Genomic DNA, 144,179 nt, shown 5'->3' on the forward strand with positions numbered 1-144,179 from the left:
GAGAGAAGTTTCTCATGTCTGAAACTTCTCAAGACATACTTGCGCAACAGCAGTGGTAACAACCGCACCAGCAACCTCGCTGTCATATCAGTAAACTCCAGGAGGACAAAACAACTCGATATTGATACTGTTATAGACACATTTGCTGCCAGTCACCAGAACAAGCGCATTGTTTTGAAGTAATATTGACTATAAACTCAACATGATGAAATATAGTTAGCCTGATTGTGACCTTACTTTTCCTCAGAGTGTATTAACTTCACATGGGATAATTCGTTTCTGCTATGTAAACTATGTCTTTATGTTATATTTCTTTTAATTTGTAGCTTTACTCTTAATGGTATATTAAATGTTCAATCTAAGCTAATCTTGATTTTCTTTATTATTATGCATTACCTTGGGTGGAATTTAGGTGAGCTTTCTCTTTTACATATACACATATTTTCATAAACAGATTATTTCTAATTTGTAATAATAAATTATTAATCAGAGTATGAGTTTCCAATGAAAGCTGCATTTAAAACGCAGTTTAAAATAGCATACCTTTCTGAAATGTACCTTGGTATTTACATTATTATAATTTACCATCTATACTTCATATTGACAGCATTTTGGGAAGCCCCTCCACAGTTTACCTCAGCCCCACAACGAAAATATCCTGGCGCCGCCACTGCGATTCGTGACTCTGCAGAAGTACATTCAATATACCATGCCATCCTGCCAGTACAAAATGAAATTATGAAAAACGGGTATATTGTAATATATTTATTAAATCTTATTGTAGTTACTTCCACATTACTTGTTTATAACGTGTAATAAATTTTAGAACTGAAGTAAATTTTCATTATAATGCAAAAAAAACAACAACAACAAACCTTTCGTTAGTTGCTGAGGGATTATATTTTATAGTAATCGAAAAATATTGAAGACTTTAAGACAAATTTTGTTTGTTTGTTTTGGAATTTCGCACAAAGCTACTCGAGGGCTATCTGTGCTAGCCGTCCCTAATTTAGCAGTGTAAGACTAGAGGGAAGGCAACTAGTCATCACCACTCACCGCCAACTCTTGGGCTACTCTTTTACCAACGAATTGTGGGATTGACCGTAACATTATAACGCCCCCACGGCTAAAAGGGCGAGCACGTTTGGCGCGACCGGGATGCGAACCCGCGACCCTCGGATTACGAGTCGCACGCCTTACGCGCTAGGCCATGCCGGGCCCCTTTAAAGACAAAAGGCAGAAGACTTTCGAAACGTCGTCCTTTACACTTGTGTCTCCACAACAGGTAGTTGCCGTCCATTCTACAAAGTTTCATCATGAATACTTTGCCTAAACAATCTATCAAAGAATGAAAATTATTTGTAAGCAACCATTAAATGTCTTTATGAGGTAAACCAGACAGTTATGTTTACCGCTTTTATTTTTTTTATTTTTTGGAATTTCGCACAAAGTTACTCGAGGGCTATCTGTGCTAGCCGTCCCTAATTTAGCAGTGTAAGACTAGAGGGAAGGCAGCTAGTCATCACAACCCACCGCCAACTCTTGGGCTACTCTTTTACCAACGAAAAGTGGGATTGACCGTCACATTATAACGCCCCCACGGCTGGGAGGGCGAGCATGTTTGGCGCGACTCGGGCGCGAACCCGCGACCCTCAGATTACGAAGCGCACGCCTTAATGCGCTAGGCCATGCCAGGCCTTACCGCTTTTAAAAACAGTTGTCTTGCAAAACGTTATTGTTATACCACACAGCCAAACAAGAGGCTTAGTGACTGTTACACGATTATATTTCGTTTTATCTGTTTGCTTCTTTTCGTTCCTTTAACAATAGTTCATAATATCATAGCACTTTTGCATTTTCTGTTCTATGGTCGCAGGCTCAAATCTCCATCACACCAAACATGCTCGCCCTTTCAGCTGTGGGGGCGTTATAATGTATCAGTCAATCCCACTATTCGATAGTAAAAGAGTAGCCCAAGAGTTGACGGTGAGTGGCGATGACTAGCTGCCTTCCCTCTTGTCTTAGACTGCTAAATTAGGGACGGCTAGCGCAGATAGCCCTGAGGAGCTTTGCGCAAAATTCAAACCAAACCACTCTGTTCTGTGAAATATATTTAATTTTAGTACATAATACAAATGCATGCTAATGTGATGTCCGATAAGAACTAGGTGAACCTGAATGTTTTTTTATTTTGTTTTTTCATTAATTCAAGTGAGAATTGAAACATTCACATTATTGGCAACTTCCTAGTTTTGGTTTTATATGTACTTCTAATAATATTCGGATGTTATTTTTATATTAAGTTACAAATACAGAGATAATTAACTTCTGAAAACCACCATTTTTGATGATATCAGCTGCTACTAATTTCTTTAGGAGACATCGTATTAAGAATGAAGTATTTGTACTTTGAGGCTTTAAGTTAACAAAAACGTTTTAGTTTTCTTGAATAATAAATTAAAATCTTTGAAGTATAAAGAAAACATCGTTTATTTATTGATCTACTGTTTGTATATCGAAGAGCCAGAATCATTAAAATAAATTACAGGTTAATTTATCTATTATTCTCAAAAAGTACAACTGTTGTGATGTGCCCGTTTATTATGCCCAGAAAATCACAATTTAATATCTTCTTTATCGAAAATGCTAAAAATATTAAAGTTTTTGCTACCATAAGTTGTTAAATTTGTTCAAAATAGATATTAAGGAAATAAACATTAATGTTAAATACTATTATTTTCGGGTTTAGAACTTTGAAAATCTGGTCAAGAGTTCAAGATTAAGATAAAACAGGTTAGTGAAATTCGAAATGTTTATGTGAAGAAATTAATAAAAGCGATTAATAAACGATAACTTGCTAGCATCATCTTAGCTACAGTATTGTCGTGCAAGCTCTAAATATGTTACCCATGATTCCCTGCTCCGGCCCACCCATCGATGATGAAGGCTTATCACCCAACGGCTGTGAAGCGAAGTGCGTGAGGTGCCGAACTATGGTTGATAGTTGTATCATTTACAGATGTGCTTATTTTATGTATTTCATGTGATGTTTGTGGACGATATTACTCAAGTAATTGACAGTTTGAAAAAACTTCAGTGATAATATGTACATGGGTTAATCCTTAGTCATCTGGCTTACGTCCGACTAACACTAACTAAGTAGGCTAAGCCCACTGTAGTTTGTTCCCCAGGGAAGAGCAGTCTTTCCCTCAATTTGTTGTTAGGCCTAACTAATGTGATGTCATGGATAATGGGTTGCTTCGGAAGTTCCAGTGCAAAAGGAGACGCCGAAGAAGATAAGCGACGAAAAGAAGCAAATAAAAGAATAGAGAAGCAAATTCAGAAAGATAAACAGATATATCGGGCTACACACAGACTTTTGTTATTAGGTTTGTATTGTGTCAAAAACTAAGTTATGTCTTCTACTCGCAAGTCTTAGTCATATTAATTTTAGTTTTGTGTTTCGATTATTGTTTTCAGCTGATGTATACCGAAGCTAGATGAAAATGTTTTTGAGTCTTTTTTAAATTAAAGTTATATTACATTATGACTACATCTATTAGTATAACATTTACATATTACTTTAGTTCAATTGCATTGGAAATGGGAAGTAACTTTTACGTGGTTCAACCCACAACATAGCTTAAGCCTTAATTAAACTTACTGTAAGAAAGATCTGTTTTTTTATTATATAAGTTGATGGAAAGAATAATATTTTAATAAAGACAAAAATACAAATAAACCATGTTCCATTTCAAGCTCAGTAAATTTAAGCTATCTAGTTTGTGGTGTACAATTACTGAATTATTATTTATAGTTGAATCTGAATATTTATTAGACATATCAGGTTATTGTGGGTGTGCTAGTTGTAGATTTAGCTAAACACAGTTTGTTAATGTACTGTAAAGTTAGAAAATGCTCATTAACATTGATTGTGAACATTGTATTCTAGGTAATATATAATTCTGTAAGTATTTTGAATGAACAGAAGTTTGTTTTTTAATCTTACTCTCAAAATGTTACAAGAGTGAATAATTTTTTCATGTAATTTTGTTGAATTTTACCAGAAAGATTTTCAACATTTTTAGTACATGTCTAGGTAAGTGCTCTAATTGTTTAATGAAAGCTAGAAAAATTATTGAGCTCTGTAAATGCTAAAAGAAAAACTAAATCAGGTATTTCAAAACTTTGGAAGGGATGCAAAGACAGCAGAGAAATAGCGTGAAGAGTGTTTTATAGTCATATCTTATAGTCTAGACAGAGAGTTGTTAAGACAGAAACGAGGAAGTGCAAAAAGTTTAGAAATATTTGAAGAAGTTGTATACACTAGGAATATTTGTTCAAGGATGCTAATGAACCTACAAAAAGGTATACCTACACCTGACATTGATATTTACCAATTCTCAAGGAAGAATCTGCCTTAAAAGCTTGTGAAAATGCAAAAAAATACAAATTTGTTTAGAAAGAGTATGAAATCACTATATTAAAAACCAGCAGGTCTTACAGTTACTGTGTGTAAGATGGTGAAAAGTTTTATTGGAAAGAAATAAGTAATATAAAAACTAAACAGATTATTTAGCAGCAAGTAATTTAGTTTTATAGTTAGAAGGTTTACAACATTTCATTCATTAGGAATGACTGATGAATGGATTATTATGATTAAGTGACAGAGGACTGAGTCTCGATAAATTTATTTAAAACAATCGATAATCTACTACTTAAGAGACTATAAATAAGGTAAAGTAAAAGTTATGGTGTGAGCTCTGAAATTATGAGGTGGACAGAAAACTTGTTAAAAAGACAAAGGTCGTTAGTACTGCAGGAGATAAGCAGAATACCACAAGGTGGCATACTTGTATCCAACTCGAGGAGTAGATAGGAAAACAATGCTACTCCTTCTCCTATGATATTAGAAGAGCCAGCATTGCAGATGAATCTGATTTGTTTCAAGATGATCCCTATGAACTATAGAACTCGTGAGAGAAATGACTTTTGAAGTTTCACTACTGACAGATTACAACATGTGACAGTTAGCCAAACAAAAGATGTAAGAAGTTATCACCTTTATAAGAATTTTGATTGGATAAGAATAAAGGAAAACTTATAAAACTCACATAAGAATGATAAAGGTTAAATTTTGAAAAAAAATATCTAGTTAAAAGTTAACAACATTAAAATATAATTGGAATGATAAACCTCCAGTCACCTGGTTAGCAACAAGTCAAACTACTATTACAGCTTTGGAAACAACCTCATGTGGATTATGTCAGAAGTATTAAAAAATATTTGGGAGTATGTAATTAATCATGTCTGTGACGGTGCTGTGGGGAAAAAGAAGGAAATGACATTATAGAAATAAATTGAAAAAAAAAATATAAGGAGATTTGGCTTTGGTGATGGAATACCTTCTTAAATTCTATAACTGAAGTCATTTTGATTCAGTCATTTGAAAACCACTTAGATAAATTTTGGGTAAGTTTGTCAGTTCGACTCTGATGGTGAGGAAATAGCAATGAGGATATTGTCTTATAGGAATATGAAAAGTTAGTTTTACATATTGACAGAGAAGAACCTAAATAAAATGGTTGTGTGTACCCCTTTATGGTCAAAGGTAATAAGGAAATTAAGTGTAATGCGTTGTTAATGTCAAATATTGTTACACGGTACCTCAAGGCAAAATGTAGAATAGTAAGATGCATGTTTATTTGTGATGAGTAAATGTTTTTATTGAAAATATTTTCAATAAAATTGTAAAGAAATTGTTTTGCACAGATGTGTAAGATCAGAGAACACACCCAAGGTTTCTAGTTAACTGTAGGTCAGTCAACTTTCTTTTTGCATATCAGAACAGCTGGTATGGGTATTGACACTTTTATTGATAAGGAGGGTATATTGCAACCTTCCTAGGGCATCTACAGGTTATGAAATAGAGAGTTTGATGTGTCTAGCAATGGTCATATTCAAACTCTTAACCTGAAGATGACCTAGGAAGGTTGAAACATTTTCTCCTTATCAATAAGTGTTAATACCCATACCAGCCATTCTAAGATACATTTTTATTTCAAGTGGGTTTCTCATTATCAAGAACAACCTTTTACTTTTTCAGACATCTGATAAAGGTCAGAGGTCAAACTATTTTGTTACTGTGAGAACACAATATTACCTTGTACCATGTTCTTGTTATTAATGACAGTGAAACTTGCTATTTGTACATATTTACAACATTACAATTTTATTAAGATTTGTGTAAATATTACATAGTCTTTTATTTTTAATAAAATGCATCACTTCAATTCAGTCTGAAAATAAAAATAAGTAGTTTTTACTTTCACATTTTAACAGCTTGATGGCCACTTGAAAGTAACGAGCATTTTGCCTGTCAAAATTGTTTTTCTTAGAAATGATATGCCCTTATGGTGATTGAAATTAAACATCAAACTAATATTTATGTTTTTTTATTAGATGTTAGACTTTATTGTTGGAATGGAATATAGTTTTTTTTTTTTTTTTTTTAATTCTTATGTCATTGCTTACCATTCTTATAAAATTGAAGATACAACTTTCCAGTTAAAGTAACACCTAACTTTTTTACAAAAAAAAAGGATGATAAAAGCAGTATATGCATGTATTTGCTCTAGAAATATATATATTATAATAAACACACTCACATCCTTAATATTAAAGAACAATTAGTTTAAAAAAAAACTGCCCCCATAATATTTGTAATTTAAATTTAAAATATACATTATGCATTTAAAAAGATGTAACTAAGGCTAATAAAAATAATCTTTTAAGATTAAATGTAGTAATTCTCATGGTTAAAGTGAACAGTTGCATAAGAATTTTGAAAGTCTTATCAATCCCCTGTCTTATCAAACAAAACAAAAAAAACATTCAAAACATTAACTTAGTATGACATTTGATACAGTGAATATGAAAAAAAATTTTTCTGTTAATTCAAATATAACTGGACAGTTAATTGATATTATGAATGAAGTTATGTCTAAAGTAATGGATATTAGGAAAATAATTAAAATTAGTACTTTTGGTTATTAAGCGGTTTTCAATTTTTCTAAGTAATTAAAACATTCATGTTTTGTTGTTCATGTTGATTTGAGATTTTTTTCAAAATTAATTTATTAGTGTTATGACTCACAAAAATCACCAACAAATGGAAATTGTAGTTGTAGCTATATTTTATTATTCCAGCTATCCAAGATGTGCGTGATAATTAATTAAGAAGGACAACTATTATTTGGTTAGCAAATTCCACTAAATACACAGCTTTAAATTTCCTTGTCTTTTGTACTTTTGCCAGCAAATGATTCTTCCTCTTTCAGTTGTGGAGCATTGGTCATATCTTTGAGTAATGGCTACTTGGATTTTTTGGCACTGCCAAACCAGAAGTATGGCAAATGGTTAGAAGTGCATGTAACTAAGTCCTGGCCAAGTTAATGTTTACTGTTTTTTACATTGTGTTATATTTCCAGTTTTTTATTGCCAAACTATGTTTTTTAAATTTTGAATAAGGTGTAAAGTTACTGTTTCTGCTCTGTTAAATTGTTTTTTCTACAACTGGCATAATTTTCTTTAGTGCCAAATAAACTATGGAAATACTTTTTTCTTATGCATTGTAATAGTTTTAATAGGCATTAGCATATCTCAAACTCACATTCCTCTATCTCGGAGCAAATGTCTGTGAAACAGTTCTTGATCCACCTGGCCATGCAAGTCTTTTAACTGTGAGATGAATTACAAATGTAAATTAAGTAATTCATTTTCAGTAAACAGTAATAAAAACTAAAGTTTTTTAAATTAACAATTATCAGTAATTTTAGGACCACAATAGTTCTTTTGGTTTACCTAGACCATTGTTTCCCAACCTGGATTGTACTGCTCTTAGTGGGCATTTTAAAATTTGGTGAGCAGACTGATCTACATCAGTGTTTCCCAACCTTCTTTGCTCCAACACCCCTTCAGCAAACAGTGAGTGCTCATTTTAATAGAAACATCGAAAGTGGCTGAAGAAACAACTCAATGAATGGATAAAATGCACTGGTGTGGGTGTTACTTACCCCAGACACACCCATACAATGATTTTTCCTCAAATGTGGTGAAAATAAAAGCCTTATCTATTTCTTATGGTTTAATTTTAACAAATATAATTTTAAAATAATCTCAAAGCCAGCCCTTTTCATTCAGATATTTAAAAAAAGGCTTCTCTTAGAATGTGATAACTTTTCTCCATCCACCACATCTGAATGCCAACCAAGGTGAGGATGAACCTCACTATATCAAAACTGATATTTGTCTTCTATTCCTACCGTTTTCACTCTTCAGTACGAATAAGTGATACAGATACTATCAATTCCTTAACAATTTTAAACATTTCAGTCAAATCTTCTGTAACTTTTTTTTTAAATAACATTTCAAGAGACTAGATTTTCTCCTTTCCATCCATCCTAGTAGTCTGTGAACCTTTTCCAACAATTCAGTTTCCCGATAAAAGTTAAGGAGTCTAAAATGGAACAAAATGTAACCTACCCAGTGACCTATACAATTAAATTATAGACTTTTTAGACATTATTCAGCATTCTATATATACAAACTAAATCTCTGCTGTGCCTCTGAAAACATAATGCTGCTTTGATGGCTTAACTCTCCACATGGATCAAAGTCCATGTTGTTGCATGTGTTGGCTTGCATTTAAATTTTATTGAACTACTATTTTATGAATTTGTTAATAAGACTGGAAGCAAACTGTAGATTATGATTCAAATTTTAGAATTACACATTATTTAATTTCTTAAATAAATATTAGAAAAAAACTTATGTTGATTTTTTTTATGTATCACGTTGTATGTTAAATGCAGCTGTGGTTCAGATTAGATGTTTTTCTGGTCCAAGTACAAAGTATGTATTTTTATATGAATTAGGGACTCAGATTGCCACTATTGACAAGCTAGAATGTAATATCAAAGCATCTCAGCTTTCCTATTTGCCAAAGTATTGCTGATATGCTGAATCAAACACAGTAGCCCCAGTCACCTCTTTTCGTTTTTGAATATGCTCCCTTGTATATAATTACTTTTGTCTCTGACATGTGAATAACCAGTTGAAAGCTCAGAATGTCCCTCTAGTGGGTTTTTAAACCATTTTCAAGGAGTATGATGTCAACTTGTTTTTTCAAGATAAGACTTCCAAGTTTGTAAGTTGAGTCTTTAGTCTGCTTGAATTTTTCTATTTTTCTAACCCTAAATACAGTCTAGTTACTAAGTTTGATAAATTACAGTGAAATTCTATAGTATCAATATAGTAATTAATGATTTTTTTTGGTTATTTCAAGTGGATATGAAAAATCTAAAATTATTTCACATTTTTCATGTGTGAAATTTTATAAAGCTGAGCAACCTATGTCAAGCATCAAACAAGTACAGAGATCACAACTGGAAGAGATAATAGTTTGCTTTACTTCTTTATTTACTGTTCTGTGTTTTAAGAAAAATAGCTTTAAGAACTTGTTTGTAAATATTCATACTGTACATACACATATAATGTATTATAACTGAATATAATGTATAACTGTATTTTACAAAATACAAGTTCGCTAAAACGCAGCCAAGTTAAGTCGTATTGTAAAGGTCAGTTTTATATTATTGGATACAGTAATATATGTTACATTATTGTAACTTCTGTGGTGTTAGCCAGATCTAGCTGAAAGGTCATAATATATAAATGTAAAATGTTATAAGATTTATGCTATTTAATCTAGAAATTTGTTTTTGTTATAATCTATACTTATTATAGAATGAAAAAGTCGTAATTTATATTTATTTCCTTTTTTTATGGTGGTTACAAGATCGGTCAAATCTACTGCATCCATACATAGATACAATAGTGGCAGTAACATATGATAAAATTTTTTCTAAAAAAATGTTTGATAACTATCTGGAAGTAATATAGATCTCATGTGGGATATTTCATAACTGTATGGAGGTAATATAGATCTCGTATTGGATGTTTGATAACTGTCTGGAGGTAATATAGGTCTCGTGTGAGATATCTGAAAACTTTCTAAGGCATAAGAATATTTTCAATCTTATTTTTCATGTTGATAGGCAACATGCCAAAAGATAAAAAGGTTTGAGAAAACATTGCTTAATGAATCTTGAGACTTGATTTTAAAAAGAAATTGATATATGTGAAAGCCTTGTAATGTTTACTTATAATCTGCCAAATGAACATTTGCTTAATAATTTGAATGTTGCAACATGAACACAATAACGGGTAGGAAATGGTTATAAGGTCAGTCTCATGGACAAAACCTGTGCCAAAAAAGTTATGAGACTGATGAAGCAGAACACATTTATAACATGAAGGGATCTTTTGATCTGTCTAGGCTGTCCCACCACTGAACTAACCTAAAAAGAAAATTCAAAGCCAGCTCTTATAATTTTTAATAAGATTTCCTGAATTTACAGTTTCTACCATATCTGAAGATATTCTAAAATCCAACCACCTTCTTAGAAAAATAAAACTGTCTTAGCTGAAGATGACATCTACCCCCATTATTTACTTTTATGGCCTCTGTTTCTGACATTTCCACTATTAAATACCGAAGAAAGGTGAATCATCAACATTACAAGCTGACTTACCAGTATTAACCACTTCAGTCAGGTCCCTGTTCCATGATACTGTTAAGATAATTCATATATAAATGTCACTTATAGTTCAAATTGATAACCTCTATGCAATACCTTGCATTTAATATAAATAAAAAATTACATGCTGTTTATGAAGCACCAGCAACACCCATTACTTTAATATCATCAACAAGTCATTCCTTTGCTGTTAATGGAAAGAACGAAACTCTGAGGTACTTCTCTCATAACCTTAACCCTTTCAGCACGGTTGGTGACCACATTCAACTTGAAGGCTTAGCGCAGCAGGCGATCTTCCTTTATTCCTGTTATTTTTATGTATTGAATTTAACATATATAGTGTTGGGTACAATCACTGAATATTTCAGGGACTTTTGTTGAGTTATTGCTGAGATATCATGCTTTTAGTACTGATACCATAATTAGTTGAAGTATCAAACATGTATATTAAGCGCCATGCCAAACATTAAATTTTTTATTAAGAGCTGAAAGGATTAATCTAGTTTGACTGACCTCCATGTATAACGACCTTCTGCTTTCTACCATCCAGTCATTTTCTAATCAGTTAGCTAACTTTCCCCCACAGAAATAATATAGAAATAATTTTTATAAGTCTTTCATGTAGCACCTTTTCTAAAATCCAGATACACCAAATCTACACACTTTCCCTTATCTATATAAGTAGTAACCTTTACAATGAATGTCAAAATATTAGTAAGGCACAATTTGCCCTTAATGAAACCATGTTAACAATCCAATGAAATTCTAAACTTTGTTGAATGACTTTGCATAGCTTTTCTTTTCAAACTTCCCAAACCTTCTCCCGAATTGATGTGAGACTAATAGATCTATAATTACTGGGACAATTTTTATTGCAATCCTTTAGAGGAGGAGTTACATTAGCTAATTTCCAATCCTATAGCACTTACCTACCATTCAAGGATTTACAAAAGATAGTAGAAAGTGGCTCACATATCCAAATCTTAACCTGTGTGGAATTATAATCTGGCTTGAAAGTCATTTGGTGTTGAAGAAAATTATAAACACATGCTGTGTGATAAAATATGTATAATTTCTCAATAATATCAATTTCAATATTGCTTTCATATGATTTTCGAAAAAGAAAATGTGTTTCCATTAATGGTAACTCAGTTTAACCTGTATAAAAGATCCTGATAAGTAAGCAGCAACAACCAGAGAAAATAAACAGATGTTTATCTTTTGTTAATATTTTCACCCCTGTTATTTGCTTGAGCAATTTCTGTGATGACTCATCTAAAGAATAAAACTATAGATAAAAAAGAAGTAGATGAAGTGGCATCATATAATTAAAATGAATTTATATTATGATTGTTGTGTCATTATTATACATATGTTTGATAATTAGTTTTGGTGGGTAATTTGTGATACATTGATTCCTTGTTGTTGTTTTATACATTTAACTTTGGCTTTTCCATAACACAAAACTTGAAGCTATTGTCTTTTACAGTGATGCTCATTTCAGTTTATTGATGGAAATTGTAGCAGTATTGTTTGTGGGTAACAGTTTCAAATTATAACAGTATCATTTGTGGATAACAGTTTCTTAAAGTATTGGTAGATGAACACAAATAACAGTTGTTTAACATAAGTTAACAAGTTTATAGTCCACATATCACTAATAAGTATAGTAACTCGTGTTTGATGCTGTTGCTTAGTGATGAGCATCCCTGTGCAGACAACTAGCTTAATGAATGGGTATTAACAGGCTTCTCATGCTCTGTCTACATTTTATGATTGGCAAGTGTTCTAATATTCATTTTACAAATTTTGTAAATAATTAAATATTTAGTTTTCATAATTATCAGCCTATAATGTGTTATGTGTCTGGAACAGACTTTTAAAATGGACACTGTGCTCTGTGGATAATGTAGCACCTGGAAATAACATTTTATTTATGGGAGGTTTGAAAAACTCAAGTTTATATTACCTTGTGGATAATATCAATGTTTAAGGTATACACAAAGTCATACATTTCAAAAATTATTCCATCACCACAACTGTAACAGTTTGATAAGTCGCCGTCATTTGTGATATTGTGAACAGAAATATTAACGTGCAAACTTCATGTTATTAATTTGGTTAAGTCAAAAATTATCCTGTTAATTTTAATTTGGTAGGTTGTTTGAAACATTATAATTGACGTGTAATGTATGGTGCACATGAATAAACAATAATTTTAAAGAAAAATATTAATTATTAAGAAGTGGATTTGATGTGTTAGGTATAAATCAACTGCAGTTACTAATTCCCTAGTGTGTTTTGATTTGAAAGTCTATTTAGGTAATTGTGTATTAGAAACAGACTTCAGCCTATAGGCTTCAGGAGAATCAGAAATACTACAGAAAGGGAGGGACATGTGCAAAAAACAAACAAATAAGAAACAAAAAAACAAAGTAAAGTAATTCTAAGAGCTTGTGTTTAATGAGAACACATTATAACATGTTAATAATATATCTACCATAACCATTGCTGCAAGGCCTATAGCTCAATACCAGTTTGTACAAGTTGTGTAAAGGTGGTTATTGGTATCAACAGTATTAAGAAACAGTAACCATTGTTGTGTGAACTGTAATTATTATGGAACTTAAGCCAATAATACAAGTCAGACTTTAGGGTTAAGAGAAACAACACAGTATTATTTTATTTTTAACACTTGATAGAATGCATGAAGAGTAATCATAATTTTGATAATGGTATGCTGTAAGGCAGTGTAATAGTTTTTAATAAAATAAGTCCTGACAACTTACTTTAATTGGTACTTTTTTGTTACTGGAGATAAATTTATATAAGAATGGGATGAACACTTGGACATAATAATTTGTCTATTCACATTACTACTCTAGAATATTTTTATGTAGATTAAATCATACCCTAGATTATCTTATTCTCATAAAAGTTAACCATAATTTTTGCTGGAGTTGTAAGTACATTACTCACTTTTTATATCATTCATATATTCAATTTAGAACACAAACAGTAACATGCACAAAACATAATTTCCTATAACTATTATGATTTAGCTGGTTTTTTCAATTCAGGTAAGATTAAAATAATACTTTCAGCTGGTCAAACTGGACTTGGAAGTAGCAACTTAATTATTTCTTTGAATAATTTAAAAACTGTTGTGAGAATGAACCAGTGTTATTTAAAACTCAGTGAATTAATGTTAATTATAAATAGTGGTGAACATCTGAAATATTAACACATTTTGAAAGATTCTATGGATTTGACTTTCTGTTTTACATAAACCAAGACAACAATTGTAATGTAGATACTGCCAAGATAACAGAGGGTATGTCTTAGCAGTATCTACATTATAATTTTTTTAAAATTTGTATTAACTGAAATAGGGGTGCAAGCAATGGTTAAGTGGGCTATTTGGAGTGAACAAGTGTCACATGATACACATAAGTGAAGGTTGAAAAGTTGCTTATATATATTCTTTTAAAATTGATAAAGTAATATATTTAACAGTTGATTTGTTTCATCTTGACATCAAGGTTGATTATACATTGTCAGGAATGTTTACATGTTTAATGTAACTTTGTATTCACTTACTAGTCCATATCTAGAAAGTTATGTGAAGTATGACTGAAAATGTCTTTAAATAAAATCCAGAACAAACAGCAAATATTCCAGTCTTGTGACAATAATTACTTAGCTGAATGTACTTGGTTAATGAAACAACCAATTAGCGAATTTTAGTAATCGCTGTGTTCTAATATTTTAATCTTTAGTACAAAAATAATTTTTCTTCACATATATTTATTAAAATTAACAGTTACAAATTATTTCACTTAAAAATCACTGTTAGCAAGTACAAGTTCATCATAGTTGTATTGGGTTTGCTTTTGTTTATGTAATGATAGCTTTGTTTAGTGGTTATACTGATTAAAAGTTTTATGTTATCCCACACTTGTGTGTTACTAGTTTTTGTTTGATATAATCACATATTTCATTTACTTTCAATTTATTAACTCTTCCTGTGTTTTGTATTTAATTTTCAGTAAATTTAATTTGCTTTATATTTATGTATAAGGAACACTGAAAAGCTACTTATAATTGGGCATTACAACTGTTATATTTCACATAGTGTGTAACTGTGTTCATTCTCAAACAGAGCCAGTGTTTTGTACTTTGTTAGATAACTTGTAAAATGTAATGATGACATGATCTACATAGTTTGTTTGTAGAATCGAGCCAACAGTTGGGGAATTGTATGAATGTTTTGTGATTTTTTTGACATGATAAAAGAGATTTGCAAGCTCAACTTCAACTGATGACTTTATTAATCCAATTGTATTCAGTATGGTGAGATCAGTAATCCCAAGACCTTTATGTTTTCAAGTTTTTAAGTTTCAGCTTGAACATTTTGAACTTTGATACAACACTATAACCAATCATTTATTCTGTTACTAAAATGTGGTTGAGTAGTTTCAAGTATTAATATTAGGTTTCAACATGTCGTATAATAAGATGATACTTCAGGACTGTACTGGTAGTTGATGGCTCTCTGTATGAGATATAAATTCTTTTTTCCCACCTAAAAAGTAATCTAATCTATCCTTACCTCCAAAGATTCAAACTCACTCCCCCCTATGGATCAGAATGCACTTGTGTTTTTATGAGGGTGTGTGATAAATGCTATTCTACTGCCACATGAACCAGTCTGAACTGAATTTGCTCCTGGTCTTACTGATAGTTATTTTGATGCATCATATTTTTTTTCAGACAGTTTTAAAGAACATAAATCATGAGACTTATTTGATGAAATTTATACTTAAAATATAAACATCACCACGTTTGCAGTTTAAAATTAGGGTATAAAGCATAAAAAAATGTTGGGAGTTTAATATAAAAAACAAGGAAAATGCCCCCAATGTTATCTTACTTGCTATCATGACCTTTGGAGCTTGTCACCTGCTTTTTGCAAATATGGAAATAAACATTCATTAACTAGAAAACTAACAAATAATAACAAAGCCTAAAATAGGACTTATGTTGAGGAAAAAAAAACAAAGTTTGTAAAACAATTGTAATAAAACTATTTCAATATGTAAAAAAGTGTGTAACATCTCAAACCCTTAGCAACATAATGTCTTGGAACAACATGGGACCAGTTGGCCTATCTTGGTATTTCCATCATCTAAACTAAATTTGAATAATTAAAAACAAATTTTAAAGCCAGCCTTTATTCTTGTGCTTATCAAGCATTTTGTTAACCATTTTAGCACTGGCTCAGTCCCAGGGACCAATCCCATAACCATATTGTGTCCCTTATAGCTTTCATGCTGTAACTTTTAAATTAGTAAACATATGTTCACAAAATTTGAGTTATCATAAAATATTACAAGACTTTTTTACATAAAATATCGATTTATTTTTAAAATCAAGTCTTAAAATTCATTAAGCAATGTTTTTCTCAAGCCTTTTTGTTCTTTGGCATGTTGCCTATCCAACATGCAAACCAATTTTCATTTTAACATTAAAAATACTTTAATGTATCAGAAACTTTGACATGTGATCTTTATAACCTTCAGATAATTATCAAATGTATTTTAAAATACAATTTTATATTTTTATATGGTATTTTCACTATTGTACCTGTGTATGGGTTTGGAAGATTTGGCCAATCCCATAATCTTCCCAAAAAAAATTAGGAAATGAATAATGTTTTTTTCATTATAGAATAACTACATATTATAACAAAAACATAAATGTTTAGTCCAGATAGCTTAAATCTTACAACACTGTTCATTTATATATATTTATTGATCTTTCAATTGTGCCTGGCTAAAATCACAGAAGTTACAGTGATGTGGCACATTTACCCTTTTGTTATTGTATCCAATAATATCAAAGTGTCTTCTTGTGTAGAATGATTATACCAGTATTCAATACATTGTAACTGTTCTATAAACAAGTCTTATTTGCCATAACTTGTAATATAGTAACAGCAGTTTTATATTTGTAAAGTGAGAGAGATGTATTTTTTTACCAAAATATTCTTCATTTTTTAGCAAAATTAAAATACCTGTAATAAACTTAGTATTGTGACTTTTGTTGGTTTCTTGAAACTCTCATACATTTAAAAACAATGTTTATTTGAAATAGCTTTCTGATTGTGAAAGATAATTTCAGAACCAAAGTTTGCACACACAGTACATTTGTATTTTATTTTTTCTCTAGAAAATTTATTACATGTATATATACTTTTTAAATTTTCTTTTTTTTAAAGCCATGAATATTTTGAGAAAAATTAACTAATTTTTTTATTGCCAGATCATATAGTTTCATTTTTTGATTTCTGAATAAACAGTGATTTGGTTAAACATAGACAAGAGTACCAAAGTATTTGATATTACTGATTTGTATATAATTTTGTTCATACAAGGAATTGATAGGACACATTAACTTCTTAATCATCTCGATATGGTTGTATCTTTGCTGTTTTTTCTTGAGGATTATCTTACAGTAGCTAGTCATGTTACAGGATGGGCTTAATTAATCTACATGTGTCTAAGTTGTTTGCGAGATTTCTTCTCAGTAACATTTTTAAGATAATTTATAATTTTAGAATTGATTTTAGCTCACTAGAATACTGCAACAGTCCAGGTTTGCTCTGTTCTTTGCTACTGAAATTTACTAAATGTCAGATTGAAAATTCCAAAATACCATCTCTTAAGTTCTTTAAAAGCTTTATTCAAGGATATTGTAACTAAAAAATAAAGTTCGTTCCAACTATGTATGTTCATTTTACAGAGTTAGTGATGTTAATTGTAATTGAAGGTATATTTCATAATTTCTTTTTCTTCTGTAGGTGCTGGAGAATCTGGAAAGAGTACAGTAGTAAAACAAATGAGAATTCTTCATGTCAGTGGCTTTACTGAAGAGTAAGTGATGCTTCAGGTTGTAATGGTTTTACTAAAATAACCAAGAGAGTAAATCTTTAGTGTCTCAAACAGTCCAGCCAATTTGGAATGACTAGTGGTGTCCTAACCAGTCTGTTGTTGTAAATATTTAATGAGTGGCTGATGTTCTTACCAATATGGCCTTTTAAATAAAAGTTTAAGAAATCATTAGTGCTGTTTTAACTTGTTTGTTCTTCTAAAACATAAGTCACAACTTGTTTTGTGTGTGTTTCTGGCTTAATATTTGTGAATATGAAGTGTGAAGTACAATTTAGTATACAGTGTTTGTTTGTTTCTAGGGAAAAGAAAGAAAAAATAGAAAGTATCAAAAAGAATATCAGAGATGCAATCCTGGTGAGTCATGTGGAGTTATGTGAGTTATGAGTGTAAACCTATAATGATGACAAACCTACTTGAAGTAAAAATGTATTCTAAAGATGGCTGGTATGGGTATTAAAACTTTAGTTAAAATTAAATACTGCACCAGCTGTCTTAGAATACATTTTACTCAGGTAAATATATCTGATTAAAGCCAAATTAAAGTAAACAGATGTAATAAAATAAATTATTGATGCCTGAAAATGGGGTTATCAAATCAGAATATCAGAAGTTTTTGCATTGTAGATGTCCAAGTTTCTGTCATTGACTTAAATGTGCTTTGAAATGGATCAAATTACCAAAAAATTTATGTGAATAGAATATATATAATTTACCTTTTGACACAAAGATTTAGTATCTCACATTCAGAATTTTATTAAAATGTTTTTATTTATGATACCAGTTAGTTTTGCATAAAATCTTAGCTAATAATTCATATTTTAATAGTATGTAAATTTTGTCCCTTAATTACACAAAACAGTATTTTAAAAAATCTCGAATTTCTTCTAGTGTGACACACGTGACACATTTTCTCTAGGTATTTTCTTATGTCTGTTTTATCTACCACGCCCAAGAAACTACAGAATGAAATGTAAATTATTCCTTAGAAAATTGTAATTTACTAATAAATTGATGTTTTTTTGTATGTGAAAGATTTGTAATGTCAACTTAGACTGCCAAGTTTTGTGTATATATATAGACACTATATTTGAAAATCAGAAGTATTTAATCTATAAAGACATCAGACAAGTACAAGCATCTTAAATGGTTGATCAGATTGACTGAGTGTGTGTTGATAGAGTTAAGCTATCTGCTTATGAAATAGTTTTCTTTTTGAAGCCTGTTTAAACATAAACATATATCTATTGATTATTATGTTATGTTTTGCCAGTCAGAAATATTTCATAATAAAAATATTTCTGTTAAAATATACTTCAAATTCTTAAGAAAAAAGTTGTTTTGATTCACATTTGAGATTTTTTTACTTTCTATTCAATGCATAAAAAATTCATTTGTACCTGAATAAACAATCTGCTCCCAACTTGAGAGCGATGATTGTAGAAGAGTAGCCAGTTTGTAGTGTGCCAGCAGAACTCACCATTAACGGTCGTTCTCAGGTTGGTGATGTTGGAAGTCGGCCTTTATTCAGGTGTGAATATGGTTTATGCGGTACATTGAGTTGGGTGAGTCGTTAGAATACTTGTTTTAATGTTAATATATTTTTTAACATAAACTGAGGTCTAGCCTTCTGTTGTTTTCATTGATGTTTAAAACATTTTTTAAATAACAGAATGATATTTTATATGAATTAGCTGTAGAACAATAAACAGTTGACACATAGAGTTAATACACAATAAAAAGTATAGTTAATGTCTTAATAATTTATATTTGTAGACAATATCTGATGCCATGAGCACACTAGTCCCTCCTGTACCCCTAGAGAACCCGGAAAACCAGTGGCGTGTTGACTATATGCAGGATGTTGCAAGTTCTCTGAACTTTGACTACCCCTCAGTAAGTGGATAATTAGCTACTGATTCAGCGTATTAAGAAACATTGTAGGTTTAATTATATATTACTGAATATTAAAGAAAATAAACTAAAGTCATAAGGTTTTGACAAATGGGAGCTGATTAAAAAATAGTAAATGATTTGTATCTTTAAATGTTGAATACTTTGTTGATGGAACATAAAATGACTGTAAAAACAAAATAAAGAAAGGAGATAATAAAATAAAGATAATCTTATTAAAGATACATTTGCTGTTGTATATTTTTATTTTGTTAACCCTGCCTTAAAGAAAAATAATTAAAGTTTTCAACTTATTTGAAAAATAATGTGTAATGTTTTTCTTTCTGCTAATTTCACAGTTAAATTTATTGTTGGAGGGGAGATAGTTGTAATGTTTTTTGTAATGAACCGTGAGCAACTCGTGATCTGATATTGAATTTTCCTAGTTGTTAAAAAAATGTTTATTCAATGTATATCTATTAGGTTGAGGAATAATTCGTGAGCGTTTTTAAATAATTTCAAGCATTACATGCAAGACTATACAATACTTCAATGCATGAACACATTACACCCAAAACATTTATTATGATACTTTATTTCATGTAATACCTAGGTATATAGTATGCATTGTTGTAAATGAAATTGCAAGAAATTAAATGCGAAAAGCAGATGATGTCGAAAATGCTCGATTTTGTCCACTTGACATTCCATTTAATGAGCTGAAAATGAAAGCAAAAATTAAAGACATATGAAAATCAAACACACCATCTATTAGAGCAAAAAATTATCTACCAAATGACATATTTTGCGAAAGCGTTTCATTTATGAATATATTTTTTTAACTTGAAAAAAATGCTCACGAATTATTCCTCAACCCAATATATTACACTTTCTTCAAGGGGAAATATTGTTGTTTTATCTCAGAATAATTGATGTATGTTTATGAGATTACAATATCTATAGTTTCTCGTATTTTTTGAGTACAACAAATAATGTTTTATCTCAGAATAATTGATGTATGTTTATGAGATTACAATATCTATAGTTTCTCGTATTTTTTGAGTACAACAAATTGTGTTTCAGAGGCTGTGTGCATGAATAGCTCTAGTATATTAGCATTACACTAGGGTTACATGGTAGCACTGGTGTTGCACAAGTTTTCCTAACGAGTGCTACTAAACATTGTTCCTAATGTACTACATAATTATTTTTTTGTTAACATTACTTCAGAGTGACACCAGTGTACAAACAATTACAGTGGCTAGTACTATAAAATTATATTTGTGTTATGGTTTTATGCCAATGCCAAGGGCAGATAATATTTATAGAACAGCACTTTATATTAGCACCAAAATAATGCATCTTAAAGAGTCATTATTCTGTAATAATTTGTATCAGTGTATTTTATAGCAGCCTGGTTGTATGTGTTATGTGACATAGATGATGGAATTAAGTACATGCTTTACAGTTTTAGAAAATGTAATTTATGTTTTGTATTACAAGGTGATTTAATGAGGGGTATTTCACTGATTAGAATACTTGGATTGTAATAGTGTCTGTTAAAACACCTTGGTATATTCTCCCCCTAAGAAATCATTTGAGGTATTATCTTGTGTTAGATCACTCTGTAGGTGAACAAGAAGTGTGAGTACTAATAGTATAACATATACCTATTGTAATAGCACTTTATGTGAATTTTATATTAGATCAGCTTTAATGGTGTCATGGTATCTCTGACAGCACATTTTTGTTATATCAGTACTAATAGTATTAAAAATTCAAACCATTGGCAATACAACTTGAGTGATAACTATTTTTTCAGTAAAAAATAACATCTGAAGTTTCAAACCAAAACTAATTCCTGCCTAACTTTGGTTTTACTACTGCAGGAGTTCTATCAACACACAGAAGCCCTCTGGAAAGATAAGGGGTTCAAGCATGCGTATGAGAGGTCCAATGAATATCAGCTCATAGACTGTGCAAAGTAGTAAGTTTTATTTTATAATAAAGTCTGAGGCTTTCGTAGAACATATCAGAAGTTTGTAATTGTATTTTATGTTCATTGCTAGAAATTTGATGATCCTGGTGCAATGAAAAACATTTAGGCCTTCTTAAAACACATCTAAGTGACTATATTAAAATTACTTGTTGTTCTGGTTGATTTGTAGAAATCGAAGAGTAGCATTCAAGGTGGTTATAAACACCTTTTGAGCTTCTATCTTAGTTAAGCCTTAAGATCTTGAAAAGTCCAATTAAGGAACTTAAAATAGTTGTTCTATTTTACAGTCATTATACAACAATGAAAGTAATTTCAACCACTGTTTAATTTGTTGGGTATTGAAAAAAACAACAGTAAATGCAATATTGTTTTTATGTACAGTTTTCTAGCAAATTTTATAACCAAGAATGAGTATAAAAAGACAGTTTATTTTCCAAAGAAGAAATATTAGTTCATTTTTCTCACTAATCTAGATAATTATTTTTTTCATAAAATTGAAACTGTACATATCTTACAGCTAAGGAAAAGCATTAAATATTGATGTTTGTTATGTACTTATTACATCTTAAATATAACCTTTAAAAGTTACAGCACAAAGGTCTAATATGGATGTAAAACATTTCTGTAATATTACAGTTTTCTATTTACAAAGAGAAAGTAGTGGTATTTTAAATTAGTTTCATAAGCTGTTTTCCATCAGGTATTTTATTAACCCATCAACTACCAACTGCCGTATAGGGTACGGTCTTTCTTTAATAGTTGAGTGTGAGTATGCCATATTATGTATGTGGTGATACGGCTAATATTTAGAGCAGCCAATGTGAGTAGGTTAAAATATAGGCTTGTCAGGCATACTGGATCATCTTAACCAAAACCATAACTGACATGTTATTTGAAATATCTGTGTTTAAAAACATGAAATATTTGTACCTGTTAGAAGTATAACATTATAACTTAATATTAGTTTGTAATATTTAATTATACCTTCTAAGAAACATTGTTTATATGCTTGCATTTTGAAACTGAAGTTAAATAGATATATTTTTGTATAGTACTGAACCAAATCTTCAGTAATTTTCTTTACATAAGTGTTATGGTTTTAACTTTTCTAGTTCTTTTGGTAATTACCTTTTATTTATTTTCAGTTTCCTGGACAGAGTGAGTATAATCAAACAACCTGATTACACTCCAACTGAACAGGTAGTTGTCCAAATGTGTTTTTTACCAGTTTGTTATACATGCTGAAAATGTACAGACACAACAATTTTTTCTTTTTATAGTTGGAATTAAATCTGTCTTCTCCCTTATACAGCACCATTTACTGATCTAGATATAACAGTTAATGCTAAGTTTATCAAAGGAATCTAGTTCCTCACCTCACTGGTTCAACAGTAAGCCTAAAGGCTTACAGGACTAAAAACTAGGTTTTGAATACATAGATACCTTATTGTGTAGTGTTGTTCTTAATGACAAAAAAACTAAAGAATCTATAAGAAGATATCACTGTTAAAAAATATATCTGCTTAAATTAACCTTCAAGTAAAACTTTACTATAATTTTTTTGTTTTGACTTTTATAAAAGATTCTTTTCTCCTTAAAAATAATGTTTGGTAAAATTAATCTTATTATGAGACATTCTGAAAATTATTTGTCTATGGTTATTGTGTATAATTGGAACTCGGTAATTTAGATTGTATGAAATAATGATTTGACAAAGGAAAGTTTTGTGTGCACATTTGAACATTTTTCATAGTATTAAATAACATCACTCTTTGTGTGCAACACTTCCAAATGATCCTAAGAGAAATAACTCTTTTGCAACTGATCACAGATCAAAGGTCATGTCATTCACAATAAGTGGCTTACATTTCAAAATTTTGTTGAACTACTACTACTACATGAAGTTATTCAATAAGTTTGGGAGAAAATTATGGATTTTAATTCCAATCTGAGTGTTATATATTAATTTCTTAATTTAAAAGTAAATATTAAAACTAAACACCTAAACATAAATTTTGTGTGGTATGTTGAATTGAAGCATTGGCCTAAATTATATGTTTGTGATGTCTAAATACTTGAAATGTTGCCCAGATTATATGTTTGTGATGTCCAAATACTAAGTCTATAGTTTCATACAAATTAGAGCTGAAATATTACCAGTATTGACAAGCTACAATATAAAATAAGAACCTCCTATCTTTTCAATATTCTGATATAACACTTATATTCCAAAACTCACCCAGTTGCCTCACCCACCTTTTTCCAATTTTCAGAAAATATTCATTGAGTTATGTTTTATATTTTTTAAGGCCCAAATAAAGTTTAGTTACTAAGTTTGATAAATTATAGTGGGATTCTGTAGTATTCATACAGTTATTTATGATCTTTGATTATTTCAAATGTATATGTAAAATCTACAAAAAATTTCATCTGACATCCCCATTAACATAAATGAGTACAAAGCTCACAACTTGAAGAGATAATAGTTTGCTATACTTCTTTATTTACTGTTCTATGTTTTAAGAAAAATAACTTTAAAATTTATCTGTAAATAGTAATTATATATACAAATATATAATGTATTATAACTGAAATGTGACTCAGTGCATGATTTGCAGTGCCAAGTTGAGCAATTCTAGTCTAGTATTGACAAAACTAAGAGAACACTCCTTAAAGCTGCATAGAGATGGGAAATACAAGAATACAATGCTTGTTGAATTCAAGGTAAAGAGAGCCAAGTTCGATGAAAAGGCTACTTTGCCTGTTTTCAGCTTTGTACTCATCGACAAACAGATCCTCACAGCATTGTATGAAGTTGCTTACTTGATTGCAAAGCAGGGCAAACCACACCATTTGTGAAGCCAGAAAACCAGCTGCATTGAAGATGGAGAATATCATGGGAAAAGTTGCTGAAAATAAGTTATCCCAAATTCCTTTTTCAAATGTCACCATCAGCAGCAGAATAGATGACATGAGCAATGACATCTTGGCTCAAGTAGTTGCAGATCTGATTTCAAGCCCAGCAAAATTCAGCCTTCAACTCGACGAGACCACTGACGTTTCCAATCTAAGCCAGCTTGTTGTATTTTTGCACTATGTGAAGAACGAGATAAAAGATTTTTTATTTTGTAAGCCTCTTACAACAACAACTATGGCAGCAGACGTGAAGAAACTTGTGGATGACTTCTTCAGAGATAATGTTCTTTCTTGGGATATGGTTTCTGCAGTTTGTTTGGACGGAGCTCGTGTCATGCTGGGATGAAACTGTGGTTTTGGTGCACTGATGCACCACACATCATTGTAATGCACTGTGTTTTGCACAGGCACGCATTGGCAACAAAAACCTTGCCTTCAAAACTGGCAGAAGTATTAAAAATTGTAGTGGAATGTGTGAACTTTGTGCAAAATAGTGCCCTGAAGCACCGTGATCTTCAAAGAGCTGTGTAATGAAATGGGCTCTGAATTGAGGTACTTCTTTACCATTCTAACGCTTGGTAGTTATCCCGGGAAAGGTGCTAAATCGTGTTTTTGTCATTTGTGTGGAATTAGCCCTGTTGTTATGAGAGCACCAACATTGTCATGCAGATTGCTTCGAAAAATCTTAGTTCATTCTCATTTTGGTGTACATGGCCGATATCTTCAGTGCTTGCAATCATTTCAATCATCTGAAGGCTTTTCAAAAAAAGCTACCATTATGGAAACGATGAACAGAGAATGATAACTTCACAAACTTTTCCCTGCTGGATGACTGTGTAAGTAAGATAGAAGATGTGTCTGAAATTGGAGACATTTCTGTATCTGGGTAACTGAAGCAAGCAATTGCCATGCACTTAGATGAGCTTGCAAAGTTTCTAACGATACTTCCACACCAGTCATATTCAGGATGGGTGAAACAGCCGTTCACGTTTAGTGTTGTGACAGCATATGTCAATGATGAACACCTCGACGAAATCATTGAACTTCAGCAGAGCCAGGTTCAACAGCAACTTTTCAGAACAACAACGCTCTCAACGTTTTGGTGTCACCAAATTGTAGTGTACCCTCTTATTGCTAAGAAAGCCCTTGAGATACTCATGCTGTTTGTTACAACGTATCTTTGCGAGCAATCCTTTTCGAGGATGGTAGACATAAAAACGAAGAGAAGGAACAGACTTTGTTGCAAAAATGATATGAGAGTGGCACTTGCCAAGGTGAAGCCGTGGATTTCTGAACTTGTATCTGAAAGGCAACAACAAAAGTCACATTGATTTGCAGTAAATATTCATTGAGTTATGTTTTTGTTTTTGTGTGAAATTCATGTTTTGTTGGTATTGTTCTTTGAACACAGTGATATTGTGTGCAACTTATGCATGGTTCATTTTGTGCACAAATAAAATATCTGCTTATGTTTTGAATTTGAAAAAAATCATATTTTATTTTTCCAATTACAAAGGGTTCAGTGAATGCAAGTATGAAACCTCTGGGGTTCAGTACCTCCAACAAAGTTAAGAACCACTGTTCTAGAATTTACAAAAAAGCATAATTTATATTTCTATTTTTTTGTGGTGGTTATGAGGTCAATCAAATTGACAGACCCCTTGTAGTTTAGTTAAGTTAAGGTAGAGAAATTAACATACAGAATAAAAAGTTTTATTAGAAATAAAGATTTGAAATCTATTTAGAAAGTTTTGGAGATTACACAGATGATATTTGAAGTCTTTGGTAAAAATAATAGTTTTTAATCATAAGATGAAAATGACTTTGCTCTTGAACTGATAACAAACCAAACTTTATATTTTCACAAACAAACCTTTGCTAAAAATACTTCATTAAATTCTGATTTTTTAAATTGCAATCTCTACTAAAAATCTAAATTTTGTGAAAGTACACACACTACATAAAAAGCTATGGTATAACTATTTAATGTTACAAGTGCGTATGTGAAATCGTTAACCTTTTGTACCAAACCCAGGAATAATGTACTAAAGATAGTTGTTAAGCTGTGTTTGTTTTCAATTTTTTTGAGACAGGATCAGCTGTTAAACCAACTCTGAAAAAAGTCTTACTAGTATAGTTAAAAAAACAACTAAAATAATCATAAAATTAACCGTCTTGCGACAGTTTAACATGAGATAATTATATTTCAAGTGCTTGTATTACATTTGGTTTTGGTCAGTGAAAACACACAAACTTGGTCAGATAGAGAGTTTACCAAATAAAATTTTGGTTCTCAAGTGACCACTATAAATCACATAAACTGAAATACCAAAACATACCCAAGTGACCACTATAGATCACACAGAACTGAAATGACAAAACATACCCATTTGACCACTGTAGGTAACAACTGAAATACCAAAACATACCCAAGTAACAACTGTAGATTATTCTGAAGTCAAATTAACTGTCATTTTATAATCTTTCATGTGGTATACTGAGTTCCAAATTGACTTTTAAAATTACCAAAACTTAGGACTTGTTTATCTGTTCTGTCTTCCAACATGTTTAGCTGTGTTGTTTGTGTGTGTACATGTTTTTCATTTGAACTGCAAGCAATCTTCCACACTTTTAGTTGCAGGAACCACTTCTTGTAACTGGTGTCTTGAATTTCTTCTTTTAGAAATTAATCAGCAAGTAAAAAAGTGTTTTGTTTCTAGAATGACATATTACATATAAGGATGATTTATAAGATAACTTGTTAGTGTATTTAGTAATTGTGTTTGGTTAAACAGTTAATAATTGGTGCTTCTTGTTTTCCTCATAGGATATACTGAGATGTCGAAGTTTTAACATCTGAATTTTGAAACCAAGTTCACTGTTGACAAGGTGAACTTCCAGTAAGTACTCCATCTTTGATTACACCTCTCTAGGTTCATTACTACAAGTAGTTTTAACATTTAACAAATCTGTCTTTATTTGCATGCAATATCAAGATGTGTGATAAGAGTATAGTGGTGTTTAAACTACACACTGCTACCAGTGAGGTATTTAACATAACACCAGACCTCAAAGTGTCAGCTTGGCTTGCAACATACATTATTGGTTCATGTGCTATTTATATAGGTCATTGAAGAGATATGGGTCTTATTATATACAACACTTATACTAATGAAGTGTGGTCAATAGATTAGTTTTATATGGTGTTATGTCACAATTTGCTTGATAATAATTTATATATATCTTATTAATCTAAATGCTAAAAGCTAAAACTCTTTGCACATTTTGGTTTAAAGCAAAATTCCTGTAATAGTTGCATAAAAATATAAGTGATTTGCTTGAGGGTTTTTACATTAATAAAATAAATGGTGAAATGAAGATGTTGATAACTAGCATATATTATTAATTTTTGTTCTGCAGCAGTTACATTAATGTGGGTTTCATGCAATTTGTTTTAAAGCATGTTTCATGTGTTACTGATAAAATGTTTTCTATGTTTATAGCATGTTTGATGTTGGTGGACAACGTGATGAACGTAGGAAATGGATCCAGTGTTTCAACGATGTTACGGCTATCATCTTCGTCACGGCCAGTAGTAGCTATAACATGGTGCTACGGGAAGATGCCAGTCAGAACAGACTCAAGGAATCCCTAGAACTCTTTAAGAGTATCTGGAACAACAGGTTTGCAGCCAGTATTCATAAAAAATGTGGTGTTTCTAAGGAGAAATCTGTTTTATGTTTTCCAGACTTTTATAAAATCTAACAGTAAAAGTAGTTTTCATCCATAAGTAAGAGACAGTAACAAAGTACGTTGTGGTGTTTACAGTACACATTTAACTAGTAAATTACATGCTTAAATATCATTGTCAAATAATTCATAACATTCATAGAATTACATTAGAGTAAGTTAATGGCTTTGAGCATCACTCTATAAGATTCAGTAATAGAAGCTTTCATTTTACTTTTTGCTACCAAAATGTTGTAACTATTATAAAATATTCAGACTATATTTTATTAACAAGAATCTGATTCAGCCTTTATAATTGCTGTCCTGTCACATTAAGTCTACAGCACTGTTAAAAACTGGCAAAACTGTAGTAATCTTAGGTTTTTGTATTGTGAAGGTGGATGTGTGAAACTTGGGAGAAGTGAGTTAAGGTTTAAATTGTTTATTATAGGGATGTAGTTGTGTGTAGCTTGAAGAAAGTGAGTTAAGGTTTAGATTGTTTATTATAGGGATGTAGTTGTGTCTAGCTTGAAGAAAGTGAGTTAAGGTTTAGATTGTTTATTATAGGGATGTAGTTGTGTGTAGCTTGAAGAAAGTGAGTTCAGGTTTAGATTGTTTATTATAGGGATGTAGTTGTGTGTAACTTGAAGAAAGTGAGTTAAGGTTTAGATTGTTTATTATAGGGATGTAGTTGTGTGTAGCTTGAAGAAAGTGAGTTAAGGTTTAGATTGTTTATTATAGGGATGTAGTTGTGTGTAGCCTGGAAGAAAGTGAGTTAAGGTTTAGATTGTTTATTATAGGGATGTAGTTGTGTGTAGCTTGAAGAAAGTGAGTTCAGGTTTAGATTGTTTATTATAGGGATGTAGTTGTGTGTAGCTTGAAGAAAGTGAGTTGAGGTTTAGATTGTTTATTATAGGGATGTAGTTGTGTGTAGCTTGAAGAAAGTGAGTTGAGGTTTAGATTGTTTATTATAGGGATGTAGTTGTGTGTAGCTTGAAGAAAGTGAGTTAAGGTTTAGATTGTTTATTATAGGGATGTAGTTGTGTGTAGCTTGAAGAAAGTGAGTTGAGGTTTAGATTGTTTATTATAGGGATGTAGTTGTGTGTAGCTTGAAGAAAGTGAGTTGAGGTTTAGACGTTTTTTGGATTAAGTCCTTCTTGAATGTAACTCAAACTGAAGCCCACTCTGAAGTAATTAAACAGTATTCTTATCATGGTATATAAATAAATTTGGCTTAAGAAAATAGATAATAATCCAGATTTTAATAGTATTTAAGTTATTAATTTTATAATGAAATATTTCTCCTAAAAATCAATCTTCCCTAGTGTGAGAATTGTGACATTTGATATGTAGGTATTCTTTCTTTGAAGAAGTATGAAATTATTGTGAATTACGTGTTATAAAACTGTTATCACTCAGACAAAGCATAATATTTAAGTCTTCACTGTTATTTGTTCACAGAGCTATAAAATATTAAATCGGGTCCCTCTTGTCATGTCTACATGTTATATCATCTCTTATAAATACCAGTAGTTTTTCTGATGTTCAAAACTGTATTATTTATAACCAATATAAAGTCAAAATTTTAAGATATCAAGTAACATGTTGAACTATGTTGTACTTTGTACAGAGAAGTATGTATTCGTTGTTTAATTCAAAGTATTTTCCCATGGGAAACACATCCACAAGTTTAGCTTAGTTTTCAAAGACTTTTGTTACATAGTTAGAAAGCCAGCAAATATTATGATAGTTACAGCACATTGTCTTGTCTTTACATGTTATTATTTCATGTTATTTAGTGCATTATTTATTCAAATAAAAATTTTATATTCAGCAATGATATTTAAAACAAGAAGTAGGGTTAAGTAGAGTTAGCAGTTTACAGAAAAAAAAAGGATAGGTAAGTATTTTCTTGTTTTTCATGTGTATTCTTAATTTCTTATTATAAAAGTAACTGAAATGTAAAAATTAACTTTTGAGGTTACATTAGGTAAAATAAGTAACAACCCTTTCATGAGGTATACCCACAAGTGGTTATACCTAGGTTATAGAATTAGCTCCATGTTTACCAATTTATTTACAAATTCAATGGTGGGAATATTAACGTAAACAAGCATCAAAGGGAATAAAGTCATAAAGCATAAGTTGATGTATACGTTTGTGAGTTGTATGTTACAATTTGTAATCATTCTGGAATTAAAAGAAGGATAATTCAATTTTTTTGTGTGTGGTTATGAGGTCCATGAGTACTACCAACCTCGTGTATATATACGAGGTCTGTTCAAAAAATACGCGGACAGACGTCATAAAACAAAATGTACTGTATTTAGAAGTTACAGGTCTGGGACCCCTTCAAAGTACTCTCCTCCCCAACGCACACACTTATGCCAACGGTGTTTCCACTTGTTGAAACAGTCCTGGCATGCTTCTTTTGTAATATCCTCCAGCTCCTTCGTCGCATTTGCCTTAATCTCGGGAATCGTCTCAAATCTTCTTCCTTTCAAGGGTCTTTTAAATTTGGGGAACAAGAAAACATCGCAAGGAGTAAGGTCAGGTGAGTAGAGGGGGGGGAGAACAGTGATCGAGTGTTTGGCCAAAACGACGAAGTTCTGAAGGCTGAATTTCGCAGCAACACGATGCATCTTCAATTTTTTGGTCAAAATCTCATAACAAGATCCAACTGATATCCCACACTCTTCAGCAAGCTCCGTGACAGTCAGACGTCGATTTGCCCGCACCAGGGTGTTGATTTTGTCGACATGTGGGTTGTCAATTGACGTGGAAGGACGTCCAGGACACTCATCATCTTCAATGGACTGTCGACCATCCTTAAAACGTTCATGTCACTTGAAACATGCCGTACGATTCATAGCAACATCACCGTAAGCCGTGTTAAGCATAGCAAATGTTTCAGTCGCAGATTTTCCAAGTTTAACACAAAATTTCACAACAAGTCGTTGCTCCTTCAGGTCATTCATTCTGAAATCCGCCAAACGAAAAAATCGCACTTCACTTAAAACCGCGTAGCTAATACACAAATGAAGATATCTGCAATCGGGAAATGACGTTGTAATCAGCTGATCTGTGCAAACCTAGCGACACCAAGAGGATTCTCCTGGAACCAACTGGAGCCACGCAATTCAAACAGTCCGCGTATTTTTTGAACAGCCCTCTTATATATATATAGAGAGAGAGAGAGAGAGTTAGAGTGGAGAAAATTATGTTTATAATTATTTTGGAGGTTTTTCAAAATTATACAAATGAAATTTGAATAAGTGAATAGCAATATTTCCAACCTTAACATGAAAATTCCTTTGCAATCAGACCAGTAATCAAAATTTCTTAATATATTCACAGAAAAGTATTCATTAAAAATATTTGGTTAAAATGTTAATTCTTTGTGTACAGAAGCCTTGTAATGTTTACTGAAGATTGTGCAGGTATGAGTGCTGTATTAAAATTATTGCATGGAAAATGTAACAAGTAATGAAAATGGTTATGAACTTGGTCGATTTGACCAAGTTCGGTGTGGAAGGAGTTACATGGGGAGTACCTTTTCTTTGACAGATGGTTACGAACAATATCAGTGATACTCTTTCTCAACAAACAAGATTTATTAGCAGAAAAGATTAAGGCAGGAAAGTCAAAACTTGAAGACTACTTTCTGGAATTTGTGCAATATCAGACTCCTCTTGATGGTAAGTGTCTCATCCACTGAGACAACAATTAGTGTATTTTCTATTTCTGATGCTTTTATTTTGATTTAAGGTTAATGAAAATTATCTAAATTTGTTGATATGTTAAACCAAAGTGTGACTTCATGTTATATGGGTTTCTTGAATGCTTCCAATAGCTGGCATTATTGATGAAGGGTTTGTTTACTGATGGGCACTTACTGACACTTTTGCAGATATTTACAGTATGATTTTATTTGCAGCTAGAGATAAAGAAACTGAATGTAATGGATAAACTAATTTTTGTGCTTAATAGTGCAAGGTCATGTAGTTTTTATAACCAATAGAAAGCCAAAACAGAGGTAACAACATGAAATTTTGAGCAGTTAATTTCTGGAAGTCAAATGATCAATATGCGTTTCTTTTTTTCAAGTATTTACCTGTTAGCATAGGTTACAGTACTTACAAAACATAGTATTTCTTGGTCCAAAATACCTTTTGTAAAGTATATAATTGATTGAATATTTTTGAATGTAAATCTTTTTGTAAAGATGTGACTTAAACAAATTAAATGTAACTGTGATGATCCATCTCTTCTTATAGAATTCTTGCCAAACTTTTACTAATTTAATTCAATGCAGATAGGAGTTTATTTGCTATATGTTCGTTAGTGAAGGTGTTATTTTAGGTGAACGTGATCATTTCCAAAGTTGCCGTCTTTAATGGGCTAATTTTCTTGATTGTTACCTAATACAACATTTAACCTTTACTGTATCCTATATACATCTTTATGATAAGATTATTACAAGTTAACGACACTGTATCCTATATCCCAATGACCTTTACTGTATCCTATATACATTTTTATGATAAGATTATTACAAGTTAATGACACTGTATTCTATATCCTAACGACCTTTACTGTATCCTATATACATCTTTATGATAAGATTATTACAAGTGAATGACACTGATTTAGTTGGGCTATTAAAGGACTTCATACACGTGTGTTAACTTTATTAGTATTACCACAGAGCTCATTGTTTGTTTCACTTTTTTTGTTGAACTGTTTCGAATGTTGGAATTTTTTAATTTTAGCTGTTGTAGAACCTGGAGAGGATAGCGAAGTAGTTCGTGACAAATATTTCATTAGAGATGAATTTCTGGTAAGTATTTCAGATATCTGAAATAAAATTATCTTAAATTTAACAATCAGGTTACCTTAAGTTTAAATATAAAAAGAATTCTATAGATTTCTTATGTTACCTAAACTGTTGTAGTCCAAGTAGATGTGAATATGAAGCAGTCAGAATAAAAGAACGTTAATGTGTTATGTTAAACATAAAGATAAAATATGTTGGAGTTAAAAACAAATTTTAGTAACCTTTAACTGGAAGTAAGCCACTCAAGAACTGTTTACTTCCTTTCCAGCGGATCAGCACAGCCAGTGGTGATGGAAAGCATTACTGCTACCCACATTTCACCTGTGCTGTAGACACAGAGAACATCAGACGTGTCTTTAACGACTGTAGGGACATCATTCAGAGGATGCATCTTCGCCAGTATGAGCTTTTGTGATGGTTACTAGCTATCTGTAGTACAGGGGCAAGTATGGATGCTGCTGGACTCTCATCATGTGACATCACCCACTGGCTCAATCTCCCAGTTTTGATACCAGTATGTTACCTGTATTTTTCTGGTTGTATCAGGCCTGGGGGCATTAACCTCAAGTCCTGTCCCAGCCCCCATTTTTCTCCCTCCGTCTCTTTGTTTCCTTGTTTTGGCAGCATCCAAACTTTAGGCTCGCATGACCTTGGGGCTTAGGTCACATTACTTTGAATGACAAAAAAATGGACTCAGAACGCACAGAAGGATTGTGAAGCCTGTACTTCTAGCTCTGGTAACCAGGTCATTATACCTGCTAGACCCGCACAGTCGTGAGAGAGCAGCTTGGTTGTTATTGGCTGCCCTAAGAAAGACAGTTCACTCCACAAAGGGTGTGGTTTGCTGATGCCAGGTGGGTCGGCAGCTAGTTGTTGTCAGATATGTGTAACATCTTGTCCTCTTGTATTTTCTTGTTGTTTTATAACATTAAGTTAATGACTCTAGTCTTATTCAAGAAAACCAGAGAGCAAAATCTGGGAACTGTGTAGTAAACTCTTTTTCTGGAGTATCCAAGGAAAGCACCATTTAGGGAGTGATGAATTAGCTTTCTGTTCTCTTGGAGTACTTCTCGTGCTGTAAATTTTCTGATCCTGTACGCACTAGACTCTTTGTCCCTGTGTTTGTGATCTTTGTTTAAAGTTTTAGGTAGCACATCAGCATCTGATCTAATCAGTAGAAATACATATAACATGTTTTATTTTTGTTTTCTTTTTTTTGAATAATCTGTTAGTAAGACTTAAAACAATTACTGGAATTGTAAAGAGAATCTGAAGAAAAGATTTAGACTGTACCAAATACAGTTGTGTCATTTAGTCTTAAAATTCCTTCAGTATGTATGTGTATACTTCATTGTTAACCTGAGATTATAGTACTTACGTAAAGTCAGTGTATGTATAGTGAACAGATTGGAACTAACATTTGAAGACTACCAAGTAATGACAAGGGTGTTGTTTCATTGGATAGCTAGGTAGCTTAGGTACTGTACGGATTACTGTCTGTATCACTCATAGTCAAAAACGATTTCAGGTTCATAATGAGCTCTTGGCCAGGTAACCGTATGGTTTGAAGAAGCAATACGTAATGAGAACTCCTAAAACTGAACTGCTTAAATTAACTTCATTATTAAAAATAATTTAAACTAAAACACATTAAGAATGAGATACTATAGTGTTAAACATATATAAAACAAATAATGAAGGAAACAAAGAGGTGTTGAGGTTTTTAATATTATATTGAGAAAGAAATGATAATTTTAAACATAAGTTAATCTTACCTTTTGTTAATTCCATGGTATAAACATACCATTAGAATGGCATAAATTAACATCATGGGATGAAATATAATTTAGGAGTTAGGAATGAGATATGATAACTGCAGATGACAACATAATGAGGGAATGGTTGGTGCTGTGGATCAGTTTGTTAATTTTCACTTGTCCCCTAGTAATTGTGGTTGGACATACCGAAGTGGGCCGGACATAGTTATCTAGGATAATTGGTTGTTGTGTTTCTGTAAGCATCATTAGCTACTACCAGTGTGAAAGAAATTTGGTAGTACACATTGTACCCTGAAGTCAGTTCTGCTAATACTGAGTTCTGTTGTTCAAGTGGTACTACAAAAACAGGTTGGGGTAGAATGTGGTTTCCTGTGTTTAGTAGACTTGTTAGAACATAACCTTTGTTAACAATACAGATTTCTGTGTAATATCATTATAACATTTGTTGCCAGTATCTATTAAATTTGTATGTTAAAATTTTTCTCTTTCATCTTAAAATATTTTGGTTACAGATGTTACAGGCCTGTATCTCTGATCTGTATTCAGTACTTATGACTGCATCACTAGTAACTGTGTTTAGTGAAACATTATGACTTCTGTTAATACTTTATTCATAATTGCATTATAATTTTCATAAAGAACAAAACAAATGTCAAATATTAAACTTCTCACATTTCTGAAACTTAATAATATATATGTATATATACCTTAGATAAAACTGTACTAATGTAACATAATATGTTTATTATTCATACATTTTGTGCTACCTTTCTCATGAGTACCGAGACTCCCAGTGGGTCAGTGGTAATTTTATGGACTTACAATGCTAAATTTTGGATTTGATTTCCCATGGTGGACAGAGAACATATAGTCTGTTGCACAGCTTTGTACTAAAAAAAGTTCTTGCATGTACCAAAACCATTATAATCCAAATCTCTTTTATTGAAGAGCAGGTAACTAAGGTAGTGGTTATGATTATATTAAAGCTTACATAAGGTCAGCAATTATATAAAGTTTTCAGTTACTGTGAAAATTGGAGACCACAACGGCAGTAGTTAAGTATACAGTTGTTTGTTTGAAAGAACAAAATCTTGTCATATATTTTTATAAGTTTATATGATACACACTTAGTTAAACAATAGTTTAACAATTCTTTGTTATTGTTGTTTATTTCCAATGGGAAAACAGTGATATTACAAAATTGTATATTTATCTCTTTCTTATGTAGAAGGTGTGTTTACAATATCTGTCAGTGAAAACTTTTGTTAGATCTGTTTGTGCTTTACAGTTTTTGTGAGTGTATGATTATTATACTGTCTGAAAAATTGTCAGAAAACAGTGACAGTCCAGTTACTGTACCTTCTATAAACTACTAGAACACACTGATCTGATTACTGTACCTTCTGTAAACTAACATAACATATTGATGATCTGGTTACTGTACCTTCTGTAAACTACTAGAACACCAATGATCTGGTTAGTGTACCTTCTGTAAACTACCATAACACACTGGTGATCTGGTTACTGTACCTTCTGTAAACTACCATAACACACTGGTGATCTGGTTACTGTACCTTCTGTAAACTACCATAACACACTGGTGATCTGGTTACTGTACCTTCTGTAAACTACTAGAACACCGATGATCTGGTTAGTGTACATTCTGTAAACTACCATAACACACTGGTGATCTGGTTAGTGTACATTCTGTAAACTACTAGAACACTGATCTAGTTAGTGTACGTTCTGTAAACTACTAGAACACTGATGATCTGGTTAGCGTACATTCTGTAAACTACAAGAACACTGATGATCTAGTTAGCGTACATTCTGTAAACTACTAGAACACTGATGATCTGGTTAGTGTACATTCTGTAAACTACTAGAACACTGATGATCTGGTTAGTGTACATTCTGTAAACTACTAGAACACTGAGGATCTGGTTAGTGTACATTCTGTAAACTACTAGAACACTGATGATCTAGTCAGTGTACATTCTGTAAACTACTAGAATACTGATTATCTGGTTAGTGTACAATCTATGAACTACAAGAATGCTGATTATCTGGATAGTGTATATGCTATAAACTACAATAACACTGAAGTTTTCTACAGGCTGTTCAATAGCTGCTGGTTTGATTGACTATACTGAATTGCTCGTATGCTATTGGTATATTGTACTATTTATTCTGAAATTACCATTGAAAAGAACAAACACTAAATCTTGAAACCACATTTTATCCCACAGTTAATTTGATGACTGGGGGAAATCTCTGTTTTTCATCCCATAAAATTAATGATATTCAAATTCTTTTCTACTTAAACTTCAGGTTGGATATTTGATAGCTTTGTCTTTAGTACTAAAAATGTTAACTACATTATGTTTTGTATAATTTTCTTCGTAATTTTTCAACATCAGTATCAAACAGAAGATTTAAATTTAGAGCACAGATAGAGTGTAGACATGAATTTGATCTGAATAAACACTGTGTAGATTGTTTTGTACTGTAAACATTTTTCACCGTAACTTGTCAAAGTTTTATTATGTTGTTGTAGCAGTTTGTTTAGTTTTATGTAGATATGAAAAGATCGACAGTTATGGTTTAAGCACATTTTTAGTGGCTTTCCTTTTAGTAAACAGTTATATAACTTTAAGCTATTTTGTATGTCCAGTTCTAAATAGATCTGAATGTATTCTTATATCATTATTATTTGTGTATACACTTGTTTTACAAGTGATTCAATACTTTTTTACTTTTCTTGCTTAGAGTATTTGAGAATTAAACTTTTAGTGTTAGATGTGTTTAGCAAACAGTTAGTTACACGTGTTACCTGCCATTAAGGTGTCATTCATGCACTACTTTCTTTTATGTACAAATCAAAACAAACAAATCGTGGATTTTGAAACTGCTTTTTTTTTCTTTTTTTTTTAAATTGATGCGTTATGAAGTACATTCATTGTTGGCTTAAAAGGATGATTGGGAAACCTTTGGTGGCAGCATTATCTCTGCAGTCAGTTCTTAAAACCTATGGTGAATTTGTTAACATTATACAGTGGCAATTCTATTTTGCAGTAGTCACAAACTAATGCTTGAAGTAATAATGAGCGACAATAGAAATAGATCTGTATTAAGATAAAGCAGACATTTCTGTTTTGTCTATATATTTACATGTGTCTGCAGATAGAGAGAGGAAAACAAAGCTTATCATAACATATTGGTTAAAACTCTTTAAGTTGTTTTAGAGACAAGAACATATACTGAACACTGAAGTTTCTTTGTAGGCCAAAAGTAGAAATGTTGAGTTTTGCTTTATCTGTTACATTCTAATGCTTGGAGGAAGGTAATTGATAAGAACTATTAATTTTAGGAGGCTAGATGTTTTTCTTTGAAAAGCAAAATTTTACTGTATTGTTCTTTTTTATGGGAACTTTGGTAATTACAAAGGATCTCTTTGAGATTGGGCCTTTTTATTATCATACCTAATTACCCATATATTTTTAGGAAGAGAAGACATTTAAATCGATAAAGTGCCAGCTTTGTCTGATGAATTTGTGTTGTTTGATGCAAGAAAACCAAAATTGTTGATGTGCTGAGTGGTTATTTAACTTTTCATATTGTAGAAGCCAAAGTTGTGTATACAGCCATACATCTTAAGTAGTACAAAGATGTTTATTAAATGTAATGACTAGTGTGTAGTCCAACCACATTTTCAACTACCGAGTAGATTACATTTGATCAGTTCTTATTTAGAGTTGGTATTAAAAAGTGTGGAATTATTTTCCCTGTTTAAAACAAAAGATAGGTATTTATAGAAAGAAATCATGTAAGATTCCTACAGAAAAAGTTAAAAAAAAAACCTTTTAGGTGGGAGTTCCTCTGACAAATCTATATATGCAGCAGCTTGTTTTGTAGTGGCATGGTTGAAAGCCTGGTGGTGTATCAAGCCGATATGTACTGTAGGTCTGGAAAGATGAGTTTTTGTTCTTTCAATGTTATGATTATACTTGTTTTGATATTTCACTTCTCCACCTGGTGACAATGTTGTAGAAGCTTGGTCTGACACACTGTGGAAAGTGTACAGTGTACATACGTACCCATGTGCTTATCAAATACATAAGGAATGTCCCACTTGTGTGTTGTGTGTTTTGTTCCAAGTTTCATGCACTACTTACATTTTGTTCATTATAGTCCCAAGTATGAACAGTTAGTATAAACCTTAAAAAACAAAGTAACAGTAATCTTAAACCTAAAGAAAAACCTGGGAACCTAACCGAAGTTATTCGAACCTTTTGAATCCACCACTGTGGCTGATATGGTTCCATTAAAATGATTGTTTTCATCTTTTAGGGTATACTTGTTTCAGATGTACTTTGTTGAAGCTCATTAAATCATTGCAATGAATATTTACCATATATAAACTTTAATGTTTAAAATTATTATATCAATTACACATTTTTATAAGCATACAAATAGCCTTTCCAGTTTTTATTTATTATACCAGTCAGAGAAACAATTATTTACAAAAAACAAACAAAAAAAAGCCTCATTTACCTGAGACAAGAACCTGTTTCCAATGTACAATCTTGCATAGAACTATCAAGGTTCTAGTTTGTAATCATCGATAAAGAATTAGAATACTAACAACAAATATTTTCAGAACTTATCTGGTGATATAGATAATTTCTTAGTTGTCCAGGTAATTTAGTATTATGTTGTAAACTTCTCTATCCAAACAGAAACAAGAAGTAATCGAAATTAATTAAAGAGTGGATAATTCACGACGTTCGGAGTTAATGTAGGTTCAGGAAGTCAATTTAAGACAAAAAACCACAACCCAAATACTTCTGAAAGGTGGACGATTCTTCATTGGGGCTTCCCAGTCTAATCCTGTTGATAAAAGATCCATCATTTGAGAGCACTTAGGTTATAGGATTTTTATATTTTTTTTTGTCAAAAGTGGATAACGCATTAATAAATAAATTAGGAAATTTCCAGTTAACTTCGTACGTAGGAAGTCCCATTAAACTTGTTTTAACATTTTCCCTTGTTAAATGTAAATTGCTTAGGTTACGTGTGGTAATATTTCAGGTTTTGGTAGATTTTTTAAAGTGTTTTCATTCACTTCTAAGCAGAAAACTAAGGAACTAATACTAATTGTGACGTAAAAAAACAGTTCATAATTATTAAGTTTCGTAATTTTACTTTTGAAAGCCAAGCAAATATGTTGAAGTAATTAATTAGTAACCACTGGTGTTAAGTTCAGGTATCTACAAAGTGAATACGAGTAATATAAAAATATGAGCCATGTGATGATGTCTGAATCACGCCAGACTCTTGGAAAACACAGATTTTGGAACTGTTTTCAAAGTTCGCACAAAGCTACTTGAGGGCTAACTATACTAGCCGTCCCTAATTTAGCAGTGCAAGACTAGAAGGAAGGCAGCTAGTCATCACCGCCAACTCTTGGGCTACTCCTTTACTAACAAATAGTGGGATTGATCGTACATTATAACGCCCTCACGGCTGAAAGGGCGAGCATGTTTGGTGCGACCGGGATTTGAACTCTCGACTTTCAAATTACGAGTTGAACGCCTTAACCCACCTGACCAGGCCGGGCAATTTTATAGAAATGCTTTTTATATATCATTAATGGAAAAGTAATATTAACGAACACCAGAATTTAGTTTTGTTTCGAATTTTAAAAAATACTCAACCATCTCATTAGTTTTATAACTATTTACCATTACGTATTAAGAAAAAATTTTGTCTGCAAGTATTTAGCAGCATTTTGGAAAATTACCAATACTGGCGAAATTATAAAACAGTAGCTAACAAAATTATTCTTTTTTTTAACTTTCTTTTGTAATTAAAGCAGTTCCAAGACATTTATTCCTTCTGATTGTGTCTGTGAAGTGTCATATTGATCCACAGGTAACTTTGTAACACCTAATAGGTTATGAAAAGGAAACAGTTTCAAAAATATGGATTTAAAATCCATTTCAATTGCTTTTCCTTAACGCTGTACGCTCATCATCTTCAATAATACAAATTTTTTGCCAGAGGTATGTTTGCAAGTGTAGTACTAGATACTCGTACATGAATACATAATTTACGATTTACTAATTAAAACTGACTAGAAGACCCTTAATTTTGACAACCCGTTACCTGAAAAAGCAATGAATCTAAAAAGATGTTATATCAAGTAGATGCTAGCCTACTTAAGAGTTTGAAAGAGACCCGAACCACTTCTATCTGTTGAGGACCCTGATTATAATAATGATACATGAAAACAAAATTTTCGTTAGCCCAAAAGAAAAATGGAGCTAATTTATATATGTAATTTACAGCACTAACATGAGTGTTTGGCAGATAAAACAAGTCTCGAAACTTAAAATATACAGGGTGACCCGTAAGTCCCTACCCATCCATATATCTTGTGTTTCTGTGTGCTGTCCCTCATTCTCGCTGCATTATGTTATGCGACATCATGTTCTGTGAGACATTTTCCTCAACATAGCAGGGTTATTGTTCCAAAAGCCGCGGTAACAGCTGCCTTCTACTCATCATTAGTATTATAACGTTGTTTAGACACGATGTGGATGGGTAGAAACTTACGGGCCACCCCCTATAAAAAAAAAAGTCTAAATTTAAGGCATAGACCAACTGTCCCTCTTCCACTCTAAAACAAAGTGCACCCAAACACAAAAAATAATTTTATCTATGGGTAATTAAATTTTAATGTGGCCTCAGGTGCCGAGACATTCATCAACTAGTTAAATGAATCTTCAAGAACCCAGGTTCCGAAAATGCACTACAAAGGATAATTGCAAATGCAGAAAGCAAAGAAACACACCAGTGAGCAAATAAAATAAGTTTTTTTTTTTATTGAAATACTATTTTGTTTTTCTACTGAGTTAAAGAGTAATTGTTTTTAAACCACCTGTAGAGTGCGATAACTATGGAGTATTTCGTTTTGAAATGGCCTAAATATAAAACTATCAGTTGAAGATTTTTTCATTATATAATCTTTGGTAGGACATGTGACAAGCACATCTGACGCGTAGACTGGAATTGTAAGTTTTATATAGTTTTGTAACTTTTCATTAACACCAAACCTCTTATTAGCTCCAATTGATTGGTCCCACACAGTGGCTCAGCGGGATGTCTGCGTACTTACAACGTTAAAATCCGGGTTTCGATATCCGTGGTGGGCAGAGCACAGATACCTCGTTGTGTAGCTTTGTGCGTAATTCAACACAACAAAAACAACAACAACCATTTGATTAGAATTGCATATTTACCAAATAAGTTTTCAAAAGGCATAACTTCTTTGATCATTGTAAACAGTTATTTAATACGCCATCCTGATACAGTATATAAAACTCATTAATTTTTATAATTTAACCATATCTTTGTAAACACATTTGATGTTTAAAATTAACTGTTAAAACTATAACTTTTAAGGTATGCGTTAGAAATATAAACTATCATGAATTAAAGTCAATGCCACAAGATCAATGAATCCCGTGCGAATAGACAAGTTTAGAACTTTCCCACTTTTCTTATCTTCGTATTTTCGGGCACTATTGATGCTTGTTGAGTCTATTTCCAATTCCTACCGTTAAGCAACAATCCAAGGTAAAAATGATCCAAAAATGGTTACTCCTGAGAGAATGAACTGTTAGTATTGGTAGAGAAAAGTACGAAATAATGGAACCTGAAGCCTAGATTGGGCAGGGAGGTCATAGGCTCCAAGAAGTTTATTCATGATGACAAGAAGGTGGCGACTGGAAATTTGAAGAAGACTGATAAAATGCAGAATAAGAATGACAATCAGAAAAAAAAAAGAGGGAGTTGTATAATTTCTGATAATACATGACAAGTTCGACATAAAGGATAAACATGTAATCCAGTTTTGAAGAGATTGAAGTTCAAAATGCAAAGTTCAAGGTAAAGATCAGTACATGTAATGTCAAGAAGGGTTTGTTTTACCACAAGAGGTTTTTGTTCGTATGTAGGTTGAATATTGTGAACATTTTAGGGGTACTAAAGGTCAAGGAGTGTGTGGATAGAAAACACGTGTAGAAGGAGGTTATGATGAAAAATATTTTACACTGATATGGCTTAAATGTCAGTGAGAGAGTTTTATCACGCCTTCATAGCCAATATGTCCATACGTTCATTCCCAAAAATTCCAAGATTTCCTGGACAGATGAAGCGAAGCAAGCTGAAAAACCATGATGACACAAGTAAGAAAATGAAGACCACATTCCCGAGTTAAGAGTGAATGAGAGAAACAGCAATATAAACAAAGGCTTGAAAAAAGTTCAATGAGCCATGCAGAATGAAAACCAAAGAGCTAAGAGCTGCTCTCGAAGGGACTCTGCTTTAGAGTAGGAAAAAAAAAAAAGTCAAGAATGATGCAACACGAACAGCAGCATTGTTAGGAAGATGAAAGTGTTTGATGATTTCAAGTGTATGAATGTAACAGGCACAAGCAGTCCTTCCAGAAGTGAAGTCAAAAGAGCCATCAATACATATAGTTAAAGTTCACTGGAATATTTGTAAGAATTGGAAGTAAGAAGAAGCAAGATTGTATCCTTATGGAAGAAAAGTGAGGGTAAATCCAGTTAATATATAATTAACAGCCAGGAGGTTAGGCGTGTTTTACAGTAGTAGGTACAACACTTCTAGTGAAATCTTCTAAATTAATGGAGCTCTGAACATTGACACGTACACACACGAGTGCCAGATCTGTGTGTGTATGAACACTCTAAAATTTACTGATAAAATAGCTGCTGAGCAAATTATTTTGTGATCAACAACCCCAGAGAATGCACGCATAAAGTTCAGATACTGATGACAGTTGTTGACATGGCCACCAATGTGAACACCACGTGTGTGATGGGCATCTGGCATCGTCCGTAAATAACAAAATTAGAAGACTATTTCAATGGCAAGATATATGTAAGAATGAAACGTGATAAGTAAAAGTCAGTTTGGCGATTGGAGAATAGAATACATCTACATATAATTGGATTAATTTTTTTTTCTTAATTTGTGTATCAAACTAATTAATGTTCATAAATAATATCTACAAAAGTACTGATCGATAATCACAGTTCTTTTTTTTTTTTATCTTGAGTGTTTTGGCCACTTCTAGCCGTCCCTAATTTAGCAGTGTAAGACTAGAGGGAAGGCAGCTAATCACCACCACCCACCGCCAGCTCTTGGGCTACTTTTTTACCAACGAATAGTGGGATTGATCGTAACATTATAACGCCCCCAAGGCTGATAGGTTGAGCATGTTTGGTATGATGGAAATTCGAACCCGAGACCCTCGGGTTACGAGTCGAGCACCCTGACCATCTGGTCTTGCTGGGCCTCTATCATGCTTTAATATTATTTTCCACGTTTTCGTTGGTGTTTAGTATCAGTGCTGTTTAATTAAATTTATTTGTACTTTGATTTGTTTGTTTGTTTGTTTTGGAATTTCGCACAAAGCTACTCGAGGGTTTTCTGTGCTAGCCGTCCCTAATTTAGCAGTGTAAGACTAGAGGGAAGGCAGCTAGTCATCACCACCCACCGCCAACTCTTGGGCTACTCTTTTACCAACGAATAGTGGGATTGACCGTCACATTATACGCCCCCACGGCTGGGAGGGCGAGCATGTTTAGCGTGACGCGGGCGCAAACCCGCGATCCTCGAAATACGAGTCGCACGCCTTACGCGCTTGGCCATGCCAGGCCCCATTGTATTTTGAATGTTGGAAGTGATCGTGTGTCACTATTATAGACGAAACGTTACACTGAAATAAATATTTTGTCTCACATTAAGCTGTTTCAAAACTTTAAATACGTTTAATTTTTAAGTAAAACCAAATCTAGAATGGGGTCATCGTCATATTTAATTTTTTTTATAAACACCTCCTTCTGCTTCTATTTAAAAATACAAAATATTTCCCTATTCAGTAACACTGTGAAACTTACCATTTTGAATTTTGTGGTATTAAGATACAACCTTAAAAAACAATAAATATTATTTATTATTAGTGCTAGTTTAGATTGAAGTTGGTCCTCACGTGGCTCAGCAATAAGTCTCGAGGGTTATAAGGCTACAGTTTGGGTTTTAATATCTTTTGTGTATCTTTTCGGTTCACAACAAACATTTGCGTTTTTGCATAAATATTGATATCCACAGTAATTTCGTCGACGATAGTGCCATCTATAACTAATAAATCTAACACTGATGAGCTGTGCAGAGAGTCATTCATATAGAAAGAATTTCAACCAATCGAAGGGTTTCTAATATGTGTCGACATTTACAGGTTTTGGGGGGTAGTTTGCGGTTCCAATCAAAAGTTTTAGGTATGTTTACTTATCAAGGTATGTTCAATTGTTTGTTTTTCAGTTTGGTTATTTGATTTTCCCCACAGAAATTATAAAACAATGGACAATTTTAGTTCAGTTATAATTTTTATCAAATCTACTTATTAAACGTTACAAAGTTACTGGTGTAACCGTACTACTGTTGGCAGTAGTTATGATACACTTACACTACAGTGACTGATAGTGACACTGACTCTTTTAAAAAATAAGTTATTACAACTTTAATTCAACTAGTTGATTAATTAATTACGATGATTTGTTTGGTGATGCTGTAACGTTGTAGTTCCGTAAGCTGGACATTGCTAGTACCGCTAATGTCAAATCTAGTAATTTTGACAGTATTACTATTACTAATTGTATGGTATATATACGTAGAAATACTATTAGTATTCTTAATAGTGATATGCGAAATTACAGTTAATATGCTGATTACTGTGCTGTAATCTGTTGCATTATTTTCTATAACTGTTAGTAATAGTATCAATCATACACTGTTGTAATTTATTGTATTAGCTTTTGGTCTAATTGGTGCAAATACTAGTTTCTCTTCTTTTAGCATACACAGTTGTGTCTCAGAGTAAGTGTAATGTACAGTTAAAGCTTCCTTCCACATAGGTTAATTGTGTACACATACTATATATTCATAATTCAATAATAGTAATTTTTATAAAATTTCAGTAATCAGTGAAATGTTGGACTGTAAATATAATTGTTTGACCCAAACCTTGATGTGATGATTTATGTTTTATTTTTAGATATGAAGTCCATTTACCACATAGTAGTGTACATTAAATATTAAATGAGTTATTGGTGTATTAAGATACCTACACAAGCTACCCTGAGTGGTGTTGTATGAACACTTAGGTTTATCCATGGTTATGTACCAAATGCTAAGTTGTTTGTTGTGATAAACAATTTAGACAAGACTGTTGAGAGGAAATAGACTAGAGGTACATTTGATGAATTGGTTGATTATTAAAAGAAATACTATTGCAGATAGATACTACACGACCATTATTTGTGATTTAACGTTATTTTGAGAAATAAATAATAATATTTTTGTACTCTTACAATTTATTGTGTTTTGTGTGGTTCTTTTTTGCTCATTCACTATTGTTATTATTATTATTTTGATATTAACAATATTGCTATTTTTGTCTTTGAATGTTTATATTTTAATTTCAGATGTTTATTCATATAGGCTTCACCAGACACCTGTTCTTTAATTATTGATTTCTGATGAAGTTGTGACTTACCATATCCTGGTAGTAACATGGGTAACTGATATGTTATGTTGATAATGTGATAGTTAATATATCACAGTTATGTAACTTTTACAATGTGCACTGTGTCGTACTGCGAGTTTTCCAAAGGAGATACTGTCTTTCAAACTGTATAGTTTGTGCTCTGTAACTGTACATAACTTACAAACTTGTAATAGCATGAATAACAGCACCCTTGAGAAAAATAAACATTTAAGTCCACCTTTCATATTTTCGTGAAATTATAAATTTCCTGTCTTAAATTCCTGTAAAGTGCTAACCACCACTAATTAAGTCAGTCATCCTGTTAAAGAAAAAAACTGTCTTAACTGGAGGCTAGCCTACATTCTCCAAATCTTAAACATGTGCCCTCTCTTCCTGTTTTCCTGAGAATAAAGTAAAAACAAATAATTTTTTCAGTTTACTCTTTCAGTCCCATTAATATGATACTCATGTAATACCACTTCTTACTGTTTTTTTTAAGACAAAATGAGGAATTTCAACCCTTACATTCAGGTTCCAGACCTCTAGTGAACCCTTTTCAATAAGTCAGCATCCTTTCTGGATATTAAAATCAAAACTATGCACAGTATTCTATGTTAAGGTTGGATAGTGGTTTTATGTAGAGATAATTATGTCATTTGACAGGAAAGAAAGAAATCTTAAACTAGAGGGTGTTTGGAAAGTCACTGTGCACTTATATAATTATTAACAGACATGTTTCAACATAGAATACAGGAGGTAAATATGAATGACATTTATAAACAATGTTGAAAGTGACCCCCTTTGGCATCAGTACAGGCTTGGATTGTTCTTATTTTGTTTCTAAACACTGCTATCAGTTGCTGGCTTGAAATAGACTGAATGAATGCTGTTATCGCTGCTTTCAAAACTGTACAGTGACTTTCCGAACACCCTGTATTATTGACTTTGCCACTTGGTGTAGAGCTCTTATTGATTGTCTTATCTATCTATGTCAAAATGTTTTTATTATTCATGCTATTGAATAAGTTCAGATATATCTATAATAATAAAAGAGCAGGTTTATGTGGCCACCATAGCTCCAAGGGGAAAGAACCTAGAAAATTTGCACCCTGAGGGTGTGAACCTATGTCTTATTACTTATCCTTATGTGTACCTCATAGTATACTCTGTAGTATGTCAGTTAAATTAACAGCTTCAACTGTACAGAATAACCAGTGCATTCCAACAATGTTTTTATGCAGTGTTTCTTAGCAATAAAAGTATAACCTAACATCGTTGTTAGTTTGTGTACTGAAAATATAAAGTGAAAGGTATAAACAAGAAAACTGGAAAAATATTTGTTGATTTCTTACTTTAGAGTGTACATTGGTTAGAGAGATTTAAAAAAAATTAAGAACAGAAAAGATCATAATTCAGAAGTGATTTAAGTTTAAAATTGGATTGATATTTTTACTTTCATGTGTATGTACTTGCTAAAATATATATGACCCTAATAACTGTGTGCAAAACCTTGTACATACCCATCATTAAAGCCATTCTGTAATATTGTAATACCTCAGTATCTCTTTTATAGCTAGAAATATACATGATACAAGTCATCCTGTAATATCTTAGCATCTTGAATATAGCTATAAATACCCATAATCCCATCCACTAAATTACACCCTAAAGTAAACACCATCCACTAAATTACACCCTAAAGTAAACACCATCCACTAAATTACACCCTAAAGTAAACCTAAAATACCCAAAACCAGTTCTTATCTTTCAAATATTTATTAAGCCTTTCCTTAAACACCTTTTGTTTAACTACATCTACCACACCTGAAGGCTACCCATAACAAAGGCCAAACCATCCTATTATAAAAATAAGGCTGTTTAGCTCCTACTTTCCAAAATTTATATTTGTCTTCTGGTTCTCCCATTCTCACCATTAAATACAGCAAAAAATAATGCACCAACACAACCAATTCTCGTAAGAATCTTAAATACCTCAGTCAGTCCCCTCTGACTATACTTTTTCAAGTGAAAACAGTTTCAAGAGATGTTAACCTTACCAATACGAGTCATTATATGGTGATGGGTCAAAGGCCATGTCATCTCATTTGTAGACTTAACTTGCAAGTTTATTGAACTACTTTTTAGTGAATATATGTCAATAACTTTAGTATCAAATTGTAGAGTATATTATGATATATTAATTAATTTCTAAATTTCATTGTAATTATTTTTTAAAATCATAAATATTAATTCTTGTAAGTCACATAGTATGTTGAATGTAGCATTGGTTGAAATGAAATATTTTTGATATCCAAATACAAAGTGTATAGTTTCTTATAAATTGAAAACTTTAAACACCAATATTGACAAACTATAATATAAACTAAGAATTTCCCATAATTTGTAATTGCTGAAATAATGCTATATGTACTGAACAAACACAGTGGCCCTGTCCAAGTCTCTTCAAATTTGAAAAGATGTGCTTATGTACACTGACTTCTGTCTAAGAGGTGTGAATAACCAAGTGAAATCTCGGAATGTCTCGGACATGGTTTTCTGAGTCTTTGCAAAGTATTTAGTTAAAGACCCTTTCTTTTTGCAGTAAATTCCAAGTGGTAAGACATTGGTGAGCATAAAAAAATTATTTTTTTAGATCCAAATATAGCTTAGCTGGCAAGTCTGATAAATTATTGTGGAATACTGTGGTACTTATATAGTAATTTATGATTTTTTTTGTTATTTCAAAATATGTATATAAAAATTTAAAAAAGTTACTTATTTATTATATATAAAATGTAGAAAAATATTTAGTTTTATATCCTCTAAATGTGAAACCTGATAAGGCTTAGCAACCTACATAAGCAGCAAACAAGTACAAAGTTCATAACTAGAAGAGATAAACAAGTTCTTACAGTTCACTTATAAATAGTAATAATATATATACATATATTCTACAAATGTGATTGTATGTTGCATAATACTGGTCCATTAGAACAGAGCCAAGTCAGGTCACTTTGTAAAGACCAGTTATATACTTTAGGATATAGTAACATGAGAACATGTGTACTGACTGAATTATTGTTATTTCTGTAATATTAGTTAGGCGCTATTGAAAGGTCAACAGAATTAAAATAATAGTTTTTTTATATGTATAAAATGTTATGATATTTAATGCTAAACATTTGTTGTTTTGCATTATAATTTGTCATAATTCTTGAACAAAAAAGAATAATTTATATCTTTATTTCCTTTTTGGGAGGGGGGAGGTGGTTTAAGACATTGGTCAAATTGACCAAATTGATACAGACATGCAATACTGAAAATAACAGATAAAATATAAAGCTATTTTATTTAAAAAAAAGATTTTGATAATTATCTGAAGGTTATGGAGATATTTCACAGAAAATTTCACAATATTCTGATGCATAAAAATATTTGTAATCTTAAAGTCAAAATAACTTTATGTTGGATAGTCAACATTTGAAGATAAAAATGCACAAGCATTGTAATAATTAATTAAAAAATGTTAAAACCTAATTAAGAAACCTGATACTTTATGTACAAAAGCCTTAATGTTTACTGACTGTCTGTAAAATTTTATGAATATACTGGCACTTTTTAAAAAGTTAGTGTAACCACCTTAAGGAATATGGGCTGGATGGACTCATCTTGCTAGTATTAGAAGGGTTAATCTGTCCTTTTATGACAACATCTTTATCTTGTGCATTGTTCTAGTACCCTCCCATGAAACCTTTTCAACTGTTTAGAGTTTTTTTTTGAGGTGAAGAACCTGAACAGATGTGATCTGGCCAGTGACCAAAACAATGGCATTATAACTTCTTTAGACTTGTATTCAGTATAACATGAAAATATACTTTCACAGGATTTCCCATCCTTCCTTCACACTGCTGGTGTGTTTCTTTTCCCTCATCAGGAATGAGACTATGATGTACATAATGTTACCAGAGGGAGTACTGTGCATAGAAGATTTGTTGCTTCCTGTTGGTAGAGAGCTGGAGTTTTAATGCTGGTTACATTACACACAGATGTAGTGCACAGTGACACATGCAAGGGTTGGATTTTCACTGAAGCTGTGTGAAGTCATTTTGAGATAATGAAAAAGTTAAAACTGGATATAAAAATTTGTGTGTTTACATTTGTACTTTAATGTGTAAGAAGAGAATGAACCCAGTAAGAAAGTGATATAGATATGATCCCTGATGAAGTTTCTGGCTTTTTACATAGATTTAAGTGTGATTGTGATGAAAAGGGAGTTTCTAGTCGTACTGTATGAGAATTGATTACTAATATTACTTTGTTTTGATAAATGTGGTCATATGGTGTGGAAAGTGTGACTCATTATAGTTTGAAGATTTGGACTTATTTCAAATGAAGCATCAGAAGTCTTAATCTAAGTGTTAAAACTTAATAAAATTGTAACTCGTGGCCAGAAATGAACTTGCAGATTTTCTTAATACCCAAATACAACATAAAGCAACACAACAGAAACATTTTAAAGTTATTTATTTATTGTAATAATAACAAGAAACATAGTATGTAATGTCACATGAAATGTACTTGCCATACATTAATAACACATCTATAACTGTTATATAAAGTAAATAAGAAACTGTGCTACTTGTTTGGCTCACCACAACTTGAAGAACATGGCTTTAAATATCACCTGAGATGCATGGTGCCTAACTTGACCTCATATGAGATCAGATTACAATTTTGGATAGCTCCCTATATATATTGTACATTATATGTTAAATTTAGTAACATTTCTTCTAATCTAAGCATTTTTCATTAAGATTCATAGTGTCATGTTTTCTGATCAAGCTACACCATGGATTTGTGTATAATACAGAGCCAAGTGCATGTTTCAGGCATATATGAGGTCAGTCATCACATGAATGAATGGAATAATGCAATAGTTTAACCTCTCTGAGCTTAAAATAAATAAACAGAAGTTTTCAAATTATGACCTTTTTTACTATGATTGTGTAACTGGCGTACTTGTAAATAATTATGTTCTACCATCAGTAAAATTTTCCTTATACTTATAAATTATTGTTTATCTATCTGTTATTAGTATAATTGACATATCTAGGCTAAGAATGATGAAACGATTGGGAAAATTAAATATTAGGGCTATCAAGTATGTATTTTTTTTTCACTTAAAAGGTTGGAACAGTTTGCCTGACAGCATGCTGTGTAGTTTTGTTCTGATAGAATTACTGCTGGAATTTTTTGGTGTTTAAAACATGGACAACATTGTATTTAATACCTTGTTAACATTTGACCACTTAGGTTTAAGCCAGTTTCTTGTTTAGGTACTCTGCCTGCATAATTAATTCAAAAATAAAGTATTAACTTTGTTTCTTTATCAGAAGAATGAGATTTTGTAAGAGGAGACTATGTCCACGACACTACAGACTGCCCCATTGTCACTTCTTCAGGTTCTACCATTAGTATGCCCCTAACTCGTTTCCATAAATATCATGGAGAGAACATTATTTTGTGTGATGACAACATGGTGGCCTTCAGAAAGGCAAGTTTTGCCCATGCTATTGTTTTCTCAGAGAGGCCATTACTTCCTGGTGAACTCTTCCTCTTGGAAATAGAGAAGACAGAACGTGGATGGAGTGGTCATATGAGACTTGGTCTGACCCAGCTCGACCCTTCCTCAGGCTTCCCGTTACCCCAGTATGCACTGCCAGATCTAGCTAATAGAGGAAAGTCATGGATGGTTGCTATTAATAACTCTGATATGGACTCTAATGACCATTCACCATTTAATACCCTCGATCAACATCCGTCTGCATTGGGTAAGTTTTGCTACATATACAACACTTGTCTGTGAACACTTACATTTCTATGAATTGGTGTAATGTATGATAATAGATAGACTAGGTTACAACTGCTAGGTATTAACTGCTGGCCTATTATAAGGAAAGCTAATGTCCACGGTATAAATCGTATAATGAAACATTAGGCTTAAGCGCAATTTTTTTTTTCCCTTCTCATCTTGACCCAAATCTTTACTGGATATTATTTGTATGTTTATCTTATTCAAACAGTGTAATACATATCTTAGCTAACTGGCTACCTAATTTTATGTGATTGCAATCACAACCTCTTTTAAATGGAAACATTATTATTCTTATCAGTTATGACAGAATACTTTTATTTCATTTACAGAAGATTATTTTAAAAACAAACATGCTGGATGTATGGTGGTATTCAGTCTATACATTAGCTATTCGTTCATTATGTAAGAAATGCCCAAGTTACCTTAAAAAGAAAGTTATGGCAAATATTTTTTACACAGTAAATGTGTTCACCACAAAGGACATAAATGGTGACCTTTGAAATATCTCTATTTTATGAGATATTCAAAATGTACCTAAAAATCTAAACAAGGAGAATGGAACTAAAGAAAATTATATGATGTGAGAAGAATGCAGAGGTTAAAAAATCACGAAGCTAGCACACACACACTTTGTTACATTCAATTGGAGTTTGAATGGGGCATAAACTACTAAATTAACCTGTTCATTAATTATATAGCAAATTTCACTAATCAGTTACTGAGCCCTAAAGTTTCTATAATGTTAAACAAAAGTGTGTCCAAAAATGTCTTAAAAAAACTGAAGTAATCTTAAAAATGGAAATTTCAGTCTTGTGAAATCTCATTGAATGTAATCAATGAAGCCATCTGTTAATCAGTTAGCAAATTCTACTAATTTTAATATTAGCTGTATCTGTGTTAGTTAAGTTATTGGAGTTGGTGGAAGAGATTTATCATTGGGGGGGACTGGTTCGTTGATAGACTGTCTAAACTGATGTTGTTGACAGATGTAATGTTTCTTATTGAGAGGTTTTGAATATTAGACATCTCTTAAATTTGTACTTTGGTATATTAGGATTTTCAAATATTGTCTAATAAACATATAAACTAAATTAATCATTGTAACATTAGCAACTTATATCAATATTACTTTTTAATATTCCAAAAGAACAAGAAAAAACATTTTTAAATCAATGAAAAAAGTGATATTTTGGTTTTATATTATACTAATGGATAATCATGATAATTTTTAGGTTACAAAGACAGGAAATTCTGTGTAGTATAACATTATATATAGATAATTGTTTATACATTCTACCACTATTTATGCTATTATGTATATAGATAATTGTTTCGACATTCTACCATTGTTTAGATTACAAAGACAGAATTCTGTGCGTTGTATAACTGTATTGACAGATTAACAGTTTAGAAATTCTACCATTTTATCTCAGAACGGCTGGTATGGGTATTAACACTTCTAGTAATAAAGCAGAGAGAAATGTTTCGACCTAGGTTAATTTGAAGATGACCTTGGAAGGTTGAAACATTGTTGTCTGCTTTGTTAATAAAAATGTTAATATCCACACCAACTGTTCTGAGATACATGTTTACTTCAAATGGATTTCTCTTCATCAAGAAATTCTACCATTGTTTATATTATAAAGAAAGGGAATTCTGTGTGCCGATAAGTATGTGGATATATAACTGTTTACTTATTTTTCCACTGTTTAGGTTATAAAGACAGGATAAGCTCTGGCCGTGAGGTCTTCCCTCGTAACATGCTTCGGCCACTTCCTGGCTTAAGTTTAATTTCTAATAGTGGGTCTGATGGTGAAGAATCTACCAGCAGTACAGACTCGAGTCCCATACAGTACAGCCTGAGAAACAGGTGAATTTAATATAGAGTTGAACTAATAATGTATACGGTGTTATAGAGTAGATACAGATATCAAGTTGAACTAACAATGAATACGGTGTTATAGAGTAGATACAGATATCAAGTTGAACTAACAATGAATACAGTGTTATAGAGTAGTTACAAAGGTCAAGTTGAACTAATGATGAATACAGTGTTATAGAGTAGTTACAAAGGTCAAGTTGAACTAATGATGAATACAGTGTTATAGAGTAGTTACAAAGGTCAAGTTGAACTAATGATGAATACAGTGTTATAGAGTAGTTACAAAGGTTAAGTTGAACTAATGATGAATACAGTGTTATAGAGTAGTTACAAAGGTCAAGTTGAACTAATGATGAATACAGTGTTATAGAGTAGTTACAAAGGTCAAGTTGAACTAATGATGAATACAGTGTTATAGAGTAGTTACAAAGGTTAAGTTGAACTAATAATGAATATAGTGTTATAGAGTAACTACAAAGGTCAAGTTAAAGTCAAAGTGCTGCTATGGTAAAATAGTTAAACACATGAGTGTCACTATATTGTCAGTAGCAAAGTTAAAGAGATGAGTGCCACTGTATTGTCGGTAGCAGAGTTGAAGAGATGAGTGCCACTGTAATATTAGAGGCAGAGTCAATGAGAATAATATGGTTTCTCCTGCAAAACTGAAAAATATAGCATCTCTAGTTTCAGAAGTGTGTTCTGATAGAAAACATTTTTAAATGATGTGAAATAGTGTGTTGTATTTATAAATAATTTTTATTTCTGAGGCTATTTATAATTGTTTATATGCATATATGTAATTTTTTGAAGCCTTGCTAAGCAACGTAAGATACGATTAGATGCTTTGTTGAGTTACTTAGTTCTGTAAAATCATAAGATAATTGATAAAGAAGTAACGTAAGTACATTCATTAAAAAGTAAATACAATACTGTCCTGATAACTGTAGTACAAATGTTTTGTTAATTGATAGTGAAAACTGAAATTGTTTAAATTTGTTTCAACTTGCGGCTCCTAACATGAAGACTTTATATTCAGAGCAGGAATACTTCCTACAGATGTTGGGAGTCGTGTTGGTGTTATGTATGTTGTTCAAGGAAATGCTGCACAGATGCACTTTATCTTTAATGGAGAAGATCAGGGGGCTTATTCTGTTGACATTCCCTACCAGGAGGGGGCATTATATGCAGTTGTTGATGTGTATGGAACAACTAAACAGGTGCGAATAGTACAGTTATATGGAGACCACCTCAATAAAGGTGAGTTGTATTTTGTGGAAATGTTTACTTCCCAAAATTATGAAATGCACGAAAGTATGAAAATAACTTCTTGGAAATACCTAGGCAGCACTTGTAGGATTATTGGTGAATGTTGGGTGAACTGTGTTATTAAGCTAATCATAGTATTTATTGAATACCTGAAATATCAAATGCTATATTTCTGCTAAGCCTTATAAGTAGTGTTAATTTTTGAAATTTCTTTGAAACATTTTTGCACACATTTATTTCCAGCAAGCTCCTAAAATACTTAATCTTTTGTTGTAGTCAGATGAACACACACAGACCTGTTGTGATCTCTCTAATGCTTATTACACATACTCATTTACTGTTTCAACTTGAGGGAGAGGTGAAGTTAATGGAAGCCTGCCTTGGATGAACACCTAATTCTGAGCACCTGCACAAATTTAGAAGTAATAGTTAAGTAGAAGTGATAGTCAGGAAGAATACGAGGTCTGTTCAAAAAATACGCGGACTGACGTCATAAAACAAAATGTACTTTATTTAGAAGTTACAGGTCTGGGACCCCTTCAAAGTACTCTCCTCCCCAACGCACACACTTATCCCAACGGTGTTTCCACTTGTTGAAACAGTCCTGGCATGCTTCTTTTGTAATGTCCTCCAGCTCCTTCGTCACATTTGCCTTAATCTCGGGAATCGTCTCCAATCTTCTTCCTTTCAAGGGTCTTTTGAGTTTGGGGAACAAGAAAACATCGCAAGGAGCAAGGTCAGGTGAGTAGGGGGGTGGGGAAGAACAGTTATCAAGTGTTTGGCCAAAAACTCACGAGTTTTGAGGGCTGAATTTTGCAGCAACGCGGTGCATCTTCAATTTTTCAGTCAAAATCTCGTAACAAGATCCAACTGATATCCCACACTCTTCAGCAAGCTCCCTGACAGTCAGATGTCGATTTGCACGCACCAGGGTGTTGATTTTGTCGACGTGTGGGTCGTCAGTTGACGTGGAACGATATCCAGGACGCTCATCATCTTCAATGGACTGTCGACCATCCTTAAAACGTTCAAGCCACTTGAAACATGCCGTACGCTTCATAGCAACATCACCGTAAGCCGTGTTAAGCATAGCAAAAGTTTCAGTCGCAGATTTTCCAAGTTTAACACAAAATTTCACAACAAGTCGTTGCTCCTTCAGGTCATTCATTCTGAAATCCGCCAAACGAAAAAATCGCACTTCACTTAAAACCGCGTAGCTAATACACAAAGATATCTGCAATCGGGAAATGGCGTCGTAATCAGCTGATCTGTGTGAACCTAGGGACACCAAGCAGATTCCCCTGGAACCAACTGGAGCCTCGCAATTCAAACAGTCCACGTATTTTTTTGAACAGTTCTCGTATATAAAAACTGGTCAATCACATTATACCTACTACGTCTACAACTAATGAGGCCTTTCACCTAATACCACAGCTCCTCATGCCAGCTGAAATACAACATATAAAGTAGTGGTTGAGGCACTCTTTATATTAGAATTGCATGAACAACACATTAACAAACAGTACCATCTACACTATGTATAACTTGTTGCAGGACTGTAAATTAATATGACCAAGTTATGGGTGATGTGGAAGTCTTCAGTTCACCAGACCTTTGATTTAGAAAACTTTTTCACTATCATCCTTTAATACTAGTAGTATGTTAATCTAATACTGTTAATTGTTAACTAGCAATAATAGTAAATTTTTTTGCTTCACTTGGATTTACTGAAAGAAAATTCTGAAAGTTGTAATTTGTAATATTGACATTAGAAACAGTAAAATAGGATCCTCACTAGTTAAGAGCTTAACAGTTTGTTGAACCTTAAAGTTCTCTCTCTCTCTTTCCTACTGCCATTTTTGTAATTTCATATATTTGTGACTGTGTAACAGTCAACTACTAACAGATTCAACCACTGTATATAGCAGTGATACACTTAACCGCAGTGATACACTCATCAGTTAACCAAACCATTAAGTACTTACAAACATTTTTACATAATATGTGTTGTTATTTTTTGTGTGGAAACAAAAGAACAAAGATTTATTTCTGACTAAATTCTTCAAGTATTTTAAAACTTGTACTGTGTACAACAAACTATCATATAGATTAGATTTTAATAAAGAAATCAATAGCAAAGTTTCTATTCCAATGGTATTGTATATGTGAAATGAATAATAAGATATTAGTTGTAGGACAAACTATTATCTTCTTTTCCAGTGGCCTCACTTCAGAGTGTTTGTCGACATACAATATTGCAAAGAATTCCTTTCTCTGCTGTCTTCTCTCTTCCATTGCCTCAGAAGCTGAAAGATTACCTCAGCTACGAAATATGACAGGGTGAGAAGAGATGCCAATTTTATTGGATATGTGAATCTTGCACCTATTTATTTTGTCATCATTATACAAAACTTAAGATAAAATTTCTATTCTGACTTGTAAATGCACACTGTGTAATAGGAACGGAGATTATGGTCAGGTATTCTAATTCTGTGCATATAACATTCTTATATACTTTATTACTTGAAGCACACTTGTTTTGTTTTCTGGTTTATTCCTGGAAGCACAGTTGTTTTGTTTTCTGTTTATTCCTGGAAGTTTGTTGTTTTGTTTTCTGGTTTATTCCTGGAAGCACACTTGTTGTTTTGTTTTCTGGTTTATTCCTGGAAGCACATTTGTTGTTTTGTTTTCTGGTTTATTCCTGGAAGCACATTTGTTGTTTTGTTTTCTCGTTTATTCCTGGATGCACACTTGTTGTTTTGTTTTCTGGTTTATTCCTGGATGCACACCTGTTGTTTTGTTTTCTGGTTTATTCCTGGATTCACACCTGTTGTTTTGTTTTCTGGTTTATTCCTGGATTCACACCTGTTGTTTTGTTTTCTGGTTTATTCCTAGAAGCACACCTGTTGTTTTGTTTTCTGGTTTATTCCTAGAAGCACAATTGTTTGTTTTATATTTTTAAATTTTAATATTAAATTAACTTACATTAATTATAATTTCAGTACCTAGCAAAGTAAATCTTGATTTATTGTATACACAACAGTATAATTACCCTGGACAATTTTAACATGGTTTTATTATATTTTAGCACCTAATTATAAAGAAGACAAGAAGAAGGTATAATGGAAACATTTTGAACATTAAATACAATTGAACTTCTATTGTGTAAGAGTTCTTCAACCAAACCAGTATTTAAGGAATGTTTGAGATGTTTACAAAATGAATTTTTTATATATTTACTTTTGTAGTAGAGTAAGTAGTAAAAGCCAGTATTAAACCCAGAATTTTTGATGGGCTTGAGATTGTTTAGTAGTTAATATGCTCAAACTATGAATCTTTTGGCTCATTTCTCACACCCTGATGCAACCAAAACTTTCCACTCTTTTGGGTGATGGCTACCTTGTGAGAGTGGTGGTGAATTCCCACCAATCAGGCAGATGAAAGTAACTTAAGGGTTGGAGAAAGGTGTTGTTTTCTAGCTGACTTCTCTGTAGTCTTTTACTTTAACATTTGGGATAACTGCGTACAGAGCCGTAACAAATAAATAAAACTTACTGATGGGAACTAGTAATTTGAAGGCTAATCTGAAGTGAATGTTTTGATATAAATGGGCCCAACTAGTAACCAGATTGTATAATCTAAGTATCATAAGACTTAAATACAACAGTTTATTGATAACATGAATTCATTTTTTCTAAAGTAGAACATGTAAAAATGGACCTGGTAAGTTGCATATGTTACTAGAAATATGCAAGAGAAACTGACATGTTTGGAATTTTGACTTGTTTAGTGTAACAGATCCACCAAAGCTTCATGAACTGTGTGTTAAATGTTAGGTAAAATTAATATGTATAAAAAATAAACAAACATCTGCAGATTTTTCAGGCTTAGTTTTAGTCTGCAAAGAAAGTTAAAACAACTAATAAATTTCATCTTCTTTTCTACGTCTGTAGCTCTTCTCACTTGTTGGAGGTGTTCTCGAGGAGCACGTGAGAATTTGAATACCTTGAATATTTGCATCTAAGATTATGCATGCAACAAATGAAGCCTACATTGAAAATATTCATTCATCGGCTGTATTGTTCGTATTCTATCATTTACATGTTTAGTCAGAAAAGGTACATCAGTGTTTTGTGATGGTAGTTGTAGTATACCAAATGTTGGTGAGCATTTGGTGTAGTGAAGTACCGTTTCCTTCAAGGTCTTTGTGCACAATGTCATTATAAATAATGTGGAAACAAGTAATAAGAAATATTTTGGTCATTTTACTGAGGATATTACCGACGAATGAGCAGCTTGTGTAACAAGTCCATTTCTTTATATAAATACATGCAACCTATATGCTCCCAATACCAGTGTTAGGGCAGGTCACTTCCCTCAAGACCTGGCTGGTGATAGTAAGGAAGAGTTTACTGCAGGGATTCCTTTAATAAGTAGAACTGAATGATAAGTAACTTTTTCAAAGAATGGTCAGTGTACGAGCAGGTACTGAACGTTCAAAGAAGTCTATTGATTAAGGAATGCATGTAATGAGAGGTAAAATATTAGATTTTTTAAAATCTAGTAATCACTTGTAAATCCCTCATTACCATGAAAAAAACAACAAAAATTTAAATTATAACGAGGCTTTAAATTATTTTAAGCAAAGAATTTATCAGTATTTAAATATCATAAAATTCTATTGTATTTCATAACAGCAACTATTAGCTTTGGTTAGAGCAGGTATGCTTGACTTGCTGTAGTCTAGGTTGTTTGAAAAAAATGTGTATTGATCTGTAGCAGTAATTAAGTAAAATAAGTTTAGTCTACAGTTGAATTCTTTTTTGTCATTCTTTGTTTAAATTTGACGTAGGAAATATCTTAGTTGTTAATATTTGATCACTGAGTGACATAATTATCAGTCGTGCTCGGCAAATGTGTAAAGTGTGAACGAATGAATAAATATATGCTTTGTTGTAACTTTTCCCTTGTCTGGTTGATTGCTTTTCTGTGATTGCTTTCACATTTTTATTTGATAAAACTAACCAAGTTTTGGAACTATTTCTTTCTTGAACAACTTTAAATGAAACTTAAATACACTGAAAATAAAAAATTTGTTAGTAGAACATTTGACCAAAAACTCGACAAAATTTCTATACTTTTGTAGAAGTGATAACGTCCATTTGCATCATGTACCACACAATGGAAAGTAATGACAGTGTTAATATTAGGTTTCAGTTTTGTTTTCATTAAATTAACATAGAAGAGTGAAAAGAGGTATTCCTGAAAATGAAAACTATTTATATCATAATACTTCCAAACTGTTTAAATCTAACCTACTGAAATAAACGATAATTAAGTACTTGCATACCTTGCAGTAATTTTAAAGAAAAATGAAATTGCAAATGGATCCAGTAGCTACCACTGTGCAAAAGTAGAAAATACGTGTAACCAAACAGCTGTGTTTTCCATATGAAGAAATAACATTAAGCTGGCTTGGGAACTTCTGTGCATTTGGACTGTTGAAATGAGTGCTAGGAAATTGTCATCCGCATTTACAAGATAAAGTATGGAAAGCATATAATGAAGAATGGTGTGTTTTGTACATGTTATACAATGGAGACTTTTACATTGAAAAACTGTTACAGGACAACTGTGAAGATACATGGTGACCAGCTGTGGTAAAGTGGTCATATTTCTTTTTTACATTTCTATGTGTATGTTTATATTCTCTGGGTGTATCTCACCATAGTAGTCAATACAACATGTATCTGGGCACAGAAGTTTACGGACAGTTTGTTACAACGTTTGACAGTCTCATCTGTAACTTGTTATTTATGTCACTAACATTGTTACAACGTTTGACAGTCTCATCTGTAACTTATTTATGTCACTGACATTGTTACAACGTTTGGCAGTCTCATCTGTAATTTATGTCACTAACATTGTTACAACATTTGACAGTCTCATCTGTAATTTATTATATTAGTAACATTGTCTTACTTAAGTACCACACACATTACAGTGGTTTTTCAGATTCTCAAGTTTGATGAACTAAATGACAGCTGATTAAAGAAATGAAATTAATATTTATCTGTTTTGTTAGTGTTATGTGTGATAAAATAATTGAAGACAACATATGGCACTCAATACATATCTTCCTTTATTGGCTCATTACATTTGACAGAAATTTAATTTTTTTCTATACAGCAATCTTATGTTTACTGAAAGCTTGCTGAATGTCATGAAAATACATGAGCCTTATTGGCAAATGTGTAATATATTCCTATATCTGTGTAAATTACCTGTACCTGATAATAATAAACCTTGTGTATTTATTACTATGGTAAACTTATAATAATGAAGTATTTGATTACCTTTTGAAGTCATCTTCAAGCCTAATGTCAGAGTTGGTTCCTGAACATCAATTGTAATATGTTCTGTTAAATGCAAAAGGGAATCCTTACAATAACAGGATGCTTAAATGTTAGAGAACTTTGGAATATTAATTTATTTAGCCAAAGGTTCTTGAACAAGACAGTTTTGTTGAATACAAAATTATTGTTAACAAGGTGTTGAAACGTTTCAAATATCACAAAGTAATCAAAAGAAATCGCCATTACAAAACAAAATCATGTAAAATGGGTTTGGTTCTAGAAATATCTTTAACTGGTCAGTTTAATCCATTTTTATTTCTTTTTTCTTTTGCAGTTACAGATTCTGAGGTTGAGGCAGAGAAACGTAGCAACACCTACTAAGTTATAGTTAAGTACTGTTTGGGTCTTGGATCATAAACCCTCTGCCTTTTAACCACATTACTCTCAGTGAAAATAGATAATTTATTTTAAAAACTATGTTTTATAGTTTTTACGTCTTTTATTGTTGCACAATTGAACTACAAGAAGTTTTCTGTGAGGTCCGAGTTTATAAGGTATAGTCTCTGGTGTGATCATACCACTGACTTCTAGTAGGTTAAGGTGCTTCACAAATTCCAAACATGTATGTAGCTCTTATCCAATGTGTAGACATTTCTAAATGTATAAAAATGTTTATACAATTTTTTCTTGTAATTCAACTCAATAGGGGTTAAGGGACAATATTCTTACGCACTAAGCTGTCAGGTATGGGATGATGCATCGCAAGCTTAGATATACGTTTATATCAGTGGTCACTAAGTCTGATAAAATTTGTAACAGTGAAGATACCAAATTGAGGACTTTCAGCAGAATGGTTATAAAAAATATTTTGTATTTTGGCTGTTGCTCATAGTTAAGACTATTTATTATTATTTAAACAGTGTTTCTAGTAGAAGTTATTACATACTCTTCAATAAATTCAGAGCCTTATAACGGACTTAGCACCGCTTATGATGAGATAGACACCTGTTAAACAACAACAAAAAATGAAAACGAAATTTTACTTTTTTGCACACAGTGAGTAATGCAGGCAAAATTTTATAGTGACAGAGCCTTGTCAAATACGTCAAACGTGTGACGTCACCACTAGGTCAGAGATTTCGTATTCAAAACCTGATTTTTATTGTTTAAAGACCATTTTAAAACGGAAAGCATATTCAGCACTAATTATTTAAGGATATTACATAAGTAGTAAATTGAAAATGCATATATATTACAGAGATAAAACATCTAACTCAGCTTTATTTAAATAAAGTACCACATGTTCAATATTTTCAAGCTAATACGAAAACAGTACAAACAATTTCGGTTAAGCGGAAAGCCTGGTGGTGTATAACGGTAATTAATCGGATTTTTATATCAGTAGTGGACGCAGCAACGGAAGTATTAATTGAATCCAACATCAAGCAAGTATCTCTATAATTCATCTAGAGCGTAAATGAAAGTATATTGAGTTTGTATAAAAGTGTGAAAACATTTTTATTTAAAAAAAGTCACGAGTTCGAATCCTCGTTACACTAAACATGCTCGCCCTTTCAGCCGTGGGGCGTTATAATGTGACGGTCAATCCAACTATTCGTTAGTAAAAGAGTAGCCCAAGAGTTGGCGATGGGTGAAGATGACTAGCTGCCTTTCCTCTAGTCTTACACTGCTAAATTAGGGACGGCTAGCGCAGATAGCCCTCGTGTAGCTTTGCGCGAAATTCAAAACAAATAAACATTAAGGAAAATTATACAGACGTCTCATTCCTTAGGTAAATCAGGTTATTAGCTAAAATCTGTTTCAAATCCTTACTTTTCTATTTAATAAATTATGTTAAAATCTATTTCATTTTTTATTTTATAATGGTCGTGTGTATGGCATCTAAACTTACTTGATGATGAATACACATAAGCATAGTACGTAACTGACAGAATGAAAGCACGAAAAGTGAACTCTAGAAAATATTGCGAATATAAGTGTTAAAAAAAACAAGAGTAAAGATGACGTCAGTGACTTTTCTCTCTCTCCCCTCCTTTGCAGTTATAGTTATTTTTACTTTGTTTCCATGAACTCGAGAGGTTATAGAACCAAACGTCTACACCGTGAGGATTTTTAAAACGACAAGTTGGAGGTAAATAGCAGTTTTTATTTTTGGTGTTTAGGCATTAATTTTAAATATGTTTGGAAAATATATATACACACGTATAAGACTCTTCCTTGAGGCCAGAGCAATAAGCGTGTTCTGAATGACGTCATAGCGTACCCTACATGATCATTGGTTACCGTTTCACGTGACTATGGGTGATCAACTCGTGAAATGCAGAGATAGCATGTGTGCAAAACTATAGTAAAAACAAATACTTGAGAAAGATGGCAGAAGAACTTGTGTCCGTTCCAAGTGTGAGCACTGTAACAGAGGCATGCTCTCTTAGTTCTTCGCATGAAGAAAGTATCGAACCAGCTAAAAAGAAGCTACGTTTAGAGGGATTGGGGAACAACAAAGAAAACCGTTTGGAGCAGAGACTCGGCGGAATTCTGTGTTGCGCCGTCTGTTTGGACCTTCCTCGTTCAGCCATTTATCAGGTTTGGACTGATCAGCTGATTTCCCTTCCCCACTTCTGTAGATTTCAATTATTTTCTTGATGTGTAATCTACCAGTCTTGCCCGGTTTGGGCATAATTTCTTTTTTACTTTTTTTTTAGGGACCATATTTTTGTGTCGCTCGACGACAACCGTCAGCAAAGATTCTTTTAAATGTAATTAAGTAAACTATTATAATACTTCAATTTAAAAAAGTTTGAAGTGAACGTAAGTTATTTGAATTATATAAAAATTGTATACTAGTAAAACATACATTTCTATGTATTTGTATCGAACATATGTATTTAACAACAGTGGTTTAAAGCAGTATTATTAATAAACAAAAGAAAGTTCATTTTGTGTGTCGTGTCAGTATGTTTTATATGTAATACAAATCGCGGTATCTATGTATTTCGAAAATGCTAACTTCCTTGGCCGAGCCAAATCTTTGTAATTATCCTTCAGTAATAAAAATTGAAAATAAAACATGAAAGTAATATTAATAATCATGTAGTTAAGCATAAAACAAATATTTAGAACGCCATAGTATCCAGTAATATACCTTATTTAAATGGTTGATCTTTGACATTAGTATTGATATTAAAGTAGTAACAAATGGAAGAACAGGATTTAGTGGATGAAAATTTAAATATTTTTTTACTATTGAAAGTTAACTCGATAAACGTTCACTGACTGAAACATAAAATTTTTATTTTTTATTTTAAACAACCATTTGAACTTTCAAAATGGATAATTACATAAATATGGCTGTAATTCCATGTTTTAATAATCTTAAAATGTGTCGAAAACAGTATCAATTTTTATTTAAAAACCAGTATCTACGTGCCTTTGTATCGTTTAAGTTATGAACTAAGCACTTACGGTAAAATTGTTTAACACATGGCGTCTGTATAGATGATCATTTGCTTGAAAATACTGGAAAAAGAAGGGGGAAAATTTTCCTCCTCTATATTTAACCTGAGCTACAAGATATGCAGTTCCTTAGCGTTGTCGCTGCGGTGTACATGGATTAGTTCCTCCCGGTAGACCGTCAATGTACGTGTTTTGCAATAGCCAAAAGGGAGAACAGCGTAGAGAGATTGTGGTTTTGTTTGGGAACTTACCTAAGGTAAAAAAATGGTGATATAAAATTACTTATTATTTTTTGTTAATAAACAGTGGAAATCTATGGGTTTTTATATTTCATGGAACAAGAAAAACTGCATAATGTAACCTTCCGAGTAATTCAAACTACTTTTATATACTTAAAACAATTAGCTTGTAGTACATAGTACACACTTTTTAAAAATGTTTTCTACCCGTACTAGTTCAAAACTTGTACATCACATTATACTTTAAACTTTATCTCCTTTCAGAAAACGAACTTTCGCTCTTTTTTGTCTTTATTAATTTTAAATTAACTTAAATTGTAATTGAATGCCATGTGGTTGTTATTATAAATTAAAATATATTTCAGGAAAAATGAGTAACCTGTCATCAGTAATCATCTAGAACTGTCGTGGGCTTGTCTAACGCAGTGACATTTATAAATTTGGAATTGTTTTAGTATCAAATTTTATATAAATATGTACTACATTCAAATAAAAGTTGATAAAATGTATATATGGTTGAGCAATACATCTGGTGGAGATTAATATGTGTTTTTAAAGTATTAGTGTTCTAATGCTAATTTAATGTATTAATTAGAAATGTTTGTAATGCACAAATAAGTATCGTATTACACGAGTGATAGAAGTTTCAAATATATGTAATTGAAATAATAAAGGTTAATGAGTGCGTACTCCTTAGCTTTTCTGTTGAATATTTGGATATTTTTCGGCACTTAATTAGCAGTTCTATTTTACCAGAAGTCTACCGCTGGGACAACGGATTTACAACGCTAAAATCAGGGGTTCGATTCCTTTCATTGGACACGGCAGATGGCCCGTTGTGGCTTTGCTATAGGAAAAATCCATTTTACCAGAATTTTTATTTAAGGTATATAAGGTACAGATAACCTATTTGCTTTGCGCAATAAACAACAAACAAACAATTATAGTAAATAAAGACTAATGTGCCATATCTACATACGATATTGTTATCGATTTTTATCATAAATTACATAAAACACAGGTCTTTTCAGAAGTTCTTGAGAGCCTTTCAGTATTTGGTTTAGAAACCTGTTCTTCAAGATGGCTAAGTATTTATTGGGTAATTTATATATATAGGCAATTTTAAGCTCACTTTTAGGGATAGATAGTTAATTGTATACCGTAATAAACAAGTACACTAAAATTTAAGAAGAAAAAAACCCATAAAAACAGTTGGGTCAGAAATAGCACACAAAGCATTCGTCGGAATGCGATATTTGCCCTAGGAGATAACATTCGAACTAGTCTTAAATGGGTTTTCTACCATCAATTCGTGTGTTATATGTATACCGTATATGCTTTTATCGGTTCAACAGTACTTGTTGCAGCGACTTGTTCTTAGAAATATGTATTGAGCAAGCTTTAATAAAGAAAACAGGTTTTTAACTATGTTATATATTACTGTCTTTTACATGACTCATTAAGTGTTGAGTGATTTTATAAAAATGTTGTGAAGTATGCTGACACTGAGGAAGAAACATTTCGTTTTTTCTTCAAAAATTAGTATTATGTGATGTAAAGTTGCATCAATAAGTTTTTAAAGTTGAGTTTGAAACTTAACAGATTTTAATTTAAATTTTAATAGATAATTTATACGTCACCACAGTGTAATATGTTTTTGTAAAAGTTGATGTATTACAAGCTTGTTGCGACATCAATTGAAATATGTCAGCCTATTAAAATTTTGTTTTGAAGGTCCGTGAAATTCCTTTGATTTGAAACACATTCGTTTGTGTAAAAAATGTAAAATTTAACCTGTTCAGTGCCGTAGATGAGATAACTCGTCGAAGCCGATCGGTAACACAGTGCCACGGACGTGTTAATTCGTTCTCATTAATGTCTAACTTCAACGCTAGATATCGGCACCGTACATGCAATTTACCTACTTACAAATTGTTTCACTTTCGATCCAAAATGGCGTAATGAAAAAGTTACAAAATGAAGAAGCATTAGAGTTGTATTGTAGCAGCTGAAATACTTGGCAGTCAACAGGTTAAACTTTAAGTTATGTATTGAATCATGCATCTAAAATTTTAGACTTACATATTTAATTAGATTTTTTAGTTCACAATGAAAAACGTTTTTTATATTTATTTATGTATTTTCTTATTTGTAAACGTTGGACTTTTCAGTGTACAGATGTTGGTAAATATGTAGTAGGGTTTGAAGATGGCTAAGTTTGTAAGAGAAATGGAAACATTGCAAGAAAACTATGGGACGTAGAGGCCCAGGTGATGTGGCCAGAAGTCATGCAAGAGTTGGAAGAACAGAAATAATTTTTAGGAACGAAAATACAATGAGTTACATTTTCTCTTATCAAAGTTATGTAACTTTATATAAAAGTTATGATTCAAAATGAGCACCAGACGAAGAAGTGATTTGATCATGGTACATTATGAATAAAACATTTTTTAGCATTTTCAGTGTTGCTAACAGTTTTTTTTCCCCTTCACAACCATGGGAAAAAATTTCTGAAAATCCAGCTGTTCATGAGTATTTCTATTAAAAAGAACAATATTTTTTTATTTTGACATGTAATATAAATACTTCATTAGTTAGTCCTAAAAACACTATATAACACAAATTTTGTTCCTGGATAGTATTTGTTATTTCTTAATTGCTTATGTTGTAAAAGTACAGAAAATGGCCATTATTCCCTTCAGACTTTGCTTTTGTGACCTGGATAATGAAATTTAGAAATTAACCTATTTTCTTTGTGAAAATGGGCAAATTTGCACATTTTCATTTACATAAGGTCTAAATAAAACAACATATGAATCAAGATTTACATGTATTTGTACTAAAGTTATACAAAAATGTTTAGAAGTGAGTAATTTCTCAAGATTTGCAACTGCAATGTAAATCTCTTTCACATATCAGACATCAAATACCATGTTTTCGTTATACACTCCCAGGTAACAAAAGCAAAGTTTGAAGAGAAAAATGGGTCTTTTCCATTTAATTTAGGCATAAGCAATTGGGAAGTAACACTTTCTGTTCATGAACAAGAAAAAGTAAAAATTTTGTTACATAGTGTAATTAATGCTGACTTACTATATACAAATTAAGCAATCTGCTGGGTTCCTTACACCATATCTTTGTAGACAAAATATCTAGGTAAAATTATCTGAAAATTCAACTGTTCATGAGTATAAAATTTGTTTTTATTTTTTAAAAAAACATTATTTTGTACTTTGACACGTAATACAAGTACTTCAATAGTTAGTCCTAATAGTTAATGTTGACTTATTATATATGAATTAAACAACCTACTGGGTTTCTTACACCATACCTTTGTCGATAAAACATGTAGAGAAATCAATTTTTCAAAAATGATTAGTTATTGAACCAGTGATGCTATTTGGTGCAGAAAGATACTCAAATAAGGCTTAGGAATTGACTTGCTTTAAGACTTTTTAAAGTGACAAATTATTACCAAGTATCCTAAGAAATCAACAGTAAAGATTTGATTCAGAGTTTAAAGAACTGGTAAGTAAGGGCCAGTTTTCCACATAAACATATGCATACTTGCAGTATTGTCAATTTTTTTGTGCCTTTATAAGTTAAACTTCTCTTTCCTAGACTTGAAGTAAATATAATGATGTTAACATTTCTTAATGATGTTATTCAAATTTTATACTTTTATATAAAGCTAAAAATGTAAACATTCTGATGTTTTTCTTAACTCCTTTTGTTACAAATCTTGTTCCTTAGCTCTAAGTACTACAGTGAAAGTTAATAATGGTCCTAAGATTGATATTATTGTATTACTATTTAGCCAATTTATTTATTAAAAGTTAGGTGTTAGAACTGTTCAGTGAAGTGCTAACATTTTTATTTATAAGATAAAATTAGAAGAATAAAAAAAACTAAATTGAGGTTTGTTTACAGTGAATAACAATCTTTTCACAAATTATTATGAGATGTTTCAGCATTCTGGATATAGTGAAGCCTACTTCAATTTTGCAGTACTTTCTATTAGTTGAAATTATTTTGGTAAAACTGTGGAGTATTTTTTGTATTGTATATTAAATGTGTTTGATGCCTATGACTTTTCTACTAACAAATATGTGACCTACACCTGTAGTTATAAGACATCTTTTGTTATCTGGAAATTGAATTTTTTATAACAGTACATTTAATACTGAAAAAAAAAAGTGAGATGCAGATGGAATTGCTTCATTAACTTTTACTTGTTTTTCCAACATCAGCATTTAGTTATCTTGAATGCACTGACAAGAAAATGACAATAACAATATGTTACACATTGTTTTATTCTAAGTTTTGAATTATAATATTGCTGTCCTATGGATCAGCTTCCCTCCTTGTTCAGAGTGCCTACTTTTTAATACAGAGTGTTTTGATGAAGTTTTTTTGCCCTTGCAGGTGGACCCACATGTGAACCAAGATCTTCCTGCCTGACTGTTTTTTGCTGGAGGGTTTGGCACCTTAGTTAGATATTTGACATTTTGATAAATGGTATTGTTGTGTGGTTGGTTTGTGGGTATATGCAGTTCTTGAAATTGGTTGTTCTTACCATTTTTATACAATGAAAACAGCCTCAATGTTATACTAATTACCTTTTGATGTTTATTTTACAGATCAGTGGTATGTATCATGTTCTTAGATGTTAAGATGCATTTATATTAATTTATGTATTTGACTGTGCGAGTTATATTATTTGTGAGTTTATGTCATTCGTTAATTTTTTTTTTCCCATCTGTTGCAGGAATTAGGTAATAACACTAAACAGTATTAATGGGATTACTGACTCTTTCCAGTGTACAAATGGACATTTGATGTGTGCAGGTTGCTTCACACACCTGCTGGCTGACGCTCGTCTACGTGATGAAACGGCTTCTTGCCCAAACTGCCGTACGGTAATCAGCAAGGAGCTCTGTTCTCGTAATCTTGCTGTGGAAAAAGCAGTAAGTGAACTACCAGCTGAGTGCCAGTTTTGTTCTCGGGAACTTCCCAGGTCACAATTAGAGCACCATGAAGCTGAGCTATGTGAAGAAAGGTGTATAGGATTGTTTTTTTTCCTTTTTCAGTACTAGCAGTAACAGTATAATTACAATACTGTTTCTAACCAATCATAAAGTCTGATAATAAGAAAACTCTCACAGTTTTTAAATGTGTTCTGGAAAATATACTGTTTCAAACTTGCTTCATTTATGTAGCTGGCTCATCTTAAGACATACTGAATTATTTACACATCTTATAAGCCCTTTGATTCTTAATATTATAAATGAGTTTTAGAATCTTATGCATGTTTATAAAGCTAAAAAAATAATCTCATTATTAGGTAACTATGAATGTATAACCATGTTTATTTTAGTCATAAGACAACAGATCAATTTTTATTGTTGGCAAAAAATGTTTTTGTACTATTATATATAATAATGAACAATTGACCATTAGTGTTTTGAGCCAGTGCTAGTTACTAATAATTGTTTTTTGTATATGTTATGAGAGTAAATAAATTTTTTGGAATTAGTTTAATAAAAGTTAAAATAAAAACTTTAAAGCATTAATATTAATTTTAATCTTAAAATCAGTATATGTGTTCAAGAGATTTATATTTTCATGTGTTGTTCACTTGTGGTGAATGAAAGAATGTTATTAAAGTAGTGTAAGTTTCTCAACTTGCATAGAAAATGTGTTGTAGAACAAAATCTCTGTATGAAACTTTCAGATTTCTTGTTAAATTACAAACTTGTATATAGTGAGTTGTTCAATCTGTAGACCTCTAAATCATTACAAATTTTTTATTTACTGGTAATATCATGGAAGCCACAGAAAAACATCATTTCATAACAAGTTACAGCCTATGTATTAAGAAAGATATTTTTTAAAAAACTGTTAGACATTTCAATTACTGGTGCAGTCGTTCTCTTGTTCACAAGTTTTTAATGTTAAAACTTACATACTTAAGATTGATCGCACAGTGATCAAACCGTGTCCCTGTTCCAGAAGTTCCTTACTGTTAAATGTGTAATAAAAGAATAGTTAATTGGGAAGTAAACTCCAAATGCAGTTATTAAGGACAAAACATTGTATTGTATCTGCATTTCTGTTTTTTAAATTCTATAAAAGTCTAATATCAGGTTTACAAAGTACAAGCGTCTTTTTTTTTTACATTCTTAGACTTACTTTGTGCTGCTATAGTAGAATTGGGTGTAAATGGAGAGGACCATTTCATGAACTTCAGAATCATGAAGAGCTTTGTCTGCATCCACATAAAACGGGGAAAGAAGTGATAGAGGCCCTCGCTATAATTGACGAAAAGAATTTCCAGGAGAAGGAGCTCTACTCCTGCGTGTTTGAGTTACTCTCATATGAAAAAATTGCTTTTAATGGTGAGAAGGTTTTATATATTTCATATTTTACACATTTGTTATTGTAATGTTATAGTACAATACAGGTTTATATGTGGGTTTGAATACTTTTGTTGTTTCATAATAGCATATTGAGATGAAAATTAATACTTAATTTCCAGCCTCATCATCACAGCTTGTAGAATGGTTCTGAGTTTTTTTTTGTGTTTATTTTTTATGTACAAACTTTAAGCTCATAGCTCTGCTATCTCTTGAACGATCTGAGATATATTTGCAGTTTTGGACTTTGGAGGTGTAACTCTTTCAATTGATGTATTTTACCACACTCAAGGTCTCGTATAATAATTTTCTTTAATTGTGCCTAAAAGAACTTCAAGTTTTAGTGCTGTTGGGGATTCCTCTTGGTTTTTCTGAGTTGGTAGAAAACAAAATGTTGAACAGTAAACAAAATCATTTCCTGTAATATTAGGTATAATAAATTAAAATTAATGTACTTACAGCACCAAAAGTGGGCAATGAGAAAAATACTAAAGATTTGTTTTCAGTAAAACAAAATGTAAAATTAAATGTATGTAAGACTGATTAAAAACAAACATAATACTAAAAATGAAAAATACAACTAGTAGAAAAACTAAACAACAATTTGGCATTTGTTCTTTCTCTGTTTCAGTGTTGTACAGTATGAATATTTCGTTGTTACGTTTGACATTCTATCAAACATTACCATTATGAAGAAGAGCCACCAGGGTACCAAGTCCATATCAAAAGAGATTCTATTACATTGTTTGCAGGGTTTTATCCAAAAATGACCTAAATTTAATTTAAAAGTTTTATATCTGGTATCTTATAAACTCTTAAGTATAATAAACTTGTATAGAGCTAGTACTGAGAGTCAACTGCAAAACAGTTTCAGGTAGCATGTCATGTGTGGAGTGACCTCATTCTGATGATCCTGCTTATTATTAGTCAGCAGTGCACTTTTCATTATTCCAAAGAATGTTGGTCAGTATTAGATATACTCTAATAAACATTCCATGGGTCCTTCACTGACTGCATGTGGATATCAAAGAATGGTGGTTTATGTTAACTATACTGTAATAAACATTACATGGATTTTTCACTCAGTCTGGATATCAGCTTCAATGATCATGTTTAAACATATAACTGTAATGGGGAACTTGGTAGGGTATGTGGTTAAATGAAGTTACTGTAATACTAGTTTTTTTAGCTACCCTTCTAATCAAAACTTCTGCTAATTTTAAAATGTAGCTGGATTGTTTTGTGAGGTTCAGGTTCTTGTTAGTGTTACTAGGAAGTATACTTAGTTTCATGGCAATACCATATTGAGTCAGATGGTCAAAGCCTTAACTTTGCATGTGAAGGCATTGTTTTGCATCAGTTTCCGATGCAATTTCATAGGTAGCTTATGTCTGTGCAAGGTTCTTCATTTGTTCAAAATAATTTATTCTTTAACCCTACAATGTTTCACAATCTCTCCTTATAAATGTTTTTCTTTAGAAAGGCTGTAACAATCTTGGCTAGGCAGAAGGATTTTGCTTTACATAATTTGATTGTACAAATATCTTTCCTTAAAAAGAGATGTGACACACTTACAGTCAGAAGTCTGTCTTGGTAGCATTGCACCATCAGATGTATGGAAATTAAATTGGCACAAGCTAATTCTGTTTAATGTTATAGTTGCAGCATGTAGCGACATGGTTTGTTCTCCCAGGAACTAGCTACCGTATTATAAAGTATATGCAAGTCTCTCTGTACATTGCACTAATTCTACAGTTAGCAATAACCAAAGTTACTTGAAGTGGCAAGTTAAACAAAAAAATGCACATAAATGTGAGAGCAACTGCAAACTTGTGTAAGTAGAACTATACACATTTTGGTCTTTTTGTAATATAGTTATAAAAGAGTAAATTAGCATTCAAACTTTTTTTTTTACTATCTTTAAGTAACTCAAAGTAAATATCTTGTTAGTTACATGTTATGAACTTCAGTTACATTATTCTTGTTTCAGACCTCCAGTTTAAGCCATATCGTACTGATGAATTTATTCACAAACTCTACTACGAGACCTCTCGTTTTACAGCATTTGGTCACCAGTGGGTGGTGAAGGCTCTGGTGAATGACAGCCAAAGAGATCCCACCCAGTCATGTGAACGAAGTCTTACCTATACTGTGGTTTTGAAGAGTAAAGTACCAAAGTAAGGATTGAAGTTAAAAGTACAAGTACAGAACATTTGTCCTTAATTCAATGGTATTTAAAGAAAATTTTAGTAGTTTCTTATGTCAGTTCTAGAATTTCCTTAATTTACACACATTTTTGGAAAAGGTAAACTGAATTTTTTTTTTTTCAGTCACACACTTTTTCCAAGTGAAGTGTTTTTTCGTCCAAAAGATAGAATACTTGTACCAATTCTCTCTGCTTTTAAAATTTAATATTTTTACATGATTATACGTTAGTCTTCCGTTAAAGAGCAAGTTACAAAAAATTGTAAGTGAATGTTTCTATTTTGTAAAGCTTTTTTCAACAGTGAAATCAGTTTAGTGTTTGACTAATTTCTTTTTGTTTTTGTCTGTAGAAGTGTTGTGAGAAAAATATTTTTTTGTTTACCTTGGCAGTCCTCTAAAAATCCACTACACAATCCTTAAAGGTCCTTTTGGGGATATGAAGATAAACCCCCGTCTTTATCAGTACGAGTTCAGTGATGCAAGTGCTGAAAGTCCATACAGAACCATCTCCTTGGCAGATTCATCAGAATGTAACAAACTATTGGCTGCAAAGGCCATCAATTTTCGGCTAATTATGTTTCACGTTTCAAAGTGAAAGTATAATATTTGTGACCAGTATACCCCAGGTGATGAATTCAGGCGTTTTTTCTACGGGTCTGCACGATCTGAGAAAAGATTTGAAACAAGCTTGATTACTTAGTTTTATTAGAAAAGTTAAATATTGTAAACTATTAGAAGTATATAGATCCACATTATTGGATGATTAGTTTTCGCTTCACTCTTATATTTTGTTTTTGTCTTTCATTGAAATTTAAAAATCTGTAGGCAAACTTGTCACTCTAATCCACATTATACATTAGTATAACAAATACTTCCATATTCTTTATCTTAAAATAGCAGTTTCGTTCTATTGTTCTGATACCAAACCAGGATGAAAATATTTTGATAAGAGTATGGAATGTTATATACCATATCTTGCATATTTTTTAGGTGTCCTTGGTGTTAAAGAAGGAAACATTTGTGTATCCTTATTTGATGGGAAAAGAACACAGACTTTGATCTGTTTATATAATAGCAGATCATGACGCAAATGTAAAATTAAATCAGTAGGTTAAGCCTTATTATAAAGATAGACCTTTAGAGGTTGTCTCAGCATTTGATGAATCAGTTGAAACAAAGGTAAGTGTTCAAAAATCGTCAGTAAGAAATATTTTAGAGTTAAAACCAGATTGATTTAAACAATTAACGTGTGTGTGTGTGTATATATATAATATGTACTTAATCTGTACCCTATACTTATGAATTTCAGAAGTGTGTCACGGGTAAGAATTCTCTAGGACTGTAAAAATGTTGCCTTTAATATATGTCACAGAACTCAAAAGCCACAAATAGTCCCTACAGTTTTGGTGTTAAATGCATAAAAACCTCCTGAGAAAAAATATCATACACTTAAGACGTACTGATTATGAGCACGTTTGTGGTTGTAATTAGGTGTGTTTGTTTTGAACTTCGTAATGTTAAGTAGCCAGGTGTATTATTACACATATACTGTATTCTATAGAAAGGCAACTTGTGCTTTGTTTTCACTTTCTGTATCTCATTGTTTGATGGAGCTGTTATGAAGTCAGGTAAATAGCTGCATGTTGCTTGACCCAATTTATAGTGCCTGTCACATATTTCAAATACTCCTAATAAGTCGTTTGTTACAGAAGGAAAATATGATTCAGAGACTAGTGTAAGACATTTTTACAGAAAATATTAAATGGATGGAAAGAAATTAATAACGAATGAATAATTTTCATGTAAATCAATAAACAGTCTTTATTTAATATGTTAAACCAAAGAAAGAAAAAAAAGTTTTTATCTTAATACCTCAATTTTGTCAACCATTGTCTTAAAACGATTTTTTTTCATGTAAATGTTTCATGAATAATTGAAAGCTAAAAATCTTGCATTTTTTCTCAGTGTATTCAGAAAAAAACTTGTTAGTACCAGACAGTACTGTAATAAAATATATTCAGAACTTTCAGTTAATCGTGTGTTCTAAAACATGTGAATGTTATTTTTAAATGTGGTGAATACTTTTTGTTAGGGTAATAATATCCAGTGTGAGAAATTGTTGACAAGTCTGTATTGTAATAGAAATTACTTGTTCATAACTTCTCAGATGCAAAATTAAGGTTAGAGGTTGATATTCATTATTATTGGAAGAGAAACTTTGAACTGTAAGAAATCCCATAACATGGTCCTGGTCACTTGCAATTCCAAAATTGTTTGGTTTAATGAAGGGAATATTAAACCATGTAATGAAACATTTTCACAAGAAATATGGTTGAAAATATTACTTACAAATTTTCATTTCCATTATTTATATATACATAGTTCTTGGTGATATATTTAGACCCTCTTCACTGCCTAATTTACAATTATAGTATTTCTGTTGTCTTTACTGGCTATATTTATTAATATATATTTCAAAGCACCATACACAATTTTTTTTAATTTCAAATTTTTGAAAGACCCAACTCTCCAAATAATAAACTAGAAACTAAAAAGTTCTGTACTTCTTTTATTATCATATCAATTTAAAATTATAGAAAAACAACTGCTATAGAACTGATAAAACTTCAGTGTTTGTAATGTTTTACTTTTGTGACCTACATAATGTGATTAAATACATATGTATATCTACAGATATTTTAACTCTATCATTGTTGTACATATGAACAGGAATCTCTTAACTTTTATAGACGTTTACAGGTTGACTTCTTAGTACATTTATTGAACATTCTTGGCTAATTTTGGTGTAATAAGACAACTTGTGAATTTTTAACAGCTACTCTCATGCACTAAAACAGATTAGAGGATTAAAACCAAATCTTTTGTTATTGTACAGTTTTAGTAAAGAATAATTAGTGTTATATAATAATATTGTGTATTATAGCACAGCTATTCCTAGTGCATTGTGTAATTAGAAACTCAAGTTGGAATGTGTACACAGTGTATCAAAAAGGTTGTATCTTCACATTATCAAAGGGGAAAATGAGTTATTATACTATACCTACCTAATACAGTTTAAGATGGTTTAATGATCTGAAGTTGAGATTTGAGTTTGAAACCTGTGTAGGATTGGTTATTTCTCAGGTGTATATGTTTGTTACTAACATTTCTTATATGTGGCTACTTCTGTTGGTTTATTGTGTGTAAAGTGTGTAACAGAAAGTATTAAAAGTTTTAACATTTTTTGTGTTGTGACTGAGAATTAATTAGTACATTTTTGTACGTGTTCCACCAAGTTGCTCTTACATGTCCTTACTCTTCCATGGACACTCTGTGGGACAGACCTCAAAAGAATGCATTATTCTGAACACACCTACATTTTATAAGTTGAGTATGATTAAATAATTGCATCTCCTTAATTGCATCTCCTAAGTTCACAGAGGAATCTGGGACCTTTGGCACATCAGTTAAAAAATATGTCAGTTGCCAGTGGAGTACACAAGTCACCAACTTGAAGAAATTTAAGGTTAGAACAAAGAATTGACCTGGAGACTGAAATAAAACAAAACACTTTAATTCAAAAATTAATTCTACAACATAAATGTGTTTTATTCTCAGTGAGCAACTTTTGATTGATTATAAACCCTCAATAATAATCTTCACATCCAATATGTTATCAACCAGAGCATTATGTGACAAATACTTCAGATGTTGTTTCATTTTTATATTCTGGTCATTAGTTCTGGCAAGTTCTCCATCTTAATATCATATTACACATTAAACATCCTTTCCTGGTAGACTAGAGAGGGTAACAATAATTACTTCCATTAGGAAACTGTAGAATGGACAGCAACTGCTTGTTGTGGAGACAGAAGTGTAGAGGATGACATTTTGAAAGTCTTCTGCTTTTTGTTTTCAAGTCAGCGTGTGTGTGTAGGTGTTGATATTCTTTTAGTGTCCTGGTGGATTGCAGAGAGTGTGTTGTGATTAGTTGGGTTATCACTGTTTCTAATTGGAGGAGATACTTCCTGTAAATTCAAATTAAGGTCTATTCTGATGAAAAACGAACAGCGATCCACCACAGAGGATCTCAAAAACATCATCTATGAAATTCTGTGTTTCTGCAACGATACATACATTGGAAAAACAGGAAGAAAACTCAAAACAAGAATAAAAGAACATAAAGACAGTACAAGACTTGTGAAAACACAAAATTCAGCCATTGCAGAACATGCCACGCCAACTATACACAAAATAAACTGGGAGAAAACTAGAATCATCGACACAGACAAATTCTGGAAGACAAGAAAAATCAAAGAATCATTTTATATTAACACTATTAAACCTTCACTTAACAGAGATTCTGGATTAGAGGTAAGTAACCTGTGGCTGCCATTGGTTGAATCTACAGGAAAGGTGGAAGACTTTTAAAATGCCATCCTATACACTTAGGTCTCCATAACAAGCAGTTGCCATCCATTCTACAAAGTTCCATGTATACTCTGTCTAAACAATCTATCAAAAAATTATTTACATAGATTATTTTTCTTTTTAAATTTTCAATGGATCAGAGGATTGTCATGGATTCTGGACTTGCAGGATGTTCATCAGAGAACTGATTTTTGGTTGAAACACGAGTGTTTATTCATAATTTTGTGTGATCATATGGTCGCTCACTTAGCAATGCATGATTACTTTACATGTAGGTTTTCCATTTAACTGGTTTACTCCCATTGGTCATCAATTCAAAACCAGAACTAAAATTATACTTACGGTCAAGAGATGTTAAACAGCAACCTACTTGGATATATTTTTCCACATCTTTCTAATCGAGGTTTGACCGGTTATTTTATTCTAGGGCTCACTTTGTGTTTATAAACTTTCTGTAGTTGTAAGTCTCAGTTCAAGCACCTTCAATTCGTGCAATACAAATTAAACTTAAGCAGGTCTAATAAAATTGGAGCATATTCTAACACGTAAACTGCTATGTAATTTATATAATTCAGTAATATAAGTAAATATGGTATAATGAACCAAATATTTAGTTTAATTAAATTTAAACAAGATGAGATTAAATACAACTAAAATAAATACTTTCATGTCTTTTTTTGCTGTGAACTCACTATACTGCCATCAAATTGACTTACAGCGCCATCTAAAACTAAAGAATCGCAAACGATTTGTTTAATTGGGTTTGTAATGCGTTGATTTTATCATTCGAGTCAATAAAAATCCATTCGATGTGATTTAAACTTGAAAGGGTGGCGAAGGAAAATAGAAATAACGACGCTCTTAATTTTCCCAAATTTGTTTATTTCGGTCATATATTTCTAAATAAAAATAACAATAATCGACTTCAACTTTAATAAAAATGATGACACCTAAATAACCATTCTCTTTTTTAAAAATTTCTCTGAATCTGTTCTTGAGCATTCAATTACTTTCTATTGCAGTACCAAAATCTATAGCTCATAAATATTTTCAGGTTTGTGTGACCGCACTAGTGGTACGTACCCTATATACTGTTTTCATTTTGGTATTTCTGTCATTTGTTAATGATGTGCATATTTTTAATTATCGAAGTGTATTTTTCTCTTATAGCATTGGCACATCAGGCTATTTGCTGTGTCCACCAATAGAAATCGAATCCCTGATTTTATAGTCGTAAATCCGTAGACTTACAGCTGTTCCAACAGGGGAAAGCTAGCGAAATATTTATATGCTTGTTTAAAAATATTCTTTTCACGAACATCACTACATTAGAGTATTTATTTTCAAGAAGTAGCAAGACATAGCATATTGAAACAATCATTCAATGTAGCCAACTTAATATCATTTTGTATAAACGCAAATATTTGTGTCTGAAAAACATGTCTACATTCTAAAAGCCCGGCATAGCCAGGTGGTAAAGATACTCGACTTGTAATATGAGGTGCGCGGGTTCGAATCCCCGTCCCACAAAACATGCCCGCCCTTTCAGCCGTGTGAGTGTTATAATGTAAGGATCAGTCCCACTATACATTAGTAAAAGAGTAGCCCAAGAGTTGGCGGTGGGTGGTGATGACTAGCTGCATTCCCTCTAGTCTCACGATGCTAAATTAGGGACGGCTACCACATGTAGCTCTCATGTAACTTTGCGCGAAATTAAAAACAAACAAACAAACATTGTAATCTGTTAGTAGCTTACCATATGTTACGTAACCATTTCGATAATATTATTATAAGTTTTAATTTAGATAATAGCTCGGGAAAAATTGACATCAGCATATTAATTTTAAAAGAGAGTAAACAGTTTGTTAATGCGAATGTCAAAGTGAAGATTTAATGAGAAGTTATTAAATATACAATTTGAGTTATCGCGTCCCTTCTATTATTCAATTACTTGGATAGTTATGCGTTCGTTTATCAACTAAAGCCTACTAACTTAAACGTACGTCTTGTAGTTTATATAGAAACGTATTTAAACATTCTCGCCCTTCCAGCCGTGGAGGCGTTATAATATGATGGTCAATCCCACTATTCGTTGGTAAAAGAGTAGCCCAAGAGTTGGCGGTGGGTGGTGATGACTAGCTGCCTTCCCTCTAGTCTTACACTGCTAAATTAGGGACGGCTAGCACAGACAGCCTTCGAGTAGCTTTGTGCAAAATTAAAAAACAAAACAAACGTATTTAAAATTAGGTCTGTATTTAGTTGTGTAGCAAAGTTTATGTTAAAAAGTTGTATTTTAGAAACTTAGAACTAGAATTGTTATAAAAGAAATCAACTATTTTTTATCCTTATGAAATCAACTTAGCAATATTTTCAGCAAGTAATTAAAAATCTACCCAAGAAATGAACACGTTATAACAGCTTATTGTCTCATCAGTGACACAGATATTCAGTTTTAATTGATAAATTTCATAAGTTATAGTTAATCAGTTTCGCACAAACCTTATTGATACTAAGAATTTCTAAAAATAAATAAAACAATTTGTACAATAATTCTATTCATCTTTAAACATGGATTGGCGAAACGAAGCAATAAATTAGTTTATTTTTTATACCAACACCAAATTTCTAAAGAAGAGAGAAATTATTTGAATGATAACAAGATGTTAAAATATTTTCCCTTGGAAACAGTAGTATTAGTGCTTCTTTCCTATTGTCGTTGTTATGAAACTGTTTGTTTCTGCGTATATCTAGCTATACAATGAGCTATCTGTGGTCTGTCCACCATGGGAAGGAATGAAACCTCGCATATTAACATTGGAAGTTTATAAACTTTGTGATCCATCAGGAGAGTTATCCGTTGTTTGATCAAGTTTATAATTTTGTTGTTCTTATATTATGGACTAGTTAAAGTTACTAATATTACGAAAACATTATTTGGAAGTACAAAATAAATTTTTAAAAAATTGTTAAATTTGCATTAATGCTGAAATTATGTTACAAAGTTATATAGTGAACAAATAATAATATAATGTAAACAGAATATAACATTTAATTACTCAACCCTACCATGTACTTGATTTGGTCCTAATCGGAATGTTGACGTTAAGCTGTAGGTGCGTTATAAGAACGACAGTCAAATCAGTAGTGTGAAAGATGAGTGGTCGGGTGCGACTGACTGTTTGTCTCCCTTCCTTCGACTTAGTAGGTTCAAAATGAGATAGCAGGAGCTTCGTTTCACCACAAATACAAAATACACAATACCAGTCCGATTCAGAAGCAGTTTGTTTCAAAAATTAATTGAGAAATATCTTCTGTGCCTGACATTTGTTTATAAGTAAATAAATAATTACTTAACATAATAATATTCTGAAGGAGAGAAATATTATTATAAAAGACACAGAAGTTAATTGTTTAATAATAAATAACAACGCAAAAACTATAACATAAACGGCAGAATAAACTATTTTAATTCAATGGGCTGATGAATAACGCAAAATAGACTAATTATTCATAGCGTTTTTAACGTTTCTTTATTATCATAGGTCGTTTTCTTTATCGTTTATTTACAAATATTTTAATCGTAAACTTTCTAGGCCGTCTGGTGACATTTCTAAGTCTGATAATGACGTCTAGAAAACAAACCTGGTTAAAACCGGTTTTATTGCATTTATAATTTGCAAATTCGAGTTTAAAATCAGAGATGTTACAATTCCAGTTTTTAAAGGAAATACAGAATGAAATATACAAAACATTGCTGCAAACTGATGCCACACAGCTTTACGACATAATTAAAATCAGGCTCTCAATCTTGGTCGACAGGCTAGTCTCGAAAACAAAACGAATTGGTTAAACATAACAAAATTTTCACCAATAATGAAATTGAGAAGTAGTGTAGTACTTCTTGTGTCTTAAAAATTTATTAGCTAAAGAAAAAACTCTTATATCATGAAACCGGTTAATTTTCTAGGTTCGAAACGTACAAAAGCGCCAGGTAAGGGGAGAAACTTTTTTTTCTCAACTATCTCTTAACGCTTAGCTTGACTTTCCTTTAAAAAAAATATGTAAAACGTTTCTGATGAAGTAAAACATTTCAATTGCCTACTTGGCTTCCAGGAATTGTATCGATAAAGTACGTCTGTGACAAAGATTTTACAAAAAGCATGGGATCGAATTTTCCATTAATCTCCCTTTACCCCATAAAAATACACATAAAAAAACACGTACTCAGTGTTATTTATGGTAGGTGTATGAACGTTTATTTAACTTATTTTAGGTGTATTTTATTATCTGTATTGTTTCGTGATTCAAAATTTGTGTCTAATTATTAGAGAAGATAATATTGTATCTAAATATCTGACTGGTAGAAAATAGGAACTTGTAGCTAATTGTTAGAGAATAGGAACTTGTAGCTAATTGAAGACATGACGTATCATAGTAATTTCCCAAATCGTCAACGATGAGAATCTGTTGTTTTTATAAAATAGTGTCTATTTTAATTTATATATCATGCAGTAAAACAACCATTAGCAGGATACTCATAAAAATGTTTGCTTTAGAGCAAAGCTATATTTGTAAATTTGCTGTGTCCACCTCGGAGACTTGAAATGCTGATTTTAGTGTTGCTTGATTTGATTTATTTTTTATGAATCCACAGATGGGACAGCGGTAAGCTTACTAACATGTAACATTCTGGCACAGAATGAAACATTGAACTTAACTAAACCGTACTTTGTTACGCTGGTCTGTCTTACCTAAATTTCAACTATTTATACTATGACATCATTAGGTCATGTTGGGTCAGCTGTGATCCACTTATGAGGTCCAAATCTTGATCTGGTTGAAGCTAAGTCATTTTCCTGAACCAGAAAAGCAAGTTTGGTTCTTGTAATTACAACTAAAAAAAACTTGCTTCAATAAACGAGTCTTTAACGCTGTCACCCTGCTAGACAGCCATCCTCAAAGAAAGATTACGTTGACTGATAAACAAACTGGAAAAACTAGGAAAGTAAGTACGACATTCAACTTGGTATAGCCTTAAGCACGAATGTTGAACATTTCTCTGGAGAGTGTTGCACGAACGTACTGAAATTGCTTAAGAGAATAACAGTAGGTTATTAGCTGAAACTTAACCATTGTCTGAAGCTTTTTAGCAGAAATCATTGGATTTGTCAACCATTGAAAAGCGAGGTGGGCATTTCAAAGATATAATTCAAATCTTCAAATCTAAACAAAATGTTTTTAAGTGAAAATAAAGAAAAACTTAAAATTATGTACATTCAATGGAGGTTATGTTCGTTCTTTCATTAATGAATTTTAACATCCATCACTATACAAGTATCACTAAACATCATACCGTGTACATCACTAAACATCATACCGTGTACATCACTATACAAATATCACTAAACATCATACCGTGTACATCACTATACAAATATTACTAAACATCATACCGTGTACATTATTATACAAATATCACTAAACATCATACCGTGTACATCACTAAACATCATACCGTGTACATCACTATACAAATATTACTAAACATCATACCGTGTACATCATTATACAAATATCACTAAACATCATACCGTGTACATTATTATACAAATATCACAAAACATCATACCGTGTACATCATTATACAAATATCACTAAACATCATACCGTGTACATCATTATACAAATATCACTAAACATCATACCATGTACATCATTATACAAATATCACTAAACATCATACCGTGTACATCACTATACAAATATCACTAAACATCATACCGTGTACATCATTATACAAATATCACTAAACATCATACCGTGTACATCATTATACAAATATCACTAAACATCATACCGTGTACATTATTATACAAATATCACTAAACATCATACCGTGTACATCACTAAACATCATACCGTGTACATTATTATACAAATATCACTAAACATCATACCGTGTACATTATTATACAAATATCACTAAACATCATACCGTGTACATCATTATACAAATATCACTAAACATCATACCGTGTACATCATTATACAAATATCACTAAACATCATACCGTGTACATCACTATACAAATATCACTAAACATCATACCGTGTACATTATTATACAAATATCACTAAACATCATACCGTGTACATCATTATACAAATATCACTAAACATCATACCGTGTACATCATTATACAAATATCACTAAACATCATACCGTGTACATCACTATACAAATATCACTAAACATCATACCATGTACATCACTATACAAATATCACTAAACATCATACCATGTACATCATTATACAAATATCACTAAACATCATACCGTGTACATCATTATACAAATATCACTAAACATCATACCGTGTACATCACTAAACATCATACCGTGTACATCATTATACAAATATCACTAAACATCATACCGTGTACATCACTAAACATCATACCGTGTACATCATTATACAAATATCACTAAACATCATACCGTGTACATCACTATACAAATATCACTAAACATCATACCATGTACATCATTATACAAATATCACTAAACATCATACCATGTACATCACTATACAAATATCACAAAACATCATACCGTGTACATCACTATAGAAATATCACTAAACATCATACCGTGTACATCACTATACAAATATCACTAAACATCATACCGTGTACATCACTAAACATCATACCGTGTACATCACTATACAAATATCACTAAACATCATACCGTGTACATCATTATACAAATATCACTAAACATCATACCGTGTACATCATTATACAAATATCACTAAACATCATACCGTGTACATCATTATACAAATATCACTAAACATCATACCGTGTACATCACTAAACATCATACCGTGTACATCACTATACAAATATCACTAAACATCATACCGTGTACATCATTATACAAATATCACTAAACATCATACCGTGTACATCATTATACAAATATCACTAAACATCATACCGTGTACATCACTATACAAATATCACTAAACATCATACCGTGTACATCACTATACAAATATCACTAAACATCATACCGTGTACATCACTAAACATCATACCGTGTACATCACTATACAAATATCACTAAACATCATACCGTGTACATCATTATACAAATATCACTAAACATCATACCGTGTACATCACTATACAAATATCACTAAACATCATACCGTGTACATCACTATACAAATATCACTAAACATCATACCGTGTACATCACTATACAAATATCACAAAACATCACATCGTTATACATGGCCACCAGGCCATATGAGGTCCCTTCACCCTATCTGTAATGATTTGTTATAGCTTATCACCAGAAATGGTGTACATAGTTTTTGTCGGTTTGTCCTTAAAAATTATATATTAAAATATATTAATTTGAAAAGTGTTGAATACGTTGTTATTCTTGCTAAATAATGTAAAATAATATGTATAAACCACGTGCCATCACATACATGCCACGTTCTTTATCAAGAGGAAACAGCAGGTAAGTTTGTTATAAATAAAATTATCTTGTTTTCCTTCATACTTACCCACACTAGTTTCCCCGCCTGAGCTTATCCACACCACTAGTGCTAGTTTCCCCGCCTGAGCTTATCCACACCACTAATGTTCTCCCGTGATTCTTTCTGGTCATCAATATCATGATTCATACACCAATATTCTACTTAATTTTGATTTTTTTCTACTTTATAAAATTACCATCTCCCATGACACATAGTTCAGCTTGACGAAACCATAAGCCTAAGTGGCTCAGCGGTGAATGTGAAGGCTTATAACGTTTAACTTCGCTTTTCGATACCCGAAATGGGCACAGCGTAGATAGTTCATTATGTAGCTTTGTGTTTAGAAACAAAACTTGTAAGTATTTCAAATTAAGCGGGTTATATTTCAGGTGAATGAGAAGATAGAGCCCTGGTGTTAAAATTTTAAACAAAATATAAAGATTAGAAATGGGTTCCCTAGTGGTTCAGCGGTAAGTCTTTGGATTTATAATGTTAAAATCAGGAGTTCGTTCCTCTCGGTGAACACTTTGCTATAAACAAATACACACACTCATCTTAAAGGTAGAGATGTATATGCAAAGTTTCCGGAGATTACGTTACTTTTTAACATCACTTCCGGATGCACTGAATGAATTACTCTGAAACTAGTAGAGTGGTTACCACGATAAACTCAGTGTAGGTAAAAATTTCAACTATTGGAATATTGTTTTAAACGTTGTATACTGTATCGGTGACATAGTATTGTTCAGATGAAAATTGTTACAAGTCATGGTAATGCTCAAGTTATAATATGTCAGAAAGTTCGTTATTAATGATATTTTTATTGTGTCGTTTAACACTATTTCCTGTCAGTCAATAGACACGTTTGATATTCTTATTACGTCAGTTAGCACTCTTTCCTTTCAGCTAGTGCACTCAAGTGACATTCGTATGGTAACAGTTAACACTTCTGCCATTCAATGGACCCATGTGACACTTGGATTCTGTTATTTAACATTTTGTTTCTGTTAGTAAATGAATGTGTAATATTTTTGTCGGTCATACCGTCATTTAAGCCTAGTTTAGTTTCTGTGATACAGCGAATGTGTTACGTTAACTTTTGATAGTAGTGTTTTTTTAATGCATGCCCCCCCCCTTCATCACCACTTTTTTCCTGTTGTAACGTAGGTTATGTGAAGGTACCAATACTTTCTATTCGTCTACCTGTTGATAATATGGGGGGATGGTAGGTTGTCACCCGTGGTCATCTATTTGGAGTTGCTTTTCTTACCCAGAGCCAGTGGTATGTGGTGTGATAAAGACATCCTGATGTTTGTTTTCCACTATTCGTTGGTAAAAGAGTAGCCCAAGAGTTGGCGGTGGGTGGTGATGACTAGCTGCCTTCCCTCTAGTCTTACACTGCTAAATTAGGGACGGCTAGCACAGATAGCCCTCGAGTAGCTTTGTGCGAAATTCCAAAAAAAACAAACAAATAAACAATTTTCCATGACATGTATATTAAAATACTCAATGATCTTCTTACAAAGAGTTGCAAAGCTTATCAAGGACAAACTCCAACATTATCAAATCTATATCTTTGCCAGCATCAGGGACAGACTCTAACACAATCAACTGGTAAATCATTTCTGTGGCATATCCTAGTGCATCACACTGTATTTACAGCTGAAATAGGAACTACCTTCTCTATCTATTGCATCCTTTATAATGTTAGTCACATGTGACTATTGTTTGTATATCTGTATATTTTTTCGCCTATTAGCAGTTCAGCAAAAAAGCGGGCTTCGATATTTGTGATGCACTGATAGTTCAATGTGTAACTTTGTGCTTAACAACACTTTGTTTTAATCCACACGTGCTGTCTACGTTCATTTGATCGTTTTCAAATCTCTTCTACTTCAGTTTGAACCTTTATGCTATTTTGTACATTTTCAGAATAGAAAAAAAAAAATTCGAACTGGGTATATGTTCTTGTTGAAAATCTAAATAAAAATCACCAAATTTAGTACAAGTATCGTCATTGAAAATTTTCGTTTTATTTGTGTTAATAAAATGTTGATCTCTGTATTTACCATAATATTGCAAGATTATATATTTAGCACACCTTTCTCTCTCATACACACAGTGGTAACATTTGATACGAATTGATATGTGCAAATTTGTCATTTGAACTACAGGAGTAAGAGTTTATTTCTCTCGGAAATGGAGTAGACTATAGATCTTTGAAACAATTTTGATTTGAAATCATGCAAATAAAGTATAATTCAAAACCTAAATACTGAGATTTTCTTAGCACTGTTTCAGGTAAATCACAGTTATATTACTGAGTAGACTATACATCGAGTCTTTCTTTTCCTGAGAATGTACCTTATGGATCGTTTTCTAACACTTTGTTTTTTGTTTGTTTTTGAATTTCGCGCAAAGCTATTCGAGGGCTATCTGCGCTAGCCGTCCCTGATTTAGCAGTTTAAGACTAGAGGAAAGGCAGCTAGTCATCACCACTCACCGCCAACTCTTGGGCTACTCTTTTACTAACGAATAGTGGGATTGACCGTGATATTTTAACGCCCCCACAGCTGAAAGGGCGAGCATGTTTGGTGCAACGGGGATGCAAACCCGCGACCCTCAGATTACGAGTCGCACGCCTTAACCCACCTGGCCATGCCGGGCCATCTTTCTAACAAATTCCACATACCAATTCATGAGAAGAAAACAATCATACATTTTGACAAGTTTTTCTAGTCTTAAACAAAAAAAAATATATTTATTTGTACTATAAAGACTGTTTACTGTTTATGGTTAAGATGGAATAATAACTGTGCTCCAAAGAACATTGATTGTTGCTTGTTGTTATATATTATCGCAGCTTTCTACTTTAATGAATATACATACAATAAGGTCATAGTAACTGGTGTTTGTACAAGTATGTTCGAAAATCAGTAAAATATTATACTAAAACGTACAGTCAAAATAATTTGCCAAATGATATAATCAAAACCAGAAGTGATGTAAGTTCAACTTCCTGCAAATGGGTTTCGGGGTTTGTAAAACAGAAATTATTTTACAAAGCTTTCTTCTTTGAAAAACGTACACCTCACATCTAGGACTGAAAGTTGTTTTGTTTTCTGAAGGGCCCGACTTTAACGTTTTATTTCATTATTTATTTATTGCCTTTTAGCTATACCATTGGATGGTGTCATCAGAGTCTGTTCCTTACACAGGATACATTATAATTATGACTCTGATAATTAATTCCTTGTAACGTTGTTTTTTAATGTTCATTTCACCCTTGAGAAGAATACGCTAACATACTTAGATTCCACACCTTAAAACGTATTCCACTAGTTTATTTAAAATATAACGCTAGTCGGGTATCCTTTTGTTGGTAAGTTGGATGCACGAGTTTCGTACATTTAGAGAATCAAAAGTATCATCCGGTTAAGCTTGCTATTCAACAATTTCCGACTGCGTACGATGGGCCGTGAAAGAGGGGTGGGACAGCAGGTAGATCGTTGTGATAGTAGAGTTCTGTACCTGTCGAGCTCTGGCTGTTTCAGACACCTGCCTACGGTGGCGTGCGCACGCATTCTGTGCCACGTTTTCAGGTACGCAGACCAATGAGAAGGCAAGACAAATAGTTGTTAGGATATGGAAGCCACAACAACGGAGCACAGAGCACAGAACTGTGGTTCGGGTGTTAGTGGTGGGTTTGTAGCACAGGTATAAGGGCTTTAATTTTTTTTTTTTTTAACATTGGGACAAAGGTAGTAGGAAATTTTTTTCTTCCCGGGCGATGGCAGGGCGATATGCGGTGGTGGTGTATGTGGTGACAGCAGGCCTACATGGGGACAACCTGGGAACTGATGAACAAGAAGTGGTTCTCTTCTCTTGGCTAGTGGTGGACGTCGCTAATACCAAGGTAAGGACAGCTTTTGTCCAACTTCAGTCTATGCTGTGTCAGTATTTCCTCATGTTGCTTTTCTCTGTGTTCTTTCCTTAAGTTCTCAACGGTACAACTTTGGATTTGTTTAACAAAAGTTAAGGTTTTCTTTTCTTCTGAGGAATTAATATACTTTAATAGATTTTAGGTGATCGCCTGGATAAGTGTATTTTTAAAGCGAAAGCACCCTATTTTCGGTTTGGCATCGTCACCCGCGAGGTGTCATCTCTCTCTTCTGCTGAGTTGATAAATAAATCAACAAATTTCATCCAGATTTTGACGAAGTTTGTTACTTTTCAAGAACGATAGCGCCACAGCTGTAGAATTGTACGCGTTGTATAAGGTAGTTAAACTTATATTTACTTTGAGCAATTAAACATGTGCTAATTATTAACTGCCATATTTACCATCAATTAGGCCTAACTGATCTTTTCAACAGATATGGCTGTTGGTCTCATTGTCGTGTTCTAATTGTGTAACGCAACAGGTAGAGCATGTTCTAGGGACGCAGTTACGATAAGAAGCGATAGTATGTATAACACAGTTGATTATCGTCCTAATATTTCTTTATTATTCAGTAGAAACAAATACTGTTATCAGAAACTGTAGGTGAGAATGGGGATATTTTCACGCTATTGGTATCAGTTTGAAATTTGAGCATGCGTAATAAATATAATGCTTTAGTTGACCGCTAAGTTCTGAAAACTTGTTTCCGAGTCATTATTTTTATTTTGTGGTTAAGCAAACGAAATAGTACAGTTTATCATAACGTGTCATAATTAAAAATGCGAGAGTATATGTCGTTAGGGCCTAGAACTCTTCCTACCACCATGATAACAAAAGCTCTACGGCATGTTACCTAGACTTGGAAAACAAACATTAGTTAGAGCTGGAGGAATTAAATTCTTTTTAGCTCTAGAAACGTCTAATCTTGACTACGTGTTCGAAATTAGAAAGAAGAATTTAATTTGGTTTTATTAGAAATGTTTATAATCGTTTATAGTCTAATATTTAATTTTCAAATAATTTTTATTTCGTGTACATTATTGTTAGAATACCTTTATTCGTTTTGTTTGTTAATGATTCTGCGAACTGCTCAGTTACGAAGAAAAATAACTTTTTCAAAGGATTATGTAATATTAAACGGTCAACACAGGTCTAATTAGCAGTCGGTGAAGATATGTTAGTGATGTTTTGTTTTACTATTATTCCGTTTCACAAAGTCTAAAAGAAGTTTTGCAACACTTCCATTGTTACACTTGAAAAGTTACAGTTGTCAGTGGCAACGAGCACTCGGTTTTATTGTTAAACCTGAACATTTCCAGTTCTCAGTGACATCAAACACCAGGTTTTATTGTTAAAACTGAAAGTTTACAGTTCTCAGTGACAACAAACACCAGGTTTTATTGTTAAACCTGAACATATACAGTTCTCAGTGACAACAAACACCAGGTTTTATTGTTAAACCTGAACATATACATCTCTCAGTGACAACAAACACCAGGTTTTATTGCTATACTTACAGGTATTTGCTCCCTATATATATGGGATATATATACTAAAACGACCCTCTGTGTATGTAGGGAGTTACTTATTTACTACCCCTGCCATCTCAGGACTGTTAACCTTTATCTCGTTACTTTTAAAGTTGTATAACCCCACATGTAGGGAGTAAAGTATTAGGTATCTAATACTCTCACAGCGATACGTATATACCTCATGGATACTTATATTGGTTTTAACATGTTTTACTTATTCATATTAGCAGTAATTATTCTTAGTATATCAAATGTAATAATTAATAACACTGAAATACCGATGAAAACGTTTTTAATAACATTTATTTAATAGTAATTTATTATTTGTGACATATTCAGTGTAAGAACAAAATAAATTTGTTAGGTTACACCATTTTCAGTTAGGTTTACTTTTACAACACCTGCTCGACAACGGACACATTAAAATTGTCTTTTTAATTTTAAATATCAGTGTGTAACTGTTGTGATTTTGTTAAACTTGTCTTGAACATCTCCTATCTTAAGGCAATGGTATAATGGTTCGCCCCCTTTATGAATATATACATTATTTCGGCATCTAACTTTCGAGTTTCACTCATGACTAGAAAAGTCATTTTTCGGAGGTCCTCTAGTGACACGGCGGTATGTCTGCGAACTTAAAACAGCAGGAAGCTGGTTTCAATACCCGTGGTGGGCAGAGCACCGATAGCCCATTGTGTGGCTTTGTGTTTAATTCCAAATAATCAATCAATTAATTAATACACTTTTGGTATATTCTACTGTTAATTTTAGTTTAGAACAAGTTAAAGTAAAAATAAATGTGTTTGTTGTTAAACTCAAAGCATCAAAATGAGCTGTTCGCACCACAGATTTCGAAACGCGGTTTCTAGTGACACGAGCTCGCTGATTTACTGTTTAGTCACTGGGGGATAGTAAAATAAATAACAGTAATATGTAATTGGTGTTAAGATACATAAATAACTAAGTGTTGTTAATCATTTATACAATTCTGATTTTTAAATAACTTAAATATAATTTATAATGGTTATATATTATAGCTTAACCTACTTAACAACATAATTATTGTTATTCAAGCAAACTTATAATATTACAAAATTGTCTCAGCAGTCAACCATTTTCTCGTTTGTAGTATCCCAACGAAGCTGATGAACCCTAATTTTAAGCGAAAGGCTATGGCTGGCTACTTTGTATATAACAGAAACAGTGGAGTTGGTATGTCGTTGTATGTCATTACTGGCTTTCAATCGTAAGTTGCTGTCACTTGTGTGCTAGTTTTCTGAAAGAAACGAGGCTTAACTTTTAACTTCATGATAGCATAAATACATAAATAAATGTTCACTAAGACAGTATGGGCGAGTGCAAATGTCCCTTATAAGCGTATTGTGAAACACATATTCTCAGAATTAGTTGATTTGTGTCTAAAATACACCACCTGTTATTACGCATGCGTAGCAAGAATTGCGTGATGACTCGCCAAAACTACCTCGACAATACAATAATACCACGGCCAAAGCCCTTTTTTAATATGAAACATGTATTTCTTTGTACGTAAACGTGTTACTTTTAATATCACGTTCCGAAAGTTATTCTTTTAAAAGTTACATTCTCACTTCTAATCTAAACAGTTAACAGTGTATTTATCACAATTTATTAATAATGGTTTATATTACTAGTTAGCTTAAGTTTTAATGATATTTAGTTTGTTGTACAAAACTGAGTAGAAATACATAGCATGAAAATTGGAATTGAGAAAGATTGCGTTCAAGTGGGTAGCTACGCTGTAGGTCGTAATCCCAATAATGTCTAGCATAATTAACAATTACTCTTGTTAGACTAGAGTTGTTAGAGCACCAGACTCTTTTTTTTTTATCTTCTCGGGTTAAGCAAGAAAGTAAAAACAAAAACAGAACGAATTGCATATAACCTTATTGGGGGGGGATATTGTAATAATAAACGTTTACTTGCTATCATACGAATTATAGAGGTCCAAAAGTAGGGTTTCTGGATATTTTGTACCACAAGGCCCTTTCTTTTTATATGGCACAGCAGTAAATGTCAAAATATGCAGTTTATGGCTAATTTAATTTTAGGCAATCCCGACCCGCGATGGGCTCTTAATTGCGCATATGACAGCCCATCGATCAAAAAATCACTGGTCATTATATTAACATTCTGTCGTAGTAAGTAATTATTGTGAGGGGATAGCATCTAGTTTAACAACAGCATTAATAAAGAGCATTAGCTAAATTTTCATCCAGTAAAACGAGGTTTCTTCTGTGTTTTGTGATTAACATTTCTTTTCTTGTTAAGTAATGGTCATTCTCCGTTATCAAGCATTGCTCGTTTCTTAGAGTCTTTGCTCGTGCTTGTGTTAAAGGCTCATGGAGCCAGTCACGTAGCAAGTACGATGACAACTCTTCAACTATTTTTAAATTCAATACGATGATAGAGCTATTTCTTTCTGGCGTCTATAATTGAAAATGAAAATATTTTCGACTTTTGTTTTTGTACTGTTCAAGCTAGTGAGAGGATTAGCTATTACTGATATGGTCCCCCGCTGGGGCAGCAGTAAATCTACGGATTTACAACGTTAAAATCAGGGGTTCGATTCGTTTCGGTGGACAAACAGATAGGCCGATGTGGTTTTGCTGTAAGAAAAACACATTACTGGTGTAATTCACATTTGTGAACCTTTAAAAGGCCATGTTAAAGAAATTGTACGAAGGCGAAAAACTACGTGCGTTCGCAATGAGTATTATAATAAGAATATTTGTTTAATCAAACACTTAGTTGTTGAGAAGTGATTGTGAGAAGTAAACTAAGGCTTTCTTTCTGTAACCAGATGACAAGCCATGTTGAAACCAAAACCATTAGTTCTCCGTTAGTGCATCAATAAATACAATATTATTCTGTCATCTTACTTTCCACTTCTTGTAGCACATAAAGGCCCAGTCTGTGTAAATAACAATTCCTTAAATTATCACATTTAAATACTTCAAAGTGGATGGAAAACATTTTCGAATACTTGGCGTTAATTTCGGACCAGTTACCATCACACGCATGTATGAGTTGAAAGTAAAACCTGAATTTTTTTTTATTTTTTTTTTACTCTGGGAAGAAACATCAGGTACACGAACAGACTGGTGTTAAAACGTTTCACGTATAAAGACTCGATGAACAGTTTGGTAGTTAGTTTTAGACCTAACTTCTACCAAGCCCCTTCCACCGAACACAAGCTTGGCTGAATAAAAAACTTTTGCCTAGAGGCACGTGAATGCACTAGGTCTCGTGAGTGTCTGTACGAGTCCAGGGAGCGAGCAAGATTTTCCAGCACGCTCTAACATTATACAACTGATGCAATGGTGTAGACGGAGCTGATTAAGAATAACTTGAAAATATGGACACATGTTAAATACATTAATCACCCCCCTCTTCCTTTTTTGTGGTTGGTGCTGATACTTCATTCCTATAGATTTTGTGTAGTACCATACAATACGTGAGAAGAAGAAGCTATCTCTGTGTGTGTGTGAGTGTGCAAAGAAAAAATGTGAGCTTGTTTGCACTTTAACACCTCTGAGCCTATTGGGCCAATCTCAACCAAAATTTGTATGTAAGCGGTATGAACTAAGGGAAATGTCCTAAGGGGATTACAATTGAAGTTAACCCTATTTATATTTTGTAAAGCCTGTTGGATAATTAGTCCCAGCCTAATGAGTCAATCTCAAACAATCTTGTTAGGTTGGTACTTTAGAGAATGTTGAATATTATAAATGGATTCAAGGTCAAAGTATGAAAGTTACTGGATTGTTCCTCAAACAACCATGTTTTTCTCATGGTCAGTGAGATGTATGGTGTTCAAGGGTGGGACCACCTTAAAATCTTTATTTGTTGGTAGATGGAAACCAAACTGTAAATGTTGTTTATGAAGAAACTTTGCTATAATTTTAAAACTTTGAGATAAAGAAAGTTTATGTTTGAGTTATTACTTTAAAATATATGATTGATGTTAAACTTACATTGTTTTAATTACGTTTACACATTTCCCGTAAACCGACGGGTATTTCAACTTGTAACAAATGTAATTAACATGGCATTTCGAATGTGCACGTGCATTTATAAAATGTCTAATTGGCTCTAAATACTTAGGCTTAGTGAAGCGTAAGACACCATTAGGAATGAACTAAACAAGTAGAACTTTTCACACAAACAGAGTGAAACATTCAGACAAACAAAGATAATTTCACCATGCAGAAATCTTCAGACAAACAAATATATCCATATAAGTATAAATATTCAGACAAACACAGAGATACTTAAAGATGAAGAAGCCTTCAGACAAATAAAATCTTCCATGGAGAAATATTTAGAAAAATGCATACATTTTGTAGGTTGTGGAAGCTACTAGTTCTGTGTTTCTGTATGAGGTAGTGGAACTTGTAGGTTTTGTGTGTCTCTGCAGGTGGTGGTGGTGCAACAACACTTTGTAAAACCCAGAAGTGCTGACGTCAATGAAAACCGCCTCTCCGACACTTGTAGATCTGTCTTCCAACTGACCGAAGGACCTGTAAACAACGGGCAGTCCCTTGAAAACGTTATAGAAGAGGTGGGCTCTAGAAAACGTGTTTCAACTCCTATTTAAACATACACCATCGCAATGAAATTTTGAGATTCTTAATATTATAAAAGAGTCTATTAATGAAAGTTTTCTGTTTTCCTGTGCTCCAGTTGGACCAGTTCGTGAAAGCGAGGTTCGACAATGATGGTCAAAGAAATTTTTTTCTGGTCACCGACGGTCAGTTTCATCTCCGACAAGTTCTTCACCCCGAGGCTACCAAGAAGAACATCACACTTCCTGATTATTTCTTTTCATTCTTCGATCTTAGGAAGGAATTCCGAACGTTTTACCACACAGATGAAATCCTCTCTATTCAAGATATGCTTAACTGTATCCTTTGGATTGTTGTCGTTTAATGTATAATTTAGACGTAACGAAATGTTAAAGTTTTCATAATGGGTTTTCTGGAGAAATTCTTAGTCAAATATTGTTATGAGACAAATATGTAAATCAGATTGTCTGAGGGTTTAAGAAAAAGAGAGAGTTGTGTGTGTCAGTGCCCGATCAAGGCGATTGTAGGGCCTAGGTACCTTCTATTCGTGGGCCCTACTAGCCATATAAGTTAAACCAAAAGTTAGATAAATTATAGATATATAAATTATAAATTCTGGTTTGGAATTCTGTAAGTTCTAAGCACTTTGCCAATTGTGCCTAATAAATACTCCGGCCCTGGTGTGTGTGTTTTGAACTTAGTGCTGATTTACACGAGGGTCGTCTTCGCTAGCGGTTCCTAATTCAGCAGTGACCGATCACAGTTAAAATTCCAGTCATAAATGTTTGGTTTACGTCTTGTTTTACTCGTTGCTTTTCCTGCAGTTTATCGTTTCAAAAGTAAGAACAGCTTTGCTCTGATATTTCATTGTGACTTTGAACAGCTTTGCTCTGATATTCCATATGTAACTTTACACAAACATTCTTAAGCAACTTAACAAGTCAGGAATATTTACTTCTGGCTAAATATGATAAGCTGTAAACGAATTTTCATTTTGATATCTCTCTCTTATCAAAGTAGCAATATGGTGGTGTTTGGTTTAGTTTGGTTTGAATTTCGTGCAAAGCTACACGAGGGCTATCTGCACTAGCCGTCCTTAGTTTAGCAGTGGAAGACTAGAGGGAAGGCAGCTAGTCATCACCACCCTCTTCCAACTCTTGGGCTACTCTTTTACAAATGAATAGTTGGATTAACCATACATTATAACACCCCTACGGCTGAAAGGATGAATATGTTCGGTGATGGGGATTTGAACCCGCGACTTTCGAGTGTTGCGAGTCAAGCATCCCCTAACCACCAGGCATACCAGACCAGGAGAAAGATAGAATTTATTTTAGCTTTGCAACATAATGTAATATTTACATTTCACATCCACGTGGGTGTTTAGTTGATTTTAAATGTTTATTGTTACACTTGCCCAAAGGAGGGAATAAACGGTTGTTTTATTTTATTTTTTTAACAGGGTGGGATATTGATGTCGACCTTCTCAATTTTCTGTAGAATATCTAAAGTTGGATAGAGAACATCTTTTAAGTACGTTAGGAGTTTTTAAGAAGACTTACTTAGTCAACAACAAAAGTGGAACATTTCATCATTCTGCTGTAGGTTACAGTATAAAATTAATTCAACGTCTTGTCATTGTAGAAAAAAATACGTTTTGGATTTTGAACGAGTGAGGGTGTATTACGAAAGTTACCGTGATTCGTTACTTTGGTTATTAGGAAGTAACTATGAGGGCTTACCTTGGTTTATGAATGTTGTAGATGTTATCTCATTCGAAGAATAATGTATCTTCGAGTAAACGTTTGTTCTCTAACAACAAGAGGGAATCCTCAACAGCTGTGGCACTTGTAATTATTTTTGGCAGGATTAGAGTAAATTAGTCTGTAAGACCTTGAGCGTGGCCAAATAAATCAACTGAAAAGGTTTGATCTACTGAATCCAAAACTGTAATTAGACTTTAAATCGGTCAAGAGGTGATGGATTGAAAAAACACAAAAAAAAAACACTAAAAAAACTCAAAGACATAAGATGAATAAACACAACTGATATGGGAGTGAAAATTCAACTTGTAACGTACACACCATACTTTTATAACCAAGTGTATTGAATCTGCTAGTGGTGGGATATATCGTCCCCGCTTCAGGTCAGGATTGTCATGTTGAATTTTAGCGTTGTGATGTGCATGTTTTCTGCACATGTTATGAGTTACTTCACACGCATGGTTTCCATTGAGATTGCAAATTTCATCAATGATTTTTAGAGATTCCTTCCCTCTCCTACACTCCACGTCAGTTGATAGTATGTGAGACATTTATAGACTATGTTTATTTGTAATTAAGCACAAAGCTGCACAATTGGTTATCTATATCAACACCCGGATTTTAGCGTTTTACGTCCGCAGACATACTATTGTGCCACTGGAGTGCGGACATTATATAGTAACCCCAAATAATTTGTTAACACATATATTAATATTTATTTCTGAATTCTTTTGTTGTGTTTTTGAATTTCGCGCAATGCTACTCGAGGGCTACCTGCACTAGCCGTCCCTAATTTAGCAGTGCAAGACTAGAGGGAAGGCAGCTAGTCATCTTCACCCATCGCCAACTCTTGGGCTACTCTTTTACCAACGAATAGTGGGATAGACCGTCACATTATAATCTCCCCTACGGTTGAAAGGGATTCGAACCCGGGACCCTCAGATTACGAGTCGAGCGCCCTAACTACCTGGTCATGCCGGGCCGTGCTGAATTCTCTCGCTCTGCCATAACTTACTTCGTTGAACGTGGGCTGATTTGTCTAACATATTATACATTTCTTCTTCTGTTTACAAGATATGATAAATTGACATTTCTTCTTCTGTTTACAAGGTATGACAAATCGACATTTCTTCTTCTGTCTACAATATATGACAAATCGACATTTCTTCTTCTGTTTACAAGATATAACAAACCGACATTTCTTCTGTATACAAGATATAACTAACCGACATTTCTACTTATGTTTATAAGATATAACCCTAAAATTCAGGTTATGTTTCGAACACGAAACATTTGTCTGATTTGTCAATTTTTTTTTAAATTTTACTGCTTAAAAACTGGTCATTCTTTTACAGATTAGGACTTATTTATTACTATTATCTAACTAATTTACAACAGCGATAACATTCCTATACTAGTTTTTATCGTTCCAGCCCCCGATTCGCCGCTTCCCGCCAATTCTTTCAGTTTTTGGCGCTTTTATTATGAAAGTGACAAATCGGATATTCAGGAGACAGGTGCTGCTGCTGGTCAGCAGTTTAAAATTAACTGAGGACAACTGTGTTTGAACCTCTTGAATAGGTTCCGTTCAAACTGAAAATACCTGTCTTAGTAGCATTATCTTGACGCTTTGCCATACGGTTATTGTTATTTGAATTGGAGATATTGGTTAAAAGTGATATTGTAAGGTGACTATAACCGAGGGCACCAGTTTTTGGTGATGTATCAATCATTTCGTACTGACGTTGATTCTGAAATGATGTTACAGGTGTGTGTAGTTCCATTTCTCTTGACTGTTATTTGATATATTTGTTAGCTCCAGCAACACTACCATTTTGGTAGTGTTATCTATCTAATGGTGGTTATCATGCCGGGCTGTGGAACCGAGATTCGTCTCCCATTGTAGAACAAAACGAATCTTGCTGTACACCGTGGAGCAGTGAGTATGTTATAAGAATGACAGTTAAATCCTACTGTCTGAGCTGAAAAGAGTAGTCCAAGAGTTGGCGGTGGATAATGTTCACTAGCTGCTTCTTTTCTAATTTATTACTTCAAAATTATTGTACAAATAGTCTTTATATAGCAAATAGTAACTTCGTTTTGTCAGGAATATGTATTGACTTTTCTTACATTTCACGTAAATTATAAGTTATTTAAAGATTGAAGTGTAATGCATTTTCTCTGTTTCTCTTTTAACGTTCCTGGCATCATTTTGTACATGCGCAAGATTATCTTTCGTAGCATCTGATTGGTTGTATGCATGAATACTAGGCTTTATGTGATATTTTTACGTAAAGTTAAAACGAATTTCAAACACCTACCAAGAAATAATTTTCAAATTTTAAGTTAACTTGAAATTAAATTAAAGGATCATTTGAGCAGTCAAATATATTTCTGAAAGTAAGTTTCATCTATTTGTTCATGATCACTTATGTACGTTCACTTTTTAAAACATTACGCCACCTATTTCTTATAACTAGGTTTAATTTACAGTTTTATTAAACGTTCTTGTAACAAGGTTTATCGTAACTTCTTATTACTAGGCCTACTTTACAGCTTTTTCATGCATTTTTATAAGTAGACCTACATTGCAATTTCATCGTGGGGTTTTATAACTAGGTCTACTTTACAACTTTATCTACGTTTTATCGTACAATATATACCTAGTTTACAACGAAATGAAAGTGGCATATTGCACGATGGAATGTAAAATTTGTGGTTCAATTGCCACTGAGGAATAAAAAAACTTTCGTTACATCAGCATTTTGAAGTGTGGCTTCCTTGAAACAGTAGGATTCCGGGCTAATATATATTTTTCGATAATAAAAAAATAATTTTAAATAAATATTGAAATCATGATTTGGAACTCTTAAGATTTATTCACGTACAGTGCTCATAACAACAACAAACAAAACGAATTTTTTCCCAGCTGACGCTAAGGGGCGAAAAAACCAATGACCGCGAAAGGGCACACGGAACAGAGTATTTCATATTGTTTCCCAAGGTATTTTCAATGAATTAACTTGTTATACTGGTTAGAACATGTAGACATTTGTGTTATTGTTTAGCTAGATGGAGATTCGAGGTTACGTGTTGAGTATATGTTATACTGTCTTATTTTTTACTGGAATAATGAACCGTATTTAAATAGTGAGTTTCGCTGAAGTTAACAAATGAGTCATTTACAATAGAGCATATAGTTTATAAGCGAGTCTATGGGTCAGTTAACGAACTGGCGTTATATGGTCCAGTCAGTGTGTCAGTTGCTCTAAGCTATTTAATTGATTGCTGTCAATTTTGAGTTTGTACCCGCGACGAGGTTCATAGAAACGCGAAATTAGCAAGTGAGTGTAATTTCGGTCTAGATATTATTTATTTGATATAGTTAGGCGAACGTTTGTTAGGTAAAACCGTAAAATGTAAACAAAACGGTTTTGTTATAATTAACTCAACTAGACTTTCCATTCTTCGTTTTATCTTGTAATAAGAAAGAAACAGCCGAACAATGTTAACCGTTATAACAGTTTTCATCAACCTTAATGTCTCCTAACTTAAGCCAGTGGTAACAAGTTGGTAAAGGTTGAGGGTGTCTGCTATGCAGTGGTTAAAAGTGGATACGTATGAGTATTTTTCGTGGTTGCCCTTACGTTACTTGTTAAAATGATAGATATTTGTTATAAAAGTTATCAGGTTAAAAAAAACACAATAAAGGAAACGAACCATATTAACTGATAAAAAATTAAAACGTTATTTAGGTTATAATTACTTAGATGCGACACAGAGGTTAATATTCCAATCTATGGATCAGAGAATCCAAGGTTAGCATCGCAATGTCGTTGACCTCTCTTTCACTTATATATGTAAAGATATACATGCAGGCCTAACATTTAATCTTTAGCCATGTTGTTAGGCCCTACAAAATAAAAATAATGAATTTGGTAAAATAAACCGGTTTCAATTATGTACTTTAATAAACAACACTTTTATCGTACTGATGTTTTGTTGATTGGAACTTATGCACAACACTGATCCAATGTTACGTTTTTTTGGAGGGGGAGACTTAAAATGGTTGATAATATCCTAAGATTTGAAATACCTGACTCTCATCAGATTCACCTCGTGCGATGAAACGTAATTTAGGTAGCATGGGCTCCCATCACTTTCGTATTTTTTCTTAGCAACTGAAACCTTAAGATAAGCAACCATAAACATACATAAGGTATCGAAAATATTGACTGTTGTGATTACAGTCTTAAAACAACAAGAAAAATAAAACATTCAGGTGTCAGTTAGGTGTAAATAATAAATATATATACGAGTGAATATAGTAAATTGTAGAGCGATGTTTAAGCCTAAAAAACCTAAATGTAAAAATAACAACAGGTATTTTATTATTATTATTTGTTTTATTTTTCAAGTATTCATTATTCCTAGATCTCTGGTCCCACACCACACATTGTTAGTTTAAAGTAATTGGCATGGCCTCGTAATCCGAGGGTCGCGGGTTCGAAACTCCGTCACACCAAACATGCTCGCGGGGCGTTATAAGTGACGGTCAACTCCACTATTCATCACCAAGAGTTGGTGATGGGTGGTGATGACTAGCTGCCTTCCCTCTAGTCTTACACTGCTAAATTAAAGACTAGCGCAGATAGCCCTCTTGTAGCTTTGGGCGAAATAAAACGCAAACAAACCAAAACAATACTAACGTTCCGCTTGTGAAGGGATAATTGCAATGCGATACAAGCGCGTGCAAGTGGAACATGACTCACTTGAATACTATAGCAGCTGATCCAAGCAAGTGTGATATAAACATCACAGAGTTTGGCTGTCATTGAAACAGCTGCAAACAAATGTTTGTATCTGTGACATGGTGGATCAACTTGGAATTTACGCATTGACTTATATGAACCACAAACAAAAACAGTTTCAAATTCGAAGACTATTTGCTTTCTATATTATCATTGCACCATAAAAATATATACGTGTGTTTGGTTAAGGAGTGATAATGCAAAATCAAACACCACCACCACCATCAACAACAACAAAAACAGGTCGAGAATCAAATGACTGGCAAAGTTTTTTTTTTTTTCTATATTTGAAACAAGTGTGTGTATGTGTGTATTTTCTTATAGCAAAGCCACATCAGGCTATCTGCTGAATCTACCGAGGATAACACTGTGTTACAAAATTTTTATTTTTTTCTTGTTCCTGGGCAGAAAGTGTTATTTCCCAACTACTTATGCCTAAAGTAAATGGAAAAGACCAGTTTTTCTCTTCAAACTTTGCTTTTGTGACCTGGGAGCATATAATGAAAACATGCTATTTGGGGTCTGATACGTGAAAGAGATTTACATTACAGTCGCAAATCTCGAGAAACTACTCACTTCTAAACATTTTTGTATAGCTTTAGTATAAATACATGTAAATCTTGATTCATGTGTCGTTTTATTCAGACCTTATGTAAATGAAAATGTGCAAATTTGCCCGTTTTTACAAAGAAAGTAGGTTAATTTCTAAATTTCATTATCCAGGTCACAAAAGCAAAGTTTGAAGGGAATAATGGCCATTTTCTGTACTTGTACAACATAAGCAATTAAGAAATAACACATACTATCCAGAAACAATATTTGTGTTATATAGTATAATTAAACCCCTGATTTTAGTATTCGAAACAAACAAGGGTCTTTTAGTACGTACAACAAAAGATTAATTTAGCCAACCCCAAAATGACCAAGTGATACAGCAGATGAAAAACAGCTCTGCTTACGTTACTATTGTCTATTGGTAATATTCTGTCGACAAATTTTAATAAAACGAAAATATATTCATTTTTAAAACTACAAAACAAAACATTGTGTGAGTATATATATATATATGTATATTAGAGTTGTACCTCTGTCTAACTACTGCGCTCGACTTGTAGTCTGAGGGTCGCGAGTTCGAATCCCCGTCACACCAAACATGCTCGTCCTATCAGTCATGGAGGCGTTATTACGTTACGGTTAATCCCACTCTTCGTTCGTAAGAGAGTAGCCCAAGAGTTGTCGGTGGGTGGTGATGACTAGCTGCCTTCCCTCTAGTCTTACACTCATAAATTAGGAACGGGTAGCGCAGATAGTCCTCGTGTAGCGTTGCGCGAAATTCAAAAACAAACCAAACAAACAGTTATGTTCGACATTTCAGTTATACTGCTTTAAAACATTTCAGTTATACTGCTTTAAAACATTTCAGTTATACTGCTTTAAATAAAGCTACGATTGAGGACTCATCTGTTCGAAGAGTTTGGTAACAAAGTAGTTCAATAGAGGTGACGTTTAATGGCGATTCGGGTGTTACAGCTCAAAATAAGGAAGCGTACGACCCACGCCCCCATTAATGGCACTAATTTTTCAACCGAGCATTGCTGAGTAACGTTGTGGGTAGATATGTAATAAGCACATGACCTGTCTACATTGTGCCTTATTCTGGTCTTAAATATTTTTTTATGGGTTGGATAGTCGTATTATATGACTTAAAACTGAAAGAAGTATTTGCAGTCAGACAGGACCTGGGGGTGGGGGGAACTTAATGACAGATTGAAACAGTATCAGACTGACGCGAAACTATGTAAGAAAATTTTAAGATGGTTTCGTTTTTTTTTGCTGACTAAAAATAATAAATAGACACCTCTCAAAGACAATAAGTCTGTTATTTATTTATTTAATAACCAGTTATCCCTTTTATACACCCCCTTAAAATGTATCTAATGAACGCCAGTATAAGAAAACCTTGATAAGATTTAAGTAACTAAGTTTTACCATCACAAAACAAACATTACATTGGCTCATTCACCTGTTATATTTGTATTATTTTATTAGCAGGAAGAATGTAGTATTACTTGTGATCGTTCCGTTTCTTTTTAGCCGCTTCCCTGAACTGGCCAGAAGTGACCATATGCACGAGCTATTGTGATGCAGATTGTTCATTGATGTTACCAGTCAAAACGTGGCAGGGATACTTTTATCTTGCAAGACGAAGCTTACTCTTTGTAAACCTGTTCTCGTTCAAACGTTAACACCAACGTTCTCGTATAGCTTAGCGTGTTCCAAACTTCAAATAATGACACCCCATTAATTGAACAAAGTTCCCCTTGTGCGCCCCCCTCTTCATTTTAAAACAATGTTCACAGGTGATAAGAGGAAAAATAAACATTTTCTTTAGCTGTTTTAATAATTTCTTTAAGATGAAAATTGTAAGAAGTAAATTCGAGAACAAAAATAATGTTTTTAGAGCAAAGTGATAGTTCTGTCAGGTTATCATCCTCCTAACTACTCTTTCCTCCCATGTTATTTGGTTATCGTCGTCTCCAATTCTTTTGTTTCTTCCCATGTTATTTGGTTATCGTCGTCTTCAATTCTTCTGTTTCTTCCCATGTTATTTGGTTATCGTCGTCTCCAATTCTTCTGTTTCTTTCAATGTTATTTCGTTATCGTCGTCTCCAACTCTTCTGTTTCTTCCCATGTTATTTCGTTATCGTCGTCTCCAATTCTTCTGTTTCTTCCCATGTTATTTGGTTATCGTCGTCTCCAATTCTTTTGTTTCTTCCCATGTTATTTGGTTATCGTCGTCTTCAATTCTTCTGTTTCTTCCCATGTTATTTGGTTATCGTCGTCTCCAATTCTTCTGTTTCTTTCAATGTTATTTCGTTATCGTCGTCTCCAACTCTTCTGTTTCTTCCCATGTTATTTCGTTATCGTCGTCTCCAATTCTTCTGTTTCTTCCCATGTTATTTGGTTATCGTCGTCTCCAACTCTTCTGTTTCTTCCCATGTTATTTGGTTATCGTCGTCTCCAATTCTTTTGTTTCTTCCCATGTTATTTGGTTATCGTCGTCTTCAATTCTTCTGTTTCTTCCCATGTTATTTGGTTATCGTCGTCTCCAATTCTTCTGTTTCTTTCAATGTTATTTCGTTATCGTCGTCTCCAACTCTTCTGTTTCTTCCCATGTTATTTCGTTATCGTCGTCTCCAATTCTTCTGTTTCTTCCCATGTTATTTGGTTATCGTCGTCTCCAACTCTTCTGTTTCTTCCCATGTTATTTGGTTATCGTCGTCTCCAACTCTTCTGTTTCTTCCTATGTTATTTGGTTATCGTCGTCTCCAACTCTTCTGTTTCTTCCCATGTTATTTGGTTATCGTCGTCTCCAACTCTTCTGTTTCTTCCTATGTTATTTGGTTATCGTCGTCTCCAACTCTTCTGTTTCTTCCTATGTTATTTGGTTATCGTCGTCTCCAACTCTTCTGTTTCTTCCCATGTTATTTGGTTATCGTCGTCTCCAACTCTTCTGTTTCTTCCTATGTTATTTTTGTTTTCTCTCGCTGAAATGTCGCACCCCTTCTTCCATTACGCGCCTCACAGTTTGGAAAACAGTGGTATACCTAGTTATCCTATACCACTACTGCTCTTATAGTGTTGAGCTACTTGATTCCGTTGTTCATATGGGGGTGGTATAACCATTAACCATCTGATTCCACTGTTGATGTAGTAGTAAGCCACCGGAGTCTAATCTCTTTATAACTATTTATTATGGATATCAGTGTTGTAACATTATAAGTATTAACCGTAATGCGAATAATAGCTGTATGTTATCGAATATCAGATTTTTATCATGAAACGGATGTTCCCGTTCATCATATGAGCGAGAGAGGACCCTCGGGAGAGATATGAGGGGAGGGGGGACAGAGAGGCCAGATCCAAACACCAACTCTGCATGTCTTTGCCGGCAACCTATAAGGATATATGCCTGGTTTGGTAATAATCGGTGCAGGTACTCGTCAGTTATAAGTATGCACACACATATTACTTTTGTAAAACAATGATTGTGATAGATAGCTATTTTTTTGTTTTAAATCTGGTGAAATCCTCATAAGGTCTAGGAAATTAACTTAGATATGATAAGATTTTAGACTTAAAACAAGACCAGGTAGGGTTAAAGAAACCCAAATGGATGTTGTGAAGTTGGTCAAACTTGATGAAACTTCCTGCGAATGTGTTTTTCGTTGAATCGAAATTCTAAACACGTAACATAATGGAAACCTTTCATAATAAACGTTTACACAGAAAAATTGAAACATAATGACGATGGAACTTGAAATGTGATTGCTTTCTCTGGATGTTAAATTCATAATATGTATATTTTTGCAGTAGAGCACAGGTTAGTTCGGTTTCTCACCAGCTTTTGTGGTGTTGGTAACACTGACGGTATCGAAATGATGTGACGTCAGTTTCTACCTGTAATAGACTTCCGTTCTATTCTGGGCCTTGGGTGATGTATCGCAATTATTTATTATAATGTTACTTGGCAGGGAGAATATAAGCGGATATATGTCACTCGTGGCGGAAATCAAAGGAAGTTTTCATATTTCCGTCTTGTGTTTACGTTTATTCTTATACCTGTGCTACTAATAATGTAGCCTTGTATATATAATAAAGAGTTATGTTTCTCTTAACCCTCAAACGGCGGTACTCATTAATTTATGTTGCTGCATATAACATTCCCGTTGTTTAAGGGTTAAATTATTTCCAAACCTTTTAGTTCGTGAACTCCCTTTACCCTCCGTTCCACCTAAAAAAAAAAAAAAGTGGTTAGGGCAGTCGACTTGCAATCTGCAGGTCGAGGGTTCGAATCCCCGTCACATCAAACATGTTTGCTCTTTTAGCCATGGGGGCGTTATAATTTACAGTTGATCCCACTATCCGTTGATAAAAGAATAGCCCAAGAGTTGGAGGTGGGTGGTGATGACTAGCTGTCTTCCTTATAATGTATCACTGCTAAATTAAGGATGGTTAGCGCAGATACCCCCGTGTAGCTTTGCACGTAATTCAAAACAAACCAAATCCATCTTGAAGAAAGTTAAACAAACAGAAAAAAACAACGCTAAATATGTTTAATTGTCACTAGTGTTAAAAGTGTTTGGTCGGACATTCGGATCTTACTTGTATTTATGTTATTCATTACAGTTATAAATTTTTACGCTAAAAGTTTACCTGAATCTTATCACGGACTTCCATGACACATCCTGCAAGTTTGAGAACCATTAATATGGAAGAGAATGGGCTTCTTATCTACCTTATAAAATTAATAGTATAAATGGTTAGGTTGTGGGCACAGTTGGTGAACGGCAATCTTGTGGCGCGTGACTCCATTTTTCGTGTGGCATGTGAAGCACATGTGTTCCATGTTTTATTGCTTACATGAGAGCAAACTACTTTCCTACCTTCCAGCATTATTACACAAATAGTTTGGTGTCATGTTTTTATTAAGCTTTTACTTATCTCCTCCCCCCAAAAAAACTAACAGCAACAAAACAACAACCAAAGAGCATCGAGTATTTTTATTTAATATTAAAAGAAATAGTAATTATTTCGTCTGTTCCTGATGTAATATTAGTGTTTATTTTATTTTATGTATAAAGGACTTAAACGTTTGTTGTTTAGTTTGGTATTTAGGTCGCCATAAATATAAATTTTGATGAAAAGGATACAAAGGATGTAGTCTCTTCTTAGATTGACTACTTGTCTTGGTTTATCAGTCTATTCTTAAATTGACCACTTGTCATGGTTTATTAGTCTATTCTTAGATTGACCACTTGTCATGGTTTATTAGTTTATTCTTAGATTGACCACTTGTCATGATTTATTAGTCTATTCTTAGACTGACCACTTGTCATGGTTTATTAGTTTATTCTTAGACTGACCACTTGTCATGGTTTATTAGTTTATTCTTAGATTGACCACTTGTCATGATTTATTAGTCTATTCTTAGACTGACCACTTGTCATGGTTTATTAGTCTATTCTTAGACTGATCACTTGTCATGGTTTATTAGTCTATTCTTAGACTGACCACTTGTCATGGTTTATCAGTCAGTAGTCATGGACGAGAACAAACCAAAAAACAAGGTCAGACCTGTTTCTGATGATAAACTGCAGCCTGCGAGTGTTATGGCTAGATGGTTAGAGTGCTGGGCTTGTAATTTGAGAGTCGCGGGTTTGAATCCTCGTCACATCAAACATACTCGCTCTTTCAGCCGTGGGGACATTATAAGGTGGCGGTCAATCCCCCTATTCGTTGATAAAAGAATAGCCCAAGAGTTAGTGGTGGGCGGTGATGACTAACTATATTCCTTCTAGCCTTATTCTGCTAAATTAGAAACGGCTAGCATAGATAGTCCTAGTGTAGCTTTGCGCGAAATAAAAAACAACAATAAACAAACTGTGTGTGTTGTCTGAAATGTATGGATTGCCCTCTGCTAACAACAGAATAAAGTTTCTATAAACTATTTTGCAACTAGCAAAGGACAGTATAAACAGTTTAATTATTGTTTACCAGTTTCCATGAAAAAAATGTGTTAAATTTCAGGACTTCTTTTATATAACTACACACAAAAAGTTCGATCAGAGAAGAAAGATATGTTGGATTACGTTCACATCAAGAAAAAATCTATCTCTTGAATACAGTATATTCCTAGCTGACGATTTTAAGTAAACATTAAAGATTTACTCGTGTGTTTTTTATTAGTTTTTTGGACATGTTGATGATAACTATTTCCACAAAACACTGTCCGCCTTTTGATGAACCTGAATGCCACGATTTTTAGATTTTAATAACTATATGGTCTATAAGTTTTTCATCTGAAAGGTTAAGATACGAAACCAGAAGGAATTGATACTTTATTATTTGTTCCTTCTACCATATCGGTTAAAGTACGTGCTCGGTACATGTCCTGTGTATAAGAGACAGAAAATAATTAGCAAGCCTTAATAGTTTCCCGCTAGATCTCGCTGTTGAAGGTGACGAGACTGTTGAACACACAACTAAATACGTTCAAGATATGGGAAAAGTGATTCTTAGAATGGTAACTGATGGTAAGTTGAGGATTTATTATTATTTATCGTAGGACTTTAAGAAAACAATAACAAACAGAATGCCCCACAAACGACTCACTCATATTTTACACACGACTTACAGACTTCTGTTTATACCGTTCAGTACCTCTGGGTTTTGAATACTGTATGATATGGTACAATTTTGTTTGTTTTTATTTTTTCGAATGTTATAACAAATAGTTTGGTGTAAAAAACTGATAAGAACTTCTGGTGAAATCTATCATTTTCTGTGTAAAGTGTATCACGACCACCAGCAATGAATAGCAGAATTAATTGTAAAACCGAAGCTATTTTGTTTTTAAACCATATTTGAACGCGGTCCTGTGTTAGAGCTCTGGATTTCCCTGTGGTCGGTAGTTCGCAATTAGAGAGGGCGAAAAACGGCACGAATATACAAAAATTTGTTTCGAATACCAGAAAAAAGTAATATATATGTATATATAAAATTATGTTTTTTATGTTCGAGTAAGTTTGATTATTTCCTTCATGTCGATAGTGTTTAAAACAAACAAACAGTAATTGTAAAGCACTAAATTTAGTTATCTGTAGGAAAAAAGTGGTTTAAAAAGTGAATCAAGTTGAGAATCATCATAGAAAGTGTGTGTATGTTTATGTATATATAAGCAGTTTAAAACGTAGGTTACATAGTTGTTATGTACTCTGCGTGAAAAGGGCACGGTGTAGATGGGTGGTGCCCTCTAATGTATTTTAGAAGACAGAACAGCGACCTCTCCTGACTGTGTAAGAAACCACTTTTATATGATTGTGTGTCTTCATCTTGTTTGTCAGACTAGTAATCAATGTGAGCAAAGAACTTGTTCTGTATATTTTTTTTTTTTTTATTGTCTTTATCTGTTTAGTCAACTCCGTATGTCTGTCACTTATTCCTGCTAGGTAACTCAACTCAACCAAAACTGGAGGCGTTAAGCCTAAAGCTTGATTTCACTGAGGTGGTAAGTTTGAAACTAACAAGATCCGGGACTTTTGAAATCTCCAACTGGCACTGAATGCTTGCAGAATTATTTGATCTCCGTTTGATTTTGGAACTACATACACACTTCATAAAATGTATTTAATACTTTTTTATTCCACAATGTTTCAAGGCAAAATACGGTCAATATCGAAGATATACACAAAATTATTTTAGTAATATGGCTCTCTCGTAAGCTTAAGTAAACGTACAATTACCGATAGCTCAGGGCTAATAATTAGGGATTGTGATGCTATAGTTCGGGGCTCGATCCTTGTAGTGAGAAGCGTACAGAGAGATCGTTGTACACTTCTAGGCTTAGCGACAAAGGCGTGATTATACATTTACATCGTGTTAAAATAATTAAAACTTTTCAAATAACAAAGACAGAAAAAAGAGAGGTAAATTACATTAATGAAATACTTACGTCGACTATATAACAAATTTATGCTGGTGCGCAAACGCAGAAGGACTTAAAGCTTCGGTACGATAGTTAAAATAGTTTAGTTGAAATAAAATATGTACATTACTATAAACAATCTTCAATTAGGCATTATTTTTGTCCATAAATAATGACATCTTTGTCATAAGACATTCTCTTAGAATTATTATATTTTTAATATATATTTTTAATCTAGTCTGTTAAAGCTTTTGAAATTTTAGGAAGGTATACAAAATAATGATATTTCAACCACCTAATGTCTTATGACATATATAATTAATTATAATAATGCTTCTCCACCTTGTGAAAGGTCTTGACTTCATGACGATGATGATGTCTATTTAAATAGGCTAAACATGTGAAAACGTCATGTTGTTACGTTTTAGATTACATTAACAAATAAAAAGGTATAAACTACATTAGATTAAAGACGTGAAAGTCCTTTATTCTCAGATCTTTGTTTATTCTGGTTGAAGCAGAGATGCCAACCATTACGATTTGAGCGTAATAATTACGATTTTGGTGTATACATTACGACTATACGCTCATACAGACAACTTATTATATATTACATAGGCCTATACAATAAAGTGATAATTTGTTTTACCCAGGGCTTGAAAGGGGTGAAAAGAAAATTTCTAGTAAGATACAAGTAAATTCTGATAATAAATAAAAGACATGGTCCAAATGGATACTTGCGATAATCATGTTTGTGCTTGAAATAATAAAAAATATTTGTATCTGCGACGTCTACCAATAGTTTGAGTGCGGTGTTTCTCCATACTTGGTACGTGGGGGAATCCATAGTTACGTCATCAGTGCTTGTCAGCCAATCAGCGCTCGCGTAGATGAGTATTTCTCGTTTTCTAAGCGGCATAGAAACACCAATGCGATCGCTCACAAGATGGAAAAAAAAGGCCTTGTTCACCAGATTGTCTTGTTTCTGGCAAATCTAAAAGGGCTAAAACTGTGAATCAAAAATTTAGGAAAGAGTATAGTGCAAAATATCCGGTTATTGCATCAAAAGTCTACAACCATTACGCTTTGTTATTTGAAATAGTTGGCATCTCTGTTGAAGTACAAGTACGGCTACTGCTTCGTACGTAGACGTATAAAAATATGTATTATGTAATTTTATTTTAATCTTTTTTATACAATTTTCAACCCATGGCAACCTTGTGCCCTGTGGTCATCTTTATCTCAAAATCTGACGTAGCTCGAGTGTCCATGTGTATCAGGTGACTGACAACTATCAACGGTAACGTGGTAACTGTCCCTCTTGCTGAATTAAAAAAAAATACAAGCATATAGGCAACGTTGTCCTTTTATTAGGAACGTAATGACGTCATTATTTTTCACATTTCTTGCCTGTTCTTGTAAAGATCGAAATAATAAGCGTCAACATCCCCAAGAGACTAAGTTCGAGTTTCGCCATCGTACTTGGTCGACACGTGCACTATGCATTAACCCGCGGTTAGTTGGTTTTCTGTACGAGATAAACGTAGGCGTGGCTCATGAAGTACTGGAAACTTATCAACAGGTTGCTAGTCAGAGGATAAGAATTAAGTGTACACGTACAGAGGGGGGGTCGGGAAGGGAGTTCCAAGAGTTGATTCAGCCCTGCTAACCTTTTTTACTCTTTTTATTATTATTATTTGCAATAAACACCAGAGGTATTTTTCAGGGAGAATGTAACTTTTAAACAGAATGATAAAGTTTGAAACTTTAGACCAGTAATAATAATTAAACCATCAATCGTTTTTCGGATTGCAATTTCCGGTCGAACAATATTAGCTTGCATATGGTAATGTGTGTGTCTTTATATTAAATTGAAAACGGAAATAATTTGTAATAAATATTTGATTTAATCGACACCGAGCTGTCTTCATTATTGGTTTGTTTGAAGCTAAGCACACACCTACACAATGGGCTATCTGTTCCCTGATCAACACGCGTATCGAAACCCGGCTTCTAGCGTTGTAAGTTTGCAGACACGCTGCTGTGTAACTTGGGGAGGCGGTACGGTCTATATACAGCGATCAGTGTTGCTGAACATTATTTTAGGCACTGAATCTCTATCTTAAACACTATAACAAAAGGTCCACATCGCTGACCTCACGTCTACAAATGGCCAACTTTAGCATTCTTCAGCCTGGTCACTAGTGATGGTCTAATTTACTAAGTTGTACAACAAACAGAACAGAACCTGAACTCCTTGCATGAGTTCTTATCTGTTTTAATCCCAAAAGTACACCTTTGTTACAGGCCACGTAGTATAGATACACGTTTTACATATTTTTACAGTTGTTATAATATTTGTCACCACGACTTTAGTTCATACAGTTGTTTCTACGTCCTTGGTTTATACGTTTATCATCGTGACCTTGGTTTAAAATATATGTTGCAGTGACCTTAAAATATTTATTTTAACGACTGACTGTGGTTAAAATAGCTGACACCACGACCCAGGTTAAAATATTTGTTACCATGACCTTATTTAATATATTTGTTGCCAAGACTCTGGTTATAACATTTGCCATCATGACCTTGATTAGGACGTTTGTTCCTATAACTTAAGTTAAATTTTTAATTTACACCATCAAGTAGCTTGTCAGTCTCAACCTGTCTCGAGTTTCTTTGGAAACATTCTCGAAAAAAGACTGGTTGACCTTTAAAATGGTCGAACGAGAAATCTAGTTCCTTAAAATTAGAAACTATGTCCACCATTTTAAGTTGTAAAATATTACACAACAACAACAAAGAAGTTTTGTTAAAAATCCGTGTTAACCGAACGAGTGAAAACACTTAATTCATTCTTATAATTATAGAGAGTGAACCAAAGTAAATAATTACAGATTAGCAATTATTAGTGTACTGTTGATTACAACAATTTGTGCAGAAATTATTTCTGGGTTTCATTCCGTTGCTTGGTAAACGCTGTTACTGGTAGCTCGCCAAATGACAACAAGCACCACCTAAACTGTCGGGTTTTTAAACGTTTTCTAAGAAAATGTCGCACTTCATTTACCTTTTATTGTTTTACTAATATTCTTGTTCGATAGGTGGCGAAAATCAGAAAGTTAAACACTCATTAAATCATAGATTTGTTTGTTTTGAGTTAAGCACAATGGGCAATCTATAGTTGTCCATCACGGGTATTGAATCCTGGTTTATAGCGTTGGAAGTCTGCAGACATGCCGCTGTGCTAGCGTGGGGCAATATTACGAGAGTATTGTTTTTAATTACTGTACTCTTCGACAGATGTCGCAAATTAGAAAATATAATACTTGTTTTAACGTTAAAAGACCTTTTATCGAAGTTACACAAAGAACGCGTAGTTGTGACTTAGGGCCCGTCTAAACATTTTCAAATTGCGCAAAAAAAACAACAACAACAAAAAAGCTTTACGGTAACTTTTTATCCTAAGTTTCTGTAGAAGAGAAGAGCTGATGTGGTGAAATTTAATTATAGTCGAATCCAGTATTGTGGACACAGATCTGAGCCAGGTTGCGCAGCGGCGATTTTTCAATGAAGAAAAGATTAAAGGTCAACATTGGTTTATTCATTTCAACACATCGGTGTAAAACGAAAGACCTGTAAACTCCTCCATCCAAAAACACTTTGAAGTTTGGGAACAATCGAATATTTATGATGCCCCCCCCCCCCGCACAGTCTAGCTATGCACGTGAGCTTCCGAATCCAAAGGGGGCAGGAAAACAAAACAACATACATCATATACAGGTTACAGGGCCTTGACTTACTGCATTCACTAGCATATCCAGTTTGGGGGGCCGGTTGTTGTCCTGTGACTGCATTCCTGTCCTATCACAAAAGGCAAAACCCGGTTTCTGGACAGAAAGTTGTCTTGAGACCGTGAGACGTACTGCTAGAGCGAGTTTAGTAATGTTTACCAAGCTGTGCAAAAGTTGCCGGATATCTACTAGATACAACAGTTTTTTTCTGTGTTTTTTATTGTTTCATAACTTGTTTAACTGGTTGTTATATCTCGTACATAAGGTCGTTAGAGTTTGCTTCGCTAAAGTATTTAGATCGTCAGATTTAAATGTATGAATACCAGATCACGTAGCTGTAAGCGCGTTTTCACGCTGTTCTATTCCTTACTTTCACCTTTGTTATTTGTTTGCATTTTTTTAAATGTTCATAATTATTTTGTTTGCTTTGACCCTGAAAACATGTAGCAGAAATCCCGTCACATCTGACATTATCGACCAATCAAAATTGATAAAGTATTATGTTTTAATGGCCAGACAAAACGTAATGAAATTTCATTAGTACGTTTTTTCCCGCCTAATTTTCTTCGAGTTTAGAGATTTGTGGAAAATCTGCTAACTAATTGACATCCTGAAAACTATTATTGTGGCATTTAGAAGATTAATGTGCTATTGTACATATGAATCTAACTGGGAGAACAGGGCTTAATATATTTTATAATTAATTGTATGGGATTCACTTAATGGATTGATTTTCGAAATAAGTTTACTCCTAAAAAGTTGAAAAAAAGTTGAGGGCGACAGCTTCCAATCAAGATATCTCATTTATTATTTGTTTTAGTTCTATTCACAGGAAAACTTGCAATGTTTGGCACTTTAAAAATTGGCCACTAACTATAAAACTCTCTCTTTGGTAATAATACTTATTCACTGTTTTCGAAACTGATTGGTCATTGTTTTCTCGGTGTGTTCGATCATTGATTCTCTGCATTTCGGTATTCTGATGAAAAACGAAATTGAATGAATATTTCAGTCCCGGTGTGGTCGCCATGCATACCATAGATTTGTTGTTCAGCTGGTGTATATCAAACTCTAGTTATTAGTTCATTTTCTAATGATTTTGATTAAAATAATCTATTAAAGTATTTGCAAACACTATAAATAAGGGCGTAATAGCGAACCTGCTATTCTTGACGCAGGATGTTTTTGGTTGCCGTAACTATATTAACATCAATAATAGCAAATTTGGTATGAAGATATAACGAGCCTATTCATACAAAATTTAAGTATTGCGTTGTTGTTGTTGGTTTTTTTTTTGGGGGGCTCGTAATTTTTACCATTACTTTGTACACTTGCTAACAGATCTTCACCAAATGTTTTACTAAAGTTTGTTTAATCCAAGCGGAAATACATGCAAGTTTACAGTTTGACATTTTGACTTTTTCTGTTTTTATGGACGTTCTTACAATTACGTATAAGGGAAGCAACTTTTCATGTCCTAAGATAACTTTTATTGATCATGAATTTACATAACTTCCAGCCAAGAAACGGGTACCCCAGCTAGTTCTTAATACATAACATTGACGTCATAAGAGGATCATAAATAGTGTACTAATCATTCTATTATGATGCTGTTGGTATCAACTTCTACACAATTAGTTATAAGACTTAGAAATAGTTTCCACAGTCTTCTCTTTCTCCTCTGAGAATCTTTTTCATTTATTAAAAAACAAAACTTGAATTATACCCCAGCAATCGGTAATATTATAATATTAAAATTCATACCAACTTACATTATGGCCAGTTTTTCTTGGCTGTACTGAAACTTTTCAGTATACCATAATTGAACTTTAACACGGAGCACGAACTTTAACATAATTTATTTAAAAGCTGTATCCATCAGTGAAATTCTTGTACTATAATAGTGAATATTACGAATAACGATAAGTGTAATTTTAAGTTTTCGAACTGAGTTGTCCATCATAATATATAAGTTAGAATTACTTAGAATATTACTTTTTTATGAATCAACATTTCTTTGTTTCCTGTCACAACTGACATTTTTACATAAAATAACTGGTTAAAAATAAAACAAAGAGACAAAATGTGTAAATGAAAAACTGTAGTGGCTGAAATGTTAATCGGTTGTACGTTTTTTTTAACCTCATATGTTCATGACTACCAATTGTGTTTACAGGTTATAAATTTGAAGAACCAGATACGATCTTAGAGAGATTAGAACCCGGCATATGGTGAGTTCATCTTTACCTGTTGTTTGTGAAGTAAATTCGCCAGAAACAAAATAAAAAGATAACTTTATAAGTACTTATATTGTGAATTAAGATTTCACCACCAGGAGTTGCTAACTTTTTAAGTACTTATATTGTGAATTAAGGTTTCACCACCAGGAGTTGCTAACTTTGTAAGTACTTATATTGTGAATTAAGGTTTCACCACCAGGAGTTGCTAACTTTATAAGTACTTATATTGTGAATTAAGATTTCACGACGCCAGGAGTTGCGCTGTTGATTGTTAGAGATGACTTCGTAAGAGGTTGTACCTGTTTTCAGATGTTTCTTCCACATTTGCAAGTGATGTACTCCTTTGATGTTAAATTAACAGGTGTTCGTTATATAGATCTTGTTGAGTTTAGTTAACAAGTTTTTATTATATCGATCTTGTTGGGCTTAGTTAACAAGTGTTTGTGATATCGATCTTGTTGGTTTTAGTTAGTAGTAACAAGTGTTTATGATATCGATGCTATTGGGTTTAGTTAACAGGTGTTTGATATCAATGTTGTTGAGTTTAGTTAACTGGTGTTTATTATATAGATCTTGTTGGGTTTAGTTAACTGGTGTTTATTATGTATGTCTTGTTGGGTTTAGTTAACTGGTGTTTATTATGTATGTCTTGTTGGGTTTAGTTGACCAGTGTTTATTATATAGATCTTGTTGGGTTTAGTTGACCAGTGTTTATTATATAGATCTTGTTGGGTTTAGTTGACCAGTGTTTATTATGTAGATCTTGTTGGGTTTAGTTGACCAGTGTTTATTATATAGATCTTGTTGGGTTTAGTTGACCAGTGTTTATTATATAGATCTTGTTGGGTTTAGTTGACCAGTGTTTATTATATAGATCTTGTTGGGTTTAGTTGACCAGTGTTTATTATATAGATCTTGTTGGGTTTAGTTGACCAGTGTTTATTATATAGATCTTGTTGGGTTTAGTTGACCAGTGTTTATTATATAGATCTTGTTGGGTTTAGTTAACTGGTGTTTATTATGTATATCTTGTTGGGTTTAGTTGACCAGTGTTTATTATATAGATCTTGTTGGGTTTCGTGAACCAGTGTTTTGTATATCGATGTCGTTGGGTTTAGTTAACAGGTGTATATGATATCGATGTTGTTGGGTTTAGTTAACAGGTGTTTATTATATAAGAATAAATGGATGTGTACGAAGTTACTTCATTTCAAACTCTAACCTTTATATTTTTAGCTGACGAAATAATAGTTTCAATCTTATGCATTCAAAAATTTTAGTACTTATGAAGTTGTTCTTGAGGTAAAGTGTTTCGATATTTCTAGAAAGTCAGTTTATAGCGAGTCTGTCGTTTGGACTAGAGGTATATCTCTTCATATCTAGAACATAGACGAGCCGTTAGAAAAACGTTTTCTGTATTTTGGTAACATTTAATAATTACTGGTAGATGGCGCTAAATGTCATCGATTTATTGAAATTTGACATGTGTTACATTTCATTTTGTTTTAATAACAAGAGATATAAAAAACAAATGTATAATTAATCTAGATATGTGAACTTTGATTACTGGAGTGTATATTTAAATATTTTAACGTATTTGTATCACAAATTATAGTTTTTCTGTGTAATATGGAACAACGAGAAATTGGCCAAAGAACACTGTGTTATGACTCAATAAAAAACAAAATCCCATAACCCAGTGGTAAATGATAAATAATTGCTTTGTGTTGAACAGCGGTATGTCTGGCGATTTTAACAAAATCTTTATTCCTCCAATCGTAACGTCTGTTAGCTAAAGAAACTTTGTTACGTCAAACAGATTATGTATCGTTAAACCATTTTCTGCATTGTTGATCTAAAGCCCATTTTCTTGTACGCCCTCCGGTTGGTGACGCATCCGGTGGTATGGTTCAGGTTTACTTCAAGCTCCAGTGCCCTTCTTTTCTCGTCACATTCACCTGATTGTTTTTTTTTTTTTTCTTTTGTGTGTGTGTGCACGGGTTCTTCGTTCTTAGTCAAGGTCATGGAGTGTAATAGATGAATTCACAGAGTCGGTTGAACCTGTTCTCATTACAAGAACATTTTGAAACTTTTAAACAGCCAGTCAAGTTTTTCATCTCGTTTTTTGTTGGTTTTTTTCTCAAGTTCTTAAAACTCCAAGCTAGGTAGAGTTCAGTGACTGTTCGTTCCACGACACACGCATGAAAAAAGGTAACAGAAAACAACACAGCTTTGATTTAAAAATGATTGAATGTGATTCAACATTACTGTCCTTTTTTGTCGGGATACTTAATGTTATTTTTAAAATACAAACAAGCTATTTAAACAATAAACAATGTGTGTTTGAACTTAATGAAACACAACAATCACAAAAATTTTATACCGCAAAAATTTAATGGAACAATATTTGCTATTGTTAAAAGTAACGTGCTGTGATGTACTGTAATTTTGATTTGTATTTCAACATTTGTACTGTATACTGGAGGGATTTACACATTTTGATAAAGTTAAGAAAGAACGGCCTATATTTCTATCGAAACCAACCAGGGTTATGTATATTAATATAAACTGGTTTGGTTTTGAATTTTGCGCAATGCTATTCGAGGGCTACCTGCGCTAGCCGTCTCTAATTTAGCAGTGTAAGACTAGAGGGAAGGCATCTAGTCATCACCACCTACCCTACTCTTTTGCCAACGAATAGTGGGATTGACCGTCACTTTATAATGCCCCCACAGCTGAAAGAGGCCGCAAAGGTGATACGTTAATTTCAATAAAAAAATGCCCCTAGTGGCAGTCTGCAGGCTTATACTGCTAGAAGTCGGGTTTCTATACCCGTGGTGGGCAGAGCACAGATAGCCCTTTGTTTAGCTTTGTGCTTAATAACAAACAACAATAAAAATATATTTTTATATTTATCTGAAGTGTAAAGACCTTTTTTTAAGTTTTAGAATAGTTTGATCAATATTTAAAGATACTGTTAAGCTTGCCACTTAGTAAACGTAATGTGAAATTACGGAAGACCTTCCGTTTTAATTAAATAGGCGGTTTTCTCGTCTAATACAATTATCGTTTTGGTTATGTTCTGTAACATGATATTCTAGGTCGATATTAATAGTGATATGTTAATTGTTTTTCAAAATATGTGGCTGTTAAAATTTAAATTGTACGTATTTGCTGTTTGTTTTCCTTTAACAGTTCTTTTCCCAACTTTCTATACAGCAGCAAGAATGATGTAGTTGACAGTAATACAGTGGTAAGGGCACGTGGGTTACCATGGCAGTCGTCCGATCAGGATATAGCTCGATTTTTTAGAGGTCTTAACATTGTCAAGTAAGTTTTGAGAACACACCGCAAAGCTTTATTAAGTTTACACTAACTACCGCATTGGCGCTGCCGTTTTGCTCGATTTTATTTTATTTTCTTGTTACGCACAAAGCCACACATTGGTCTATGTTCTGTCCATTGCTGGTATCGAAACCCGATTTTTATCGTTACAAGCTCTCAGATTTAACGCTGAGCCACTGGACCCCGTTTAGTACGAAAGGTCTATCCATATACTTACTTAAGAGCTTGGAGTTTTAAAATGTTTCATAGCTGGTCGAACTGAAAACAAAATAATCAACTAAATAAACCGTAGTCTAAAGTCAAAGTTCAACCCATCAAGTCTTGTTGATTTTTTTGGGTAACCGTTATGTTAAAACACCCACTATTTCACCTAGTGAAAAAGGCATGTTTTTGTAATTTAAAAACTTAAAATGATAGATCTTATAAAATAAAGTTTCTTCAAATTTTAGAATAAGAAATTACATCGTTCACAAAAATTATTTTGCAAACTAAGTTTGAAAGGAGAAAAAATATCTCGGTGGGTTAGTGGTACGTTTATGGAGTTACAATACTAAAACTCGAGGCTCGATTCCTCCGCAGTGGACAGAGCACAGGTAGCCCATTGCATAGTTTTGCGCTAGATAAAAACTGTTAACAGAAAAGTAAAAACCACTCTGTATTTAACATTGTACCTTGTGTCGCCATCTAGTGGCACATTATTTATATAAATCTGTATTGTTGTGTTTACGGTATTATGATTATAACCGACAGGTATATCAGGTATATACTTTAGATAAATTCTGTTGGTTAAACATATATCCTATAATTTTGTGTCATTTCAATTTTTACCACAGAAGTAAAATTTAATTACGTGTTTCACGATTTATGTCCATCCACTAAATTTATATTTGTAAAACTTTTCTAGAACGAATTGCTATCACTTCTTTAGTATTGATAATGTATAGATAAAATAAAATGTTAAGTGTCACAGAATAACAATATTTTTCTGTGTTCCTAACGTATTAAGTGTATAATATGACAGAGGAATTTGTTGGTTAAACACGAGTGAGTGGTAATATTCTAAAATGTTCTCAGGGTGACTGGCTGTTCTGGAGACATTTGTTTAATTTTATACACTATTTATGACTATACTTGCATTTGTTCAAGCATAGAAAAAAAACCCAAAGGGTGTCAGTAACAATAAACATATAAATAATTTAGTTTAAAAAGATTAGCATGTTAAGAAAAAAAATATTATAATGGCACTGAAGATGTGAGACAATTACATTTTCTCGAATTTATCCGTACCAAAACAAAGTAGTTTTTTTAGATGTTTCCTTCAAAGAATAAAGGTAAATTTACTAACTTACTATGTAAGATAATTGCAACAAGAGCGATGACGTAGCAAGGATTAAGACACCAATGGCAAGATTTGGTGTTTTTTTTAATCTTATCTTTTTATTATTCTGACGCGCGAGGTTCTTCCTTATAGTAACAGGAAGATCACGCGGTCAGAGATAATTATGGGGGCGGATCGGGTCCGACAGAGGGGGTTGGATTTTACAGTCGGTAGACCTGCTTTAGTTTGAGAAACTCTCGATTAATTATTCCAGTGTTTCGTGATTTTCGTGGACGATAATTGTGTTTGGAGAAAGTCTCGCCTTCGTTTGGTCTAAAACTATTCGATTTTTAGAAGAATCTTTCATTGGTTACATAGCTGGATAGCTGTGCGTTTCGTTAGACTGTAAACTGTCTTAATTAACTTGAGTTCCTTTTGTTATTTTACTTATCTTCTTGAAAAGAAAAAAAGAAATTCGGAAATAAACTTATTTATCGTACTTAAAAATATGTACCTTCAAGTTCCCTCGTGTATCAAATTCGTTCGATTTATAATAATTTACCTAGTTTCAGGTTTCCCTAGTCGTTCCTTTCTATTTTAATTAAAGTTGCATCTGAAACACCTAGAAATTATCAACCTAGTTTTCTCTTACCTTTTCATCTTCTTCCTCATTTAATGTGAACGTGTTCCATTTAGTTTCAGTAATAACTGAATTAGGGATCTAATTGTGAAACTTTAACCGTCGAGTGTTAGCAGATTCGATTGTTTTTTAACTTTAAAAAAAAATGATAGCACCAATGATTGTCACTCATCCCCACAGAGGGGGAGTTGCTCTCTGTTTAAGTCCCCAGGGACGAAGGAATGGAGAAGCTCTTGTAAGATTCGTCAGTCAAGAACACAGGGACATGGCCCTTAAGAGACACAAACACCATATTGGTCAACGGTACATCGAAGTCTACAGAGCTACTGGAGAGGACTTCGTCAACGTTGCTGGAGGTAAGAGTTAATATAGATGTTTTACACCTAGAGGTAGGTTTAATATAGAAGTTTTACAGCTAAAGAAAAGGCTTACTGATCAGTAGTTTCACATTTTAATTATATCAAATATATCTTCGGATGCTCAGTATTTCTGTTTTTATCCTGAATAGGAAGTTATCGATTTAGGAAATTTATCTGTATGAAGTCTGCAGTGCATATTTGTCAGTTAATACTTAACGGAATCCAGGCCTAAGTTTTTATTATTTTCAAATGTTATTTCATTAGGCTCCACCGAGTTTTTAGGGCACACAAAATTGAAATTTTGTCTGCATTAAAAACTGATAGTATAAGTTTATGTATAAATTGTTATTTCATAGACTTTTTGTTTTCTTCTCAATTTTGTAAACACTCTGGTTAATGCACTTATACCCTAAAAACACAATTTACTTGTATTTGAAACAAACTTCCCGCGAACTAACAACGATAGACTTAGTATTAGGCTTAGTATAATATAGCAATACTTAGCTAGCAGTAGTTTCCAACCTGGTAAGGATGATATATTTATTTTAACCACTGGTACTGTGTTAGTTTCAAAGGTAGTTGTTGATAGAATGTTTAAATTCGATAGCATCTTGAATGACAATGTTTCCACTCGATCGAAACGGTTCGTATACAATACTATCAGCTCAGGTACTTGTACTTTGGGTTTCCATAGAAAACGATCGTTATCAGCGACATCTGCCAATTATTATATTTCATAGCAAAATTCAGAAAATAATAGGCATGATATTTTGGAGCAACATACACCAGAAACGTTAGACTTTAAGGAAAATTCAAACTTTTTTCATCTACCAGCACTCGCTATATTAAAGTACAACAACAACAACAAAAATAACCCTTTCTTTTCTAAAAAAAACTTTTGGTTCATCCTTACCATGGTTGTGAAGATTATAAGTTCACTTGGTTTATATCAAAATAAACAATGAGACAAAATTGTTATTAAAATAATCGTACACTTTATATTTCGTTCAAGATTTTCGTTACAGTTTTAGAAAAACAAAATTATGTTCGTACTTATCTTTTACAACCGTGTCCAACTGATCGCCTGTGTAATCTTCACTTACTTATAATGTAATCACTCTTTCAGGAAGTAACAATGAAGCTCAGACCTTCCTTTCTCGCGGCGGTCAAGTCATTGTGAGAATGAGAGGTCTTCCTTACGATTGTACAGCTAAACAAGTGGTAAGTAGAAACTCAATTCCACGACCGTTAACTGGAGCAAAGTACCATACTTAGTAAAACATTTAAATTATCGAAACTTAGTTTCCAGAAACAAATCCATCGACGAATAATTTTCAGAGTGCAAGAATGAGGTGTTACTAAAAGATGGCGCTGTAATTGTGTGGTATTTGAAGATTCAGTGTGCTTATTCTATCACTCTATTATTCCGATTAAAGACTTTCAAAAATAATAACAACCAGATAAACTTATTACGAAGTCAAATCTTCGTGACACGTGGTCGTTTCGGTATTTTTAGGAAAGCGTTTCTTTGCCGTTAAGCCTAAAACCAGACAATGAGCTATCAACGACTTCGGCCTGGCATGGCCAAGTGTGTTAAGGCGTGCGACTCGTAATCTGAGGGTCGCGCCAAACATGCTCGCTCTTTCAGCCATGGGAGCGTTATAATGTAACGTTTAACCTCACTATTCGTTGGTAAAAGAGTAGCCCAAGAGTTGGCGGTGAGTGGTGATGACTAGCTGCCTTCCCTCTAGTCTTACACTGCTAAATTAGGGACGGCTAGCACAGATAGCCCTCGAGTAGCTTTGTGCGAAATTCCAAAAACAAACAAACAAATAAACAAACAATCAACGACTTCAAGAGAAGTATCCAGGCACTTTTCTCACAGTGTTTCGAATGAACATTTTTCCTAAGCCTCAAAGTGTCCTTTTAAGGCTTGAATTTGAACTACCTTGTTCATTGTAATGTGTCGTTTAAAATGGTCTCAATGTAAATAGTTTCAGTTGAAAAAATCACGTTTGGCTTACTAGATAAACTATTATCTTTTGTTAAAGACTGCTCGCGACCCTATCACATATTTTGACAACCAGTTTTGGGTGAAATTGGGTTATGACCTGTGACTTGTAAAACTCTGATTAAAAATAAACAACCTCGACTTGTTAATTTAATGTTGTAACTGAGCGTCTAGTAGATTTTATTCTGTGTTTATGTTGGTTGTGACGATTATGTTTCTGTGAAACATAAAAAACTAACTCTAATTTAAATGACAGCCCAAACAACAAACTTATTAACTTCTGCTTTTTATTATAGTTGGAATTCTTCGCCAGTGGAGATAATCCTTGTGAAGTCCTCGACAGCGAAGAAGGTGTTTTATTTGTGAGAAAGGCCGATGGACGAGCGACAGGAGATGCATTCGTGCTCTTTGAGTCCGAGGGTATGGCAGCACGTGCTCTCCAGAAACATCGAGAGTTGATTGGCTCGCGGTACATCGAATTGTTTCGTAGTACTACAGCCGAAGTGCAACAGGTGGGAACTTTGGGTGACGTCTTGTATGAAGTGCGCATGTACTTGTGAAATACAAACACCAATATATTTCCAAACAGCAAAATGTATTTTTGAATTTGATAAAAATATTAGTCAAGAGTCCTAAAAATTTAAACTTTTCTAGAGAGTTTCTAATTCATCCTAATTAAGCATAAGAGAGACTGAAACTGTAGTTAGTAAACTGTGTATAAAGATCTTGTTTTTAGTATATCGACATATGTCGGATTAAGACTTCACGTAACAGTCGTCTCTGCACCAGTTTTTTGCCAAAACTGTTCGATTAACTATAGACATACCAACAAACTTTCCAGGATATGTTTTAAATTTTGTCTTTTAAGAACAGATATATAAACATGGTTGATACCAACGTTTGGGGTCTGTCGTTTATCTACATTAAGCCTCTAATACGTTGGTGCCAAAGTAGTGCACTTTTATTTTGTTGAAGCGTACGTGTAGATGTGACACGTGTGTTACTTCGTTTGGCTTTTATTTCCACAGGTGGTGAGGAATTTATATTAATGTTAGAAGTATTTCCGGGTTTCTTTGTTGCTGTATGTCTAAACTACTTTAATGTAACGATTGGTTAACTAAAAAAAACAAGCGTCATGCTTCCATCTTGCTACCTGTCTCAGAACTTCCAGTTAACAGATAAGTAGATGTTAATTTTCGCTTGAAAAGAAAGAAGATAAATTTGAAAGTAGGAAGAACTGTTTTTGGTTTTCAAGTTACCTTTCTGCCATCTTCTGGAGAGTCTACGTTTAGCGTGAATAATGTCTACAGTGCACAATGAATGGACTAGGTATAAAATATTGATGTATATACTTGTACATTCTCTTGTTTTTTCTTTATAAATTAATTATTTTACTGTTTCATTCGTAATATGCTAAGTAAATGTTTTGAAATGTTGAAATATTTTTGTCCGAGTTGTTTGTTTTTCATCTAACTGCGAAATTTGAATTTTTTGTTTCGTTTTTACGGAGAAGCTGTTAGATTTTCATTTGCCTGTTTTTATCATAGTCAATTTATAACTGTACAGTTATTGTTTTAGTTGAAATGTATCAAATGAATTTAGTTTTCCAGCTAGTGTAAATTGTAACTTACACTTGTAGCAGTGGTGCTAACCAATTTCATTTTAGATACAGTCCAGCTACAGACCTGTCACCAGAAAACATAACTAATACACTATTGAAATACCATCCAGCTACAAACATGTCAACAGAAGACATAAACAACTAATACATTATTGAGATATCATCCAGCTGCAGATATGTCGCCAGAAGACATAAACGACCATTACACTGTTGAGATACCATCCAGCTACAGACATGTCATCAGAAGACATAAACTGGTACATTGTTGAGATACCATCCAGCTACAGACATGTCATCAGAAGACATAAACTGGTACATTGTTGAGATACCATCCAGCTACAGACATGTCATTAGAAGACATAAACTGGTACATTGTTGAGATACCATTCAGCTACAGACCTGTCATCAGAAGACATAAACGACCATTACACTGTTGAGATACCATCCAGCTACAGACATGTCATCAGAAGACATAAACGACCATCACACTGTTGAGATACCATCCAGCTACAGACATGTCGTCAGAAGACATAAACTGGTACATTGTTGAGATACCATTCAGCTACAGACCTGTCATCAGAAGACATAAACGACCATTACACTGTTGAGATACCATCCAGCTACAGACATGTCATCAGAAGACATAAACGACCATTACACTGTTGAGATACCATCCAGCTACAGACATGTCGTCAGAAGACATAAACTGGTACATTGTTGAGATACCATCCAGCTACAGACATGTCATCAGAAGACATAAATTGGTACATTGTTGAGATACCATTCAGCTACAGACCTGTCAACAGAAGACATAAACAACTAATACATTGTTGAGATATCATCCAGCTGCAGATATGTCGCCAGAAGACATAAACGACCATTACACTGTTGAGATACCATCCAGTTACAGACATGTCATCAGAAGACATAAACTGGTACATTGTTGAGATACCATCCAGCTACAGACATGTCATCAGAAGACATAAACTGGTACATTGTTGAGATACCATTCAGCTACAGACCTGTCATCAGAAGACATAAACGACCATTACACTGTTGAGATACCATCCAGCTACAGACATGTCATCAGAAGACATAAACGACCATTACACTGTTGAGATACCATCCAGCTACAGACATGTCGTCAGAAGACATAAATGACCATTACATTGTTGAAATAGAGTTGTCACGTATTACAAATTCAAATAGCCCAAAGCTCAGATAAAATATAATTTAAATTTAGAAGTTAAATAAATGTCATTATGCATCCAATTTATGACACTTGTCAACCAGAATGATACACACAGTTTCTTTCTTTTATAATACAAATATATTTTAACATACAAACAATAATACAATTTAGAATAACAATTATTGGAAATAGTCAATTATACAAAAAAGTTTACGAACTTGCATACAATATTGAATCTTATATATGATCCGGTAGTCCTTGATATCTTATCAGGGGTTCACGATGAGTGAATTAATTCCGAGTTGATGTAGATACAATTCACTTGACAGGGAGCTAGCTTTGTATTCTTCTTTCGTCGACGTTCACACGTCGAGCCTTTCCACTGATAAAGTTGTATAACGTTTTCGTGAAAATATTAATGTCCGATGTGAATCATCTAAGTTAAACGGTTTGTAATATTCAAAATCTATAAACGTTCTTGATCAAATATCTGTGGGTTTAAGGTTAATAAGTGTTAATCACAGTTATATCTTCCAAGGTTTATAGTACATCACCTGTAGCATTTGGCGCGTCGAGTTGGTTTTATTTATAGGCGTGAGGAGAGTTTCTAGAAATGTCAGACTGCACAACAATACTGACGATACACCAGTGTTTATGTACACACATATATTGTTGATTCTTACACTCTAGAATCCTCTACAACTTTAGTAAATAGGTTGGAATTTGACAATATAAATTTAGTAGTGTAAGTTACATACACTATATATATATAAATATCACTTGAACATCGATATTATAATAGATCTATATTAGTAAATCCGTCATATAGGCCCATCATCAGACGACATAAAAACACCCATCATACTGGTGAAAGGAAAGGTCATCATTGTTATAAACTATTGAAACACTGTTATGGGTACCTGTCGCTTTATCTTTTACTTTGTATATATTCTGATACAACACCTACTTCACGTTACTACTAATGTTTTAATGGATACTACAGCAGCATCGTTATTAACTTTCTTGTCCAGGTTCTAAATCGCAGCATGGACCCTCGGACTTACGAACAACTGCAACCGTTGATAGCCAACATTCCCCAAGTCCCCTTGCTTCCCCAGCAGTTACTTCCGTCTGGTTCCAGGAAAGACTGTATTCGTCTTCGGGGATTACCGTACGAGGCCCAGGTGGAACACATCCTTGAATTCCTTGGAGACCATTCCAAAAACATTGTTTTCCAGGGTGTCCATATGGTTTACAATGCTCAAGTTAGTAAATCTATTTTCTCACGTCCATAATTTTGACTGAATCACGGTATTTGATTTTTATGCAGTAAAATATTAAATACAAATAAAATTATTATATTTTGAGACTCGGATCAACTATCATCTTGAAATATTTATTATAAATCTTTAATTTTTTCTTTTAACATATGCGTTATTAAACATTAAGACATTAAAAAACATCATGTAACACCCTTTGCAAGTCCAAGTCACTTGATATAAATAGAAAATGTTTCAACTAAAAAATTCAGTTCGAAAGATAAGTTGTTCCAATAATAAGCTAATACCAGCGTCACTTGCTCCCCTCCCCAGTGGCACAGCGGTATGTTTGCGGACTTATACTGCTAGAAACTGGGTTTCGATACCCCTGGTGGACATAGCACAGCTAGTCCTTTGTGTAGCTTTGTGTTTAATAACAAACAAACAACAACTGACGTTGAAATATAAACGAATATTTGTACCCAAAATTCCTTATTATTTCAGATTTTTTTCAGAAGGACAAGGCAGTCTGAAATACTTTGGCACCCGTAATGTTGCACAAATGTAAGCGGAATGGGTTTCAAAATAGAAACTGTTTTCTTGTCAGTTAGGCCCAACTGGTATTCTTATTGTTGTGGGTTCTAAAAGTGCGAAAATAGATGACTATAAAGACATGGCAACCCACACTGAACAGTTGATGACGTATTTCTGGGTTGATCGGTGAATACTTCTAAAATAATACCTTAAGGTAATAGTTACAAACTAGAAGAAAATTTTTGGATTCAAAACAAAACAACAACTTACAACATACAAATGCTTGGATATAAGACAGAACAACATGTTACAGTATACAAATGTTTGGATTCAGAACAAAACAACAACTTACAACATACAAATGCTTGGATATAAGACAGAACAACATGTTACAGTATACAAATGTTTGGATTCAGAACAAAACAACAACTTACATTATACAAATGCTTGGATATAAGACAGAACAACATGTTACAGTATACAAATGTTTGGATTCAGAACAAAACAACAACTTACATTATACAAATGTCTGAATTCAAAACAAAAAACACTGAATAGTTCTCAAAATGACTGCTTTTAAATTTCTGTGAACATTATACTAGTTGAATACATCTCAAAATAACACGTCAAGAATTGTAAAAAAAAAAATTAATATACATTGAAACAAAAATATACTTGTTTTAATAAAATATTGTGTTGTTAAATGACCTTAAACCACAGCTGTTGGGATACAGAAAGTACTAACTGTTTGTTTACTAGAGAGTTTCGGAAATAGGTACAAATGTTTTTTCGTCAGATATTTTATTTTTTAAGTTTTAGCTGGCCCAAGTAAAAGTATTAAATCAAGCGCAGAAATGAAACTGAGGTTTCTCACCCTAGGGTCAGCCGTCTGGAGAGTCTTTTATTCAGATGGATTCAGAACACTCTGCTTATTTAGCAGCTCAGCAGCGCCACCATCGCTACATGGTTTTCGGTAAGAAACAGCGGTATGTAGAAGTCTTCCAGTGTTCGGTGGACGACATGAACCTCGTTCTTACTGGAGGGATTCCTGTCCAGAGACAACTAATTTCACCAGGTAAGTCGTCCATGTTGGATGTCTTCCTTTCACACGGCTTATCTCTTGGGGTAAGTAGCCCTTTTTTCACAGTTTATTTATCCAGATAAGTCGTCCTTATGGAAAATATTCAACAGTCTTGTATTTCAGGTATTGTTTTGAATGAGGAAATTGGTATTTTGAAATAGTAGATACATATTTTTGTCCATACTAAGAGGATGCAATTCTTATCCAGGGCGACATTTAAAAAAAAAAAAAAAAATTCTGATCCAAGTACACCGTTCTTTCGTGAATGATTCATCTGTTCTGAAATATTCATACATACATCGTATGTCTCTTGATGAGTCATTCTGGGAGGGCTGTTAAGAGACATCTTTCGTATCTTGTTCGGTCATTGTATGAAGGCAAAAATTATCGTTAAAAGAGTCATTCGTTGTCTTTTGTTCAGTCATTTTGTCGTAGTTCGCTAAAGGTGCATAACACATACCTTTACTAAGTATTTGATATCTGTTTGATACGTGTTGTACTGAACATAAGACACGATTCAGTAGTTGTTGCTTTTTGGGTAAAACAATCGATAATCCTGTAAGTTCCTATCTTTATTGTATATTATTACGTTTTGAATATTCTTGTATTTATTTCTTAAAACCACTATATTCATTGCTTCAAAAGTTCTATATCTATTCTATGCTCAAAATTACTTTAAAATATTATATTATATATTTGTAATATTAAAATTGGCATGGTGCCAGTTATTTTTATTTATATCCATAAATGTTTGTTTTTTATTTAATTTATTGCAGGAGGACCAATATTACCGCCACCTTACGGAACTTACCCTTACGTGCAAGCGGCTCCAGTGTTGCCGACAGTGGCTCCACTAACGCCACGTGTGCCCACCTATTACCCACAGATTTTGTATTGGCCTTACCCAAGTCCTCCTGTGTCGCCAACTGCGTATTATAACCATACTGGACCTACCATGGTAATCATGCGCGGGCTCCCGTTTAACTCCGTTGTAGCTGACATTCTCAACTTTTTCCAGGGGTTTCCAGAGGTTAGGGGCTTTCCTTCTACTTTCTTGCTTGTTTTCGTTCTTGTCGCATGGGTGATACTAAGCGGGATTGTACTCTTAGCTACAAAACTGCCTTCCGCATTTCTAAGGGATAGACGGCTTATTTTTCTTTACCTATCAGCTAGGTGGAGGTATCTTATAACGTTTACTTTTTTGGCCACCAATGTAATCTATCCTTGAAATTAAACTAGTGTTAATGTATGTCAACAGAAATACGTTTTTACAAATATTGTGCAAAACTATCTCAACATATAATAAATTAATATTTCTTTGCTAAGGAATTTTAAAATGAAATAAAACATAATAATTTTAATTATGATATCTTCAATGAAATAAACTCTACACAAGGGCTCATGTAATTATTTTACCACCCTCACTAATACTTCAATAATTTTTGCTCCATAAATATTTGAAAATGTATTAAAATAAAAGTAACAGATAAAGCTACGTTCACATAATAATTCATTCTCACTTTCTTTGTTATTTGTAATAAAAATTCCAGTGACCTGCTCATTTTTCGTACGTACGATACCTCTCATATTTCCTTGAATCAATAATCTAATCTTGTCACACCTGACACACGTTTTATATCGCTCAAGGCATTATATAACCTCTGTATAAAATTCTAGTCATTAAGCCACGCGCACACCAAGAGACCTTAAACACTCCATCTGTTCAAAAACACTACAAACGTGTACATTTTTTTTTAAATGTAGATAATAACAGTATTAATAATTTGTAATAAAACACTTGTGTTTATTATTTTTTAAATATAAATTATCGATCACTGGTATGTCATATATTCTGTTACATGAAAACTTTGTCAACACAGGCACAAGAAGTCTTTGATGTGGTTTATTTTATTATTTTATCTATCCAAACAGAATATTTATTGAGTAGTTATTATGAGTAAGTCCCAGAACCTAGGTAATATACTTAAATTATCTATGATGAACAAAAAAAAACAACTAGTACCTGTACTGAGTTTTAATATTTTTTTTTCTCACATGCTGAATAATATTCCTAAGTGAAATACGTAGATTAACAGTCCAAGAAAATTAACTAGACTTAGTGAAAAACAACATCTGGTTATAGGTTGGAGTAAAAGCGCCATCTCTTGTCTTACTACACTGAACATTATTTAAAATGTAAATAAACCGCTCATTTCTACGGTGGAACACTTGGAGTTTTCCATGCTTTTATTGAAATTAGTTTTTCCATGATAACGTAAAATATATTTTGGCACAAAAGTACGACCGTTGTTTTGTAAGTTGACTAGCAAAATGTATGTTTATTTTGACTTTTTATTGCAGTATATAATATACATCTTCATGCCTTAGCCATGTGATTAAAAGTAAGAGAGAATGTAAATAAAAAGTTATTTTTAACGGAAATATAACGTTAATATAAAACTGAATAAAATGTTTGATGCTATTACCATTTAGTAGAGAAATAATTAAAATATAGCGAGTTTACTTGGTTATAATTTATAAAAAATAAAGCTTATAGTTCAAACTGGTAGAGCTCTCTGGGAATGTGTTTACACAATAATACAGTAACGGATGGGGCCGTATGTAGGTCAAAGGTGGAAGATGAAACCATAAAAATGTCCAATGAGGAATTTGTGTTATAACCATATCTAAAATTATGGTATATCATAATGAAATTTAATAGATTTGGTTATACCTGATCGCCACCGTGGTGTTTGGATGGTAAGCTACAGGGTTTAAACAAACCATCCCTGCACTAGTTCTGTACAGGTAACCCATTGTTCATTTTTGTGTTAACAATAAACAAACATTCCAGACTACACTAATTAAGATAAACTTTTGTATTTAACCCTTTCCACGTTTTAGGACCTTTAATGATTTTCATGGATGCGCTTATTTGATCAATTACGTAAGTAGCTCAGAGCGAAGCGCATCCTTCTGGTATTATTGAACAAGAATATTTAAAAACAGTTTCATTTATCATAGGTTTATGTTTGCGTTTGAGCGAAAATAACTTAACCTATCATCGTTCACATGCGCATGTCCTCTTCGTAATCTCCTAAGCGGAACCAAAACAACCAATTCTTATTGACATTCTCAGGAGCATTAACTGGAAACTAAAGACGTACCTGTGCATTACCTATGATACTCAGACGATTTAGCATTAACTCCTGTGCACCACACGTGATTCATAGGGTTAAGTTTGTTTATTTTGTTTTTTTTTAACTTGATTCTTTGTCTTTTTTTGGGGTAGTTATTATCTCTTAAAGATTTGTTTTCGAAAATGTGAAATCGAAAATCTCGATACATCAGAAAGCGTCATACTAAAATAATACTTATTTCTCTGATAAACAGGTTCATAAAGTTAAAGTGTGAAAGTTGGACCTAAGCTTCACATTAGTTTCATGAATTTGTAACACTATCTGAACAAGTTAGTTTCTGTGAAATAAGAAGCTACATCTGTACCTTAATTCTTCTTCTTTGAGAATACCTTGATCACCGTCCCTCTAGTAAGGCCCGGCTTGGTCAGGTGGGTAAGACACTCGACTCGTAATCCGAGGGTTGGAATCTCCGTTACACCAAACATGCTCGCTTTTTCAGTCGTGGGGGCGTTATAATGTTACGGTCAATCTCACTATTCGTTGGTAAAAGGGTAGCCCAACATTTGGCGGTGGGTTGTGATGAGTAGCTGCCTTCCCTCTAGTCTTACACTGCTAAATTAGGGACAGCTAGCGTGTAGATAGCCCTCGTGTAGCTTTGCATGAAATTCAAAACAAAACTCTAGTGATAACAGTGCTCGTGCTGTGAAAATGGTTTGAACACAAAAAAATGTAGTAAATGGAAAGCAATATTTGAAGTTTATGGTCTCATTATTTCTCATGTAGAATTTTAATGGTATATTCAAGCACTATGCTCTTTTTATCATATATATATGTACTCCGTCCACCGTGGGGAATCCAACCCCAATCTTTTTGTGTTGTTACTTTGGGAGTTAGTAAAAAATATTTTGGTAGATCACGATTCTTGAATAAGCCGTTTATCCTGTCGAGTCTCTTGGAGATATCCATTTGCGATGTGTTTATTAACACTGGGTGGCACTTACGAACAGTATAACCGTTATATAACATCAACACATTGATTTGAATTGAAGTTTTTCTACTACATAGTATTAACTCTTTTCTGTGAAGTAATGTTAAATAATATACATAATAAAGTACCTTAAAGATGTAACTATAAGGTGAGTTGATAAAAGTTATATCGTTATCAGAGAAGCAAAGTTTATTTTTGATGTATGAATTCTGAAACCTACGGATTTTTTACTGTCCAACTAATTACTTCAGTATTGTTTATTTTCTTTTTATATTTAATTAGTTATATATGTCGTAATTTTTTGTACAATCCTTATAATTTATTTACCTATTTAAAATATAAATACTGTTCGTCCTGCCCATATTAAATTTTTTGACGTATTCTGTTTAATCTATATAATTTCACCATTTTTTAGTTAACTTCTGACTGTATCCAACTTCAACGTAATACAGACGGACGGCCAAACGGGGAGGCGTTAGTTACGTTTTCCACACGAGCAGAAGCGGAACGTGCCATCCAAGAAAAAAACCGTCAGAATATTGGAAACCGTTACATTGAGCTTTTTATGGCTTGAAATGATGGAAAACAAACGAAACCATTGCTATCGATGGTGGTTTAAGGCAATATATATATTTTTTAAAATCCAAATTTAGCTGTGATGACAGTATAAGTGGATTTTAAAAAAACTTCTAATCTTAAATTTTGCTCGCTACGCAAGAGAGTGAGTTTGTTCGTTTGCGTTGTATAATTTTGTTAGTGAAGTAAAGTACAACAACAAGGTTAAGCCTATTCGATTCTTGCAAAGACGACAAAATCCGAGATGTCTTCCATTCGAGGTTCTTCGCTGACATGAAGAGAAACGTTTGTATAGCTATTTGTTGTATTTTTAATACATGTTAACTCGTGTATTAACTTCAAGTGTATTGTTTGAATAGACGTTTTTGGACGATTCTAAAGATTTTTCTTATTAGGCGATAAAGATAGTTTTTTTTTGCTATTTCAGACTTTTATTAAAGTTTTGTTATGTTACGTCAGTTATAATATTATGTTCCATATATCGTTTCATAGAACTAGTTTCTGAAACAACAAAAATTGCATAACTCACTGTTATCATGTGCATTCCAAGTGCCTTAATGCATGCTATGTTGTCAACTTTTAAACTTATTGTTTAATGTTTTAAAGTTCTAGTTTACTGGAAAGTTTTAATCGGTCGAGCAGCTATCGATAACTACTGTATGTTTGGTAATTAAATCAGATTATTATTGCTTTTATTTTTTAGCGTGTTGTTTATGTATAATAGATTTAGTGAGCATTTGATTTAATATTGTGAGATGATTTTAAACTTTTATCTTGTTCAACTTTAGTAAATATTACTCCTACCATGTATGTTGTACTAGTTAGTAATGTTTATTGTTATATTAATAGCTTAAACGGACATCATACACAATTTGTTTTAAACTTGGAGACTGTGACGCTTTGGTTGTATTAATTCTTTAACAGTGGAATTTACATTTTATGTCTCCGAATTTTGTCTCGAATATTGCGTGTATAAGTTACAACTGCATGATTTAACGAATTTACGTAAAAACATGTGAAATTATAGCTGTACGTATGTTCTGTACTTTACCTATTGAGTTAGAATACTCTGAAATATTAAGAAAAAATATCCATTAATAAAATTAAAAGAAAAAAGAATTATGAATCCAACATCATATTTGTAATTTGTTTTTAAGGATTTGTTATAACCGCAGTATGACGTAAAGGTTCAATTTGAAAGTAGAACGAAAATTAGAAACGTTATTTAGAAATTTACTGTAATGTCTCAAAGCCTTTTTTTTTTTTTGTGTGTGTGTGTGTGTGTCAATTTTGTCATGATAGTTTAAAATGATTTGTTTATTCTATAAGTACCAATGTTCGTTCCTTTCCACTGTTTGACACAACTGTCTCAACTCATATTTACCGAATGAGATTGAAATGTATGACTTTTAGATGTAGTTTAATTTAGTAACTAAGCATAAATAATTCTGAGTCAGTGAGAATTTCTAATTTGCAATATTATTAATTATTACTTGTTGGTAATTTCTTTCCAATACGGATGAAACAAATGGATAAGTGCTTTAGACCTAGTCTTTGATATAAATTTTAAACAGTTCACCTATGCCATAGATTTATTGAAATGAAGTGGGAATATATGAATAGCTGCTAGCTATTTTAAAATTTACATGCAAACTACTTGTTGAAACGATCCGTTTTTGTAGTAAAAATCTAAGTGCCTATAGAAGTAAAGCAATTAAGACATTTGTATATTTTTGAAAACAAATTTTTTTGACTTTCTTGTATTCTTCTACAATAAATACCTTGCATTAATTGTGTTGAAAATCTCTGAAAGTTCATCACACTGAACAGGGACGTTTTATATTCGGTTATAAATTACTACGTATATAGATAGATGTAAGGACGTACAAAAAATTGGGTAGCTCTTGTATGTTTCGTAATTGTTGATGTTAATTCAAAGCAAAATTAAAATTGTAATAGGCTTAATACTAATTGTTGGATCAAATGGATTGTACAAAAACTTTTCCGTCCACTGAGGCCCGGCATGGCCAGGTAGTTAAGGCACTCGACTCGTAATCCGAGGGTCGCGGGTTCGAATCCCCGTCACACTGAACATACAAGCCCTTTCAGCCGTGGGGACCTTATAATTTAACGATCAATTCCACTATTCGTTGGCAAAAGGGTAGCCCAACAGTTGGCGGTAGGTGGTGATGACTAGCTGCCTTCCCTTTCGTATTACACTGCAAACTTAGGGACGGCTAGTGTAAATACACTGGAAAAAAATTGCAGATATTATTTGGTGGACTCAATACAAGGCTTTTTGACAGTGACAACAACAAAATGTATAAGGAGGCCCTTCTCTGTTAAATGTAACGAGAAACATTGCACTGTGGGAAAGGGTCATTGTTATCTCTATGATTACACATTGTAGGCTGGGGGTAACGTAATATTTGGATACAAAAAGAGCATGACATGTGGGTAAAAAGTTTCCTAACAATGAAACCAGACAAATCTGATGACTGAAATTCAGGTGTAGTAACAACAAGGAAATAAGCTAAAACATTCACCATTTTTATCGATATCTATAGAGGATGGACAAAAAAGTTGGTTGGTTGATTTAGTGTTTTATGGCACAAAACAGCTAGGCTATCTGTGCCAAACATCCGGAAAAAAAGGTAAAAGTAAATTCAGTAAAAGTCATAAAAGGAAATTAAGGTAAAACAAAACAAAGTTAAAAAATAAATAAACAGCATAAAACCAATGTTTACATCTAGTCTACAACGTCAAGAGAAAAACTACAGTAATTCAAGTTGTAAAGGACTTTCTGCAGTGTGACTGTAATAATCATAACTCGCCAGGAAGACTAACAGGTTAAGTACAATAACCACCGTCAGTCACCTGAAGTTGGTCTTTCCAGTCCTGGTTTCAAGTTACTTAATGTTACGGCCAATTTCTAATTTCAAATTGAACTAGATGAACTGTGATTTCTGAAATGGAGCCACATCAAAAATTACTGGACAGTGTCACCATCACCAATAACACTGTCTAACGTTATGGACAAACCTTGGGACAAAACATGTTTAAAATGGTGCCGTCGTTGAGAGTCGTAACGACAACAAGAAAGTAATATGTGGCTTTATTGTGACCTGAGTGTTACAAACACTACAACACTGGTGCATCAGTTCCAGATAAAAGAAAACGATGAGTTATAAAACTGTGACCAATGTGTAGTCTTTCCGATCCTTCCCGAAGCAAGACGGCCAAAGTCCGATATAGGGTTTTATTTGGAAAAGCTTGTTTTCGCGTTGCTTACTCCAATTCGACTGCCAGCTGGCACGGAGCCGAGTCTTGAATACAGGACCATAGCCAAGTATGGAACAGGCACAGTGGTGATAGTGTCAGAGCAGATAGACTTAGCTGCAATGTCAGCGAGCTCGTTCCCGCGAATACCAACGTGGTCCGATATCTAGAAAAAATGGATAGAAGTAGATGTTATAGATAAATGTGCCAGTCGGTTTTGAATATCAGCGAGAATAAGGTGTGAACCAACGTGAAGCGATTCCAGGGCCAGTAGAGGACTAAGCGAGTCAGGATAAATAGTACAGTTCGAGTACTGCTTAGCTTCTATGTGATCCATGGCAAGATAAATGGCATACAGTTCAGCAGTGGACACAGAAGCTGTAGAGGGAATTCTGCGCGCAACCACCGAACCACAACTAACCATGGCAGAGCTCACACAGTCACCTGATTTTAAACCATCTGTATAAATAGGAAAGGAAGGACGGTTTGAAAGATGTTCAAGAAATAACAGACAGTATTTCCAATCAGGAGTTCTGCTTTTCTCACATGACTTAAAGATAGGTCACATTTGGTGACTGTAAGAAGCCATGGCGGGATGGGCTGACCAGTGGATATAGCAATGTTATCCAAGGACAGACCCAATTCATCCAACTGCACTTGAATATGAAGGCCAAAAGGAGCAAGAGCATATTGTTCTGAAAAAGCATGGCCCATCGAGGAAGGAAAACACAACTGCAGGTGGGATGCTTTGGTAAGGAACGAAGTTTCGAAAGATATAGTAAAGAGTTGCAAACGGCAGAGGTGCAAAGAAGGTTCATGAGACTACGTATAAGCTCTGAACTGGGAAAGTGCAGAAAGCCCCAGTGCAGAGCCGAAGTCTTTGATGATGAATAGGGTCTAGCATCTTTAAGGCCGATGGTCTGGCAGAGCCATAGACCAGTGATCCATAGTCGAGGTTTGATCGAAAAAGAGCGCGATATATCTTTAGCACAGAACATCGATCTGCTTCCCAAGTGGAAGTCGAGAAGACAGAGGATGTTCAGTGCTCTTGTACATTTCACTTGTAGCTGCTTGATGTTTGGTATAAAGGACAACTTAGGTCAAAGATAAGCCCCAAGAACTTTTTCTCAGGGACCACAGCTAGCACAACTTCACCGATACAGAGTTCAGGATCAGGGTGAATACCCTGTTGGTGGCAAAAGTGCATGCAAACAGTTTTAGAGAGAAAGAAAGTAAAGCCGTTTGTAGTGGTCCACTTCAGTAAACAATTGAGGACATTCTGTAGCTACCACTCAATATACCTCATGTTCGACAACTGACATGAGATGTGAAAGTCGTCGACATAAAGCCCATTTGCAACAGTGAGAGGGAGTTGTTCAGTGATAGCACTAATTTTTATACTGAAAAGTGCGACACTCAGAACACAGCCCTGAGGGACACCAAGTTCCTGTAGAAAAGGACGGGAAAGTGTCGAACCCACACTAACTGGGAATCTCCTGTCAGTTAAAGAATTTTTTTTATAAAAATGGGGAAATGGTCACATGACCCATATGTATGGAGGTCTAGCAAAATGCCATACCTCCATGTTGTATCATAAGCCTTCTCAATGTCAAAGAATATTGACACAATAAGTCGTTTGAGAAAGGCTTCTCTGTTTGATGTTTCAAGTCGAATCAGGCGGTTCATGGTGGAGCACTGTCGTTGGAACCCACACTGGGTGGGCGAGAAGAGGTTGTTTGATTCCTCGAATCAAACAAGACGAACATTAACCATTTTCTCTTAGGTCTTATAGAGACAGCTCGTCAAAGCAAATGGGCGGTAGTAGAAGGAATCTTGGGATCCTTCCCAGGCTTGGAGAAAGGCAGGACAATAGCCTGGCACCCAGGCATCAGGAAAAACATTCTTCTGCCAGATCCAGTTAAAAACAACCAGAAGGATAGGAAAAGAAGCAGGAGATAGATGGCACAGCATTTCATAGTGTATATCATCAGGTCCAACTGATGTACTGCCAGACCAATGAAGAGCCAGTTTGAGTTCCACCAGTGTAAAGGGACAATTATAATCATAGAGACAATCAGCTCGAAAGGAAAGAGGTGATTGCTCTGCCAGAGTCTTGATGGCCAAGAAGGTGGAAGAGGCAGAAGTGCTTGATACCCTGCAAAAGCGTTCCACCTAGAGTATCAGCGATGCTCTGGGTATCAGTTACTTTCTGGCCATTAGAGAGCAAGATCGAGAGGGGGACAGTGATATTGCCCACTGACCTTTCGAATCTTGTCCCAAATGATTTTGGAACTGGTGGTAGGGGATATGCTGGTTGTGAACGTAATCCAAGTTTCCTTCTGGCTTTGACGTCTCACAGATCGAGCATGTGCATGGGCCCGCTAGAAACTGATGTGGTTCGAGAGTGTGGGATATCTACGGAAAGTATCCCAGGTTCGTTTTTGAGCCTTCCGTGCCTTGTGGCAGGCAGGATTCCACCATGGACGAGGATATAGTGGAAAACGTTTCGAGGTTTTAGGAATTCATTGAGCAGCTGCTTGTATAATACAGTCAGTTACTTCTGCCACACAGTCGTCTATTGATGGCTTACAGACAATAGCAAATCAAGTTCTGCGAGAGCAGTGAAAGAGAGCCAGTTTCCCTGATCCAGCTTCCACTGGGGCACGCGGCTCGGGTGGCATCGCCCACGGCCCGTCTCTCAAGATTATAGGAAAATGATCACCGCCTCGTGGATTATTGTCAACCATCCATGAAAAATCGGAAAATAATGAAGGGGAGAAAATTGAGAGATCTATAGCAGTAAAGGAATGACTAGGTGCATGGAAATAAGTGGAAGAACCAGTATTGAAAAGAGAAAGGTTGTGATCAGAGGGCATATGCTCTACAGAGCGACCCCTCCTATCAATACCAGGACTTCCCCAGAGGGGATGATGTCCATTAAAGGCCCCCAGGATAAAATAGGGAGATGGAATTTCTATATAAAGAAAACCGCCGAAAGGTGACTGTATCAGCAAGTTTCAGAAATGTTTCCTTAAGGAGAGACAAACAGGATGGTAGGAAGCAATCAGTGTTTTTATGTCATCCAGATTAGAACGTAAACCTCGACAGTTCCATTGTACCAAGGTGGCCATTTTTATTTACGTGTAGGCGAATTAGGCAGAGAACCCTTCAGTTTACGACCACGTTTTTTCCTCACTTTCCTTATTCGAGGGAGGTCTATCGACGACCTCCATGAATCCTGCCCTGGGTCGATTGGGCAGGTCTTTGCTGTTGGAAGGGAATTCCAGAGATTGAGGACGTGAACGAATGATTGTTTTGCATCTTGGGGTGAGAGAGGAAGATGGATCCGAGGAATTGCCTGTACCTGGAACCAAAGGATGTGGATCTTGGGGTTTGGTGGAATGTAAACAAGGGACAGAGATAAGTGTTGAAGTTGATTCATCAACTTTTTTAACCATGGAAGTCAAAATACTTTTCATTTGTTTGTAGAACAATTCTTTAGGAGGAACATAGGGATCTGTCTGCACTCCCACAGTAGTTGTGAAACGAAGTGCAGCAGCATACGTCTGAGATGAGGTGGTGGACAGCAATTTTCGAGCCTCAGGATAAGTAATGTTATGAATCGTTTTCAAATGCTGCACCTCTTTTTCTTCCAACCATTTAGGGCAAGAACTAAAGTAGGACGGGTGAGAGCCATTGCAGTTGATGCAATGAGGGTCTGTTTCACACTCATGAGCATCATCATGATCCTTGCCACCACAATGAGCACACGTCAAGGAACCATGACATGACGCCTTCGAGTGACCGAACCGTTGACTTTGGAAACATCGGAGAGGGTTTGGAATGTATGGCCATACTCTGCAATTAAGATAACCTGCCTTGATGGTGGCAAGTGGACGTAGTGACGTAAATATCAGAATGAGAACATGGGTCGGCACCATCTTTGTGAGTGGAGATATGCCTCACTGCAGAAACTCCTTGGGTGGAGAAACCAGCGAGAATCTCCGACTCTGGGATGTTCTTCAAATCCCTTTCAACAATAAGTCCCCATGATGAATCCAAAGTACCATGAGGTGTAACCTCTACAGGTGTATCCCCAATTGCCTTTAAATGCAACAGGAGTTCATTGTGTTGAGATGTGGATGTTTCCACCAATATGTCACCAGATCGAAGCTTTTTTACTGACTTTGGAGAGCCAGCAAGTCCCTCTAGTCCATTCTGAATGAAAAAGGGGAGATATTTGCCCTAAAGGTTTGTCTGAAGGTGAGTGCAATATAAGAAAATGAGGTACAACAGGTGGTATGGATGGTGAGGATTACTGCTCAAAATCTTCAAAACGTGGCCGTTTACCTATGGACTGATTTTCATTATTTTATTAAGATTTTTACTTGGAGTATCCATAATAAAGAAAGAGAAATTTCGGTGCCCACTGACCCCACCCCACCATGGAGCCCTACGAGGGGACGCACTACTATGTCAAACAAGGACACTGCTGCAACGCCAGGGTTTTGTCAGCACTATACCCAAACACCAGCATCAGGTATAATGTCCACAACACCTGCTGAGAACAACCAACACTGGTACTTGGTTGACCATAGCTCGAGTAGACCAGCCGATTGACCCAAGGGGGACCACCTTTAGGCCGCCCGTCTACAGGAATTCAAGGCCAAAGTGGTGTATTAGGGTTGGGCCCCTCAACCACCAGGATCCTCTCCTCCCCTTCACGGGTTGCCACGCACGGCAAACACGTGGGTGGATGTTTGGATCACAGAGGAGGTAAACTGAAAGAAAAGAACTTTCTCTGGGAGGTCCCCTCATTACGTACAGGAATCCACACAGAGGGAACAAAAAGTGACCCACGTAAAATGTTAGTTATATCGTTTATTAGATAACAAAAATACGTACAATTATATGCATTTAGATTGCATTCGACGAAATCTGTTCAAATATGATCTCAAATTGTAATTTTAACAGTGGATTTTTTGTAAATACTTGAACTTTTCCCGATTTTAATTACCTTATTTCATAAAAGATTAACTTTTTGAAGTACTCAAAGTAGGATGACAGGATACAGATACTGAATATCTGTATAAACTCATTGAAAGCTTGTCACGTTGAATTTCAATACTGCTTTACATCAAGGAAATATCGAGTAAATATTAACTTGTGAAACTGGTTTGGGTTATTTTGAATTTCATTTATAGGATTTATATAAAAGTATTAAAAAAAAAGACAAAACAAACAATGCACTACTTAATATATTTGTACTAGCTTATCGATGCGTTTCTTATATGCTGTTCTGCGAGTAATTAATGCATACTTACATCTTTTCCATTTCACTATTGAAAATGCCCGGCGTGGCCAGGTTGGTTGAGGCATTCGACTCATAATCCAAGGGTCGCGGGTTCGAATCATCGTCGCACCAAACATGCTCGCCCTTTTAGCCGTGGGTACGTTATTATGTTACAATCAATCTCACTCTTCGTTGATAAAACAGTATCCCAAGAGTCGGCGGTGGGTGGTGATGACTAGCTGCCTTCCCTCTAGTCTTACACTG

General features: G+C 33.4%; 3 protein-coding genes and 1 pseudogene across 10 annotated transcripts; all 4 read left to right on the forward strand.

Moving 5' to 3' along the window:
• The first annotated feature begins 2,919 nt into the window (after positions 1 to 2,919).
• On the forward strand, positions 2,920 to 38,894 carry LOC143238740 (guanine nucleotide-binding protein G(s) subunit alpha-like; annotated as a pseudogene). Its single transcript, XR_013020737.1, has 11 exons — positions 2,920 to 3,389; positions 17,524 to 17,596; positions 17,914 to 17,968; positions 19,388 to 19,507; positions 21,394 to 21,491; positions 22,649 to 22,703; positions 27,247 to 27,319; positions 27,923 to 28,102; positions 31,716 to 31,846; positions 32,921 to 32,988; positions 33,254 to 38,894. The product of XR_013020737.1 is annotated as a guanine nucleotide-binding protein G(s) subunit alpha-like (transcript).
• Positions 38,895 to 44,992: 6,098 nt separating this feature from the next.
• Positions 44,993 to 64,736, forward strand: LOC143238742 (neuralized-like protein 2). 3 transcript variants are annotated; one of them, XM_076479244.1, is made up of 6 exons: positions 44,994 to 45,151; positions 51,795 to 52,232; positions 53,990 to 54,146; positions 55,195 to 55,415; positions 57,645 to 57,764; positions 59,378 to 64,736. In XM_076479244.1, the coding sequence occupies exons 2-5, from the start codon at positions 51,878 to 51,880 to the stop codon at positions 57,758 to 57,760; spliced, it is 849 nt and encodes a 282-aa protein (XP_076335359.1). In that variant the 5' UTR covers positions 44,994 to 45,151; positions 51,795 to 51,877; the 3' UTR covers positions 57,761 to 57,764; positions 59,378 to 64,736. The 3 variants fall into 3 exon arrangements, with proteins under 3 accessions (XP_076335361.1, XP_076335359.1, XP_076335360.1); XM_076479245.1 differs by having other exon boundaries at positions 44,995 to 45,133; XM_076479246.1 differs by lacking the exon at positions 57,645 to 57,764 and having other exon boundaries at positions 44,993 to 45,151.
• On the forward strand, positions 64,122 to 77,357 carry LOC143238741 (zinc finger TRAF-type-containing protein 1 homolog). 2 transcript variants are annotated; one of them, XM_076479243.1, is made up of 6 exons: positions 64,248 to 64,384; positions 65,297 to 65,510; positions 70,314 to 70,552; positions 71,680 to 71,891; positions 73,900 to 74,086; positions 74,505 to 77,357. In XM_076479243.1, the coding sequence occupies exons 2-6, from the start codon at positions 65,436 to 65,438 to the stop codon at positions 74,707 to 74,709; spliced, it is 918 nt and encodes a 305-aa protein (XP_076335358.1). In that variant the 5' UTR covers positions 64,248 to 64,384; positions 65,297 to 65,435; the 3' UTR covers positions 74,710 to 77,357. The 2 variants fall into 2 exon arrangements, with proteins under 2 accessions (XP_076335357.1, XP_076335358.1); XM_076479242.1 differs by lacking the exon at positions 65,297 to 65,510 and having other exon boundaries at positions 64,122 to 64,384.
• Positions 77,358 to 89,725: 12,368 nt separating this feature from the next.
• Positions 89,726 to 137,134, forward strand: LOC143238743 (RNA-binding protein fusilli-like). Of its 4 annotated transcripts, none has more exons than XM_076479247.1 (13): positions 89,726 to 90,017; positions 96,036 to 96,179; positions 96,302 to 96,521; positions 109,765 to 109,854; positions 117,216 to 117,270; positions 120,499 to 120,609; positions 122,763 to 122,938; positions 124,068 to 124,162; positions 125,249 to 125,464; positions 128,797 to 129,030; positions 130,438 to 130,633; positions 131,416 to 131,669; positions 135,183 to 137,134. In XM_076479247.1, the coding sequence occupies exons 1-13, from the start codon at positions 89,892 to 89,894 to the stop codon at positions 135,339 to 135,341; spliced, it is 2,076 nt and encodes a 691-aa protein (XP_076335362.1). In that variant the 5' UTR covers positions 89,726 to 89,891; the 3' UTR covers positions 135,342 to 137,134. The 4 variants fall into 4 exon arrangements, with proteins under 4 accessions (XP_076335362.1, XP_076335364.1, XP_076335363.1 ...); XM_076479249.1 differs by having other exon boundaries at positions 131,416 to 131,597; XM_076479248.1 differs by having other exon boundaries at positions 89,748 to 90,017; positions 120,502 to 120,609.
• The last annotated feature ends 7,045 nt before the right edge of the window (positions 137,135 to 144,179 follow it).

The sequence above is a fragment of the Tachypleus tridentatus genome, chromosome 13 (assembly GCF_004210375.1).
Source record: "Tachypleus tridentatus isolate NWPU-2018 chromosome 13, ASM421037v1, whole genome shotgun sequence".
In the NCBI taxonomy this organism is placed as follows: Eukaryota; Metazoa; Arthropoda; class Merostomata; order Xiphosura; family Limulidae; genus Tachypleus; species Tachypleus tridentatus.

Bases quoted from the DNA above. Each gene is read 5' to 3' on its own strand.
- LOC143238742 (XM_076479244.1), top strand. From the start codon at position 51,878: ATGCCCCTAACTCGTTTCCATAAATATCATGGAGAGAACATTATTTTG. The intron at 54,147-55,194 runs GTGAATTTAATA...CTTTATATTCAG, and splicing joins CAGTACAGCCTGAGAAACAG to AGCAGGAATACTTCCTACAG. The intron at 55,416-57,644 runs GTGAGTTGTATT...CTTCTTTTCCAG, and splicing joins TGGAGACCACCTCAATAAAG to TGGCCTCACTTCAGAGTGTT.
- LOC143238741 (XM_076479242.1), top strand. From the start codon at position 64,172: ATGGCAGAAGAACTTGTGTCCGTTCCAAGTGTGAGCACTGTAACAGAG. The intron at 64,385-70,313 runs GTTTGGACTGAT...GACTCTTTCCAG, and splicing joins CTCGTTCAGCCATTTATCAG to TGTACAAATGGACATTTGAT. The intron at 70,553-71,679 runs GTGTATAGGATT...TTACATTCTTAG, and splicing joins GCTGAGCTATGTGAAGAAAG to ACTTACTTTGTGCTGCTATA.
- LOC143238743 (XM_076479247.1), top strand. From the start codon at position 89,892: ATGGCAGGGCGATATGCGGTGGTGGTGTATGTGGTGACAGCAGGCCTA. The intron at 125,465-128,796 runs GTGGGAACTTTG...TTTCTTGTCCAG, and splicing joins CTACAGCCGAAGTGCAACAG to GTTCTAAATCGCAGCATGGA. The intron at 131,670-135,182 runs GTTAGGGGCTTT...ACCATTTTTTAG, and splicing joins TTTTCCAGGGGTTTCCAGAG to TTAACTTCTGACTGTATCCA.